This window comes from Lepidochelys olivacea (assembly GCF_965140295.1).
Source record: "Lepidochelys olivacea isolate rLepOli2 genome assembly, chromosome: 18".
Taxonomy (NCBI): domain Eukaryota; kingdom Metazoa; phylum Chordata; order Testudines; family Cheloniidae; genus Lepidochelys; species Lepidochelys olivacea.
This window is the reverse complement of record NC_140428.1, coordinates 22,041,066-22,185,244: the sequence shown is the minus strand read 5'-3', so window position 1 is coordinate 22,185,244 and position 144,179 is coordinate 22,041,066. Positions and strand designations below refer to the sequence as shown.

The window sequence follows — 144,179 nt, the reverse complement described above, 5'->3', positions numbered from 1 at the left end:
TTGAGGTCCCTTCCAGTCCTATGATTCTGCTAAAAATACACCTGAGCTAGTATAACTGATGACTATCCTTAAATTAAGTTTTGTTATTTTTAATAAACGTTAAATTATAGAAGCACCCCTGCATCCAGGAAAGGGATAATTTTCTGGTTGTCAGGCTACAAGAACCAAATAAATACTGCTGTGTAAAAATGTAAAGAATGTAGCTTATGCCTATTCGAGCACGTGAGATCAGAGCTGACAATAACTTAAGGTTTTAGTTTTCATTTTTAGCATTTTATGATAGGAAGTATCTAACGTTTAAGGATATGATTCTGTCATTGAGGTCATGGATTCCATGGCTTTCTGGGACCTCCGGGACTTCTTCTGGGACAGAGCCAGAGCAGCGGCCGCTGGAAGAGCTAGCCGGTGGTCAGCGCTGGGGCTACCAGAGCAGTGGCTGCCCAGTCAACCCCAGGGCCACTGAAACAGCTGACCAGCCCCTGCAACAGTTGGCCGGTGGTCAGCCCTGGGGCTGCCAAACAACTGACCAGAGGTCAGCACTGGGCCCTCCGGAGCAGCAGCCGGGGTTGGGTCAGCCCCCTGGGGGCTGGAGCAGCAGTGGTCAGCCCCTGCCATGGGAGCAGTGGGAGGGCTGGAGCAGCTGCAAAGGCCGGCAGCACTCTGTTTGCCTCCCCTCTTGTCCCCTCCCCCCCCGGGTATTTTTAGGAAAAGTCAGGGACTGGTCACAGGCTTCCATGAATTTTTGCTTATTGCCTGCGACCTGTCCCTGACTTTTCCTAAAAATACCTGTGACAGAATCTTAACCTTACTACTGTTTAATTGTAATATCTGTGTTTTCAAAATAAAGGATGTTGGCACTTACGGTATAAATACTTTTAGTCTGGGCTCCAGTTTGTGAGTCCTTTTTTTTTTTTTAAACCGAAAGTGAAAGCCCTGCCAAATGTAGTACTCACCAGAGAACTGTTTTCTTAATTTGCTTGTAATTTGTTTCATTATGCATTATATTCTGAATAAGCTATCTCCTCCTGTTATAATGTCATTCTAAAGTTAACAGTATTACATTTCTGATTGCATAGGGCAGTGTTTCCCAAACTTGGGACACCACTCGTTCGGGGAAAGCCCCTGGTGGGCCGGGCCGGTTTGTGTTACCTGCCGTGTCCGCAGGTTCGGCCGATCGTGGCTCCCAGTGGCCAAGGTTCGCTGCTCCAGGCCAATGGGGGCTGCAGGAAGCGGCAGCCGGTACTGCACTGGCCTGCAGCGGCGAACCATGGCCAGTGGGAGCTGCGATTTGGCCGAACCTGCGGACGCAGCAGGTTAAACAAACCGGCCCGGCCCGCCAGGGACTTTCCCTGAGCAAGCGGTGTCCCAAGTTTGGGAACCACTGGCATAGGGGATGCAGTAACTTTTCCCTCTAGTTAAAGTGCTGGCCATGGTGTTAGTAATAAGCCCATTAGTATTTGATAGCTAAAGGCCCATGTAAAATTAATTACATGGTCTTGATTTATTTTCTTGTGGATGGATGTCCGCGGCACAAACTACCATCAAAGTCAGTGCCCTATTTGGCTGTCTTGCACTTTGATTATCATGGAGAATGAACTACTAGAAGCTGTCTTTGCACAAGGTACCTAAACACTTGCAGCAAAGCTTAAGAACTTTCATATGTTTCACCTGATTTATTAATAACAAATTTGAGTTTCTAATTCTGTCTGACTCCTTTCATGAGCGTTATTTTTCATTTAAACAAAATATATGATGTTACCAGCATCGCTTCACTGAATGTCCTATGCCTAATCCGATCAAGTATTCTTAATATATATACAAGTTTCCACTCTTCTGCATTTATTTGCTAATAGATATTTCTATGAGCAAATATTGGTTCAAATAAAATATAAAAGATGCCTTTATAGTTTGAGAGGGAGAAAGATCAATTCACTGGAAAGATTCAAAGGCATTTTTATCCAATGTCCTATTTCTGCTGGAACAGCTGCAGGGGAGATGTTCTAGTTCAGTACAATCGTTAGCAGCTGTGAACAAGTAGCTGTCCATAAATGTAATTGTCTCATTGTTGATTAGTACTCTAATATATTTCCATCCCTGAAATACAAGAGGTGTGTGGAGCCTATACCATAAACTTGTGTCCAACAAGAATAAGTACCAGTCATTCTGAAAGCATCTAGTTACTGATGTTTTCTTGTGCGGAAGATATTACATTTTTCTTTCCTGAAAGATAAATATATTTAGATGACAGGAAAATACTTATTTAAATAGTTTTCTCCTCTCTCTTCGATATTTAACTTTAGTATACTAATGAAGCAGGTATTGACAGACATTTGTGTGTAGAGTCCAAAATGATGAAAAATTGATCAGCATCTGGCTATAACAGCTGAGGACATTTTCTCAATGGAAGTCATATATAATCAAAGAGGCAATATTTACCTTTTTGAGGAGCATGAGGTATAGAAGATAAGACAAATTCTGTCTCTGAGAGTTGGATGTATTAATGAAACTCAAAAAATATTAAAGCTATACACACCGTCAACAAAAGCTTTTTAAAGATATGGAATTGATTGCAGTGTTGAACTGCCTTGAAAAGTATCAAGAGTAGTGTTGTCTCCCTGTGCCTGTTTATAGCAGCTGAAAATGTGGCCTAAAGTGCTTGTGTCCCTTGTATGTAGCTCTATAAGTACTCCATGTGATGAATATATTTTTGAGTCAAGTGTTTAAAAATGAGAAACGGGTCTACTACCACCAGAAAATTCTAGTCAACATGCTTCCTTAAAGGCCACAAGGAATCTGGATTTGATTTTGGTAATGATCTGGGCAATAGACCAAACAATTTTTTTTTATGTTATGACATTTTTGGATCTTGTTTGTCAATTGCTCTGTGAGTTACGAGCAAAGGTTTTAAAACTTTTTGTTTACTATAAAAACATGGAAAACATAGGCTATTTTAAACTGGAATATTTTCCACAAGGTAGGTCATTTTGAAATGTTCACCCTTGTCTTGTGATTAAAACCAGTGTAATCTATATTATTGCATTTTCTTACTAGAGGGGAATTTTGTCACTCAGACATGACCACTGGATGCATTTCATCTATAGTATTAGTGTACTTTATTTTGTTTTTTCACCGGTACGATTGAATTTCTAGACTCTTGTCACAGTAAGAGGACATTAAACTAAATCCTATGGAGTCTTATTAAAAGGTTTTATACTTGAAACAAAGCTGCATCTACATACTCAAAGTAGAATTATTCTTAGCATTTATATAACCATTTTACATTTTGATAATCCCAAACAAAGATTAATATTCAGAACACCCTTATGAGGGTAGGTAAGTGTGATCTCTATTTACAAATGTGTAAATTGGGGAGGGAAAGGAATTGAGTGTCTTGCCCAAAGCTGTACAAGAAATAAGTGGCAGAGGCAATATTATCATTCAGGATTTGTTGGCACCTGTTTCTATGCTCTAATCTCTAGACAAGCTGTCTCCTTAAGTAATCTCAGAAGAATGTTGATAATTGAGGTTTTGATTAAAACTAGCGATTGAGGTTTCAAATATGCTGTTGAATAATATACCTTGTTTTCACAAGTGGTTTAGGGACCTATTTGTGAATTACAAATTTGTTTCCATCCTGCCCTAAAGATGTCCAATTTTATAATCTCCAAATCTGAATCTTTTCCAGTCCTTTCAGATGCACTTTTTCTTCTGAAGTATCTCCCTTCAATAGCCCATTGTGTAGTTTGAGGTGACCCAAAGATCTCCCTTCCAAATGCAGTGCATTCAGTATGCTCTTTATAACATAGGAGCAAGATATGTGTGATTATCATTCCCGAGGTTCATTAATTCTCTATTATAAATGTCTCATTTTGGAGAACCATTTTGTTCATGGGGGATATATACACTTTGTCTCCAAATACTGTAATCTGCATCAGTAATAGCAAATCTAATCAAGAGCTCAATCTTTTCCTGGAGTCTTCAATTATCAGTGTCAGATAGTGCCAAGTACATAATGAACTTGAACTGACTGCTTCTCATTTGGCAGTGGTGTCACTTTATTCATGTGTGTAAATTTAAATTTGAACTAATGGAATTGGTGAGGTTGTTGAATTGACGCCACTAGCCATCACCTTCAGCCCCCAACTAAAACCTCTCCAATGCATCATCAAGGATCTACAACCTGTCCTGAAGGATGACCCATCACTCTCACAGATCTTGGGAGACAGGCCAGTCCTTGCTTACAGAAAGCCCCCCAACCTGAAGCAAATACTCACCAGCAACCACACACCACACAACAGAACCACTAACCCAGGAACCTATCCTTGCAACAAAGCCCGTTGCCAACTGTGTCCACATATCTATTCAGGGAACACCATCATAGGGCCTAATCACATCAGCCCACAATATCAGAGGCTCGTTCACCTGCACATCTACCAATGTGATATATGCCATCATGTGCCAGCAATGCCCCTCTGCCATGTACGTTGGTCAAACTGGACAGTCTCTTCATAAAAGAATAAATGGACACAAATCAGACGTCAAGAATTAGAACATTCAAAAACCAGTTGGAGAGCACTTCAATCTCTCTGGTCACTCGATTACAGACCTAAAAGTTGCAATACTTCAACAAAAAAACTTCAAAAGCAGACTCCAACGAGAGACTGGTGAATTGGAATTAATTTGCAAACTGGATACAATTAACTTAGGCTTGAATAGAGACTGGGAGTGAATGGGTCATTACACAAAGTAAAACTATTTCCCCATGTTTATCACCCCCCTGCTCCCCCCCCCAATCCCCACAGTTCCTCAGACGTTCTTGTCAACTGCTGGAAATGACCCACCTTGATTATCACTACAAAAGGTTCCCCCCGCCCCACTCTCCTGCTGGTAATAACTCACCTTAAGTGATCACTCTGGTTACAGTGTGTATGGTAACACCCATTGTTTCATGTTCTCTGTGTATATAAATCTCCCCACTGTATTTTCCACTGAATGCATCCGATGAAGTGAGCTGTAGCTCACGAAAGCTTATGCTCAAATAAATTTGTTAGTCTCTAAGGTGCCACAAGTACTCCTTTTTTTTTTCACTGGAGACTTGACATTCTTTGATGTCCAAGGTACGAGGTATCATGCAGTGTAGTCTTTTCTCCATTTGCTCTGCTTGTGTGCTTAAATTATCCCTGGCTGGAGGGACCTCTTCTAGGAGGAAGAGAGAAGCGTGATCTCCATAGCCCATTCAAGTCCTCAGTCTCTAGGCTTGAAAGAGCTGTGAAGGGGGCTAATTATAGTAGTGGTCACGGTGAGGGGTGGACCCTTTTCCAGCCAAGACCACCAAACCTATTGGTCCAATTTTTGGAGTTAGGGACAAGAAGTATGTCTGACTAGTTTATCTGTTGGTTTTAACAGAAAGACTTACGAAAGTTAAGATTTAAGGATGTTTTCTCTTAATACAGAAGTCAAATTTGTCTAACATGGTCTATGTGGGTTCCTTTACCTTTTTTTTTTTTTTTTTTTTATATAATTGGTCAACGTTGCATTACCGTGACTCTCAGTAGTTTGGTAATATCATAAATTATTTTAAAATTCACCCACAGGATCCTTTTTATGCCACAGCACTTCAATAACTACTTTCGGTTTATTAAATGATACTGAAGGCTCATCTGGAGCTCTCAGCCTGCAGTCCCCCATTTCTAACTTTTTCTTCTTATTAAACTTCAATCAGGAGGTCTTTCATGTTTCCTCTGAAATACTTTCCCTGCAGGTAAGTAAGGTTTGAAAGTTTTTTTGTTTTTTGTTCCATAGTATTTCAGAGGAAAATGGGTCTGGCTACCACACACTTTATTGCTTGTATCAGAGTAACAGCCGTGTTAGTCTGTATTCGCAAAAAGAAAAGGAGGACTTGTGGCACCTTAGAGACTAACCAATTTATTAGAGCATGAGCTTTCGTGAGCTACAGCTTGTAGTGTGTTTCGATAACATGGTGATAACACAGCAAGTGTTTGAACAGCACAGTCAGATCAAGGAGTTGAGGTTACGTTTTTGGTTAGCTAAACTTTATTAGGACTGGGAGAAGGGGATTGACTTCCATTGGGGTCTTTTTGGGCCTGGCTGGAAAAAGTGGGGAAGAGAAGACACATATATGTAACAATAGTTTGAAAAACTACATTCTGCTTTATATGGAGATAGTTTCAAAATAATCTAATTTTAAATTATTGCAGCCAGAAATCCTGACTAGCTAAACTTCTGTTTGAATTCAGTAATGTTGCATCTTAACTTGCAAACTTTATTAAGACTTCAGGTCTCTGTTCTGGGGAGAATAACTATGGCATTAACTTTCTGAAGAGCTGTTACTCTGTATCCTGATACCAATCCTTTTGCAGTTCAGTGCTGCAGCCAGAGGAGTCGGTTTTTGTTGTGGGCAGGTTTATCAGTGATGGTGCCAGGCAGTAACTGTTCGTATTACAATCCCATTGATTTTTAGATCATGGGTGTGGAATAGTCTCTGCATAGCACTGTTTGGAACAGACTGATAAGGCTCCTTGTTTCCTAGCAACCACACAGTCTGCCATAACCAGAAACCTGCCCCTCTGCAGCTGAAGTGAAAATTCTGAGTGTCTCAAATTTGTACCTTTAAACAAGGTAAGTCTTTCTCCTGTGAGATGCTGAATGTAAAAGCCTTTGTGTTCAGTTAAAATTAACATTTCAGCAGAAGTTTGTTTTGGATGCAGACAGAGAGAGAGAGAGAGATTCTACCTTCTTTGTCCTTAATATAGTGTTCCATTCTCTCTCTTTTTATTTAGACATTTCTCATTCCTGGGCATGGCAATGTCATATGTCCTTCTCCTAACTAGACTCATAGCTGAAGTTACAAGCAAATCCACTGAAAGTTTGGTATGTATTATATGTCATAGCTCTGCATGAAGTTTCATTCTGCTATGAATGAAATGGAGTTAAAATTGCCTGTTTATATGCTAAATTCTCTTAGGAAGGAAGTGGGGGTTTTCCCCCTTAAAATGCTGTTTATAGAAGATTTTCTGATCACAGGAAAAGCAGCACACCCAGAACTTGCCTGTAAACACTAATATCAGCTTTTCCTTTCTCCAAGCAGCGTTTGCTGCCAATGATCAATGTGATAGGTAGACGGAGCAAATCATTCCCAACAGGAATGAAGATCTAGCGCTCAGTATTGCAGTATTGATTGGATACTCTGTCTAGACAATTTGGCAACTAGTGAGGGGAACTTGCTCTGAAGACTGCCTGTCAAAGCTTTGCCCCCCCCACCCTGACACAAACCCACTGGCTAGAAGACATGCAGCTGATCACACTCTGAAAAACATAGATAATCATGATTTGAAAAGCTTTTAATCTTTCTAGCTGCTTGGCACTACAAAAGTAGCCCAAAATATGGAAACCTAAAATCAGCTTTAAAAAGCTGCCCGAGCTTACAGGAAACTGCTGCTGCCTATTGCACAGTGAATCAGCAGAAATTTATAACCTGTCTCCAGGACAGTTTGACCTACAAGCCTTTGTATGTACCAAGCTGCCTATTTTCTCATTGACTGTGAGCCTTTCTGGTTCTTTCCTGTTCCCTGACTTCCCCTCCCACACTCCACTAACTTGAAGTCTGCCGCAGTCATTACAAGTGTGATTATCTCAACCAGGTCAGGGATGAATCATACACTCTTCCTGATATCCTTGAACCTCATCACTTGCTTGATTAATTGATGACTACATGTAATAACAAATACTATGCTGGGTTGGCTTAGACTGACTTTGACCCTTTAGTCATATGCTTGGATACTAGCCTGATCTTGTGCTACTTTTCACCAAGCTCAGTGCATCTGAGAGTTTTGAGACTTGAACAGCTTGGTATTTTTGAGAAAAAAATCAGATTTAATACAGCTGCAAAGTTCCTGGCTCCCAGCTCTGTGCTCAGTCCACTAGCCCATATTGTTTCAGAACATTTTTTTTTAGCCCTATGAGGAAGAAATTGTGTAGCTTAAATGACACTCTCCTGCATTGCAACATGAATATCCAGAGAAAGAATGGCTTTTCTATAAGGGAGGAGTTATGATACTACTATCTGTCTTGCAAAACCACACATTTTTATTTTTAAAATTTGGCATCTGGTATTTGGCTTGTTTACATGAATATGAAGTGCGCTAAGGAGTGCTTTCACTTTATAGTACTGACATCCTAACATTGAGAGAGTTTATTTTTTTATAACGGAGTTCTCCTGTCACTGCATATAAACATCAAAAAGAGAGCAGTTTTAGTCAGTGCGCTGTTTCACATGAGATTAGCTTTTACCATGATTCTGACATGCATTATGTTTTTCACCTACAATATTAACGCAAAGCTCCCTTTTCTAAAGGTGCTCTATGAAATTAGAAAACTCCAATGCAAATGTGAAGTTTAATAAAAAATCAGCCTTATCCTCACTTTGGAGTATGGGGGAGGAATGAGGACCCTCCGATCTGTGCACAGAGGAGACCTAGCTTAGCTGCCTCTGCAGCAGTCCCCCTAGATCCCACAGAGTGCTCTCTCTGCTAGTCTAAGATCTGTACAAGCGAAAGCAATGAGGACTAAGTGAGATAAGGTAGACATGCATCGTCCCGCACATTTACTATGGAGCCCCCTTTCTGGTGAGGATTCTCTTTCGCAGAGGGTTTCTGGGACAGCTGTGTCCCAGGGGAGTCCCTGGGGCCACCAGGAGTCAGAGCTGCTCTGAAGCACAGACCCTCACCATGGATGATCCTGGCCTCCTGCCCCCCTGGAATCTGCAGCTTTTTGAGTGGTCCTATGGCCTGTTCTGTAAGGGGCAAAGACAATGATTAGGGAAAATCTGTTACGGCAACCACGCTGAAATTGCCTTCTCCAGGGTTTTACCTCAGGAGAGTGAGATTCAGTCCAAGGAGATGAACTGTACATTGTTCTAGAAAAGTTGGCAAGTGCTTTTACAAAGTGGTTCTATGAGGTCCCATCCAAAATCAACACGGACATGTACCTTCTTTTACATTTGTTCGCAAAGCCCTAATTTGGGCAGTTGCTGACTGGTCAAAATGATCTCATTGATGTAATCCAACCTGTTCTGTATCCTCTACTGCTGATTATTAAAAATTGACAATGAAGTGTTCATTGATACTGTAATTTGTTCCTTTTTCATTAGTATGTATTGGGTAAGATTGAGCTGTGTTTTTAATAAAGCCAAGAGCTGTGGGAAATGTGCTGTAATGTTTTCTTTTTAGGTTTCACAGCCAGAATGCTGTATGGATGTATTGGATGCTAACAGCACCTGTCCAGTCACTAACCAGTGCAGTCCAGGTAGTGTCTTTGTCCAAGAGAAATTTCCCAGAGCATTTTTTGGTAGCCAGTGGCAAATCACAGAAGCTAATTAATTAGGGACGGAAAGAAAACTTACTGTACACATGCATCTTGAGGAATGTTCTCTGTATGAACACGTGTAACTCTCATGGAAACTGTATGCTCACATGGGGAGGATAGTAGCCTGGCATTGCTGAACTTGTTTTTCAGTTTTCACATAGCATAAAGTGGTATGATGCTAGGTGTACTATAAATTAATATTTACAAACACATGTGATGCAAAAATACAGTAATATACAGCTAAGGGGGAAGGAAGAAAGACTTAAGCCTTGGCTAATATGATGCAAATGTACTATCTCTTATTGCCAGGAAATGATGTGGGTTCCCTTTTGTGCCACTTAAAGCAGACTTTCAGAGAAATATTAGTTGATTTCCTACCTCCTTTTATCATTCTCCAACAATGCCAGGAGAAAAGATGATCTAACGTTTGTAAAAACCCACCTTTGTTTAAGGTGAAGTGGAAAGCTTTAAAAAAATAACCAAACTCTTCTAGATTCAAGATCAGTAAGAGAACATATAGGCTTCAATATTACTGATTCTCTGAAGAACTAAAGAATTGAAAATCACATTTTTTCTTTCTTATGACTAAAACCGTGGGTTCTGTCTTTTCTTCACATTAGATATTAAAAGGTATCTTAAGGTTCGTTATTTTTCTAAGCTAAATGTTTTGCTGCTCAGTTACTTAAACATTACATGATTATTACATTCATTTCTGTTCTTAAATGATCTGAGATGTGGCACAAACTGTTGTCCATAAGTCTTATAGATTCATATCTTTTTGCATCATGCTATAAAATGTTAAACTATCTGAATATTTGGTGTCAGATAAAGTACTTCGTTGCTTTCTTCTTCTTTACTATAGAAATGCTTTGCCCTTACAGTGGGTATGTTTTGTGTTTAAAATAACTGTCAGGTGTAATTTATTACTAAGGGCATCAAATGTGCAGCTTCCCTCGGAGGAAAACCTACCAGCAGAGCTGTTTTCCAATCAGTGCTCTACTAATAGTGTGCTTTATGGAATAATTGATCCCAGTTTGGCCAAAGGCTGTGGAGGACTGGATTTTAGCCTACATAGTGAGTTTTCGCTTTAGTATCTAGACTGTAGCATGATCTAGCAGGAATATCCTTCTAATAATCAGGCTCCTAAGTCATAAGACACACAGAATGAAGCCACTACTGCTTTATTCTATTAAATAAAATTGGTGTTGAAGACGTGCCTTAACTTTTTTTCCTATCTTATCAAAGATAGAAACTTGTGCATTTAAACATAAAATGAGAGACAGAAGACATCAGTCAAGACACAAGTTTTAATCAGTTTTCAACCCTGTGGTAGGATGGCTGATATAAAAGACCCCACTTACCTGTCATGGAATAGTTTAAACAGAATTGAGTCCTTCTAAATTGATGCAAACTGTACAATACCAAAGAAGTTTGGGCAATAGAAAAATACTGTATTATGGGCCACCTTCATATTGTTCGTTACTAGCCATCAAGTGACTGACTGGGTTGAGTCCAATATATCCTGATTCAGGAGCTCCTTTACTGGTTCTTAGCATCTTTATGCCTCTCTCTCTACCTTAACTTGTGATATCATACACAGACATAGTCTTAAATCTTACTTTAGCAGCATGGGGACCCGGAGGGTGCAGGAAAAATATAAGCAGGGAGGTTCCTTCTTTTCTGGTAGTTTTTAAGGGATGGCATGGGGGGATTGGTACAATTTTCCTATTTTTCATAATTTAAAAAACTAAATGGTGAATGGAGCTACATGAAAATAACCTCCTAGCATGTGCTTGCTTATAACTGATTTCTCCTTAATGTCCTTTATATGTGGGATAACACCTTGTTTCCTTGTTGCAGCAGGCACATTAGAAATTAAAGCTCTTTTTTTTTTGGTGTAGTATGATAGTAAGCAAGAGACATTCCATGCAGGAAGCCTGTGTTCTCAGATGCTTGATTCTGGAGACTAGAAGGATGTTCCTGACATTTCTCATGCCATTTCAAGCTCAGTGTACATTTTGTTCTTGTGCAGGTTGTTACAGAGAGTGGAATGAGGATGGGAGTAGCAGTTGCATTAAATGCAAGAATGAAACCACTCCTGTTGTGTCAACTTACAATCTGACCGATTGTAGAAATAGTAAGTCATCTGCCATCCTCTGGTCCTGAATTTTTTATTTATTTATTTATTTTATTTTTGTACACATTCAGCTCAACCAAGACTGTCCCGTAAGAGATTCTGATGATTTCCATTCCTAATTTTTCTTCTCTGAAATCTCCATCATTCTCAGAGGCCCTGCTGTACCTGAATAGCTTTGGGTGACAAACCCTTCGAAACCCATCAGAACTTTCCTGAAATCAACCAGCAAAGACTGCTGTAGAGCAGTGTGAGGCACAGCATCCCGTAATCTTTAATCTTTTGTCTCCTAAATCTCCTTTAGACACTGTTTGTTTACACAGTAGAATATCTGATCTTTACAACCAAATGCAATGTCCAAACTATATCTTTCTGTGGCTTTTAAGAACTCTCAGTATCTGTAACATGCACAATTTAAACAAATACCAAAATATTTAAAAAAAACAAAAACAAATTTGCATTAGACAAATAATTAACATTGAATTTCTTGAATGATTTATTCACTATTTTCAGAAACAGGCATTTGCCGTAGGCACATACTGAGGACTCCTTCAGACCTCAAATAGCCCTTTTATTCAGGAAGCTGGACTGCACTATCCCATATGTAAGAGGCCCCATTTCTCATTTTTGTTCTCCATGAGCAGTCCATTCCATTTAATTAATAAATTGTTTAGCAAAATTAGCAGAAGAGCTTGAGATGCTTCCTGTAAGGGCAATGCAGTAATAAACACTTTTGCCAGAAGAGGGTGATCACACTCCTCTTCTTTATCTCTCCTGGGAAGTGGTAGAGGGGCTGTTATCGCATGAGAGAAACCAGGCATCAAATATGATATGATGGCTTATGTCACTCAAAACCTTTACTAAATCTGCTCTGAATTTAACGCTTCATAAAAATGCATTTTTCCCCATGTAGCTGGTACCAGAGGAATGAATTTGCAAATGAATATAAGTACCGTAACCCCCTTTCTACAGAATATAGGTAAGTAAATGGAATTGTCTTGTATTGGGGGGTAGCCACTCTAAAGCTTTTCCTGTTGTCACCTGTACCTGCTTGACAGCATAGCGTTGGATACAATCTCAGTAAGATGTTTTCTCCCATATTTTTAAGCATAGTAGCCATTTTAGAGTGTTTAATTATTCCAGACTGTAGGAGGTTTTATTCTTTTTTTTTTAAAAAGCCAGATTTTGAGATAACCACTTCTTTTGCAGGATGGTGTTTGGTCATGAAGCAGTTTGCTCAGAGAGAAACAGTTATGCCAGTTACTTGCCAGCTGATTTTTAAACCTGATGCTGCAACAAGTGTTGTGGGATCTTTTTGGTATGCCAGTTGTCAATTCTAATTAGATCTGATACCTGATGAGTTTGACTGGCTCTTCTAGGGCTTGAAACTTTTTGTTTCTGGAGCTGGTTGTAAACTGCACCAGTCACTTCAACTTGACTCCTTACATGTATTGTTTCACTTGTACTGCAAGCAAATATGAATTGAAAATAATTAGATTGCTGAAGTATGGACCACTACTGGAGGTAGGATCCCAGACAAGGTGACTCGGTGAACAGTATCTAGTATAACTACTTAATGTGAAAAGAACAGGAGTACTTGTGGCACCTTAGAGACTAACAAATTTATTTGAGCATAAGCTTTCATGGGCTACAGCCCACTTCATCAGATGCATAGAATGGAACATCTAGTAAGAAGATGTATATATCCATACATACACACAGATACAGAGAACATGAAAAGGTGGCGTAAGAAGCTAATTAATTAAGATGAGCTATTATCAGCAGGGGAAAAAAACTTTCGTAGTGATAATCAAGATGGCCCATTTAGACAGTTGACAAGAAGGTGTGAGGATACTTAACATGGGGAAATAGATTCAATATGTGTAATGACCCAGCCAGTCCCAGTCTTTATTCAAACCCAAGTTAATGGCATCTAGTTTGCATATTAATTCAAGCTCAGCAGTTTCTCGTTGGAGTCTGTTTCTGAAGCTTTTCTGTTGCAAAATTGCCACCTTTAAGTCTGTTACTGAGTGGCCAGAGAAGTTGAAGTGTTCTCCTACCAGTTTTTGAATGTTATGATTCCTGATGTCTGATTTGTGTCCATTTATTCTTTTGCGTAGAGACTGTCCAGTTTGGCCAATGTACATGGCAGAGGGGCATTGCTGGCACATGATGGCATATAATGTGAATGCTCTTGAAGTGAGAGGGTAAATAGTATAGTCATAAACAAGATTCATGTACAGTTGGACGCTATAAAAGCGCCTCTGAGACAGCTCTGCCAGTGCACGTAAATCTTGACCTGCAGCACCACTTGCTATTGTATCCCTGTACTTCTCTGGCAGAACCCTCCAGAGAGGCCCAGTTGTGTTATCTTATGACCTGCACAGAAGGGGAGTGGGGGCTCTTGGATGTGAGTAAGCTGAAACAGGTATTGATAGGAGCCTCATGATTCCTGGTTTCTCAATCAAGTTCTAGTTTATGATGAGTATAAAACAAATGCTGCTTATTTCCTTTTGTACTACATGTGATGTAACAGAGGTAAATCGCCTTTGCAACCGGCCCCGTGAAACTTGTACCCACATGGTAAAGAAGAGGAGCTATTCTGCCCAGGGAAACTGAGGACTAATATATAGCTTTAAAAAAAAAAAAAGGAATTGCAAGATCTAGGGAATAGCTTTGGGAACTTAAGACAACCTATGTAGTGTTATACTAAAAATTTCACTATGCCAAGTGTTCAAAATCTCATTAAACATCTTTTGTCCCTGATCCTGAATGAAGCAAATTAAAAACAGAATGAAGCCAGAATTTAAACTGAGGTAAAGTCTTTGTATTCCATTTACTGTAAATACCAGAGATGTGGTGTATCTGCTCGTTCTCTGTCCTGAACAGAAGAATTTCAGCATTCCTTTGCTTCATAAAATAAATCTAGGCCACCTCATGTGATCATGACCTTAAACAAAATATGTTAAGCAAATTGAGCAAATATTTTGGAGAAATTTTTTTGCTAGTGTCTAACTTCCCTTTGAGGCATTACAAATAGGCCATTTTGAAGGCAGAATACCGGATTTAATGACCAATGGCCTGACTCCATCCTGTATTGGGCAATTTAACTTTACTTTAAGCGTTCTTATTATTTTGGTTACTAATCCACTTTTGTTCAATGCCTGGCAACACCAAGTTTGAAAAGGATAAAGAAGGAAACACTTGGCACAAAAATCTGTGGCTATCTTGAGGAAAACATAGAATTAAAATAGTGTAGGTAGAGACTAAAACACAGCAAAATTAGTGTTGGAGGATTTTTCCTGACAATTTTGATGAGGTTTTCTGTCTGATATTTTGATACACAAAAGGAATGTTCTTCTCTCATCTAAATGTAAGGAAGTTTATTCTGTATTCTCTATAGCACTGATGGGAGAATAAATCCCTTTGCCCCTTGTATCATAAGGGTTTCTAGTAAATAATAGGCTATTTCTTCTGGTTTCACAGGGGGCCCAGAAGTGGCCGCCTCTCTCATTTTAGGGACATTCTTCATCAGTTTATTCCTGATACTGTCTGTGGCTTCATTCTTCTACCTCAAACGTGCCAATAAACTTCCAAATATGTTCTACAGAAGAAACAAAGGTAAAGTGTTTCTTAGTCATTCTCTGTTTCATCATTTATTTACAGTTTAGCTGGAAATTTGAGAGAAGGCCAAAACCTTTTCCATATGTTTTAGAGTTCCATGTTCCACATTATTTTTAATATACATATTGTAATCTGTTCTATGCACTTCTGTATTGGGACCAGTGCAGTCCTACATATGTGTAAATGAACTGGAAAAAGCGGTAAACAGTGAAGTGGGAACATTTGCAGATGATACAAAATTACTCAAGATAGTTAAGTCCAAAGCAGATTGCGAACAGTTACAAAGGGATCTCACAAAACTGGGTGACTGGGCTACAAAAATGGCAGATGAAATTCAATGATGGTAAATGCAAAGTAATGCACATTGGAAAACCTAATCCCAACTATACATACAAAATAATGGGGTCTAAATTAGCTCTTAAGAAAGAGAGCTTGGAGTCGTGGTTAGTTCTCTGGAAACATCCGCTCAATGTGCAGTGGCCATCAAAAAAGCTAACAATGATAGGAACCGTTAGGAAAGGGATAGATAAGACCATAAATATCATAATATCACTCTATAAATCCATGTTATGCCCATACACTGAACACTGCATGCAGTTCTGGTTGACCCTTCTCAAAAAAGATCTATTAGAAATGGAAGAAGTACAGAGAAGGGCAACAAAAATGATGAAGGGTATGGGTTCTAGATAGATTTATGTGTAGTGCGGGGGAGGAGCCGGTGGTCATGGTACATGTAGGTACCAATGACATAGGGAAGGATAGCAGAGAGGTCCTGGAGGCCAAATTTTGGCTGCTAGGTAAGAGATTGAAGTCCAGGACCTCTATTGTAGCACTCTCTGAAATGCTTCCAGTCCCACTTGCAGGGCGAGTTAGACAGGCAGAACTGAAGGATCTCAATGCGTGGATGAGACAATGGTGTAGGAAGGAGGGGGTTAAGATTTATTAGGAACTGGGGAAACTTTTGGGAAAGTGGGAGCCTGTACAGGAAGGATGGGCTCCACATAAACCAGAATGGAACCAGATTGCTGGCACTTAAAATTAAAAAGACCATAGAGCAGTTTTAAAAGTATTAAATATTAATACATACTCTGATTTAATTAATAAGTAAAAAGTGATTTTATTAAATACAGAAAGTAGGATTTAAGTGGCTCCAAGTAGTAACAGACAGAACAAGGTGAATTACCAAGCAAAATAAAATAAAACACGCAAGTCTACATCTAGTACAGTAATAAAAACTGAATACAGATAAAATCTCACCATTAGAGATGTTTCAATAAATTTCTTTCACAGACTGCAAAAAGAAAAGGAGTACTTGTGGCACCTTAGAGACTAACCAATAAATTTGTTAGTCTCTAAGGTGCCACAAGTACTCCTTTTCTTTTTGCAGATACAGACTAACACGGCTGCTACTCTGAAACCTCTCACAGACTGGACACCTTCCTAGTCTGGGCACAATCCTTTCCCCTGGTACAGCCCTTGTTCCAGCTCAGGTGGTAGCTAGGGGATTCCTCATGATGGCCGTCTCCTTTGTTATATGGCTTTGGTACAAGGCAGGAATCCTTTGTCTCTCTGGGTGCCCCCCGCCCCACCCTCTAAATGGAAAAGCACCAGAATTAAGATGGATTTCAGTACCAGGTGATATGGTCACATTTCCTGTGAGACCCCAGGCCTTCATTGCTCCCAGCCTGACTCACAGGAAGGCCTGCCTGCGAACAGAGCAGTCAATTGTTCTGGTTGATGGGAGCCATCAAGATTCCAAACCACCATTAATGGCCCACACTTTGCATAACTACAATAGGCCCTCAAAGTTATTTTTCATATTTCTAGTTTCAGATACAAGAGTGATGCATTTATACAAACAGGATGACCACACTCAGTAGATTATAAGCTTTGTCATGATACCTTAAAAGAGACCTTTTGCATGAAGCATATTTTAGTTACATTATATTCACACTCATCAGCGTACTTTTATAAAATCATACAGAGTGCATCACACCCAGTATGGTCATTCTTATGTTCATATGCCCTGAGTAAACACTTCCTCTGCATACTCTGTATGGTTTTTGTGGCAATACAGAATTTATCTATTTTCAGTTTCGTTTTTGCATGAATGCTTCTTGTGCAGCGTCAGTGACTAACACCAGTTAAATTATTTTGTGGTGTCAAAGGGTCCAGCAATCCAGCCCTTCACACTAGATGGTACTAAATGGTCTATATCTGGGGTACAAACTCATGATCTATATCTGGGGTACACACTCATGCTATGTGGACAGGAAGCATTTTTGTAGCATTTGACAATAATATTTTTCATCCAAGGCGCTCCAAACACTTTGGAAAGTTTTATTAAGCCCCACAACACTGTTGTCCTATATGAGTTTTACAGATAGGGAAACTGATCCACAGAAGGACAAGGGATTTACCCAAGAAGAGGTGGCAACAGCAGAATTAGGAAGAGAACTAAAGATTCCTGAAAAAGAACAAGGAGGACTTGTGGCACCTTAGAAACTAACAAATGTATTTGAGCATAAGCTTTCGTGAGCTACAGCTCACTTCATCAGATGCATTCATTCCCCACCCCCCGCCCGCCCCGCTCTCCTGCTGGTAATAGCTCACCTTACCTTATCACTCTGGTTGCAGTGTGTATAGTAACACCCATTGTTTCATGTTCTCTGTGTATATAAATCTCTCCTCTGTATTGTCCACTGAATGCATCCGATGAAGTGAGCTGTAGCTCATGAAAGCTTATGCTCAAATAAATTGGTTAGTCTCTAAGGTGCCACAAGTACTCCTTTTCTTTTTGCAAATACAGACTAACACGGCTGCTGCTCTGAAACCTGTCAAAAGATTCCTGGTTATTCCTCTGCTCTAACCACTACACTTGCTTCTGTGTTTCACATGGGGTTATTTGGGATCTCCAGAAACAGAGGAATGACCTGTTTTATGACCAGAATTCTTTCATCGTATTGTGAACTCTCCCCCACCCACCTTAGTTTCTGCTTTTGTAGAACGATATTGGAAAGAAATGTAAATCTGAAATGCAGCTGTGTAACTATAATCTAATGAGTTGAATTCATCCCTGTGGTAACTCATGAAAGCCAGTAGAATTATACCAGGTATAAATTTTGTCCAATATGTAATTTTTATGGAGTCAGCTAGATTTTTCACACTCTCTCTTCAGTTGCAGAATCTTTGTAAAACAATTCTGCGTACATTATTGCACCCTAACCTTTCCTGGTCAGAGAGCAAGTGTGTAAATATGGTGTATCTGACTTCTGCACAGTAAATTTTGAAATAATATAGAAATGTATCTATATTTCTCTACTTGTCCCGACCCCTTCTCTGCCAACCCCACATGTAATAGCTGCCATTTAAGAGATTCTACCAGATTAACAATGAGCTACTCTTAGTCAGATCCATCCACTGATCAGCTGGATACCCCCTCACCTCCATTTAGCTTCTAACAGAGCCAATTCAAAACAAGACAGTCTCAACACAAATCAGTAAATAAGAGCAATACACAAGCAAGGAGGAACATGAGATCAAAGTGACACACGTAAACTTAATTGCATAGCACAGTTCCATTGAATTTGGTGCCAATAATAGACACCTAGACGCTAAGCTATTTTGTGCTAAAGAAACTGTTAGTATCATGAAAACTGACGAATTGAAACCTGTTCTTACAAGTTTCTTTCAATAGGTTTAGGTACCACAGGTCTCCCTTTGGGTGTTTATAAGTGGGTCAAGAGCTATCATACTGTGACATCTAATCTGGCAGGTCACCAAACTTGTGCTGTTTAACAACATTTAGACTAGAATTTCCACTTTTTGTGCTACTAGTTCTCTTTTGTCCTAACATGTCACAATGTTGAAACTGAGGTTTTTATCTGAGGGAGAAGAGTTAAGAGCCCACTGGAGGGAATCTCTTAGGACTTCTGCCAGGCTGAATTTCATTTTGGCTGGCTATTTGCTTTGTTGTCAGTAAAGGTTAGTATCTCCCAGTTTCTTCTGCTGCTTCTGACTCCTATATCCTTCTCTCTCCACATCATTTGCTGCCTTCACACACTGACAGCTAGCTTCTACTGCTTTCCTTCCATGGCAGCTCCTTCAAGGCAAAGTGATGCTCCGGTGGCCTCCTCAGGGAGCAAAATAAGAACTGATTTAACCCTGTAGAAGTAACTGTTTCCTGGAGAGCTTGAGAATCCTATGTCCTTAATGCACAAAAGCATCTTCTGGGCAACGTGCTCTGATTTCAAAATACTCTTGTACTGATGTCTCCTTCGAAGCAATGGAGGGAGAATTCTCCCTCGAGTGTTGGTTGGGATATTGGGCCTATCAGATTGTTCATTGTGAAGAATTTCTTCTATACATAAGCAATTGAAGCAAACAGTTCCAACCTTCTAGAACAATAACGGCCTCTCTCCTTCCCCCTTAGCATCAGTTCTGCAGCCCAGTGAAACAGTAAGTAAAATCATTCCTTCTAAGGGATATAAACAAATAGTGTTAATTATTTATAGGGATACTGTCCGGTCAAATTTTTGGCCCAAATCTACCATTTTGTAGAAATGAAACTGTTACAAAACCTAAACTAAAAAGAACTGTCCCTGAAGTACTTTTAAAATTTCAATCAGAACCATTTAAAACCAGATATTCCCCTGCAGTTTCTATCGCCCAAACTTTGCAGCATTGTACTGGTATATGAGAAATTGGAAGCAGAATTAACTAATAAAATAAAGCGAGTCTCACAAGTTTGTTGTCCTGAGAAAAATGCAAAAGTAAACACAGCCTTAATAATGAGAAAATATATTTTTTACATTTTATTCTTTTAGCACAAGTGCGGACATTTTGCTTATTAAAAATAATTGTAACCTTAGTGTCCACTTCTAATTTCTGTAATATTAGAAAATGCAAAGATCTTTTATATTTTACTTGGCCCTTATTCTGTTCTGCAGGCATCAATGATACCTCCACCTACTTCTTCAGGTAAGGATCTGTTCCATGTTTGAGGGATCTTTAAACTTTATTGTGAATATTTTCACCTCCAACAACTTGCTCTGGTAGCTTTTTTTTTTTTTCTTTCCCCTTGTTAGCTTGTAGTTAAGAAATACAAAACTACCTAGGAATATCCCCAAAAATCTGAATCTCATTGTGGAAATGCCAGGAATACCCAGTAAGTAGACATATATAAACTCCAGAATTCAAACCACAAAGTCTGTTTTGGGGACAGAAGTATGACAGTGTCTGTAATATTAACTTTTTTGTTAATCTAGTGTCATTTGAGTAATTAACATGGACAACTTCATTATCTAGTAGAAGTGCTGCTTCCTTAATGGTATCTCTGGCAGCTAGGAGATAGACAGCTTAGAAATAGATGGATGAGGGTTCAGGTTTTCAGAGGTGTTCAAAAACTGAATTATTCAGGATGGGACATGTTTTCAGGGCTGGAACATCTTGAGGATTCCTGGGTGGCTCATTTTCAGGCTCACTGGATTGAAGCATGTCACACCTCTTCTAACAAATTACACTTACATGGTGTTTGGAACATGCAAATTGGTGGGGGCAGGGTTTGGAAAGGCTGTATTAAGCATGAAAAATTCAGGCAGTAACCCGTTCTCTGGATTGGTGCTCATCTAACCAGTCCTCTTTCGTTCGTTCTTTTTAAACGCACATTCTTTCAAGCAGTGCTGAGTGTATGATTAAATAATCCATTCTAGGGATGTCTTTATTTATTCTTAACAAACCTCTACTGAGAATTGCAGGAAAAAAGCAGACTCAGAGGCCACCAAAAAAAGCAGCAATACACTAACAAATATTATTCTCAAAGCTGTAGCTATCTGTGATGCTGATGTGCAAACAAGAAAGCTTAATGAAACAAACAGAACAGCCCTTGTCTGAAACAGAATATTGGCTACTTCTCCATTCAAAACATGGGAGAAGGTGAAATCAATCACTCTTTGTCAAATAAAAAAGTAAGCACTCTTTCAAGTTTCAAGTATTTCTGAAAACAATGCAAAGTCAAAAACGAATTCAGTGATACGTAACATTACAAATACTACAAAACTGTATTTGCTTATTTCACATGTAGGTATCAAAGAAACTTGTACTGCCTAATAGGGTAAATCTAATTATTTAATCAGGACACTACTGAAAACTAGTGTACACTGTACAGTAGAACCTCAGAGTTACGAACACCTCAGGAATGGAGGTTGTTCGTAACTCTGAACAAAACGTTATGGTGGTTCTTTCAAAAGTTTACAACTGAACGTTGACTTAATACAGCTTCGAAACTTTACTATGCAGAAAAAAAATGCTGCTTTTAACCATCTTCATTTAAATGAAACAAGCACAGAAACAGTTTCCTTAAAGGGAAGTTTAAAAAAAAAATTGACGTTATATTTTTTAGTAATTTAACAGTACTGTACTGTATTTGCTCTTGTTTGTTTGTTTTGTTTGTTTGTTTCTTTTTTCTCTGCTGCTGCCTAATTGTGCACTTCTGGTTCCAAATGAGGTGTGTGGTTGACCGGTCTGTTTGGAACTCTGCAATTCTACTCTATATGTCTGATCTGTGTACTCTGAAGATAATGGTGAAACTCATATCGACTTTAAAGGAAGACCAATCAAGCCTTCCAGGAACTGGATAAAATGTTGTTGGGGGAGGGGGATTTTAAACAAGCCAAACTGTTTACTTTCATTGTGTGGGTGTATGTGGATTATTTTAAAATCTAAGCTGCAAGAATTAAGATTTAAATCTTGGTTACCACAATCTTAATTTTAGGCCTTCCTGCAGGCAGCATGCTGACTCTAAGGCTATGGCTACACTACGAGGCTTTTAGCAACACGGCTGTGCCACTACAACCATGCCACTAAAAGGCATGCAGTGTAGCTGCTGCCGACAAAAAACTCTCCAGCTCTCTCCTGCCGACAAAAAACTTCCACCCCTCACGAGCGGCAGCAGCGTTGTTGGCAGGAGAGCGTTCCTGCCGACAAAGCACTGTTCACACTGACGCTTTTCGTCAGTAAAACTTTTGTCGTTTGGGGGTGTACGTGTGCTTTTTAACACCCCTGAACAATAAAAGTTTTGCTGACGAAGTGCCAGTGTAGACAAAGCCCTTGTCTGAATTTGTTCTGGGCTTCAGGGAGATATAATCTAATAGAACCAGGAACTCCTGAATTCTAATCTTGGCTCTGATCCTGAGAGCCTGAGTGGGTGCAAGTGTCTTAGCCTCTCTGCCTTGGTTCCTATAGCCATAAAACATGAATAATATGTGGCTTATCTTTGTAAGGCTGAAGATAGAAATAATAATGGAAACACTGGTATCCAATGAGCACCCAGTTCAATAAGTAACTTAAGTGCTTTCTTCAGAAGAGGTGTATTAGTGGGCTTTCTTAATCTTTAGTCATCGGTCGAATTTTCTTCTCTATATTCCAGAATAACAATAGCTACTTTTGGATCATTGGCTGATGTGTTTAGGTATGAATTAATTATGAAGACATGACTAGATAGCAGTTGCTAACTGTGTGTCTGTGCCCACCCTTTCAGTTCGAAAGCCACGCTATGTCAGACGAGAGCGGTCGTTAGTGATGTCTGCATCCACTGCTATGATCCCTTCTGCAGAAACCAGGGTCAGCAATGTTTAGCCTTCAAAACTTTCCTGAGGACTTAATAAATATGCACAGTGTTGGAGAAACTTTCCGTAGCCACTGGAATGCCAGGAAAATGTCAGGAGCAGCTGACCTAAAAGCAAACCGAGCCACTGTGTCAAATGGGTTTGTGCCAAACGTGGACAGAGGAATTGAACTAATGCAAACGTGATGACTATAGGAAATATCCAGTTCTGTGAACTGCTTTGATGGGCTTGAAAAGCACTTTTCTAGCTCTGTGGCTTCATTTGTCTCCTAACAGAAGCTATGTTAAAATCTGCAAAGAGTCTGCCTTTTTTGGAACACTTTCAGCTTTGGCAAGATCCATTTTCCTGCATTGTGATCAGCTGTCTGGTTGTAGAGCAGAAGCCCTCAGTGCAGCAGGCCAACACAGAGTTTTGGAGGTGGGCTTGTTTAAAGGACACGTTTGTAAATGTTAACTCTAAGTGCCATGGCTTTAATGCTGCAGGAAAATACAAATGTATTTTACATGAAGTATCTCAATGCAAAAATTGATGCCTTCAGAAGCATCTTCTTCAGCTTCTCAGTCATAGAGGACCATGGTTTATAACTGTAAGTTTAGACCCACCTGTATCCAGATATTGTCATCCTAAGTGCTGCTGAAGACTGTGGTCAGTATGGGTCTGAACCAAAGCCCATGAAGTTGATGGGAGTTTCTCCAGTGAATTTCATGGGCTTTTAGATCAGGCCCTACATGAGGATCCATTTGCTGTGGCTTTGTAGTTGATAAGCTGCTATTTCTGCCCCACTGAGACACCCAGCCTTCCCTCATTCCAGCATTTCCTGAGGGTGGCTGTTGCAGTGTAAAGGAAGGCACACTCTGTAAGCTAGGTTGAGCCACCCTGAGCACTTACACACACTGATTTCAACTGGAGTTGTCATGGGAATTCTCAAGTAAGGGTTTCCCTAACACAACACAAGTCAGGGTTTCCCCAATCTAATCCTCCATTTGTGTGCATGAGGCCTACAGATCAGCACCTTAGCTTTTGACTTCCCCCACACATCACCTGCCTTTGTTTAAACCTCACTACCACAATGGGTTCTTTAGAGGAAATGACTCATGGTGGATTTTTGTCACTAGCCAATGGTAGCCATCATGATTTCAAGAACACAACAATTGATCCTTATCTCTAAAAATGCTAAAGTAGCTGTCTCAGGCCAATGTGACACCAATGTGGAGAGTGTAAACCTCATGATTCAGATACCCACTCTGCCTATGGCCAGAGGCTTGTTCAAAGCTTATAGAGTTACGGTTTGGGGTGGGGGCAGGGAGGAGCTAATAGTCTTTTTTTATTGGATATCTATTTTATGCACATTTTAATGTAGTGTAAACTGTTTGAATTTCTTACCTGAGAATGGAACCTCTCATTTTGCAGCTTTCCTCTAGTGAGGTCAAAGGCAGTGGGGCTAAAGAGGAAACTGAAGGAGCGGGGCCTGCTAACCATACACATTGAACTACTATATGTAAAACTTTGACTCCCCTGCTATGGTTAAATCCAACCTAGTTTTAATTGCTATTTTTTCTGTCTGCTAAAACTTAACAGCCGCAGTCAGTCAGGCCGTTTGAGAGGGGAAGCTTCTGTATGTAAGTACTGTATGTGTATAGTTTGTCTATCCGCAAACCAGGAGGTGGGTGTTTTGTCAGAGTTACTGTTTATGTCTGTTCTCTACATGTCAATAGGATTTACCTCTGATACAAATGACATTTTGAGGTGGTAGGAAGGCATAGGGGCTATGAACTGATGAAGTGTCAGAAACAACCTTATAGGAAAAAGAAGTAACTATGCAATGATACAATGCAAAGATATTACATCTTTAATGGGAGGAAGTTTCTGCTTATGAATCTGCCGATGAAACTGCATCCTTGCATGGCATAGTTGCTCATCAATTCTTTCCATACATAAATCATTGATGAGTCATTCTCTCCATTGCTCTGAGGGGACTGTCACTGGCCCATGTCACTGCTACATGTATGTATCTGTCTGATGAACCCTGTCTGAGCCTCAAGTGCATCACTGTAACAGTTTAGTGCCAAGTATTAGATGCTTTGTCCTTCTCCCCTCACGCCCAAGACAGAGTTCAGGTTTCGCAGAGCTAACGTAACTTTCTGTCAAACTTTTCGAACACAGCAAATGTTATTCCCATGGGCTTTGTAGTTTGCTCAGATCACTTTAATGTTGTCTGACCCAACTGGATCCCTGGACAGAACCTCATTAGTTTTTGTTGTTGTTGTTGTTTTGCACTGTCATGTTAAATGCATAGTGTGGAGTTGTTGTTTTCTCCCCCATACAGTTGGCTTTATTGAACACTTGATGACTGAGTCTTGAGCTGTAAATGGTTAATTCAAGGACAAAGGACTGATATTTAATGTACTGGGGTATTTTTAAATTGTGCCAAAATAAACACCTTTCAGCTTTTTTAACTATTGTTGAGGTCATGCATGTATTTCCTTTCTAAGCACAGGAAGGGGCAAACTTAGCACAAGAAGCAAATCTCTGACCCTTCTCACTTGGCGTGTTGCCTCTTCCATAGCTCACCTTTCAGGAGAAAGTAAAAATGTCCATAATTCTCCTGTCCAATTATGCAATATGATAGCAGGGCAATAAGAGGGGAGGGGAGCAGAATTCCTTGAGAATCTGTTTGCCTCCAGAAGCACTGAAACTTGTCCCCTTTAACTTGTTTACCATTATAAATGCTCATTTACAAGGATCTAAAGCAGGGGTAGGCAACCTATGGCACGCGGGTCAAAGGCGGCACGCGAGCTGATTTTCAGTGGCACTCACGCTGCCCGGGTCCTGGCCACCGGTCCAGGGGGCTCTTCATTTTAATTTAATTTTAAATGAAACTTCTTAAACATTTTAAAAAACTTAATTACTTTGCATACAACAATAGTTTAGTTATATATTATAGACTTATAGAAAGAGACCTTCTAAAAACGTTAAAATGTATTACTGGCACGCGAAACCTTAAATTAGAGTGAATAAATGAAGACTCGGCACGCCACTTCTGAAAGGTTGCCGACCCCTGATTTAAAGCAAGAAATAAATCACCCTTTATGCCTGAATTCAGAGGTGATGGGCCAAATTTTCTACTGACAATAACTCCACTGAAGTTAGTGTAGTTATGATAGCTGAGAATTTGGTCTGAAGTAAATGGTTGTTTAAATTTCACGTCACTGAATTGACATAAGGTTGTGTGGATCTTGTACTAAAGAGACAGATGAGGGTAGCAAGAAAAAAATCTAACACAATGAGGCTGTAAGGTAAAGTAGACCCTTCCATACATGAAAGCGATGTAGTGTAACACTTGTAAATCTGAACAATAAGTTCTCTTTAGCTACAATCAAATTCTTACAGACCTCTAATCCCTTCATAGTAAAGCGTTTCTTTCTGAAAGGAGTTTGATGGGACGTTCTTTACTGTAAACAGGAGGGTGTGTTTTGTTTTCCTCAAATTTACTTTGCAAATATTCAGAGTAACAGTGAGAGATGAGCCAATGGAAAGTATTGTGCACAGTCAGACAGCCGAACTACAGATGGTTAAATAAATACAAAGGTAAGAGTTGAGCAGCGATCCTATACATGGGAAACATGCTATTTTCAGCAGTAGGCACAGGGACAAGCCAAAAAAGCTTTTGTACCTACTATGTAGGCACTGGGAAAATTCCAAAAAAGTGTTGTCAAAGCAAGGATGAGAATGCAATGTATGAAAAGATTCAGGCAATGAAAATGATCCCCTGGGAGCCGAAACTCGAAAGATGTTTTGTCAGTTAATTGGACTCTGAGCCAAAGCACATGCCAAAACAGAACAACCTTCTTGAAGATGAAGTGGTCAGTGCCTGAGCTGTTAGCCACTTGATTGAATTCATTAGATGGAACAGGAAGTGAACTGCGGAGAGTAGGCGCTAAGTAAGCATATAACAGCAGAGAACAGACTGAGGCAGCGTATAGGGCATACCTGAGAGGGGCTGTCTCTTTTCTAAGATATTCATGCCACCAGCTGAAGGTGAGTGTGCACTGTATTGAGGAGAGTATGATGGACAATCACTTTTTGGACAGTAAGTGTAAAATCTGATACCCAATTATGTACTCTTTCCAAAATGCTGGTGCTGGCATCCTGCTGCTTTGGACTGAGTAACTGATGCAGAAATGACATTCCCCTCAGCTAGACAAGTATAGCAGCAATTCTTCACTGTATGGCTAGTGTCTGTAAATTTGTATGGGCAGCTAACTATGGTTGGGACTCCTCCCCTTCTTGGCCCTGCCATAAATGACTTGGATTAGAGCCCAAAGTGAGCCTGGACCTAGATTTCTGGAATCTACCTGTCCTGAGATTGCCTCTTGAGCCTTTCTTGCACTCATTCCTCCCAGGGAAAGTTTCCCCAGGGAGTATCTCTGGGAAATGTATACAGCGTCTTAAGGGAATTCTACAACTTCCTTATAATAAACGCAGGGACAGGAGGAAGTCATCCTGAAAAAGAAATCAATAGAGTGTGAGCGAGGTGGTGTGGGTGTGTGGAGGGGAAAAAAAGACAGTGTTTCTTTGTAGGCAAATGGCTTAGCTAAGGTTTATCACTCGCACATTCATTCTTCTACGCAGCTAGAGGGAATGGGATAGGGAAGACACCAAGCCAATGCAAAATGGCCCAAACCCCTCCATCCCATTTAAGCCCCATGTAAGGCTGTGTAGGGAGTTTTAAGCAGCTGAGTGACCAGGTGAGAGTGCCATCTAATGCAAACCCCCAGATAGGTACACCATTTGTGCTTCAACAAAACAGTCTCCACAATGATACAATGTCCATTGGCTTCAGTAGGAGTCGTACCTGCTCAGACCAGAGGATGATTTCGTCCTGTGTTAGCACTGCCATGGGTAGAAGTGTGTTTTAAGGAACATGCCTAGAGGCTCCATTTTGTGTTGAATTTTGCTTGCATTCCTCTTGCCACAGGACACTGTGAGGTCTATTAGCATGTATAAAAGCTACTTTGCATCTTTGTCATTTATTTTTAATGCTCTCTGGGAAAGAAGAAATGAAATGGTGTAAACTTGATCATTTTACAATCCGTGCCTTGCCATGTTTTTTATTGTTAACTGATTGGATGCAACAGCATTCAGATGAATCCCAGTCTCTGAAAAAAACTGAATTACAGAAATGCAATTATGTATCTTTACCCAAAGCATGTAGAGAAAACTGTTTTTAAACAATAGTTTTCAATATGATATAATGCAACTCTGTAAACTATTTGCTACAAAGGATTAGGATTTCACCATCATCCTGGCTTTATTTTTTGGTAATAGAACCAATGTAGGAGGGATTAGGCTGTAGACCTGTCAGTTTCATTGTATAATGAGCAATGTTTATAAATAGATCATTGGCTTTGTTGCAACCTCTCTTCCCTATACCATCATACTCATCAAATTAAAATGTTCCCCTCTGTTTCACAACCTTAGTCCGTGTAAAACTGTAATCCTTTGGATTTACTTCCTAAAGGGCTATAGCCGATCCAGAACACTGCACTACAATCTGCCAGCTCTTCAAATTCCTGTGACCTCATAGCTCACGATCCTGGTGACATCAGTGTCTATAAAGTTTTCATTTCAATCACTTCCCCTTCTTCCCTTCTAAAATATACCACTACTTCACTGTCCTTTCATGGCCATGGCTCTGTTTCTAACATTAATGCTACTCTGCACCAGAACCAATCACACCCCTGGCCACCACGTACATTGTGTTTCTTGGGCATCAGAGCACTACATACCTCAGAAATAGACTGGAGAGGACAGGAGGTGAAATCTTTATTTGTATGTGCTCCACACTAACAGGCATTCCCAGCCTTATGATGTGAAATACTAACCTTCTACTGGGGGGAACTGTTGATTCCAGCCAGTTATATTTTCCTAAGCACTTTGTGACCCATTTAAATGATACACTCAAACTATTTTAGTCAGTGCCTTAAAGTGATGCAAAAATGTGTCTAATAGTAGACATACCAACACCACCAAAGTTTGCGGATAAGTGTACAAAGAAAGGAATTCTTGTTCGATGGGTGTTTTACGTGTTATATAATGAGCTACCAACATGTAAAGTATTAGGAAATGAGCTGTAATTAGTAAAGCCCAGGTCACTAGTTGACTGAAGGCAGCTAATGAGAAACAGAGCCTTGCTTAGCATCGGCGGCTGATTCAAATCCAGCGCAAATCATTAATGACCACAAATTGTTGCCGTGCAATGACTTTGGCCTGTGTGTCAGTTCCCTAATGAGTAAGTGTCCATGTCACAAACCACTATCAGAACCGGTACTAACTGGCCAGGTTGGCAGTCTTGACAGAGGCCCAAGAATGAATGAGCACCCAGAGAGAACTTTCCTCCAATCACTAAAGGTCAGAGTTGAGAAACTGGCCGAGCAACTTCTGTTCTGCCTGATACTGAGTAGGTCAATTCAGGGACTGACTTTCTTCTCTCATGCTGGTGTAAATCAGGAACAACAGGATGGAAACCAGAGAAGCTACGCCAGTGTAATAATGGGAGAGGAGGTTCTGGCCCACAAGCTCCAGAGCTGTCATGCAGCCCCTTCCATAACCACTAAAGTTGCAAGGACTTTAGATTTGTACATTTTGCAGGGCAGGAGGTCTATTTGTTCAGCACTTTTTTATGCCTTGTAAAACTGCAATGCTTTATAAATAAAGTGCCCCAAACCAGTATAGCAACTCTGTGTGTGTGTGTGTGTGTGTGTGTGTGTGGGGTTTTGTTTTGTTTTAAAGTAAGCCAGGATCCATTTGCAGCGAGAGCAGACTGAAACCTGAAACATAACTCTTAGTCAGGTGACCAGCACGGCACAAGAAGGCACGGATGTGGATTGCCAATTGCATCGCTGGCTGATGAGATAATGCATCTAAACACGTAGTAGCCTAAGTACTGTGTGTATTCATCAGAAGCTAATTGCAATCCAAAGACTTTACATACTAGTTTTAACCAATTATTTTTGCATCTGTGCTCTGACCTGAGAGCTGATGTAATATTAAAAATGCTATACCAGATGAGAATTATACAAGGGCAACATGATTTAATGACTCAGCACCATAAAAGATACGGTTTGGTTATTTATCATCTCTTGGAATCCCCATGCTGAAAATGATAAAGAGGGACGGGGAAGGGCGAATAGAAAGTAATACAGGTTCTGAAGTTTTTAGAAAACATTGGTAAAATCAACCCTAGAGTTTTAAATAATGAGTTCTCGCTAGCCAGATGGTCTTCTGGCACACAGGCAAATCCAAAATGAAACTCAAGCTGACCTGTACAATGGAGTTTACTTGAGGTGTGTCCATTGGCCAAAAACAAATAAAAGAAAAAAATCTCGAGGAAAAGTACTCAATGGCATTCAGTTACAACATCCCAGTTAGATCTATTCTACCCTCTAGTCGGGCTGGTGTCCAGGTATTGTACCCATTCTGAGCAGCAATTAGGCTCAGTATAAAGACAGGTTTCAGAGTAACAGCCATGTTAGTCTGTATTCGCAAAAAGAAAAGGAGTACTTGTGGCACCTTAGAGACTAACCAATTTATTTGAGCATAAGCTTTCGTGAGCTACAGACTAACACTTTGATGAAGTGAGCTGTAGCTCACGAAAGCTTATGCTCAAATAAATTGGTTAGTCTCTAAGGTGCCACAAGTACTCCTGCTCAGTATAAAGTATCTTGTATGTTTTCTGTAGTTCCATTCCCAATATTTGGGGGAAAGAGGGAGACAGTGTTGTGGAGGAAGGGAAGAGGAGGTACTGAGAGGGAGAAGAGAAAAGGACAAAAGAGATAGGGATGCTAAAGGACAAAGAGAAAAGAGATGATTTCTTCTACTTTTTTCCCCTCTTCTCTCTTTCCGTCTTTTTATTTTCATGGCCAAAAGAAGAAAAAAGCCCGCACACTCTTCCTCCCTCCCTGTCCATTTTGATGCGAGACATGTTGGCGAGCACATGGTTACTAATAAATAATTGATGGCACTGTAGGATGAATTTTATGTTACTCCAAGGGGTCAAGGAGGGACTCAATGGCAGATCGTTTGTAAAAAGGCTGATGGAGCGCGTTCCTCACCTAGAGGGGGGTAGGTAGAACGGCTGCATGTGAAAGAACTGAAACGCTGGAAGAGAGGCAGGAAGCAAACAATCTGAGCCAACTATACCGGAGGTTTAAGCTAGGGCCCGGTCCTCCACACAGCTGAAATTCCATCTTTGTGTCCTTTATTTACTCGAACTCTGTCCAGCACACAGACAACTAGTGGCTGAATAATATACTGCAGGTAAGCCACTAATGCATCTCTTGCTACTAAACGCTACCCCAGCCTAAATCCTCCCAGTTCTTCCTTGTTGAACTCTTGTCCAGGAAAGTTTCCTGGTTGTGATACTTCCAGCAAGAACAAGGCTAGCCCATAAAGGACTCTAAGCATCCAAGAAGGTTGCCCCATTCATTTTATTGCCCCGTTATTCTACTATCTGTAATATTTAGTATCAGTTGCTTCCTCCTGCCTGTCTTGAAGGAAGGTCACGTGCTTGGCAGTAGTGTTTATTTCTTGGGAGCCGGTAAGAGCTTGTTTTGACACACTCCACTATCTCCTTTCCCCTTCCTTTTCTGATACACCATGTAGTTTCCGTAATTGTCTTATCTGGCTGAACAGTCATAATAAAGCGTTATGTGAAGCCAAGTTCAAAGTGTCTACTATATCATCCTGTATACTATTCTATTGTAAGGATACCAGTAAAGAGCCGATTGATGTCAGAAATGCCAATAAACTTCGCTTTCCCTGTATGGATTTCTTCCTTGTAACTGGTTTATAAGCGGGAGCAAACTGTTTTTATTATGTAAACAGACATCACCAGCACCCCTCCTCCCCACTTTACAGACCTGAAATGTGAGGTTACTTTATAACAAACACCAGAGAAGAAACACTAGCTGATATACACCAGGCACGTGTGTACGAGAGCACAGGTGGAAGGGCTGTTTTAGTGTTTACGGTGAGCTATTGTAAGCAATATTTATGCTATACAGTCCTGATGACTTGAAAATAAGCTGCATTTGGCTCTTCTGCATAAGGATGAACTGGCTGTATTTACATTTGATTTTGGTCTGGACACAAATCCACGTCCAGGAACGCACTTAAACGCTCTCCTGATTTGGGGCCTATAATGCTTTGGGCCAGATCCTCAGCCTAGCTCCACTGTCTTCACAGAGAATTCTCTGTGATTCTACACGTTTACAGAGCCATCCATCCTGCTCTCAAGATCTCTTATGTGGCAGGCATCTCAGTGGAGCAAATTCCTCCTCTTTCTCCTCAGGCAGAAGCACACCACAGCTGCTGCTTTCAGAGCTATGGCAGGATTTGCCTTTATCTCTGTGATGGAGATAAGAGTGTACAATTGTTTGTGAAAGCAATCCCCAAAGAGACTGAATTACTACTGTGGCTGTCTGACAAGTTCACTTTGAAGTGTGGTTACAGCTGTGATGCAGTTCTCTATTTATTCTCTCCCTGTGACTTCAGTTCAAATTAACCTAGTTTACAAGTCAGAAGATGAGATTTCAGCTTATTACCCCATACCCTGGCTCGGTCAGGCCACCCAACTATGGCTGAGGGCACCTGGGTAACGAAGACTCTGCAATTGCCTTTTAGCTGACAATTTGAACGCAGCAGCCCAGAATCACTGTCCCACCATGATACTGGCTCTGCTGAGCCTACAGAGCAGATAACAGCTTGGTTTTGTCAGCCAAATGAAATGACACAAATGCCCTGGGGCAGATTTGTTGAGCAAGAAGCTGTTATTTATCTCTAGCTGCCCGTGGATGATGTTTGGTGGCTTTTTTTATTTTATTTTGTAAAGCTCTTTGTTAACCAGTCATGGAATGACTGAAGTTCAAGATGGGAGACATTTGGGGAACTGAAATCCCCTGTCCCCATACGACACTGTTCCCGACACAAAGGTGCTTTAGCCAGAATTACAAAGACACAGCTTCCATTTGAAAGCAGACCACTCCTGTTTTACTGTATCATCCGTTGACCCAAAGGAGCTCAGTGCCCAGTGGCAGCATTGCTGAACCAGCGTACCCAAGCGCAAGTGAGCTGCATTCTCATCTGGCTGGCAGGTTGAGCCTGTGGTATCCGCATTCAGTTAGTTCTAATCAACCAAACCCCTCATTGCCAGCAATGGAGAGAAGTTTTCATGCGGGTAGGAAGCAGAAGGTAGCATGATTCAGGGAGAACGGGTACACCCTGCAATTGTGGCAGTGAGAATGGCTGACAAAATTGCAAGAAAGTTAAATATTACTGAACCTCATGCACATCAGATGATACTGCTTATTGCCTACGCCTTATCTAAAGAACCAGCCAGAGCAGGAGAGCTACGGGATTCTATCACAGCTATCTAGCACGACTGTTATTGCTCGCACCAAAAAGGCAAACAACTTCCTTGATATAAGGGTGGGACACACTGGATAGTTGGTAAGAGATTAATCTTTATATCCTGTCCCCAGTCATATAACCCCTGTCACATGGCAGTGGTCATTGTCCATTGGCCAATGTCATCCAGTATTTTGTTTTCTTGCTCATACTGCTCAATACATTTTGGGACATCATCCACATTCAGATGCCTTTTCAGCTTGGTATGAGTTGTAGTTGAAGCTTCTGAGGTTTTTGTTGTCATGGGTCTGTCTTTCCCCTCCAGATCAGTGCTTTGGAAAAACCAGGAATGCAGCTATATTTTATACCGAGCTTGTGCGTGCTTAGCTAGGACTTGAAGAGTTTACTGTGGCTACCCGGGTTGTGTAGAGATGATCACACAGGCTCTGGTTATTCACTCTAAGGCTGGGATTGTCAAAAGAGCCTAAAGGAATTAGGAACCCAAGTTATTTGATTTATGGAGCTTCCAGCACCTTGGCAGATAGAAGGGCTTCGGGCTTCACCCACAGCTTAGTTCTCAAGGTTTGATAGGCTCCTCCTAGTCAGAGCTGGGCTCCGCTTCCCAGAACCACAACTCTTAGTGAGTGGATGGGGGGATGATTGACAGCTCAGTTCAGGAGAGGTCCAGGACTGGACAAGCAAGGCTGAGGAAGATGTAGTGGCAACTCTGCGAATAGAAAATGTACAAAGCACTAATTTAGGTCTCACACAAATGGTTGCTAGGCCATTATCTCACGCGGACATGGGCTCCGCCAACCAGGAAGAATCTCACACGGGGCCAGTGTTGCAAAAGCACAGAAAGAACAGTGGAAACATTTGTTGGCCAAAACCAGGGGACAGAAGAATTTCAACAGATAGAGAAATAAGGTTTAGAATGACTTTTCCTTAGTTCTCTATGCTAATCCTTAGCTCTTCTACAGCACTTTTCACCTTTAGATCTCCAAGTGCTTTATGAAGAACGTTACGACCCCTGAGTGACAGTCAGTATCGTTACCACGTCTGTGCACAATCAATCTGAAATGTATTCACGCAGTGGCCGGTCTACCACCACATACCCACAGTATCTCCTGCAGCACCCAGACGATAAGATGCCTAATGCCAAACCCTGTAGGCTAGAGTCAGGCAAAGCACCCCATGAGCCACACCTGCAGCCTCAACTCAGTCTCGTCACTATCGCAGCAGGTGAGCCTGTCCATGCGCAGACAGCTAGCGACGGGTGTGCTAAGACGACATGATGCAGAAACCCAGTGTGCTGAATATGGCATAGACTTGCCTAAACCCATGAAGTCGCAGTACTCTATACCTCCGTCAGTCTGTAGCCTGCCACATAGCCAATCCCACATTGTGGGGCTCTGGTCAGTGCTTCTGAAAACAAACAGCATGCTGTTGTGACCTGGATACCTACACCCATGGGCGTGCTGGCTAAGGTTCCTCCCCGCCCCATATCTACACCCCATTTTAAGAAGGGGCATTCAAATAAAGGGTCTGGCTCTAGTATGAGTCCATGTGACCCCCCATGCGGATAGAAAATATTTGGTATAACCTGTGCAGCCAAAGAGCCTGATCCAAAGCCCATCGAAGTCAATGGAGCATCAACTTCTGATTGGGTTTTTGGATCAGCCCCTAAGAGACATGACATTTGCTCAATATCCCTATAAGTGGCCCTGAGATCCTGAAGGCTTCTTGGTGGCCTGGCCTCCTTCTCATGGAACATTAACCGGTAGTATTTTTGCTTTTTTATTTCAATGAGTCACGTTTCTTTTCTCCTAGTTGTTTTTCTCTTGTAATAAGATGGGGGGGGGGAACTTGTCCGTATTGTCTGTATCTGTGTCCCGCTGCCCTCTGCTGCATGGAACTGGAACTGTTCAGCTGCGTGTCATAGGCCATGTTCTGCAGGACAGCATCTCCAGTGGTTTGAGCTTTTGGAACAGAAGGCCAATCATACAGTATCATGTAGCCACAGTGTGCAGTGCAGGGAAAAGGGTAAAGCGCTAGGTGGCAGACTGTGGTTTTGTTGCACTATCTGTGCGGTGCTCTGGTGTCTAGATGTGTTTTTAACCACCTCATCTAAAGCCCGTTGACATCAAGGGACACACTTCCATTGTCTTCAGAGGACTGTGGATCCAACCCTAAGCTTATCCGTGTAGGCACTTATATTGAATGTGCAAATTGATGTCCCATTGGTAGCAAAGCACTTGCTGAAAAAAGAAAGGGGGTGGGGAGTAAATAAAAGGATATCCCCTGAGGGTTTGAAACACAGTTTATTGCAAATGCGCTTGCAGCCTGTGGTGCATGCAGGTGGGGTTGCAAATGTCAGACTGCTCTGAGGTAGTGTTGGGGACAGTCTCACGACACGATCATGCATCCTCCAGATAATGCAGCTCATCTCCCTAGTAGGGCATTTTGGCTGAATTAGTTCTTGGCTTTAAAGCTGTTGCCAATTGCCATTATAGGTGAGAGCCTGGAGTCAAGTGTGATTTGCACAAAGGCTCCAGGCTCATTTCTAATCCCAGGCAGGCACATGCTGCTGTTTTGAAAACCCATCCAAACCCTGTTTACCTAGAATAACTACATTGACGGGCACCACCAACACAGCCACATCCAGCATCTGATGAAGTGGGTTCCAGCCCACGAAAGCTTATGCCCAAACAAATTTGTTAGTCTCTAAGGTGCCACAAGGACTCTTCGTTGTTTTCACATTGACTCTGGAAGGGTTTCCAGGCTGTCTCCACCGTTCCTCTATTGCCTTAAAGATGTAGGTTTGGGAAGATGGTCTCATTCTAGTGAAAACTTTGGATCCAGGTCTAGTGTCTGGATTTCCACTTTGGGGCTCATCTCCTTAAGAAAACTGTGGGCTATAGCTAATAATGATTTTACGGCTGGTGTGAGTGTAGGTTTGACCCATTAAAACTGACAACAAACCTCTGTGCTTAGATGACTATATTCAGCGGCGGAGATGACAGGACTGGAGCATGGACAAAGGAATTGAGAGGGAAGTACTTTCCCTTGCAAAATATACAACTGTATAGTTTAGATAAGCCATTTTCCTCCACGCTGCATTGAAATGGGGGTGGGCAGAGAAGGAATATACCTCATTCTAGCCAGGTAGGAGCCTGTCTAATTAAGCACCTCACTTTCATCTAAGGGACTGACTGATGGCAGCGGTGAGGCTAGGATATTAAAGACAAAGATAAAAGCGCTCCGTAATTAAAAAGCCCTTGGCTGCCTTGTGTGGGCGTCCTGGATTTGGCCGCTAGCCAATTTCGATGCAGGTGGCAGGCTCTGGGTTACTCTGGTGTTCCTCCAACAGGCCCGGGATCTACGTCATGGCCTCCTGCACCTGGAGAATTCAGGTGCAGCGCTGCACTGGGGGTTCTGCCGGTCTTGGAACTAGGCCTTTATGCACTAGCGAAAGCTACAGCCTGCATCTACCCACTGTTGCGACTCGAGGGCTGGGAATGGTGTCTTTTAGCTCTAGGTCACCAGTTCAAATCTGACCTAGACAGCACTGCTCATGCTGTCTCTATGCTGTAGCTAGTGAGACTGTAAGTCTCCATGGCCTGCCAATCATTCCGGCACCGTTCAGCAATGCTAACTGAACAGCCGTAGTTAATTATTATTCATCAATTTCCGAGGCGAACAGCACGCATCGTAACTAAGTGATTGTGTGACAGATTAAGGCAAGCGCTGAACTGTTTTCAGTATTTGACAACCTCCTACAGCAGTGGAAAATTAGCCTTTTGTTTCCTCCTCCTTTTTTATTACACAGCATCAAACAAGGAAATTAAATACCTCACCACCACTGTTGGAATAGTATTTGCAACTACAAGCCAGGGAAATCAAAGTCCGGGTTGATGCTCCAGTCTTACAAATGCACTGTTGGGGCTTTAAGGCAAGAGAGAGATTGCAAAGGGGTTTTTTCCTTTGATATTACCTGGAAGATGAGCGAAAACTCTGTTGTCATTATAACCTTCCTGGATCATTTATTAATCAGCATTGGTGGAGGCAGGGGCAAGCTCGGGGGAAGGGGGCAATGTTCCCTCTAATTTTTGGCAGGCCCGGTGTACAAAAAATTTCTTCTGTGCAAATTTTTGACAGGCTGTGTGCGCAAAAACTTTCTTCCGTGAACATTGTTGTCCTTCTGTGTAAATTTTTGAGGGCACGGTGTTTCGCCATGTGTGCGGGGTTTCAGATCTGTTGGTGCACACGCAGAGCTTAGTGGGACCAGTGGCTGGGGCAACAGTTATGAGGAAATGTCAAGAAAAAATTACACTTGGTTTCTGAGTAGCAGCCGGGTTAGTCTGTATCTGCAAAAAGAACAGGAGGACTTGTGGCACCTTAGAGACTAACACATTTATTTGAGCATGAGCTTTTGTGAGCTAAAATCCACTTCATTGGATGCATTTATTCTTATTGGAAAACAATGGCTGAGTGATGTTACCCTCCGAGCCTTGTATGCGACTGAGGGGCCTGATAGATACTGAATTGTATCTTGATATGAATGTATCACTGAGGCCTAGTTGGTGCCATACCCCCATCCCAGGGCTGCGTCTAAGTGCACTTCGCCCCCCCCCCCCCCACTCCGGGAGAAAGCAAGTGCATGGCCTTCAGTCCTGTGTGCATAGACCAGCAGTCCCCAAACTTTTGACGGTCGACCCCCCCCGCCCCCGCATCTGCAGGCTCCATTGTGGGGGAGGGGGAGGAAATGCTGGATGGGGTAAGGAGGCTGTGGCTGGGGCTGCAGCTGTGAGTGGGTCTGGGTCTGGGAGCAGGGTTGTGGCCTGGGGCTAGGTATACCAACTTTCTAATTGCAGAAAACTGAAGGCTCTTGCCCCACCCCCCTCATGCCATGTCGCTCCCCCACGCATGCACTCACTCATTTTCACTGGGCTGGGGCAGGGAGTTGAGGGGGGGTGAAGGCTCCAGTTGGGGGTGTGGGCTATGAGATGAGGGGCTTGGGTGGGCAGGAGGGGGATCCAAGCTCGGGGGGGGGGCAGGCGGGTTTGGAGTGTGGGAGGGAGCTCCGGGGAGGGGTTGCGGAGGGGGAACAGGCTCTGGGGTGGAGCCAGAACTGTGGGGTTCAGGCTGTGGGAGGGGGCTCTGGGCTGGGGCAGGGGTGCAGGAGGAGGTGCAGGGTGTGGGTTCTGGGCAGCATTGACCTCAGGTGGCCCCGGCATTTCCTGAAATGGAGGAGGCAGCAGCATGTCTCTGCAGCTCCTAGGTGGAGGGGCAGCCAGGGGGCTCCTCATGCTGCCCCCCGCCAGCAGGCATTGCCCCTGCATCTCCCATTGGCCATGGTTCCCGGCCAATGGGCACTGCGGAGCTGGAGGGACATGCCAGTCATGTCCCAGGAGCTGGGCATGCTGCAGCGAACTGGACTTTAGCAGCCCGGTCAGCTGTGTTGACCGGAGCCTCAAGGGTCCCTTTTTGACAGGGCATTCTGGTTGAAGACCAGATGCCTGGCATCCTTCTCTGGGGCCACAGCTGGGAGTGGGACTGGAGCAGAGATGGGAGGGGGTGGGTGGCTGGCCCTGGCCCCACTCTGCCTCCCCGGACAGTCCTCCACACCCCTCGCAGTGGGAGGGTCCCCACACTTTGGGGACCGCTGGCGTAGCCCTAAGGTGCAGTAGAAGGATAGTTTAGTGGTTAGGGTGCAAACGTGGGCTGCTCAGCCACAGGCTTTTGCCGGGACCTTGGGTAACCAATTTAACCTCCTTGAGCCTCTGTCCCTACAATGGGGTTCATAGCACTGCCCCGGCGCACAGGGGTGGTGTGAGGAGGAATACATTCAAAATTGCGAGGTACTCAGATATTATGGCCTCTACCAGTAGGAGCCAATGCCCAGCCTCTGCATCTCCTCCGGGGTGGACATCCTGCCGCCCCGCCCTGCCTACTGGGGCAGGCCCCAGGCTCGCAGCTGTCCCTGGTCACGGTAGCGTGTGCAAGTGGCTCACCTGCTTCCGGACAGGAGCCGCACATCACTGGGTGAAAGTTTCCATGCCCATAATGCTGCTATTTAAATGCAAATCACAAGATGAGCCATAAAGTACAAGCTGGTTCCCTATGGCGCTGCAGTGTATCGAACGCCTCAAAGCACCATGCTCTATTGTTGGTTCTTTACCCCTTTTCGATGTTTCTGCTGTTTAATTAATAACGATACCATCCACTTCAGTCTAGCAGCAAAGCCCAGACATGTCTCCCTTCAATTACACGCCACAGAAACACTGATTAGTTTACAATTTACTAAGGTCAGCCGGCAGGCCTGTGGGCAGACCCAGAAATACAAGCCAGGTCGTCTGAGGCCCCGTCCAGTGCTCTAGACGCCGCCTCCGCAACCATGTTGTCAGAGTTTTGGAAAGCACTAAATCCGCCTGCTTCGGGCTATATGCCGAATGTAATGACCTGTGTTATACAAGCAGTCAGACTAGATGAGCTAATGGTCCCTCTGGCCTTAAAAAAAAACCCTATGAAACTAATGGGGATTAGGCGGACCCATTTTCTCCGAGTGCAGGTTAACCCATAATCCACTGCAGCTTTTCTTGCACCTACCCTGAAGCAGCTGCTACCCGCCGTTGTTGGCCACAGGCTAATGAGACAGCTGGCCCTCAGGGCTGATCTAGCCTGGCAGTTCCTGCATTCCAAACAGAAGAGTCTCCATTTTGTCTTTTGTTAGACCTTACCCCTGAACTTTGTCTGTGCTGTGCTTGGCCCATGCCCACGTACAGGCGGGGGGAAGAGGGGTGGCGGGAAGTCACACGCAGCTATGTCAGGGGTTGTGGTCTATTTTTTTTCCTAGTGGGACTAGCATCTTAGCAGGCCAAGGACACCTCCCCTGCCCTCCCAGTCACTACGCGCAGACCCCCGCTCCTGGGTGTATCAACGGCCTTCTGCCAAACGCAGCCATTGCTCACTAGGCACGTAACCCAGCCAGCTTTAATGCCAGCACAGCGGTTCAACAGGTGCCTTCGCCTTTCTACGGCGAGTGCGGCTCCAGATTTGTATTTAGAGCTGACCCTCGGCCACGAGCTAGCTGGAGCTAGACCAGGCCTGAATGTACTTAGCCACGGTGGTATGAGCGGTATTTTTATCTCTGATGGCAGGTGCGCTGGGTTTCCCTGAGATAGGCGATGCGCTGGTGCACAGTAACTGTGCGGGTGATTTGCTGCTTGAGGAGAGTTATTGTGAGGAACCAGTGATAAAGGGGCCCAGTGCTTGGGTAAATATTGCCTTATGCTGATGTAGATAAAGACCAGGACTCAGTTTAGCACCACAGGGGCAGGATTTTCTGAGCTGAGTATTTATGTCAGCGGTGGCTCGTCTCTCACTGTGCACAGGGCCAAAGGTTCTGTGCTAATCCCTCGGATTCCTGCACAGTGAAAGCTCAAGGCACTACCCCCATGGCCCTTATTGAGGGGGGGGTGCAATAGGTGAGAGTCAAGACAAACATTCAACAACTTCAGTGCTTCCAAAATGCCAGCCGGGGTCAGTTTATGGGCCAGCGAATCGCCCCCAAATTCAGCCACATGCCAGGGCCAAAAGAGAGGATAAAGCTGGTTACTGAATGGGTTTTAAGGAGGATGTTTAGAAAAGGCATCTTAGCTGTTGCTTGGGGCTTTCTCTGAACGGCAAAGGATGGCTAAAGCACCTTTTAATCCAGCTGTGCCCTGGAGCTAACCCTCTCATTTGAAAGCCCAGGGCCGAGTGACAGAATCTTGCTTGCTCCCAGTCCAGCTGCAGTCCAGGAGTTCTGCACACTCCATCCATACACGCAGGTGGGGGAAGAAACACAGAATGGTGGCTTCATGCTCCTGCAGAACCGCTAGTCGTACCCTAACAGTGCCTCGGACTGCAGCGCTTTTGGGTTGGCTCTCTGGACACCCCCATCCCCTCACCAGCCCCCGTGCAGCAGTACACCACCACTGCCAGCTGCAACTCCCATGCCCGCTGGCTTCTACAATCTGCCCCTTAGTAGTGCCCTAGCCAGGGATTACAGAGTCTCCATTGTCTGTTTTTTCCCTACATGAGCATTTGCTGTCTAGAACAAGTGGCTTATTGCTTCCGCACGAGGTGAACTTTCCCATATGACTAATCAGGGCCCACAAAGGCTGAGGCTTATGTTGGTTTGAGGGTTTTCCACTGTCTACGGGCATGGCTTGCTGGCTTTGACATGGAATGTGAGACGCGTCACTCGTACGTGCTTGTGTGATGCAGTTCCCCCCCGCATCGTTCAGGCCTGTGTGATTATTCTGGTGTTTACCAAAATCCCAGTAAAGACTGTTGGAGGAGAAGGTATACCCTGATGCACCATGTGCTGCATGCCCTGCAGCGAGCCAAGCCATTGATTTATGGTTCTGTGACCCAAAGTGCAGGAAGCTGGCCTTCAGGTAGCACCCACTCTCCCCGTAGGAATTTCACCAGTAAATCACTGACCTTTCTGTCAATAATTCCTGCATTTTTAATAAGTCAAAGAGTGGCACCCAGTTCTTGCTGCTTCACGCACTGTCCAGCAGTGGCATGAGGGGAGGAGGGGGAGAAGGAGGTATGGGGCTCTGGGGCTGGCTGTTACTATTACCTCTAAAATGTCTAATAATACCCAGCTCTTAGCAGTAGATCTGAAAGTACTTTACCAAGGTGATCAGTAACATTGTCCCCATTTTACAGGTGGGGAAACAGAGACACAGGGCAGTGAAGTGACTTGCCTAAGGTCACGCAGCAGGCCAGTGGCAGAGTTGTAAATAAAATCTAGGGCTCCTGAGTCTCATGCCATTGCTCTACCTCTTAGGCCGCATTGCTTTTTATAGGACAGCCTTAAAGAACGAAATAGTGGAATCCTGCTTTGAGGCTACTTAAAGGGGCCTGATTTTCACACCATCCTAAGCACCTGCCCTCTGAAAAGGGGACTCATTTTAAAACATTTCAAGTCTGGCTAATTTAAAAAACTCTTAGAGCAGGCATAAAATGGACCCTGCCGTCAACTCTCACAACACATTAAGTGTTATTTAAAGCCCCGGTTCCTCAAGATAAGTAATTACACGAGCATCTCGGCCTCAGTTTTGGAAAAGGGTAGGTTTCTCGCCCTTGCAGATGCAGATAAAAGGTTGGAAATGTGAACCAAGTGGCACCATAATAGCTCTGAAACCAGGAGGTAAAGGAAGAGAATGCCAAATTCATCATCAGCTTGCGATTTTTAAATTACAGGTTTCAGAGTAACAGCCGTGTTAGTCTGTATTCGCAAAAAGAAAAGGAGGACTAGTGGCACTTTAGAGACTAACCAATTTATTTGAGCATGAGCTTTCGTGAGCTACAGCTCACTTCATCAGATGCATTCAGTGGAAAATACAGTGGGGAGATTTATATACACAGAGAACATGAAACAATGGGTGTTACCATACACACTGTAAAGAGAGTGATCACTTAAGGTGAGCTATTACCAGCAGGAGAGCGGGGGGGGGGGGTAGAGGGTGTGGGGGGGAGACACCTTTTGTAGTGATAATCAAGGTGGGCCATTTCCAGCAGTTGACAAGAACATCTGAAAAAACAGTGGGGAATAAACATGGGGAAATAGTTTTACTTTGTGTAAAAAGAAAAGGAGGACTTGTGGCACCTTAAAGGCTAACAAATTTATTTGAGCATAAGCTTTCGTGAGCTACAGCATGATTTTTGAACGTTTGGAACTGGTTATACCAAACTCCACGGACGTCTTAGCTTGGAGATTAATGACACCTAAACTCTAACCTGCCCATTATGGCTAATCGTTCTATCAGCAAGATAAGCAAATTTTGAATCTAACCCTACAAAATACTGAGTGCCGTCCACTCCCATTCATGGTCCCAGGAATGAAGTGGGAGGGGAAGTCTGCACCCTCTCGAGGCACTTACCAGCCTGCTCGAGTAAACGCCATTTGACTTACCTTGAGAGTCAAGTTTCGGAGTAGCAGCCGTGTTAGTCTGTATCCACAAAAAGAAAAGGAGGACGTGTGACAATTTGTTAGTCTCTAAGGTGCCACAAGTACTCCTTTTCTTCTTGAAAGTCAAGTAACAGTGCTCTGAATTCCCAAGTGCCTAATCACTTGGCGCTCAGAGCAGAGGGCCACGAGCCTCAAAGCAGCTGTCACTTATGCTCCACTTAAAGAAAAGTGATCAGATTTGAGGATCTAAATCAGTTTGCAAACAAGTTTACAGTGAACACCCAGGAATGAGCCTGTCAGAGATACCCAGCGCTGGTTACATTTTAAACTGCACCAGTTCCCAAGTCAATTTGCTTCAACAGCGAAGGTTCGAACTGATAAGAGTGTTCTTTACAACCCTTGAGTTATACAGGTAAACACAAAGCCAGCCACTTCCAGCACAGAAACAAGAAAATCTGCCACACTACAGCCAAATCCTGTTCTAGCTAGAACTGTGATTCTCCATCTATGAGGGCAACATACCTGGAAGGTAGGAAAGAGTGTGCACGTGTATAGGTGCAAATCAGATCAAGGGGAGGGGGTAGCATGGAGGTCAGATCTTCCATCTGCTCAGCTGCCCTATGCCACTAACAACTGGCATATAAGAATATAATTATTACTAGTAGGACACGGACATTTGAAACGATGTCATTCTCACGCTAAATCGTTAGTTATTGGGCTTGATTTAAAAATGAGGTGTTGCCAGGCTCTCAGAAACCATACCAAGGGAAAGGCATTGGACACGGCCTGAGGCGGTCCATATCCCAGCATCTCCGTGACTGTAGCTCAATGAAGTAGCGTTTCGTCACATGTGCGATTGTCCCCTGTCAGTACTATCCCCTATTGCTTGCATACCCCCGCCGCCAGCAGCTGGAGGGTTGCAGCGAAAGGGAATTGGTTAAAGGGAGAATAAAAACTAAACCCTGTTTCAGAGCTGCAGAATCCAGACTGGCCTCTCAGCAGCAGGGCAGGAACCAGCTTAGCTCTCCTGGCAACTTGTGCCTTGCTATCCTTTACAGGTATTTAGGGTGGAGTGCAAGCAATACATAGGGGTACCAGATAGCAACTGTGAAAAAACAGGACAGGCTGTTATATAAGAAAAAAAACTCAAAAAACTGGACTGTCCCTTTAAAAATGGGACATCTGGTCACCCTAGCAATACAGTGGATCACTCCCCACTTGAGCAGCTAGCAAGCAGGGCAGGGCAAGCACATGGTTGGGTGTTTTCATTTTGTTAAAGACCTCGCTCTCAGTGAGGTTTCACTCCTTTTCTGTAGAGGGGTGAGGGAGAGGGGGTGTCAATCTCTTCCAGGCTCTCCTGGTTAAAAATCCATCTTCAGACAAAGCCCTGTAGGTTGAGAGCAGGGGGAGTTTCCCCCCAGGGAATTCTACTTTGTGCAGTTATGTTTCTGTGTTACCCATTGCCACCCCAGCTGGAGCAATATGGCAGATGGATGAAAACTGCTTTTTTCTCACAAGATCTCTACTGTAGCTGCACAGACTTTAAAGGTGCATCTGCACTAGGAAAAAAGCGGCATTATTCACCTGTGTGTGCAAACACATGGAAACAAACATGGGGGCAGAACATACCTTACCTAGTGAAGACAATGAGGGTCTTGAGAGCTGAGCCAAGGTCTAAAACTTTAACTGCCTAGCAGTAGCGAGCCTCGGGAGCCCAACAGTGTCCTTGTAAGCGAAGGCCTCTTGTAATGGGTGTATTGGGTGTATTTTTAAATGCAAAAGGCAGCGGAAGCACCATATTCTGTAATATGGAAGGATGTGAGTGTGTGTCTTTAAAGAATGCAAAGGATGCTATGGGTTTTTTTTAAAGCTTCTGACAATACTGTTGGCATTGGAATATATGTTACACCCAAAACACCACATTAAAAGAATGTTATTGAGGTTGCAAAGTTAAGCACTCAAACATTAGGCAACGCCAGAGTTAAGGTTGCTTGTGCAACCTTAATTCAGCCCTCTTGTCCGTACGCATTATGGCGCAGTCTTTAGTTACGTGATCACATACTGTTATTTCTATCCACTGGCCTTTCCAGGGTTTTATAATAGAAAGTTTAGGGCAACCTTCGTTATAGCCAGTGCTGCCTCTAATCTATATTATAATTAGAACTCAGGGTTACTCAGTGGAATGTAGCTGGCAGGGCAGGTGGAAGGTGAAGGATTTAGGACTTTGTATGGCACCTTTCACCTTAGGATCTCAAAGCTTCCAAAGCTGGGTCATTATCCCCATTTGACAGAGAGGGAGACTTCACAGAGATGAAGGGACTTGTGCAGATGGGAATAGAGCCCAGCCCTTCTGACTGCCTGGTCCCAGTTCAGCAATGCACTCGGGCCCAGGCTGAAGTGCTTCGCGGAGCAGGCACACCTCCGGGTTCAATTCTGCAAAGCTCCAAGCACTTCTGGGAGGTGCTGAGTGCTCCCAATGCCTATGGGCTTCAGACCGAAGTGAGAGTGCTTAACTCCTCCCTAGAGTTAATGCCACTGGAGTCTCCAGAGAAAAGATGGGGAGCGGTGCTTTATTCCACATGCAGAGAAGGGCTGCCCAACCCTCCCGCTCTTCTAGTGTCTAACAAGGCTGCTTTTCTAGTTCTGCAACTGGTGTCCACCCTGTGTCTGTGTTGGAGGCCTGCTGCAGTATTTACATGCAGGAAGAAAAGAGCCTGTTCAGTGGGACAAAGCATGCATTGTGGCGGCTGCACAAAGAGGCTTCTCAATGGCTCAAGGAACGTTGAATGCCCCAGAGCAGTTCCTCATGGCACTTCCATGGAAACCAGAGGCGCCAGGCCTAATGGGTGCCACTTACCCAACAATCCTGTGTTGCAGACAAAAACCTCCTTGGAATGTAAGGTTCTAATACCAGGATAACACCCCACCTTTGTATCGAATCCTTCTAACCACTGCCTTCAGGGAGTTCCGTAACACAAAGGGAGTCGAGTGAGATGTGCTTTCCCAGTCCTGCATCAGCGCTGCATTGAGTCCAAAATGGAACTCTTCATCTGAAACACCCCTCCTCTCCCACCTTTCGGGGGTTCAGATGAAATGGGTAGGGCTCTCGAGAGCCACTGGTAGAAATTCAGCCAGTTGATGTCATTTCCCGTATCCACAGAGAGCACCCCCACTCCCTGGCTATGGCTCAAAATGTTTTGCCAGGGATACCCTGTGGGATCATATAACATCTGCAAGCTCTTATTTTTCCCATTTGGGATGGCGTTTTCCCAGGGAAGGATACACCGTCCTCTGAGTCCACTGGCCAGGTTGTCACCCATCTATCGCCACACATTGTACACTCCCGACATACTCCAGTAGCATGGTCAAGAGGCACAAAATACAGACTTTCCTAGTAAAAGGCATTTAACAGGAGTTTGCTGCACAGTGTCACCTCCCTTCACATTTATTAATATTTGCATTACAGCAGTGGCTAGGGGCGACAAGAAGATACACATTTTTGGTTGAAATTACACACACACACACACACACACACACACAAAATTTCTTGCAAATTCCAAATTTGCTGTCAAAGTTTCATGGTAATTTTTACCCAATTTTGGATGAAATTTAGTTTTGGACTAAACACTCCTGTTGTGTTGAAGCAATGTGACTGACTTCAATGGAGCTGCAGGTGTGTTTCAAGAGCATTTGGCCAGTTTGCATGGCAGGCTGCTCCTTACATAAGCAATTGTAACTGGAGCTACATGGAGCATCACCAAAAATCCTTACTCCTCCTGGCACCACATTCCATTTCCCAAGCTCAGACTGCGACCACATGGGTCAGGGGCGTGAGTAACACTGAAGGAAGCTGGTCTCCCAAAGAACAGCCACGAGGGCAATTGAAAATAGCACTGTGGTAATTAATTGGTATTGTTCTAAGTCTTGCTTTCATTGTCAGCACCACACCTTGCCCTATTATTCCTGCTGTTAACCTCTGCTCATGAAAGGGATTATGACTGTAGCTGCTGCAGGGTTTATTCTATTGCTGTCACTAATGACAGCCGTCTTGCTTGTTCATGACTGAGAACATTCTGATCATTCCTTGGTAATTATTTTGGTTCCCATGTGCCGAACAGGTGTTATGTCCCATGTTCAGTTGGAATCACTTATGAACGGTAAATCACAACTAAAGTAACACCAACCAAAGCAGAAGTTAGTCTCTTTGCGCTTTGTAATCGCTAGTGCCCCAGTCCAGCTCTTCGTTTGGAGCTGGATCAGGCCCAGGATGTCTCCAGCATCGGCAGAAGCTTCGTTCTTAGCTCTTGGCACGGTTTGTTTCACAGTCTGGGACTGGCCCCTTGAGAAGGCTCTGTCTCCTGAATAGACGAGGAGAAAGAACCATTGTGCCAGAGGAGCAGAGCTGTTGACCACAGTACTCATCCTGGAGCTTTAGGTGATCTTTCAGATAGCCTGAGTGTCTTGAAGAAAAAGACCACGATCTTGAACTTGACTTGATATTCTATGGGAAGCCAGTTTAGAGAGCAAACGACAGGGCTGATGTGCTCTGTTGATCCTGGGGGCTGAGCCTTAGGGCCTTTGTGAACATCTAAAAGCTAAGCAATGTACCTAGTACTACTAGCAGGAACAATTTCAGGTTTGCCTGTATCAAAGGTGTTGGTGCAAGTGCCCAGAATCGGTGTTCTTCATGGCAGACATTCCAGCAAACTGCGCACCCATCTTTCCGGGATCTTGGTGGCATTGCTGAACTTTAGTAATACCTGATCATGAAGGCTCCTTCTTACCTTAAAGTCTATAAGTCCATAAAGCCAAGCAGTGTCAGCAACTGAACAATATAAAGGTGGACTGAAGAAGTCCAAAGCAGTGGAAATGTGGCTTGAAGCCATTTTAAGGACTGAAATCTACCAGGTTTCAGAGTAGCAGCTGTGTTAGTCTGTATCCGCAAAAAGAAAAGGAGGACTTGTGGCACCTTAGAGACTAACCAATTTATTTGAGCATAAGCTTTCGTGAGCTACAGCTCACTTCATCGGATGCATGCAGTGGAAAATACAGTGGGGAGATTAAAGTGAGCTGTAGCCCACGAAAGCTTATGCTCAAATAAATTGGTTAGTCTCTAAGGTGCCACAAGAGGACTTTTTATTTTTGCGAAATCTACCAGTACATCAAGGGCCTAAATGTTCACCATAGCTGGAAGAGGCTTGCAAGAATGACAGAAGCTCTAGGACATTGCCTCCTGACCAGTAATTGGCTGGGAAAAAGGCTTGACATTAACTCCAGGAGAATGGTTGCTATTCCTACTATTTGTGAATGACACCATGACCGGCTGATGAGTCATGTAGCCATTGAACTGTAGCAGAGTAATAATCACATGGGTATGATGCCGGATCCTCACCTCCTAGCACTTCATCATTGTTATATAATCGCCGGCCTTCCCCATTTCCTGTAGTGAGGCGTAATAGTGCAGAGTAGGCACAATAGCTAGGTGCACTGTTTGATTGTGCTAAACGCCGTAGCTGGGGGGTTCCACAGCTTTGATTTGGCCTGCAATAACTCAGAGGAATTCTGAGCCGGAGTGTCAAGGGGTGGCACATTGGGTCTAGATCCAGCACTGTAAAGAGTAAAAGGTTCTCTAATTTCTGTCAAACTACACTACTGGGCATGTTAGTTCTTTGGGATACCCCTTAAAATACTGTACTGGCCTGGGCCCCGGCCCTTAGCACAGTAGAGTAGCCTTCACTTTACAAAGTATTGGTTCAAAACGCCTAAACTATGGAAAAGAATAACAGCTGATTGAATCACCTCCTTGTCTTTGCCTTGTTTATTGCTGCCTTTTACCCCCATTCTTCTCCCCTTTTCCCTGTGGCTTTTTTTTTTTCTTGTTCTCTTTCCCTCCACCTTTGTCCTCCCATTGCTCGGCTGACCATGCCATCACTGGGAAAAGCCTATAGGTATGTCCTATCCCTGTACAGGTGATATTCACGAGAGCAATCCTCCGCGAGGCTGCCTAAGCTTTCTGCACTCCATGAAGTCTCCCCATCTGTAAAATGGGCTAACAACATCCCTGCTAAACAGGGCAGTTGGGAAATTTCATTCATTGCTGCTGGCAAAGCGTTTGGAGATCATTCGACGGAAAGAGCTAGAAACGGACAAAGTGAGGTTATTCTAGAGAGGACCCCCATGAGTTCCTATCCAGTTTATCTGATGACTCATGGAACCTCTCTTTCCTGGCTGTAGATTAGATCTGAACATTTAAATTCCTTAGCAGACCTTGTCCTGGGTGCAAACTGCTGCAGTGATTATAAATCTTTAAACTGAGCACATGGCTGAGGCCAGGCTACATGAGTTAACACAGGAAAAACAATCCTGAGAACACCTGTTGTGTAAACAGGATCTTTAAATCGCAGACAGCATAAGGCCTCGACGCTACAAAACGCAGCCCAGCATCAAAGAGTGACTTTAGCCTAGGGCCAAAGGAGGAGGATTTTTTGCCACAGAAACCCACTCTAGACTGTACCTCAGTCCAGGGAAGCCTAATTAACAGATGAGAGAGAGGCACAGAGAACTGGGCTGCTGACATGAGGTCTGTGCCAAAGCTCATTGAAGCCAGTGGTAGTATTTCCACTAACTTTGAATGGGCTCTGGGTCAGGAACTTGAACACCAGTGGAAAAATTATAATCTAGGCAATCTCTCTCCACTGCATGCAATTAACGCCCTTTGGACTTTCCGTTCTATTTTGAGCATGGGGGCAGCTTTGGCCGGGCTTGTTAAAAATCGGTTCAGCTGGCCGCAGCACTGAACGGATTATTCTTGGGCATGAAACAAGATGCCACATTAGGAAGCCAGCAAAGAGGTTTGTAGTGGGCAGGGATAACATCTGAATGGCATGGGGGGTTGCCCTTGGGGTGGGGGAAGTGTCTTGGCTGAAGCAGTTGGGGTTAATGCTATCGAAATTCAAAGCATCTCCTACCTGCGGATCTCAGAGCACTTTGCAAGCATTAATGCAGGTGGGAAAGCGTTCTAAAGACAGCCCAGCTTTGGTGTGACTCAGGACCGCTAGTTTTTCCATCACTTTGGGCTGCAACCCAACAAGCCATAGCCAAAAAAGATCCCCAAAACATAACCAAGAGAGAGGCGACCCTGTCGTGCAAACTAGCGCATGCTCCCCAGAAACCTGCTAGCATGGATGCAGGAGAGATCAAAATAAGCCCTTTGACCTGCTGCTTTATGTATTTATTTCCCATGCCACATTTTATTTCTTTGGCCTCCTCAGTTCAATTTGTGCATAATGATGGGAAAAGTGAAAGAAGCAGTTTGCTGGCCCAGCCCTGGAAAGCAGTATGTTACGGCAGTCGATCAACAGTTCTTTCAGTTTTATTATTATTTACTTTATTTTAGAGCAAAGGACGTTGGCCGGTTTCACGTTAAGTCACTTTTCACGCTTCCCCAGGCAGTGTTTGCTGGGGAACGAGGCTGCCTGGCAGCTGTTAAGAATAATTTCTGCAGCTTCTGTCATCATTGGTTTTTCAGAGCTGTGGAGCCAGCGGTCACCTAAGAAGTTAGCACTTTCCCCACAGTGCTATCGGAGAGACCGCAGATAATTGAATAGGGAAAGGCCCATCGTGATGCTGGGCATTCCAGAGTAACTGGAAGAGCAAGGCCCCAAGGGGCTCGGCCCTTCACAAAACACACAGTAATAGGCAATCTCTGCCCCATGTGTCTTGTAAATAGATGAGATGGACAAAGCATAAGGAAGAAGGAAGGATAGTTCTCTCCCTCCCCCGTTTTTTAAACATATTGGGAATTGAGGCCCAGAAGATTAAGGGATTTGTCCAAGGTCACAAAGGGATCCTGTGTGGCAAAGTCAGGGATTGTTCCCAGATCTCCTGAGTGCCAGTCCAGTGTTGGAAGCACATGACCACACTTCCTCAACTGCATGGCAAAAGTAATCGGACAGCAAAGAGATCTCGCTGGGTGTGTGCGTGCACACAGTGATTTCCCCTAAAAACTTGTTCATTGCTTTAGACCAGCGGTTCCCAGACTCGTTCCACCGCTTGTGCAGGGAAAGCCCCTGGTGGGCCAGGCCGGTTTGTTTACCTGCCGCGTCCGCAGGTTTGGCTGATTGTGACTCCCGGTGGCTGCAGTTCGCTGCTCCAGGCCAATGGGAGCTGCTGGAAGTGGCGGCCAGCACGTTCCTCGGCCTGCGCTGCTTCCAGCAGCTCCCTTTGGCCTGGAGCAGCGAACTGGGGCCACCGGGAGCCGCGATCGGCCGAACCTGCGGACGCGGCAGGTAAACAAACCGGCCCGGCCCACCAGGGGCTTTCCCTGCACAAGCGGCGGAACAAGTTTGGGAACCGCTGCTTTCGACAGCTAAAGTATTTGTAGTTGTCTATTCTGTACCTGAAGAACAAGGGAATAACACAACTGTCTGTATTTAATTTAGATACAGCTGGCCAAGTTCTAAGGCACATCATAAAATACATCCTACTGTAGCAGGTTTATAAAGATCTTCTGGGCTTTAAGCAGACAGCACCTGATCATGACGTTCTCATTGTATTTCCCCAGAGACAAAAATAACAGACAGACAACCTCCCGCTCACCTTTGGAAGCTGAAGTCCTGATGTCAAATGCCAGAACGGTGATCAGTCTGGGCACATTCAGTGTATTGAGGATCTAGCGTGCCCTCGCTGGGGAGGTGTGCGTGGGCATGTGTGAGTCAAACACAATCCCCCCAGGCAATCAGCCACTGGAGATGAGTCAATCTGTTCCACACGTGTCAGTCACCCTGGGGCTGGTGGGGAAACCAAGGTAAACAAAGCAATGCTTGAAAAAGCCAGCTGTGTACAACGGTTGGCAATGGCTGGGTTGGGTTAAAATCTTCCTGGCTTGTTTTCCTCTCAAAAGTCTTCATCAGATAAAGGCTTAGAATATTTGAAGGTTTACTTTCCTTCAAAGATGGCAAAAGAGCCAGAGCCTCACCTGGTGTAAGCTGATGTTGCTCTATTGTCTTCAGTAAAGAGATACCAATTTACACCTGCCAATGATCTGGCCCTGAGCTAAGCAGCATCTGTTGCTTGGGTATTTCAGGGGATGCATCGTGGTGGGCACCGGCACTAAGTTATTCATTTTGTTCCCACTTCAGCAAAGCTCTTATACACGGGCTTAAGCCATTCGGAGTTTTTTAAATTGACTAAAAATTACAATCCGACCTAAATACCTTTAATAAGCATCTCTGCTTTGTCTAAGATACACACTGGCTGCTCCCCGACATGGCTGATGTCTGAAAAGTACTATGGACACAAACATTATACACAAATCTCTGGCTGCTATTGTTCATGGCTCCTACTGCATAGTTCGGATGCCCCAAGGCAGGAGAGGAGTTGTATATCTGTTGAGTGGCTTATCTGTTCAGTTCTCCTTCCTCCATGTCAGGTCTCCTGCTTTTAGTGTCATCTGTACATTCGACATCAGCAAAATCTCAAGTTAAACCTTAAAAAAAAAAAAAATTCTCGCAGGTTGACTTTAGGAGCTGTATATTAGGCCAGATAAAAAGCACCTACGAAAGAATGAGGTAACTCCAGGTTTAACCCAAAAAACAATTAAACCCCACATTTCTTATTCCTAAAATCCACCCTTCTGGCCTTAGAGACATATAGAATTTAACAAGGATGAGGGAAGGGGTTGATTTTCAAAGGCACAAATTGAGTTAGGTGCCCAATTCCTACTGAAAGTCACTGGGCTTTAGCCAGCTCATGTGCCCCCAAACTGAGAAGACACTATAGCACTTCACAGCAGTTCGTGCAAAACCCTATAATGCTTGATGGAGAATGAGATTCTTTCGAAAGGATTATTTTGAGCTATCCTATAGAATTATCTAGCAAGCATATGCATTTTATAGGACAGTTCAGTGAACCTACGGAGAGCTTATCATGCTCCGTTAACTTCTAGCAGGGCACGTCCATTAAAACAAAACCACTTTTTCAGCCAGGATCAAGGCGGGTGAATCCCATCTCTCACTGGAAGTCTGGGGACAGCCCCTTTCTTTCTACAGATCCAACATGATTTCAAGTAATTTGTCCTGAATGAAGAATCAGGAGAAAAATAATTCCCCTTCCTAAAATTGCTGGACTTGCTAACACAGAGAATATTTGTTTCATAAAGTCTATTATCCTCTGTGGTGGAATTGTAAGCCAAGACGTATTTAACATGAACTACTTAAAACTAGACTAGACCAGACTCGACAAAGCACTGGACAAACATACTAGAGAGGGGACAGGCTTGCACAGACACAGTGGAGAAGATAAGCAAATCGGTGTTTCCCATAATCTGATTCTATAAACAGCAAACTACTACATACAGTAAATGAGCAGGTATTGCTGTAACCCTATTTCTCACCAATGACCTTCCAACCTGCTTTGTCTGTCAAAAGAGAAACCGCCCCCTAGTGGAAATGTACTTGCAGTCAATGGAATGATTCACTTATAATTGGGAAAGCCAGGTGATACAGGTAAGTCACCTCCAGACAGGAAGGTATAAAAGACACCTGAATAACAGAGGCAGGACACTCACACATAACACTGGGAGCAGCTGGAGATCATTCACCCTACCAGATCAACCTCACCTGGAAGCTTATCCACAAACTAGCAGGAGACTTGGATATCAGAAGACAAGCAGAGACGACTTATGAATAAAAAGAGCTGAGACTAAACATATCCTCTGAGGAGGACAGACATCAGGGATAGAAATCAAGAGACATAACATGCTTTTCACCTGCTAAACTGCACTCCGTACAGGTAATTATAGACTTTAATCTCAGTTATATAGTTCTTAACTCTGCATTCGGTTGCTTGGAGCTGGGGAATTGGATTACACAGCATTAGTGGCCACTGTGTTTTCTTTGTCTTAGTTTTATGGGCAAGAAGGAAATTTAAGAGCTTTGCTTGGAAGTAAAACTACTTAATGCTTTGTGCAACAGCCTGAAATAGGTGAGTGATTTTGAATTTGATGAGTTACTGTGTCTTTTTTCATGGTTCACTTATTTACTGAAGTGGAAAAGGCTTGTGGAAAACTTTGAATGACATTCTGGGGCAAATCGGCATTGCTTTGTTAAAGCATGTGGGGTGATGCCAGTTTAATTAACTACCAGGAGTGTCCAGGTTTTTACTGATTCTGCAATGATTTAAGAGCACTAGTAAAAATTCTTTACCAAACTTTTTAGGCTTCAGGCCATATTAAGTCATGCAGAACTCAGCGATTTCATCGCTGAGGCTGGTGCAAACATCCTTCTTCATCGTCTGTCCATGTGGGTTCTCAATCCTTGTGCCCCAAATGCTGAAAGTTAAACTCAGGTGAAATGGCCGTGTTTTACTGGATGGAGTTTTGAGAAACCGCAAAGTGCGTGTGATTTTGATTAAAAGCTAGGAAATCTGCCTCAAGTTCTCTCCAAACTGGGCCCGGGTTTGTGAACGGTTTGAAAAGGGTTGTGATGGAACTAGAAACCAGGCCAGCTTCAAGTTCCGTTGCCCCCCCGCAAAAAAAAAAATTAAAATGATGCTAGGATTTGCTGAAGAGCCTTGGCAGATGTTAACAAGGGCCACCAGGTGACCTGTCGAATCAAGGATTTACTAGGTAACCCTACAATTAAAAAGTGGTGGTGCACACAGGTGGGGGTGGGGGTGGGAGAGCGAAAGGGTGCTGCCACTGATGAGCTAAATTATCCTCATTAAATGACCAGGTTGTGTCTCCTAGATGTATAATCTGGATACCTAAAATTAAGTCTCGCAAGACTAGCTGTAATAGAGCAGTACTTTATTTCCGGCATGATGGGGAGAGGGAAACATGCACATGCTTACTTATGTACATGGAGGAACAAGGCAGGATTTTAATACCTTAAAGTTAGCTCCTGAGTCACTCTTGGGGTAATTCACCAGCCTCGGGCAAGGATCTCCTCATCTTAAGCAATGCAAGAGGCTATCAGGGTTGTGCTATGAACACCCCTGGCATGTCATCCATATGCCACCTGGTTTTCAAAGCCAAGCAAACAGGCTCGCCCAGTTCAGCGCATAGTCAGAAATGAATGCTCCCCCGGCATTCATGCGGGAATCCTCCAATTAAATGTCTACGCTCCAGGACAAACTTTTAAATGCCCCATAAGACAGGATAGCTAGCTGCCATGTTGTCATGGAGAAAATAGCCTCCAACAGGGAGGCCAGGTTTACGCACACAAACTGGAGTGACTCCGTCGGAGGTGGGGAATTAACTCGCTGCCAGGGTGGCAACATTAGCCCTCTCTACCAGAACTCCCACTTGCTCTCAGATGTCCTTGGGGCCAGAAAGCACTGTGCACCACGTAGCTACAGGCAGGCTGGTACTTTCAGTCAGAGTGGATGAGAACACAGAAGCAGCTTCCTTATGAGGTAGCAATAGGACAACAAGGAAATAGCTCAGGGGGAAATTCTCCCCACACGGGATCCTGAGGGAATTTCCTTAGGCAACTTTTTTGCCATGTCACGGTTACAAGGCAGGTAAGATTTCCCGCCCCCCGTTGGGGTCGAGAGAGCAGAGGACAGACCTGATCTTGCAAAGTGCCTGGGTGCCCTCAACTCCCATGAGGGCATGCTGGAGAGGACACTCAGGCAAGCATGAAGGCACCCGGTTGGTGGTGCTGACCGTCAGCTGGAGGGGGATGTTTTATTAGCCCATGGGGGCACTGTATCAATGAATACAATTTATCTATTTATCTTAGGCTTTTGCACGGGTGCCTGCCACCGTAATACCTGAGCGCCTCCCAGGCTAATAGATTGGCATAGCAAAGTCCCTAGTTGACTTCATGGAGTCTTCTGCTCTTCTCCTCCCTTCTCAGATTATGGGAAGCGGCACTTGGGGTATGTGTTTTGGTTTCTGTTGGCAATGGGAGGTTTGTGGGGGAAGACAGCAGTCGTAAACTCTCTCCCCGTGGCTGTGGTGAAAAAGTTTTGGCCTGATGCTGGCTTAGCCTGTTGTCTGCTGGTGGCTTGTCTCTGTTCCAACACACACTTTTTCTGGATGAGGATTGCAGGCTTGGGGGAAGAGGTGTCTTATTTTCATATTTATCAACTGCAATTTCAGCTCTGTTAGAATTGCAGCTCTCAAGGGAGCCATGCCCACGCTTACACAGGACTAGTCTCTCTAAGGTCTTGGGGAAATGTAACAAAAATTAAAGTGTTCCACCCCCTTTATCTAGCTTCTGACACTACTTTGTCTGTCTCCTCAGGGTCGGTCATGTCGTGCTTCCCCCAAATGCGGCGCACCGAGACACCAGATTCCCCCACCAGCCCCGTTCCTGCCGCTCTGGATGAAATCCCCATTCCTATTAGCCCCATCATAGTCACCTCGCCCACCGACAGCAGAAAGCTCAGCTCCCCGACGTCCAGCCTTGCCTCCCCCAAACCGACCTCCCCCATCGAGTGCTCCATCTGCTTCAACACCTACGACAACAGCTTCAAGACACCCAAGCTGCTCCAGTGCTCGCATGTCTTCTGTCTGGAGTGCGTGGCCCGCTTGACCTCGGCCCTGCCCCAGCCCCGTGTCGAGGACCAGCTGCCGTGCCCCCTCTGCAGGCAGCTCACGGAGATTCCCCTTGAGGGCCCTCCGGCTCTCCAGACCAGCCAGGAGCTCCTGTCCACCCTGCCCCCCGAGTACCAACGGGAGAAAGTGGTGTGGATGGAAGGCAGCAAGCTGTGCTGCAGGCAGTCATCCCAGGACCCAGAAGATCCCGACGCATGCATCTGCCTTGACGTGGCCATGAGCAAGCCCAATCCCCCCATGACGCCGACAGAGGGCATGGCTGGGAGGCTGTCCCGCTGTGCCATGTGCGACGACTGGAAACGCATCGTCCTCCTCTCGGCCCTGGTCATCATTTTGCTGTGCATCATTCTGTGGCCGGTGCAGTGTGCCCTGAAAACTGGGAACCTCCGCTGCTTCCCAAGGACGGTTACTTTCAGCAGGCCAAACCCTGTTTCGTTTACAACCCCGCCAGTGCCTGGGACCAGCCCGCCCTCTCGCTAGCGCCTCACCCCACTGAGCTAGGTCAAGCTGCTGCCTACTGGATTTCACCAACATACCTCACTGCCAAGCTGTAGCAGCCCCTGTTCCCGGCCTACACACGGCTCCACCTCTGCACTGGGAATGTCACCTGAACCTACACGGTTAATCCAGCCCCTCGCTTTCACACAGCTCTGCCATGCAAAGGCGGGGGGTGGGTGGGAGAGAGAGAAGAGATTCGTGCATAGCCGTATATTGATCCACTGCTTCACCTAAATCTCTAGCCCTCCAAAACGCTGCACAGATAACGGAGCCTTGAAGACTTGCACAAGGGCACGTTTCTACAACTGCTGCTTCCTGGGAAAGGTGCACATGCCTCAAACTGCGGGGCTGTTGCCGTCAGGATACAGCTGTAAATGGGCTCGGCCCTTTCAACTCACTGATGGAAAGGAAGGGCTAATGGAAGGGTTGTTTTCTTGGAAACCGACAACGCTGAAAACGGGTCTGGATGGGATTATTTCTCAGGGAGAGAAATCCATCTGCCCTTGGAAAGAAGCATGCTAAAGCTGTCTGTATCTATAAAATGACAATATTTAATTTTATACAATGTGCTTTATTAAACATTTCAATTGTATATTGGTTAGTGTTAAACCTATTGCTGGGAGGTGTTATTTACCTGCCTCTGCTTGATATTTGGGTTAGTACTAGCTTTTTACTCTGCTCAGCAAAACAAGACTCAGCTCTGAGAAGACCCTGCTCTCCTGACCAGGCACTTGGGCTTTAAAGTTCTTAGTAATTTTTTTTGTGGAATTGCCCACAAATGAGGTTCTTAGAAAAATAGAAATTTCTGCATATTTTTGTTGCAAAGCCATCTCTGCTTAATATTCAGCTGGACCACTTTTTTTTAATTCAAAACCAAACAGGGGATGGGAGGGAGTAGTTTATTTCGCTAACATGCAAAAACCCTAGCCCTCTCAGGGGTTACCATTTCAGAGAGAATTTTGCACAGCTCAATTTAAAATGTAGTAGCCGACGTACAAGAGAAAAACTAGATCATTCTCCCAGACATCGCAAAAATGTCAGTCTAGCTCTGTAACTTTAATACCGTCACCTTTTAAAACCACTAGGGTACGATACAGGGCAGTTGCTCCAACTAGGTGTTTAATGGGATGACTTCTGCGTTGCTCAGACGTGAGGGGCTCAGTGAGCAATAAGCCATTGTTAGAGTAAAGGGACCTGATAATGCAGTTTAAGAGAATAATTTAACATAGCCAGCATTAGATGCAAGTGCTGTAATGGCATTTAGATGCTTTGTACATTTTACAGAGGTGTCACTGGCTGCAGAAGTTAACCCCATGACTTTGCTCCTTCTTCTAGGTGCTCTTTAGGGGTGTTAAGCTTAAAATCCAGATCAGATGCTAATTGCATTTCCACAAATTCTGCAACAATCCAGTACTCAGTGCCCGGCTGAATACAATAAGCCAAGATAGAGGCTCAGAAGTGCTCTAAAGTAATAAATGTTTACACTGATCATCAACTTGCAACTACACTCCCCCACCCTCAGTGGCCCTGCTGCAGTCTCTCTCTGGTCATATTATTGCAGCCATCTGAATGGAGGGAGAATGTTCATTTTGTGGGCTGGCCATCCTTTCCCTCTCTCCAGATGGAAAAACCAAAGCCAGATCCCCTGCTCATCTCTCCTCTGCCATCAAAGCTGTAAAGCGGGATTGGAATAGGATACCATGCTGCAGCCAGGGGTGGCACGGGAGCTTTCCCAGGCAGGATTTCAGCAGGGTCCTGGCTGCTGCAACAGATTCAATATGTTGACAATTTATAGCAAGCTTTAAAAGGCAGGTATTGTCCAGCCCAGTTCCCTTGCCACTGGACCCAGGGCTTTTAACGCAGTGTCAGTCAGAACCATTGGGGTTGCCAGGGACTCTTGGGTGATCTTGTCCATCCCCCCAGACTACCACTGAAGTCTCAGCAGTAGAGGCCAGATGACAAATGCCTGCATAGCATCAGAGGAGAAGGAATGTGACGGGGGCCAGCCGTCCTTCGTCACTGTACAAACATCTGACTGCCATATGCTCCCCATACTTCCCTCTCCAAACAATGGCCCAGGTGGAGCCTGTCAACCTGCCACAATCACATCCATTCCCACTGATTTACCTCATCGACTACAGTGTCCACACATGTCCATCCCACGTGCAGCCCTTTAATACCCCTCACTTCCCCGCTTGCTGCCACATTTTACGCTGGAGGGTCGGGACAGCTTTGGGAGAACTGGTAATGGGCTACAGAGGCTCACGCTGAAGCTGCTGGTTCAGAGCTAGCCCAAAATTGTTTGGGCCACTTGAGAGGGACTCTGATCGGGGTCTAAGAGGAGCAGTTTTTTTGGGTAAGAGGCCTGGCACCCACTGGCATCATACCCCCCTTCAAATGCCCATCGGTCACTTTCACAAGCATTTCGAACTTAAATAGAAAAAAAAACCTTTAGAATAGTCAACATTTATTAAAAGTGCAATAAAAATAAACTGTTTTCTTGTCCCTGTGACAAACGACTGAAGACGCCGGCCGGTAAATACAGCCCCGTTCCATCGGTGTTCTCTTTGTTCAACCCCTGCAGTGCTGGGAGAGCAGCTACTCCAGCACTGCAAGCTAAAGCCACTGCCCAGCACATCCCTTAACCCACACAGCCAAGGAAGAACGTTTCTTTTTTCCATTATCAGCTGCCCAAGACAGGCTCTCCTGGTTTCGGCCCTGACATTCAGACCCTGGGCAATGTCACGTAGCAAGGAGTCCAGCAGAAAAGGAGGTTCTTTGGCAGAGCGGTTTGCAGGCCCAGGGCTGCAAGAGCAGGAAGTGCTGTCAGTGAAAATTGAGGTGCGCGAACAGAGCCGGAATATTAACATTCCAAAGCATGCTCTCTCTTTTCTTCTTCGCGGTGCTGTACAAATATTAATCATTGCCCACAGCTCCCCTATTTCGTATGCATAGCATTAGGCTCAGCAGACAAACATGGGGAAACTAACACAGGGCATCCAGCAAGACAGCAATAGAGTCAGGAAGAGAACTCAGCAGAACTCTAAGCCCTAATGTGCTGATGGTACATGGGATGTTGCCCTCTGGTTGCCGAGTGCACAGATAAGTTACCTCCCTACTGCTTTTACCACCAGCTACAGATCTCTTTTAGCTCCCGCGGCAGAGGCCTGTGTTGGTAGAGATGAGGGTTCTCACGCTGGCTCCTCACTCATGTGCGTGTCAGAAACTGTGCAGCATGGGGATTTTGCTACCAGACAGACAAGTCCATTGCTCCACACTGCTTCTCTGCATGCTGCAATAGCAAGGGTTGCTCCAGGGCCAGGAGCTAGGCGCTTTGGCAGATTGCATAAGTGCCCAAGCCTAGCACAGCAGAAAGGAGGTGCATTTTCTAAAGGAATGAGGGCATTTACACAGCGGCTATTTGCACTATACCTAGGTCCAGTCCACATGCCCAGTCCATCTCTTCCATGGCAGTGGAGTTAACCCAAGACTCAGTTTAAACACCTCTAGCTGAGACACGACCGACCTCATGAAGCCGTGAAGTGCAGCAACACCCCGGTGATTGTCCTGAGCAGACAAAGCTCCTAAACACATTGTCATTTTAACTTTTTACAAAACCAATTTCTTTAAAAATTAAATTAATTTCTTTTAAACAAAAAAAAAAAAAATTAAAACTGAGCTTTTACGCCCTACAAACATCCAGAGGCACTTGCGCATAAATATCGGCCTACGTGAAAAAGGGACCGGGAAAGGTCGCTCCTGTGAATAAGTTAGATTGAGGCGTGTTCCCGAGGCGAGGACTCTGCCCTACTCAGATGCTTTCGGCATTTTGGTTCCTCGCTGGATCCAAGGTGCTTGAAGGGGTGCGGAGGCGCAAGGGTCGAGGGAGGCAGTGATGACAGAACTTGGCAAGTGTGGACGTAAACACTGTAAATCCTAAGATCCAAAACGAGAGGAGAGAGGTGGTGTCAGCTATTATGTATAACGGAGTGGGACACACACAGGAGAAAGACGATGCTCCCAGTACCCATGTGTATGTCTCTCTCACTGCGGGATGCAATCAGAGGGGTGACTGCAGCTCAAGCAGACATACCTGCATTAGCCGGACTAAAACCAGCAATATAGATGTGGTGGCATGGCTTTCAGCAACACAAGTAGGTACCCAGGGTTCTAGATGCCTGCGCTGAAGTCCATGTCTACTCACGCTGCAATCCCACCAGACTGCAGTGTAGACAAACCGTTAGAGTCTACACTAGGGAAACAACCTCAGCTCGCGTTGTGGGTCTCAGTGTAAGGCAGTTTTCAAAAAATATATATTTTTTTAAGTCTTGCCCCATTTCTCCCCAGCCCATCACCAGCTGGGCACTGCCCAGGAGCTGCACAAACATTTTTAAGGTCTGTTAAACTGACTCAGAACATAGCTGGTTTTCCCTGGGTAGATGGGGCCATGCACTTCATGTCGTCGAACAGGGACTAGAGCCAACAGAACCCCGGTGGGGTTTAGTGCCAACCTCAGAGAATGAACGTACCTGTGCAGCCTCCATCCAGCTCCCCTTCCGGCCCATTTATCTCCCTGCATTATTCAACCCTGAAACCTTTGAGCTTTTGACGTTCAGGTTCTCGTAGACTGTGGCTGAGTCATCATCGTCGACCCTGGAAAGATACGCAAAGCCTTGCCATGAGTAACCTTCTTACTCTTCATTCCTTCCTCAGAGCAGGTTGCCTGGAGGTGCTTGAACAGAATTCAAAGCCTTCCCCCCCACAGCCTGGTAGACGGCAAGACCGGGAATTACCCCAATGCCCGTTTACACCCACACACTTCATGCCTGCCGTCCCTCAGACATTTAATGTACACACAAACTGGGCCCTGAACATTCATCCAAGATGCAAGCCTTTATATATGCATCCAACACTGGGATGCGATCGGAGTGAGAATATCACCCATACCTCCTATAGGTCTAAAGACAGGGCTGAGTGAAAACGATGGACTTTCTGGAGGGGGGAGGTGGATAGGAACCTGGATCCAGATCTATTTTTGCAAACCAACCTTTTTGTTCAGAATGGGTCCAACCAAAATCCCAGATCCAAGTAACCCCGAACTTCACTTGAAATCCAGCCCAGACTTTGTGAAACAATACGCGATACGCAACATTCAGGAAGGAGGGAATAGTTTTCTTTGGCTTTGTCCCACCTGTGATCCCTCCCTACCTTCACCTTGAGATTCATTTAGAGTTTCAGATTCAAACGCAGCCAAGAGCTCCAAGTGAAACTGCCAAGATTTTGAATATTTAGACAGGTGTCATCGGCCCAGCAGGGTCCATCTTGGATGAGTGAGTGGAGATACTCAAACCCTGCCCCTCCCATTCAGAAATTCCAAGGCCAGAAGGAACCACCGTGACCCTCTCGTCTGACCTTCTGCATAGCACAGGTCAGAGAACTGCCCCAAAGTCATTCCTTTTAAACTAGAAAATCTCTTTAAAAATGGTGGTTTTCAACCTGCAGTCCATGGACCCCTGGGAGTCCACAGACTATGTCTAAGATTTCCAAAGGGGTCGGCACCTGTGTTTGGAATTTTTTTTAGGAGTCCGCAAATGAAAAAAAAAAGATCGAAAAACCACAGCTTTAAAACAAAAAAAAGTTACCAGTGGTGGGAAATCCATTGCTTATATGGGACACTCTCCCTGCTCATCACTCTCTTATCTAAAAGAAGAGAGATCAGTGTAGAACTTCTACTGTCCACAAAGGGCCTCAGCAGCACTGGATGAAGTGTATCCACCTAATGCTTTTTCACATGAAAAATGCAGACTCGGCAACCGGGAAACATTTGGCAAATTCCCATTGGTTTTGCCAAATTGCTTCGGTGGAAAAAGACTAAATAAATAAATGAAAATTGAAATGTTTCATTTGGACATTTTCCAAACAAATGGCCTTGGGTTTTTCAATTGGAACACCTGAGATTTTGTTTTTAAAATTCAACGTTAAAAAAATGCTTGAAATCCAGTGTTTTGGGTGCCCCCAAATTAATTTTTATTTTATTGTTCAGAGTTCCCAGTGAACTGAAAAGTGCATTATTCGCTCAGCCCTCTGCTTCTCCGGGCTCGGGCTCACCTCTCCCTGCAACTCATCCTGCCTACACGCCCGCTCTCTCTTTCTTGTGCTCTGTGCTATATTATTGCTACACTTCTCCCCTCCTTCCTCTCTCCCGCGGCTCATGGGACATTTCCAAGAAAAAGGGGTTTAAGTAATTGCCGACTGAACATCCCTATGGTAGCTGCAAAAATGGGATAGACCAGCAGGCCAGGGCCTTGCTATGTTTGATACATATTTACATGGCCAGTCATAGCCACTCTCTTCCCGCTAGTGTGCTTAAAAGCGGTCCCAGGTGGAAGGAAGCAGCTGCGTGAAAGATGGCGGCCACTGGGGGCTATGGTCATTCAGACCCATCTGCTCCCCGTCCAGTCAGTAATCTCCCTCCCTCCAAGCAAACTTACACAGAGACACGTGGTGGGGGCGGCTGCCCTTTGGCTCTGGCTTTATCCATAGGAGGGTGCCGGATATTCAGGTAGTCTCGCTCTTTCCTCTTATTCCTCTGAAAGAGAGAAAGCAAGGAGATGAAACTTCCACCAGAGGCAAGAATGGAGGCACTGTCTGCAGAGCAGATCTTCTGCCCTACAGGCAGGTAGCAAGAGGGGTGAGTTAGAGGTATGGAAGAGGTTTTCCCACAGAGACATTTCCACAGCACTGGGGAAGAGCCCAGCTTCCCAAGTCTGAGATGCTGAAGAGAAGAGCGGAGGTGAACACAGCTGGAAGGAGACATGATCCTGAGCCCCAGTCCCCTAGCCTCTCTTCGTAAGAGCATCACCTGGCATTTCCTCTTGCTACAGAGGAAGATGTGTTTGGAAACTACAGGGGCTACTCCAGGTGCACAGCAGACCCCAGACCTAACAGGGAGGGCTCGTGGTTCCATGGATGAGAGAACACTTGAGGCTCACGAAATCACTGTGTCTTTATAATAAGATTTCTCCCAATTTCACTATTAACCAGAGCTGGGCCCAAACCCATCCTCCCTGGGTTCACACCTGGGAGCTGGATTTGGATCCAAGTTCATTGCTGGGAACTGTGTCAATCCACACACAAGTTCAGCAGCTTGGAGAAGGCTGGGCTCTGACCTGGATTTCTAGCGCTTGCGTTCAGCGTGTCCAGGTCCAGGATTTGGAGTCATCCCATGACAGAGAGAAGCAGCTCCATTCAGATCTGCTGTTCTGACCGGGGAGGGTTGGTTCAGACCATATTCTGCCATTGAGCCAATTCCCACCGATAGGCCCAACATCACTGGGCATTCCAGCCATGCATCTTGGGCAGGAACGGGACCCACCTGCTCTTCTTCTAGTCTCTTCTGCTCGGTCTCAATGTACTGCTGAACAGCCATGTAAACGAACTTGTACTGTGCCTCTGTCTGCACCATGCCAGATCGCTGCCTGCGCACCATCTGGATGGTTTTGGGGATGTCGATGTCACAGTCCAAACCTGCTCCAGGGGGAGAAGCAAAGAATCAGGAATTGAGTGAGATTTCAGGGAGGTGGGGGGAGACAGTCCCTCCCTCTGCCCCGGATCACCAAACACAGACCCACCTCCTTGGAGCGGCTTGGATGCCATGAAATTAACCCTTCTGCAAGAGTCCGGTAGGGTTTAACAGGGAAGGACGACCTATCTGCAGGTGTCTGGAACTCTCCTGTAGAGCACGATGGAGAAGTCTATCCTTGCTATATTGCTCTGGAGGATGACTCGCAGAGCTTCTGGAAAGGAGATCCTTCTCCATTACCTCCTAGAGGCTGGTGGAATGATTTCTGGTGAGGCTGGTGGGCGTGAGCCACACCTTTCCATAAGGAAAGAGGGCTTTAAGAAGGCACTCTGGGCGAACTGGCCCCTCTGAAGCCAATGGCAGAACTCCCAGTGAGGCCAGGAGCTCACCCTCCATTTCAACCAGAGCTTGCTGGGGCCGTTTGGGCCAACTTGCCTGTTTCGGGAGGCAGTGGATTTCTTCCCCATGAGGCAGAGCGCTATTCCCCCTTTGCCTGCCAGCCCAGAAGTGGAAACTTTACATTCCAGTGGGGTAAGAGGCCTTTCCCCAGCCCTTTAGATATTTTCAGATCAAAGCCCATACCAAGAGACATACAGCCGAGCTGAGCCCATTGGCCAGAGATCTTCAAACTCATCGCACTTGTAGGGGGATTAGGTTAGACTATACTGCCATTCTGCAACCAAAGGGAACACCCTGGGGACAAGGGGGAAGCTAATCCCATGGGACAGATCAGTTGCCATACCTTGCCTGTGAATAGTATCAACCAGGATATCAATCACTATGATCGTGCCTGTGCGTCCTATTCCAGCGCTGGGGAGAGAAGACAAGGAGGGATCAGTGTGGGAAAAGCCAAAATGCCTCCCCAGACCCTACATAACTAGCCAGTTCAGTGCGCGCCCTTCATCGGCACATCAAGCCCATCGAAGCCGGTGTCTGGAATATTTGCTATAAAGACGTGCCAAAGCAGAGTCCTCAGAGAAGCATAGTCCAGTGGTCTGGGCAGAGACCTGGGAACTCAAACCTCCCCAGTTCTAATCCTGGCTCTGCCACAGACTGCCTCCATTTCTCCATCTGTAACAGCCCTAGAGAAGTGTTGGCAGTACACTAGGGGACGAGGGAGCCTCATTTCAAGGCCTCAACGCAACAGATTTCACCTCTGGTCATTCCTGGCTCACATGAGCAACAGCCCCCTCCATCCACACAGGGACATTTTCACCGGTGGCCACCGAGACAACCCCACCGGGTGCATACCTGCAGTGCACAACAATCGGCCCGGAGTCCGGAATGCTTCGTTGTGCTCGGTTGACTTGGTCCAGAAAGCTGAGAACCCCTCCTGGCTCGTTGGGGACCCCGTGGTCTGGCCAGCTGAAATACTGATAGTGCTTTACCTGTCTGGGGTGCTCCTCCTGCAGGACAGATAGCCCGGTCGCTTGGTTAGAACACCCCACATGCCACAGACAGTACGGTGCACGCACACACGCCCCCCCGGAAGAAGATGGTCCCTGCCCCACGGCGCTTACAATCCAAGTGTAAAATGAGAGAAAACTGATCGGTACAACCTAGAGATGGGGCAGAGAGACTATTCGGCTAGGATAGAGCCCATCTGCGTAGCCACCCAAGCGAATAGGAGGGTGCTCACAAATGCAAGGGATGGATGCTTTTCCTGGGGAGGTCAGGGAAGTTCTGCCCCCATGCCGATTGCACCAATCCTGGTTTGGGAAACTCTCTCGCGAAGCCAGCAGAACGCCAGTGCAAAGGCCTGGTAGGACAAGCAGCATTCCTGGCAATGCGTAGCTCCAAAAGCATGCACGCAATCAGAACCCGACGGGTCTAAAGGGTAAACAAATGCAAGAGTTGCGACCACCGGGGCGATACCAGGAGGAACCACATCGATAAGATAAATATTTCTACAACGGTGCAAAGCTACGGGCTGGCTGCCTCTCCCCCCGCCATGGCTCTCTGTGAGAGAGTCCTGCCCCAGCAAAAGGAGCGGGAGAAATGAGAGGCCTCTCACCCGATCTGTCCGCGTGATCTCCAGCTCCCGGAGGTAGTAGCCCTGCGCCTCGCGCTCGCTCACGATCCGCACGCAGATGTGGCCGTACTCCTTGGTGCAGTTCTTATCAGGCCAGTAGCGGAAACATTTATTCTGAAGGGACAGGGGAAAATGCCATTAAGGGGCTCTGCTCATCATTCAGGACCGGGGAGCTGGACGGGAATCCCCTTAGAGCTCAGCAAACTGAGCCTGCTGTACCGGGACCGCGAGAGCTTGTTGAACTCCATGCCGGTGGCTGGGTCAGCAGCAGCAGCAGGGACATCTGGCTCTAAAAGCGTGAGCTGCTGCTGCTTGAACTCGAGGATCAAGTTCTCTGAGCCAAGGCTGCAGAATATTCCTCAACCTGGGCGTGTGACCCAGCCTCCGCTAGCAGGGGACAAAGCGCCACCCTGAGCAGGTGTGGGTTACACCGGCACTTCCATCGTACACAACTAACATTAAGGGGAACCCTCACCACAGATGAATAGCGCCTTCCCCACCCAGAAATCCCACTGACTGCAATGGGGTTCCTCGTGCAGTCAAACACGGAGCAGGGCCAAGTACTATCCCCACTTTACAAACGTGAAGGCAGGGAGATTCACGGCACCGATGGGATAAGTGACTTGCCCAAGGTCACACCATGAGGCAGTGGCTGAGCCAGGAAGAGACCCCCAGAAGCACTGACCCCCACTCCACAACCCCTCCTGCAAGAAATCGACTGATGGTTCCTGCAAGGAGGCAGCGGCTTGCAGGAGGTTAAACAATCCAGAGTTTGATTGGGGTGGAGATCCCCACCCCCTAGCCACATTGCCCCCAGGGACCCTCCAGGGGAAGGTTTCTTTGGCCCGCAGGACAAATTCCTAAAGAAGGCTAATCTTACAGAAGGTCCCTTTCCCCCTAGAGATCACACCTATTCTACCCCTGGCCACTCGCAGTCCTGTGTGCGCACAGCTCTGCCAATCCATTTCAGTCCTGACCTGCAGCACCCCCTGCTGTCCCATGTGCAGTTACATGGGTCACTCCATCACTCCGGAGCCATCCCAATGCACTATGCTGCTTGCCAACATCCCATTCTCTTCCATTAAAAACCCCTCCAATCCCCTATTTTTGTACTGTATTAAGGCCTTGCCTATACTAGAAAGGGTTTGCTGGTATAACTGTTGACTAATATATGGTGGGCTAGCATACATCAGTCACAGTACCAATCTGTATTATCCGCACTGTACATAGAACACCACACATTAAGCACATAGTAGTTATATAGCCTGAACTGACCTATGCTGCTTATACAACTCTGCTCACTTATGCTAAATATCCCATAACACCTTGCATTTGCTGAAGCAAGCATTTGGCATAAGCAGATAGGAAACTTGTCAAAAATCAAGACACATTCGTTCTAGGTGTTGGTACAAGCTAGGGAAGTGCTTCCATGGACCAGTTTCTGAAATGCCAGGATCCAAAACAAAGGAAGGAAGGAAGGAAGGAACAGAACAACATAGGGAAGTGGGACAAATTTAGGGGTTGGAGTTTAGTGACGGTAAACCTGTGACTTGTAAAATCATCATATAAATAATACCAGCTGAAATGTGTAACTTTGGGATCACTCCTGCGTAAGGTGAATGGAACAACGCTGCACGAGGCAGCTTCCCGGAGACCGGCCCCGTACAGAACCTTTTCCTGTGCTAGATTATTATTGGCTTGTAGCAACAAACACGCTTGGTCTCTTGAATATATTTCATAAAACACACCAACGTGCAGTCAAGCAATTGACTAAACAATTTATCAACCAGCTATACTGGGAAAGTCTTCTAGTTCAGACACAGCTGATAGCAGCACAAGAGTGCTTTCGTTGTTATAGTTTCTACCACTTTCCTTAATAAAATAAGCTATTTTGGGAAAAGCACGTTGCCAATATGACTGGATCGGCACTAGAGCTTTTACTGTATACATTTTAAAACAAAATAAGACACAAAACAAGACAAAAAACCCACCGCCCTAAGTGGCATTGATATACCAGCAAAAGTTTCTAGTGTAGACACAGCCTTGGTAACCCCTCCTTAGCAGCGGAGCCAGTTCTGGTTAGCGGCCTTAGAGTCACGTTCTTCCCACAGCTCCCATTGGCTGGGAACAGAGGACCGCGGCCATTGGGCACTGGGGGGGGGGTGGTGCCTGCTGACGGTCAACGCCAGCAAAATGTCTCGCAGCCCACAATCAGATTACCCTGATCTGGTAATGGGCCGCAGGTTGCCCACCACTGCCGTAGCTGCACTAGACCTGCTTTTGACTATTGCCATTAGTTGGTCATCCTGAAGGCACCAGGTTGAGGCTCCACAAGTCAGAAGTTTTCCCCACCCAAAATTGTCTGGCCAACAGGAGGGATGAAATGCACCTGGCGGGCAAGAGGTTCCACAGACAATGACTGCCAACAACCTGCAAACCAAGTACCCACCCTGCCCCTCTCCACTTCCTTGGTCGTCATGACTATGACATGGGTATTTTCTTGGTACACCATGGCCCAGAAGTCGTTCACTGTCGTCTGCAGGCAGCCTTGGGTGGCAATGTAGACTTTGCAATGCTCCGAGCTTCTTCCATCTTCGGGTATGCTCTGGGTGTGGCAAGGAAATAGGAGTAAGGGACCAAGGACTGCCCCAGTGCAGCCCTGAGCTGCGAAGACAGGGGGAGTCCTACAGGACATGGCTGCCTGGCACTGCATGAGCTCTCCAGTCGAACATCTGCCACCTGATGCTAACAGGCTTTCCTCTAGGGATCAAGCTACAGCAGACCCCCAGACACAGAAATTGTTCTGCTTGCAGTTTCTAGATACCCCCTCAACAGTGTTAATGAGGCACCCTCTGCCGGCTGTGACCTCTGTAGGGCCTTATTATCATTTGCTCAGTGCTAGATGCAGGTCACAAGACAGCTGCAGAAGTTCTGGTTGTATCAGACAGGAAAATAAGTGACCCCATCGTGTGGCGAAGGCTAGGGGCTTAAACACCTGAGCTGTTCCTGGCTGGAAATCTCACTCCAAATTGGTTTCAGCTCCCAGGTGAAAATGAGTTTGACCCAGCAGACAACCTTGCGCAACACAGCCATGTTGGCAGCCCCCGCTCAGGGAAAGCCGGGGTTGGGCATTGAGACTGGAGTCACTGTGCAGGGGCGGCCAGGACATGGCACCCACCAGCAATAAGGTCTGGAAGCACACACGCACTTCACAATAAAGCCAAGCTACCCTCCTTCCCGCCCCCCGGATGCATTGGAGCACTCCTGCTCTCTGCACCAAAGCCCGGCTGCTATTTCTGGCCACCCAGAACGACAGCGGGCCTGGGCGCTAATTATGTGGCTCTTGGACCTCCCTTGAGGCAACCTGACAAAGAGACAGTTCCATAGCTCCAGAGAGGAGCACAGGGCATTAGGCTTCTGAAGAAAGGGCTACTAAAAGCAGCAGTTCCTCTTGCCAGATACAGACTGGAAGAGTCTCTCTGGCTGCCGGGAGCAGCCCATAGGCACCTCTTACCCTGCCAAAGAGGCAGCTGGCTAAAGAACTGGTGGGGGAGTATCAGGAAACTGCTTAGGGTGCAGGAGGATTCTCAGCAGAGATGGCATCTGGCCTGTGATCAGCGAAATACAGGGGTTCGCGCCGGGCTTGCCCTTGTGGCGGTATCATTCTTGGCACCGCTGCACCCGCTCACGGGCAGCGAGAGGCAGCCTTGGGAAGCCCCACCGTCAAGAACCACCTTTCCCTCCTGACGTACCTTGATGTAGTTGGCGTTGATGTAGTCTGAGCCTGGCAAGCTCTCGTCGACATCTCGGAGGGCAACCCGCGTGGTATCGACTGGTGGGAAGAGAAGCCACATTCGAGCCACGCGCAGAAGCATCACTGCGGGGCACGCCGGGCCCCAACCGTTTACCCGCAGCAGCTCCCAGCAATCCATTAGATCATTCACACGTGACCAGCTGGTTATTTCAGGGCTGGGGCTAATTGGGTCCCACTCCAAAGTGGAGAGAGAAGCCCATTCTGCCTGGGGTACGCCACAAACCCATAACTAAGGCCAGACGCCGGGGAGGTGCTCCGATGCTACCTGATGGACACAATGGTACAACCCTCGAGCGGGTCCGATTTTCCCGGGGCTTAGCTCTGGCTTCATGCGATTTTTGGCCAACGCCAGCGAAGCTCAACTGAGCTCTGGGCTCATTTGATCTCTGGGTACAAAGTAACAAAGGTGAAGGAGGAAAAACCATTTGCCACAGTCCCTGGGATGCGGAAGTGCGGAGTTCAGGAAAGTGAGAGAAAGGGCGCTGAACTAACCAGACCCCAGCTTGGATTCGACAGGCAAAGCCCACGTTCCTTAGCCAACGGGCAACGATTCACTGGTATGTGACTATTAGGCCAGGACCTCTAAATGCCATGCAATCCCAGCCCTTAACAACACAGGTCAACTGTCCCCAGAGAAACTCGGCAGCTAGAAGACATGACAGCCAGCGTCTCCTTACAGGGGAGGATGTTCTTGTAGCGATTCTTCGCTTTATTCTCCACTCGCTGCCCTTCCTTCCTGGGGTAGAGGAGCTTACACTCCTGCTGCTGCAGCATCTGAGGAGAAGGGGACACGTGAGTGAACAGGGACACAGGAACAAGGGGCTCTCAGATACCAGAGAGGGACTGTGGGGTGGGGGGGGGTGGGGTTCCTCCAACATGGTATTGAAGAGACAGGGAGCCAGGAGGGGGCTCCTCAAGAAACAAGGAATGGAGAAGAGGAGGGTAGGACAAGGAGAGGGATCCCACAAACACGGCATAGGTGGGAGGAGGTGCGAGGAACTCCCTCAGATAGGGCAGGGCAGCCAGTTGGCGGGGGGGGGGGGAGTGGCACCTCCCTTCATGCTCACACACTGGGCAAGCCTGATATTTCAATGCTGAATTCACATCCTCTGCGGGGAAGGGGAAGGGGAAGGGTAACAGCCGGACTCCTGTACCTCGAACTCTTCCCAGAACCCTTGCTTGGCCTTCTCGCTGTGATCTGCCATTTTGTTCAGCTCCTTCACTCGGTTTTCGATGTTGGCGGCGTTGATGCGCGTGGCGTTAAAGGGCTGAAAGGCAGGGCAGGGTCAGAACAGAGAGACGCCCCGAGACACTGGGACTCCGCTCTTACAGGCGGCCCCTGCTCTCTCTGCCCCTCAACTCGCTAGAGGATGTGCTTCCAAGCCAGCGCCCACCCCCCCCCCACACACACACACTCCTGCCTCTTCTGCTTGATCCTGCAGTTGTAATGCTGGGCTAATGGCAGAGTCACACGATGTGCTCGAATAGGGCAGTGGCGGCTGGGGTGGAACCCGCTATATACTACCCCAGGCAGAAAACCAGGTGCTGCAGTTCAAAGACTGTAGCAGACAAAACTCCGCTTGTGGACTAGCCACGAGATGGTGACAAAAGCATGGTGTCGCCAAGGGTCACTAATACAGCAAGGCTCAGGCCAGAGGCGTGTCATGGCATAACGTAAGAGGTTCCAGGCTCAAACCCCCGAACTCTTGCACTTCCTAAAGCCTTTGCACTGTTTGAGTGGGAGAAGCCAGGCTGGGAGGCAGAGACGTCTTATGGGAAGCAGCTACATGGACACCAGAGGGAATGCAAACAACGATCTAGTGGTAAAAACAGGGGATTGGACGGAGCACCCCGTGACGTGTTCTTGGGAGGGTTAGTTCATGTGTACCAAGTCCATGCTTATTATTAGTCACCTGTTTCAGATGAACCACAGCTCCAGATTTCTCCACCATGGGGTTTTTCTTGTAGTGCTCCACCAGGTCCGTGAGAGTGTCGAACCTCTCGCCTCCCCCAACATCATACTTCCCATCTGGCTGCGGGAGGAAGTGGCGAGTTATTAGTGTGATCAGAGCATGCGCCGTGTGCCTGATCCAACGCTCACTGGTGTCAGTGGGACTTTTCCAACTGGACTCCAGGGGGAGCGGGACGGGGCCCGAGGAGAGCAAAGATAACCAATTCCCCATCCTAACAGCCAGTTCAAGGTTTCCTACCTGGTAACGGATCATCACATGAGTCACCCGTGGCTTCCGGTCTCCAGTCTCCATCTTGTCTTCATTCGTCAGCACTGATAAGACAAAGTCCCCTGGTTTGCTTTGGCTCTCCCGCACCAGAAAGCTCCCTGGCTTGCCTTTCTCCGTCAAGAGCTTCTCTGCCTCTTTGCCAGTCAGGTGCCCATGGTACCACCTGGGAGAATGGAGAAGGCAATCAAGGTGGAGGCGAGACACACAGATATAGCAGCACTCAAAGAGAAAAGATTTGCCTCCCTAGAGATAGGTGGTGGTTCAGATGCCACGAAGACTGGGCCAAAAACTTTTATAATGCTACCTAGCTTCAGCTTTTAGTGCAAACCCCAGGCTCGAACCAGAGAAGACAGAGCAAAGAGTTGGGAACCTCTTTAGCTAAACCCAGAAAGAGTGCTCCCATGAGCTCCTGCAAAGCGGGCATGCTAAGTTTATAGAGCTATCCTTGCCACTCACGAGACACTGCTTTTACAGCTCTCATCCCCGCTGCCTGCCGAACTGGGGAAAGTCTCCAGCTTGGAATAGTTTAGGAGTAAAACCCCAGGGACATTGCTGCTATATGGTGCAATGGCATGTCAATGCTTCACCCGGCTGAGAGGATGCAAACATCAGGACTTTTATTTGCCCCACAGGAAAAATACAAAAAACAGCAGTAGCTTAAGATAACACATTGGCTTAATATACTAATTTATCCCTCTGGGATCAGCTCCTCATTACCTTACAAGTGAAATCAGTCTAGCAGATCTCATTAGGGAACATCTATATTTAAAGAGACACACAGCAGGACACTCATAACTAGCCGTCTTTGGTCAGCAAAAGACCCACAAGTGGAATAGCAGAGGTTGCTGCAGCTCAGGAGTGAGATGCGTTGGTAGCATGCACCCTGTGGGTCTGGGCATGATTTGCACAATAAGCCCACTAGCTCCAGTTAGCACCATTCAGCCACTCACTTCCCTGAGCACCAAATTCACCTGGAGATTTAAGAAAATTGGAGACAAATCACTGATGAGCCTTCTGCTTTCTGCTGCGCTGAGAGTTTGGGAAAACAGCAGGATTCAATCCGCTCCAGGAAACAAACCCCTCTCTCGCCTTGCACAGAATTACCTTCCTCCGTGTCGCCCTGCTTTTAAAATGCAAGCCCCTGATTGCTCCACACCTTCTCCACTAGATGGCAGCTCTAACATGCTCCGGGCAGAGGGACACAAGCGCTAGCTAAGTAAGAGCGCCTGCTGAAATCGCACTTTGCATCGGAGAGCCCAGCACTTCACAGAAGTGGCCATTTCCCACACAGTGGTTACGTCACTGCCACCTCGTGAGTCCGGCCGAGCACAGAACACCATTCCTCCCAGCCCTACGCCTCGACTGGAACATGCTGCTTTCATTCCTGGACTCATTTGTTCACTTAGGTCCAGCAGCCTTGTTAGTTTAGCCTTGATCATGGCAGGATGGTCCAGTGGTTAGAGCACTAGCCTAGCACTTGGAGACCCACGGTGTGTTTCCTGATCTACCACACACTTCCAGCGTGACTTCGGGCAAGTGTCCGTGCTCCCACCGTAACCCTCTTCCTTTTCTCCCAGTCTGTCTCATCTGCTTATATTTACTCTCTTCAGTGCGGATGCTGTCTTACTGCGTGCATACAAAGCCCAGCACAATCCGGCCTCTCATCACTTCTCTGCCTCGGGGCATCTGGTGCCCAAGCTCAAAACAACAACTGGACAGTGTCTCCGGGCAGATGCCACTTGGTTCCCAGTTTGATGAGGTTGGCTCCTGGCCTGCAAGCCAGGCTGCCAGGAATTCAAAGTGGCTCAAAATATCTTCCAGGGACGATGCAACAGCATCACGTCATGTCTCGGCAACTTTGTCCCAGAGGACAACGTTTATGGAGTGGGAGCTAGCGAGGCCGATCCTTCGGAGCAGGCTGTGATGACAGCTTTTTCAGCCACGGGCTGTGGGGCACCTGGAGAGCAAATCACTTCACACCGATTTGAGACCGTATTAGGATTACACATATGGGTGAATTTTATTGCTGCTGAAAGTGATAGAATGACAGGACTTTGCTAGAGCCAGCCAGGCACTGCACACGCTTCCCACACGCTGCTCTGCAAATGTGCCTCAATCCCCGTTCCCAGCACCCTCTGCTATTCCAGAACCAGATCCCCATCCACATCTGCAGCCCCCGCCCCCCCCTTGTATTGCTGGACCTAGGACCCATTTTCCTTAACGCCGGAGACGCATAGTGCTGGCGAGGAGCAGACACCCTTTAAAAAAAAAACACTTTCACCATGCCAGAGTTTCTTTGGAGGGAATCAATACGAGGGAGGTTTCCACTTCTCCAGGGCTTCTGCTAGCGTTAGCTGCTTCTCATGCTGCAGGATGGAATGAGCAACTAACCCGTCTTAGCAACCAGGCAGCACAGGAGCCGGAGGGACTTCCCAGCCCCTCAGCCGGGGCAGCTCACATGATAGTGCACGGGGAGTGGAGCTGCCATTTCAGGAAGTGAGACTGTCCCGCCGCCTGACTGGGGCTGCTAAAGTTAGAGTAATTAGTGGCCATAAGTGGCATCTCCACCTGCCTGCCCATGCATTTCCCTTTCTGGTCCAGGCAGGCCCGCTCTTTGGGGGCATGTGACACTGGGGGAAACTCAGGAGCGGAAATCAGAGCGTGATGGTCATGGGGGCGGGGGCACTAATCTGGGACTCATGGGAAAGTCTGAGGTTACTGGAGACAAGTTTGCAATTCAACAGAAGTCAAAGGGATTCCCAGTGTTACAGGCTCTCGGTCTGGTTCTAGCAACTGTCACAAGGGGCGGCAGGGGGGGAGGGGGAGCCAACACCATCCTGCCCTTGCCGCACTGCTAAACAGGAGGGGGAAGGGATCACGAGGGTCTATGCGGGCAGCTTTCGGGCTATGAAACCCAAATGCACCCAGTTTGGGGCTCCATTCCAAATCCAGCCTGGGTGCATGGTTAGCCTCAGAGCAAACCTCCCCTGAGTACCACAGTGAGTGATGCTTGGGGATTTGCCCCGCACGTTCACTGAGAGGTGCCCCGGCCGGGTGGCAGGCAGAGAGCAGCAGCTCACCTCTCGGAGGTGGGGTCCTGGCAGTTCAGAGGGTATTTCAGCTCAATGACGTTGCTGTTTTTCTCCCGCAGCAGCCCCTGCTGCTCAGTATAGTACTGCACCAGCTCGGCCAGGGTGGCAAACTTCTCCCCTCCATAGAGGTCGTAGTAGTCTCCGGTGTTCTGGATCTTAATGTGGGTCACCTCGTCGTTTCTCCTGGTGGGGGAGAAGACAGGACATTGTATCAGTGCAAGAGGGACCACAGCACACACGGGCAATGAGCTTCGGAGTCCAGGGGCCCCGGTAGAATTCAAACCTGAGGTAATGTAACAAACCGCTCTCATCTAGTGCTCTTCATCAACGGATCTCAAGGGGCTTTACAAAGGAGGCTGGTACCCCCATTATGCCCATTTTACAGACAGGCAAGCAACTCCCTCCCCATGCCTCAGTTTCCCAAGTCAGTCAGCAGGCCAGTGACAGAGCTGGAAACGGAACCCGGGTCTCCCAAGTCCCAGGCCAGAGTTCTGCCCACTAAGCAACACTACCTCTGCTGATATACCCACATTAATAGGCATCCACATCAACTGGAGTCAAATCGCACAAACCTCACATCAGATAATCAGTATTTTTTTCCCCAGCAATGCTCCCATTTAAAAGCACCTCGGGGCCTGATTTTCAGAGGAGCTGGGCATTTGCTTCTCCCATCAACTTGGGCCCTACAGATGCTGAAGAGCCCCAGAGGTTTCTGTACTTGGTTCAGATTAGGTTTTCTCCTGTCTAACTCCAGTTCCAAGATCTACTGCTCCCTCCCCCAGTTAGTGCATCTTGGAGATCGCTGCTAAGAGACACTGCTGCACGTGTGTGACCTACCAACCCCAGGTTCAGAACCTGGCACCTCGGGACAGAGTGAGGAGGATTGCTTCCTAGCACCTGAAGGACATTTATTCAGGACACAAGACACAACTTGTGCATAAATTCTGCATGCTTGCTCCAGGACTGAATGAGCAGGGTGTTACTAGATGCAAGTGCAACCCACACACCTCCCGGGTGTGGTGTTCTGTCCCATCTAGTGGCACTGAGACCATTTAGAGTTAAACGAGTCTGCTCTACAGCCTTAGCTTTTAGCTCATGCAGTGGAGGCTCACACACTGAGCTCCCGGAGGTCCCAGGTTCGATCCTGCCTGCTGACGACCGGGGTCTGTCAACGTTACACAAGCAGGACCGAAATGCAACAGCATTGTTGCACAGGACCCAGGACTAGATGCAGGCCAGGATTCAGGTCTCCACTGGCAGAGCTGCACAGGCTCCATCTACACAGCCCACGGCGGCAAGCAGGCTCCGAGCCCAGATGGACAGGCTCGTGCACCAATGCTAAAAATAGCCCTCCCCTCTGCCCAGGCTTCAGAGAGCAAGTTACAGCTCCAAAGCACTGTTGACACAGCTGTTCCCAGGGTGGTAGCACAACCGGAGTCGGTCGACCCAAGCTGGGAGGCTCGCCTCCATGGGCTGTGCCAGAGGCCCTCTCGCCCAGGGCAGGAGGAGAAGGAAGCGGATGCTGCAGAGCGTGGCTGGTGCCCATTGCTGGACGTGGGAGGGGAGCCTACGACAGGAAGAGCAGGATTCAGATCCCACGCGCTGGCTGTGATTTGGGGAGAAAGCTTCCAGCCCATGTGTGACCTGTCTTGGAAAGGAAAGTGACGACCCGGCCTTGACTGGAGTCCAGGTCCTCCCCACCCCTCAGCATTAAGTCTAATACAGGAGCTCCTCATTTAACGTTGTAGTTATGTTCCTGAAAAATGCAACTTTAAGCGAAATGATGTTAAGTGAATCCAATTTCCCCATAAGACTTCTGGTACACAGTGATGATGATTCTGAAGCTTGGTTGAGGTGGAGGAGTCGGAGGGTGGGATATTTCCCAGGGAATGCCTTACTGCTGAATGATGAACTAGCAATTGGCTGAGCCCTCAAGGGTTAACTCTCCCACTCTACAAGGCAGCTGGAAAGGAGGGAGGGCAGACAGAGAGACACACACACCCTATGTGTGTTTGAGAGATAGAGATGCTCATTTCCCCTTTTAAGTATGAAGAGTGGGGTCAGAAGTACGCTGCCTTGTTAATTAGATCAGCAAGCTGAGACCAGACGCTGCTCCCTCAGTCCGTGTGTCCCCCCTGCTCTATGGAAGATGGGGTAAGCGGGGTGCAGGAGCAGGGGGTAGGAGGACACCCTGACATTAGCCCCCCTCTTCTTCCCCTCGCCCCCCCCCGCCAGAGGCTTGGGGAGCAGCTCCAAGGCAAAGGGCAGGAGCAGCACATGGCAGTGAGGGGAGGGACAGCTGAACTGCCAGCAATTGATAGCCTGACCAGCTCCACTGGGATGCTCTTCCTGCAAGCCGTGGACAAACGACATTAGAAGGGAGCACTGCACAACTTTAAACAAGCATGTTCCCTAATTGATCAGCAACGTAACAACGTTAACGGGACGACTTTAAGCAACGAGTTCCTGTAGATAAAAGCAAATAAGCAGCAGAACATGGACAGAGCTAGATTTCATTCTCTCCCTCCCCGCCTCCCCCATCCCAACCTCTAAAGCCATCAAACCAGTTGGCCACTCCCGACTTTGCCACTTGCTATGCCCTGGTGTCTGAGCCCCAAGTGCAAGTGTTTACTGGCTTCTTCCAAGGGCCCCCTCAGCCCTTGTAAAACCCAGCCAGCTCCTGCCACAGCTCTTGCTACCCTTTCCGAGAGGCAGGCTAATTGCATTTTAAATACACTTAGTGGCAGCCCTGCTGAGCTCATCCCTGGTGGCTGGAAGCCTGTCGCTGAGAGAGAGAGGACAAGGCTCCTGGCCTCTATTTGTTGCCAAAGCAACTGCTCCAGCAAGAGGGAGGAGACCTGGGAGGTGCACGGGGTGGGCTACGTCATGCAGAAGAGAATCACCGGCTTCAGAGAACACAGAATAACAAGGGCACGAAGTATTCGTATTCTGCGCGGGGTCAAACGGAACGAGGAGCCAGATCCAAAGCCCACGGACCAAACGCGAGTCCTTCCCTTGGTGTTGAACAGTCCCTGGGCAAGACTGCTTTCAACAGGTCACCCCGGAAGGAGGCTGCGTGTCTAGGAGCGAAGTTGCAAGAGGAGTGGCTGCGGGTTGTGCACTGGAATAGCTATATAAACGCTGATACTACACCAGGGCAAACTCCCGGTCTAGAGTCACCGCACTTCTGCGAGATGGGGCTGGTACCAGTGCGGCTTAGCCACGTAACTCGCTCAGACAGCTGCAGTAGTATAGGCCCAATTCTGCACCAGGCCTGCAACAAGACTTTGCAGCAGTGTCTTCCATCAGTGTAGCTGCTTCCGTGCAAATTCCTCTAATCTAGAAAAGCCCTTGCAGGCCAAGTTTTCCTCGAGGGGCTACTTCCAGTTCTTCTGAATGAGGAAGAAAGCATCCATCACGGCGTAGATGGGCTGCGGGGGAGTCAGAGGATGCAGGGTACGGACAGGTTGATCTACACTACTGTGAACCTGTGCAAGCGTGCACGCGATGGCCTGCAGTGTCTCCAGCCAGCAATGAAATGGAATGAGCGCCAATGGACTGAAGCCAGTTTGCATCACTGGATGATCTAGCCCCGTTTTGCTGGCCGTTTTTTGGCCTAGATTTGGTCCTCGGATGGGCTTCCAGCCTAGAGTCACTCCATCCATGGACAGCACAATCATGTCTGCATCTAGGGACTGTGACATCAAAAGGGAGGCTTGGGACATCGCTGCGGCTGGAATCAGAGGCGGAAAGGAGGGCGAACTCGTTACACCAAATACATGTCATTTAATCATCAGCAGCAGCAACAGAGGAATGACGTGACTGTCAAAGCCAATGGATTTTGTGAAAGAGCATCTCTTATTCAGGTCCCACTCAGCGGGCAAGTCCCTTTTGAATGCACATAGCTGCGTTCTTTTAGATCAATAAAGCTATTCAAGAAGTGCAGATGACTTAAGTGCCATCACTATTGCTGAACCCTCGGTGACCGACTTCCAGAAACGCAGCAGTAGCCACATGTTCTCTAGCCGCTCCGCTTCCTCAAAGATTCGTCAGCTGCCCACACGAGGCCAGATCCTCCACTGGCATAAACCAGCGTAAGCTCCACCGGCAAATTTCACATTCATTGTGGAGCTGAGCCCATGAGCGGGGGAGCTCGGGCAGTTTACCTTCGATTCTGCCACAGGAGGAGACGTTTCTTAAGCTAGGAAGAATGCTGCCGTGAGCGGACCAGTTGAAAAATCCACCCTACGTGCCTGTAGAATTTTTGGCCCAACAATACATAAAACCCACCTCTGGAGAGGCCGGCACTGGATGCCTACTCCCGATACATCACACACAGTGAACAGAGGCTCACAATGGCGAGTGGTGAATTTTAGTCTGACCTCCTCTCTATCATCTTTCACCTAGAAACCCCATATACCAAGCACAATAGCTCCAGTTAGACCACAGCATTTCAGTCCTCAAGAAACTAAACAGCCGGGTGCCAAAGGCAGAGCAGGACAGACAGTTTTCAAAGGTCTGGTGTGTTGATGGAGTTACTAGGACATGCTTAACACCGGTCTGTAACTATGGCTTGAATCGGACCTGTTCGGAGTCTGTTCTAGTTGTGGTACAGACAGAGCCTTAAAAGTTTGGGAGCATTTGGATCTAGAGTTTAAGTTCAGCCCATTATAAGAAAAGAGAAGCCAGCTGTGAAACTCCGCTCCAGAGCTTGGTGCAGGTGACGAACCCCCCTCTCAGAAGAGCCGGGCTGTTCCGACGCTCAGGTAGATTGCTGCTGTGGACATGCTCGGGAAGGGTTTCCAAGGTGATTCAGGGCCAGCTTTTCAAGAGAGATGGAAAGTCTTTTCAAAGTCTGTCTCCAATTGTGGTTACTCAGCCCTTCAAAAACACCCTGACCATAATCAGAGATGGTAATCGTCACCACACGCGCTGGAAACATCTTTAGTGAGAGAGGCAGAGAGAGCGAGCGTGGGTTAAAATCAGACCTTATCAACCCTTATGCAAAGCGAGTTTGTGCGTATAAAGGCATAAAGAGGGGGGAGATCTCTAGGCTACGCTTCCCAATGTGACAGCATGGCCAGGCAAAAGTTTTGTTCTAAATTGGGCAGCATCATTACTGATCCAATCACAGCTGGCAGATGAAGCTCGCCAGCAGTTTCATGCCTGAGGCTGGACGTGAAGAGCCTTTGCTCAGCACAGAACACACCGGATGGAAGCCACATCTTCGCCATTTGGCCAGACGCTCTGAAGTTTCCTTCATTCCACTGCTCCCTCCCCACAACCCAAGCCCACTAAAAACCTACAAAGCCCCAGTTCACTGAAATCCTCCCCCCACCCCGGTCAAAAGGCTGCTAGCACTGCATGGATGCAAAGGGAAAATGGACAATTGGGGCTCTTTATCCAGGCAGCCCTCAAGGTCATGCTTAGCACAAAGGGCATTGAGGGATTTCATCCCCCTGCCCCTCCTTTTGCAACTTTAAAAGTCTCACTGAGCAGCTTCAAACTGGGCCACAGACCCCCAATCCCAGAACAACATCCTCACCAATGCAGAGACCTGGCCTGATGAGAGAGAGAGAGAGAGAGAGAGCGCAACGCCGAGATACGCGACTCACCCAGTGGCACAGCTAGTGCTGGACAAAGTGGACATTGTTCTAGCACTCGGACGCAGCACTGTTTGCTAGCAGAATCCAACTTCTCTGGAGATTTAAGAGTCAGCAAGTTCAAAACTCTGAGCCAAATGGTGCGTCCACGCCAAACTTCTCTCATGAGAAACCCTGATAATCTGTATTACAATGGCATATCTAGAGACCCCGTTAGAGATCAGGGCACCACCATGCTAGGCATCGCATAAACACAGAGACTCTCAGTCCCTGCTCTGAAGGCTTTGCAATCTACTTAGACATAAAAGGAGAGAGATATTTTGCATTTTTACTTCTATTCTACAGGTGAAGAACTGCAGCACAAGGAGATAAGGGGACTTGTGTAAGGTCACAAGAAATGGGTGACCGAGCCAGGATTCAAAACAAGATCTCCTGAATCTGGCCACCCTTCCTTGCATAACCTTCACATCAGCAGCAGCTTCTCACATGTAGGACGAGCAGCAATGCCTGGAAGAGCCCTACCAGGGAAAATAATTCTGTCCTACGTGTTCTGCTAATGAAGTGGGGATGCAGCCACCCACCAATACTCAGAACAACTGGGTGAAACTCACTATGGGTGGTCAAAATGTTTTACATGAGCTAAGAGCTCACCCAAACCCTCCCCACGGTCCCAGAGTGACCCACAACCCCTTTTTTAAATGGCTGAAAATATTTGGGATTTTCTTTATAAATTAGATTCCTTCCTTGGGAGAAGTCGCTCTCCGTGCAGTTTCTTAATTGGGCCAACTGAGAACAGCCTCAAGGCTTCCAGAACAGCCTCATTAGGTTTCCAGGCAGATTTCTAGACCAAAGACGCTCAGATTGGCGGACTCCTGAATCGGATAATTTTTGGCACCAAAGGCAGAAGAACTGGTCTACGAGTCAAAACATGAGCCACACTTGGCTGCTGTCCCCCCAAAGTATTTTTGGTCATGTGTTTCATCGGGCAGAGCCACAAAGGCAGCCTAAAGCTTATCAGGCAACGTGTGACCCCACTTGCAAAAACACCAAAATGTTGCCTATGCAAAACAGGAAGAGCCTCCCACGTATTTTAGAAACTTGGTTGAAAACTTGACCCTGCTCAGAAGTAGTCTGGGTTCTCAGCAAAATGCTCAGTTCTCTACCATTGCATCATGCCGAAGAGAGCCAAATGTTATTCTCTTGCCTTTTGGGAGGCACGTCCAACTGGAGAGACAGAAGTCAGAGAATTAAATGGCTCTGGAATGGTCTTGAGCGTCGTCATCCAGGCAGTTAATGGTTCCAATCTAGTTCGGGTGCGTGAAGGCTAGAACTCACCACCCCCCGATGTCCCAGGGGCCGATGTGAAAATCGATTGACGTTCTCAGCCCTCCTTCCCCACTGGATAGGTGTCCGCAGTACAGCAATTTAGCAGAGAGGCCAAGGATCAAAAGGGCGTGGAGAGTGGAGGAGTCTCTCCCCCGAGAAGACTCTCAGCCTCATCTGTCTCTCAGTTCACCAGGCCCCAAACCAATATCCACAGTCACGTGGACCTGATGCCATCTCCTCCTTCCCACCAGCTAGCATGAGGCAAGGTGGGATGGCTTCACGCAGTAGCCTAACGTGGATGGGCACTTCTCCTGCAATCACCACATGGGGTAATTATGGAATGGGTGCAGATGGTTCAATCAATGCAGGCTTCAATGGGGACAGCAGGAGGGTAGCGGAGAGTTCTCCCATCCCGCTACCCGCCATTCCCAAGATTTCTCTGCAATGGAGAGAAGAGAGTATCCCAGGAAGAACAAACGTAAGGCAATTAGTGAGCTCATAAGTGGACAGTGGTTTCTCCATGGGGTTTGTGCTGCATAGATTCTAGGCTTTTGTTTTCTGCTCCCATCCAAGCTTTCCATACAGAACAAGCTCCCTGCCCCCAAAGTAACACTTCCCCCACTTTGCTGGTCAAGCCAGATTTGGGAAAACAAAATTCATGATTCAGAGAAGGCATTTCCAGGATGTACCAAGGTATCAGGCAAACCACAGCCCCAAGTCAAACTTGTAAAGCAAGAAATAGTAGCAAAAAAGCATTTAGGCCAAACTCTCTGCTGGTGACACTCCACTGAGTTCCTTGCAGTTACATCCACAGAGAGTTTGGCCCTTTATAAGACAAAACAGGATTTTTATCTACTTTTCGTCAGGTGAGAAACCCAGCCCTCGAAAAAGATAGTCTTGCAATTAAGGCACTTGACTGAGACTCGGAACAGTTGGTTTCTAATCCCAGCTCTGACACAGACCTCGTTTGTGACCTTGGGCGAGTCTCTCAGTTCCCTATCTGTAAAATGAAAACAACACTCTCTTTGTCTGGCCTATTCAGACTGTAAACTCTCTGAAGCTGGGACTGGGTCTTACCAAGCATACGTATATTTTGTTCTCGGATGGGACCTTTAGGTGCTAACATACTAAGCTGCCATGACAATTGCTTTTTTAGATGTTTTCTCAAGATTTCTTGAATTCCTCTTTCAGCCCCTTCTTTCCTCCTCATTCTATCTATACTCTTGCAAAGAAACAGTATCTCCTCCGTAACAGAGCTTGATTTGAACCCTGCAGTGTGTATATGTAATTCATATGACAGAATCCTAAATTCTGTCTCTTTGGTGATAGATTTAATCAGTCAAATACCAGGTGGAGAGGACTTTTACAGCTTTTTGCAGGGAGGAAGGGGGAACAACCTATAAAATCCAGTGTCTAGCTAACAATAACAGTGTCCTACAGAAGTGTTAATAGGGACATCACTATGGGAGAGAGATGCACTCTAGCAAGATTTTATTACCCAGAAGCATTTTCTATTGCATGCAGCAAACCTAGATAAGATCTGTTCCCATAAAATGTGACCTATTTACCAAGTTAATAGGGTCTCTATTAGGTGCTTTTAACAGATGTGTGTTACCGCTGTGGCCCAAGGCCAGCTGCATCTCAGGAAACTTTCAAAATACTGTTTCCCCTTGTTTAAAGTTATTTACAGAGAGCTGACTGATTCTGTAAATGGATCCTTGCTTTTCTCAGAAGTGATTCTAAATATTTGGATGCTTCAAAAGGCCAGAGACACGGCTCTAAGCACGCACCACAGTTCCCACATGAGAACAGAGGAGGCCTAGCACAGCCCAGGGTCTCTCCGACTTGCCAAGTAGCTTCCATCACATCATGCCTGATATAAGAGGCTAGTTCTGTTAAGAGCCAGTATTGAGCTTTAGAAGATTGGGTATCAAAACCCTAATTAGCATCCAGTCCTTCCTTTGAACAAATAAGACAGAGTTGTGATTAAGTGAAAGGTGAAGGTAGAGGTGAAAACAGGGCTAGCTTTTACGGTATTTTTAGAACATCTTTTAATCGGGACTGCAATATGCAAATATCCTCTATGGAAATCAACACTAAGATGACTGGCTGAGCAACCTCTGATGTCACCATTCCACACCTCCCACCCTAACATTTTCTATAGCTGTCCTTCAACCCAAATTAAGTTTTACAAACCTGTGAAAGTTTAATAAACAAAATCTTTCCCAAAGTGCCCCATTGTTCCCCAAGACCCTGGTCTCTACTGGCTTTCTGTGCAAATGTCATAAAATAGGAATGCTTGGCTTGTTGCCAGGTCCCTGTGAAAAGGCTCCACTTCTCATAACCCACATGAGCCAGTCCCTGAAAGGGTAATTCAGCACTAAGTAACCCATGGATGTGTGCACAGTCACCTTGTCATCTGTATTCCCCTAGCACCTAGATACCCTAACAGAGATCAGGATCACATTGGGCAAAACACCATACAGACCCAGAATAAGATAACTCATGAGAAACTTGTATCTTATCTCCTCCTTAATCCGAGTATGAGGGTCACTGCTGCATTTCTTCAGCTAAAGTTGCAAGACCCTTTCCGTTCTATGCTGAATCAAATATTTATGTATAGCTATTATTAAATGTATTTTGTTAGCACTGCTAAAGTACACAGAGCTTGAGACAGCCTCAGTTAATAAAAGGTTCAGTACTCACAGATCCATGTCAAAAATAAAGACTGCTCAAGAAAACAAGCTTCTCCTGATACTGGAAGAAGAGGGGCTTGCAATATCCAAGTGTGGCAACATGTTATACTGACTAGCTGAAAACGATCTGAAGAGAGGGGAGGAAGGAAAAGAACAGAGATGGGGCCATGGAAGATTCTTTTTGTATTTGTCTCCATTCAGATTTTTCACTGATTTGGAAAGAACTAACCTGACTCACTCAGAAGTTACCGGATTTCCCAAATAAGTACAAAGAAGATAAAGAGGGTATCACTCCATTTCCAACCCGACACAGAGCAATTGCTGCAGGGACAGAAGCAAATAATCCAGGCTGCATAGAGTGAGAGGAAGACGTGGGAAGAGACATTCAAGGGATGGGGACAGAGGCTGCTGCATCTTTTGTGGGAGGGCTTCTGAGGAAGAGACTTACCTGGAGATCCATGAACATGTGGATCACTCAGTTTGGGGGCTGGTCAGCCAGAGCTACAGCTAACCTCTCTCCTCGGCCCACGTCCCCTCTCTCACGAAGGGAGCTGCCTTTTCCCATATTCTTGGAGAACCTGAAGGTGGAAGGCTAGCTCGCTGTCTGAAGAGGTACTTTCTGCTCCTGACCTTCAGACACGTTTGGTTCTTTGAAGAACAAGGTGGGCAACATGATTGGTTGGAATTCAGATAACCTAATGCCACTCATTCTGTCCACTGATCTATGCTTTATAGTTCCAATTCCGGAAAACAAACTTGCATGGCGTCAGTTTCAATGGGACACAAGCATGCCCAGAACTGCTTTCCTGACTCATGAAATGTGTGCAAGAGATGATACCATACATCGTGCACATGACCCCATGTGTGTGACAAAGGCAGCATTTGAAGGCAGTCACTAGAAATGAGAAGGGGGCTCAGGCGGGAAGATTTTAGATGATAGTACATTGTCAAAGGTAAGATAATCAGGGAGAAAGATTTTTTTTCCATCGCTTAAGCATCTGAAGCTTCATATATGACACCTGGCTTGCAAAAATCAAATGCACAAACTTAGAGGCACTTTCTTGGAAACATTGAAGCGTCACAGGCTTTGCTGATTGCATACTTTGTGTGCGAGGTTGGTTCAGAATTTCCACTGAATCAAAATGTGTCAGTGGGTTGTGGCCACACAATTGATAAATATTAAGACTTCAAGGCAAACTTCATGTTCTGTGCTTGACACACATCTCGCCAGCTGTGGGCGAGGGACATTGGACTTGGATTGAGCTACCCACAATTTGTTTTTTTAATTCAATATTTATCTTGTGGTCACACCTACCGACCACCCAGCTCAAGACTCCATTGGGCTACAAATAGTAACCAACCATCCCAGTTCCCAAAAAGTAGTGGGAAAGCACCTGTACCCTTAGCACATACAGTAACTGCCCCCCCAGTGTCAAGTCATCATGGATCAGGCTAAATGGCAACACAAGGGTCTTCTTCCTCTAGAAAAATGTTCCAGGTACTCCCCTGAAATCCCAAATCACCCCTCCCCTGAAATCCCAGATCACCTCCCTTTGCTGCCCCCCTCCCCACACACCTGCAAGAACAAGGGACATATAGACTTCCTTATACAGGAGATCTGGGAAGCTTTGGCTAGCAGTGGCTATTTTGGAGGAGGTCACTGGCGTTTTAACCATTCCATCATAGCATGTGCCAGGAGCAGAACAGAAGGGGTTGCAGATTTAAGGGCAGTTTGCATCATCATCAGTGGTCGTGTTGCTCAGGATAGCGCCGAATGGAGCCCCGGCAAGGCACTGGAATGGCAGACGTGTGTGGGCAGAGTGCTGGAAAGGAAAGCTTGTGCAGGCAGATGCTGCTTCTCACACACTATACCTGACTCTACCGAGATGCCGTCAGTGGCTCACTTTGAAAACGGACAAAAACATTGACTCAAAAAAATAAATTAAAAGAAAAAAGGCATTAACACCACACAGACAACCCAGTCTTATGCTTCTTCTCTCCCAGCGATCAGCTTGTTCAAGGCAGCTCTGTGTGACTAACTCTATTTTCCATTCTAATTAGAAAGACTTCCTGTCTCTTATTAACTCAACAGCTTCTGATTGCAAAGATTACCTGCAGCATAAGCAATTAAAGTCTGATGCTGAAACTGTCTACCCTGCTGAAAAGTTAACCACGTTCCTTCCCATGGCCCCCCACATTACTGCCCAGCTTGTTGTAGATCAGCATGAATGGGGATATTTTGGGTTCCAGCATCAGAGAGAGGAATCGGGGGGGGGGGGGGGAGGGCGGGACGGAGGAAGGGTGCTGGAGCGAGATTATACTTTTGGGAAACAACAAGTGTGAAAACTCACTTGAAATATTCAAAACACTATTAAAACCTGCAAGTGGCTACCAAGAGTCAGGGCATTGGGGAAGGGGATACAGTACCTCCAACAAACAAGTTACGCTCACATCCTGTAACACAGCAATACCTTGCCAGATGGGGAAAAAATATCTAACCAATATATTGCAGCATAGGGTTACTTTAAACCAAGTATATGGTAATGACTTGTAAACCTAAATTAACAGCCACTGAAAAAACTACAAACGACTAAAATAACGTCAGAGAAGATGCCTGCATGGGGGCAGGGACACCGTTTCATTCTCGTTAAGGTTCCAGGTAGGTATGGCCCAGGAGGGGTTAAAGCTACCCCTGGAACACACAAACTGCTCCTTTTAACCTCATGGCCTCGGGGGTCAGCTCTATTCTTTGCATTATCGGATAGCTAATAAGACAGAAAATATCACAATGCCACTATGTAAATCCATAGTACGGTCACACCTTGAATACTGCATGCAGTTCTGGTCACCTCGCAGAGAAGGGCAACAAAAATTATTAAGGGTATGGAACAGCTTCCATGTGAGCAGAGATTAAAAACCAGAGACTATTCAGCTTGGAAAAGAGAGGACTAAGGGGGGGAATATTATAGAAGTCTATAAAATCATGCATGGTGTGGAGAAAGTGAAGAAGAAGAAGTGTTATTTACCTCTTCACATAACACAAGAAACAGGGGCTCACCGAATGATTATTAATAGGCAGCAGGTTTAAAACAAAAAGGAAGTACTTCACAGAATGCAGACAACCTGTGGAATGTCCTGAAGGTCAAAACTATAACTGGATTAAAAAAAGAATTCGATAAATTCATGCAGAACTGGTCCACCGATGGCTATTAGCTAAGATGGTAAGAGACGGAATCCTGTGCTCTCAGTGTCTCTAGGCCTCTGACTGCCAGATGCTGGGACTGGATCACTTGATGATTGCCCTCTTCTGGTCATTCCCTTTGAAGCATTTGGCACTGGCCACTGTCAGAAGACATGAGACTGGGCTAGATGGACCTCTGGTGTGACCCAGTAGGGCCGTTCTTATGTTTATCTTCATTGCAACTTTTACATCAGTGGAGTCCCACCAGGCACAAATGGAACGTGATCCACTGTTTCCTGGAAGGCCACATTCCAAAGCCAAATCACCATACTCATATGCTTCGTTTCTGTAATGGCTTTGGGCCCAAAGGTCCCCAAAGGACTTAAGGTTATGTACACATGATTGTGCAGAAACGCAGCCAACACTAGGGTTGAGGGGGTCTGCACGTCAATGAGAGACGCTGACCCAGTTTTCAAGGGCAAAGCCCTATTTTTAATGGAAGTTGCCTTGGGATCTTGTCCATGCAGAGCAGACAGCACCTGGGCTTTCGCAGGTCTCATTCAAAAGGCCTACACAACATGAATGTTACTCAAGTTTATCCTGGAACAATGAAGGGATCAATCAGTCCTGCCAGGATTGAATGCTGTGCTGCTCGAGTGCTGAGGGATTCAAAGCGGACACTCAGAGGACTAGCTTGTCTCTTGCACTTCAAGCCCTCAGTGATCAGCATTTGCACCTGAACACAGAACCCTGCCGGTGCTCTATTATGTACGCTCAACAGGGATCAACAAGTTGGGGGTTGTTCGCACACAGGGCCTATGATCCAAAGCTTGTGGAAGTCGGTGGAAAGACTCCCATTGGCTTGAACAAGATTGGGATCAGGCCCACGTACAGATACCTGTATGCAGCAGGCAGATGCCCCTCCCCCTCGCCCATTTGCATAAGCATTCATCAGGGATTTGCCCACTTAATCAAGTGTCTGCAAGAGTGCATGTCTCAAAATTAGGCCAGTGCCTATAGTTGCCCCGGTGCAACCATCCCCTGCCCCCATTTTCATACCTGACGGAGAGAGTGAAGTCTCCTGGATTGCTTTTACTAGGCCGGGCCAGAAAACTCCCATGGACACCTCTTGTCAGGAGCAACTTCTCTGCTTCTATTCCATTGATGTTGGGGTGAAACCACCTACAACAAAAATGTGGGGTGTGAAAACAAATATACATTAGGTACCATCCAGTCATCAACATCTCCTCCACTGGGGTGTTCATATTGGCTTCTGTTCACTGACCCGGCCAGGTGGGAGAACTTGGGACCCACTTGAAAGCAGTGGGTCTTTCCATCCCACTCGGTTACAATTCTCACATATACAAGCTTCCCTGCCACCGTCCTAGGGCCCAAGAACAGTCCTTTGCAGACATTTGCATTTCAACAGCTCTGCCCGAACTCTTCTCCCCTCAATTAGTTTGGGTGGGATCTCAGCACGGCAGTTCCCATCCCTCTCCTCTCCCTATGGGCGCAGACACAGAAGACTGGAAATATATGGGTTAGTGGGGGGGACGGACGGTGTTATTTGGAAGTTAGAAAGACCTAAAAAAGCATCTCTACCGTCAATAACCAGCAGGAAGCTGAAGGAAATGAACCCAAGTGCTTAGAAGAAGGTAGTAGGGTTCTGAAGATTGGGTATGTGTGTGTGTGTGGGGGGCAATCACACACACACACGCTCTGCCCCAGGGGTGGCCAACCTGTGGCTCCAGAGCCAATGTGGCTCTTCAGAGGTGAATCTGCGGCTCCTTGTCCAGGCACCGACTCCGGGGCTGGAGCTACAGGCTCCAACTTCCCAGTGTGCCAAGGGGGTGCGCACGGCTCCACCCCCGGCTCTGCCCCCACTCCACCCCCGCCCCTGAGCCTGCCGTGCCCTCGCTCCTCCCCCCCAGAGCCTCCTGCACGCCATGAAACAGCTAATCGGGAGGGAGGGAGGGGGAAGGCGCTGAATGGCAGGGCTGCCAGTGGACGGGAGGCTGCTGCCATATTCCTGTGGCTCTTTGGCTCCTTCTCAAGGGCAGGTGGGCCACCCCTTCTCTATACACTTACACCAATAGCAAATGAAAAATTAAACCACACTCCTATGCCACTCCCCCAGCAACAAGAGGGATTTTTCTCTTTTCCATCAGCACAAGCTGCTGTAAACGGTTCTAGGTTTAGTCCTAACTCATGGGGGCCCTATGAAAGCAATTAACAAGCAGGCCAAAAAGACTACTGCCTTCAGTCAGTTTGGCCCAACATATGACACAGGCCCGTTTGTGGTATTTATTTAAGGGTTTGTGTGGGTGTCTTTTAAGGCAAAAAAAGGCAAAAAACCCCCAAACCAAAATAGCACAAAGAGACCAAAAGCTCTAATGCTACCTCATAGCCATGGGTCTTAAGTCTGAAGCCCAGGATCGCACCTTCAGAGTTTTCTACTCTGATTCTGCTGCCGAAGTGGTAGCGGTTTGAGAGAGGGTAGGACCCTCCCCATCTGGGTCTGCTGCCTGATCAGGGCAGGAGGAGAGGGGGACTCTCCTGTGATTTACTAAGGCTGCACAGAGCCCTCATAAAAGGAGGGGATTTTTAAAGGAAAAAAGGCTAGCGCTAACTAGGCCAACGAGTAGAGTTGCCCCCACTGATCCCTGTTTTGAGAGAGCTGTCCCAGATGAAATGGCTCGGAGGTCCCAGTTGTTTGCACCCCAGATTCAGCAACCCTACCTGTGAGCCTAGTCTAGGCCCTGTGTTTATTAACAGCATTAACCACGTGGTGGGTGGACACAAGTCACATTTAGGCCTGGGCTGGCCACAAGTTTTGTCAGAGCTGCAGCGGGGACAGTGAACCCAATTTTCCAGGCCACAATAACAGTCTGATACTCTCTAGGTACAGGTGTAACTCAAGAGGCACAATTCGCGTTACAGCTGCTGTCAGGGACTGAACAGGCCAAGGAGACAGAGCTACTGTTACACCACGAGGTGGTTCCTCCAGGCCAGGGTTGAGACACATTGGCAGGACATTATGGGTGAAGCTTGTCCTGCCATCGCCTGTGCTAGGGAGCCACCGAGGGCCTAATTTTAAACACCTCTTTTAAAAAGTGTGAGTGTAACCCATTGGCAAGTGTGTCCCCCGCGAGGCACAACCCCCAGAGGATACCGGTTTGTTAAAGCAGCCACTTGGGAGTCTTGATTTTTAGCTCAAGCTATAGCGACTCATAATTTCAGCTCTGGAGTTCCCTGGTTCAACCCCGGGAGTGTTGGCCAAGATGACAGCCATCCCACGAGCATTGCTTTAAAAAAAACAAAAACAAAACAAAAAAAACTTTAAAAGCACGGAGAAACTAGCCGAATCCTCAGCATCATATTATAAAGAAAGCCGAGAACACAGCAAGATCAGGGAAGCTGCTTTGAGTGCTATTCTGTAGTACCATGGCTGTTAGTGTATATAGATCGTAGGGAGTACCAGTAAAGAAGGGTTGGTAAAAAGGAGACTACTTATGCATAGGTGACAACGTTTTGTCATCATTTAGATTAATTTTAATTTCATCTCAGGATCAGAGTGTCAAGTCATCTACTGACCTCAATTCATGGTCTCAGTCAGTACCAAAATCCCTTGATGGAGCTACAAGACACTGGTGCTTCCCCCAGCCCAGCACAAGTTAAAGCCTTGTCTACGCTAGGGCAAAGATTTTTCCGGAAGTGACCGTTTTTGGGTGCTCGGTTTGACACTCCTTAAGTGGGGCTTGATTTTCTGAACGCACTGAACCTGCTTTTTGAAAAATGAGGCCCCTTTAAAAGCATCTCAAGTTGCACATCTAAAAACTGAAGCACCAAAATCATTAGTCGCTTTTTAATATCTTGACCTAGAGTATTAGTACGTTAGTTAAAAGGTCTTCGTTAGCAAGCGCTAATACACCTTTAAGCAGGTGATCTGCTGTAGTATTCCTTGCATTCATCTTAATTAACAGCTAACTGCATAGTAATGTGAAGTGGCATTCTTTAAGGGGTTGCTGTCGCAATAGACAACAAGAGCAAATACAGAGTTAGGAACTGAGCAGTCAATCAATCACACACCTCATTTGGAGCCAGAAGTACACAATCAGGCAGCAGAGACAAAAAAGCAACTACTATACACAGCACAGTACTGTGTTAAACGTAAACTAGCAAAAAAAATAAAGGAAAAGTTAAAAAAAAAAGATTTGACAAGTTAAGGAAATGGTTTCTGTGCTTGTTTTGTTTAAATTAAGCTAGTTAAAAGCAGCATTTTTCTTCTGCATAGTAACGTTTCACAGCTGTATTAAGTCAATGTTCAGTCGTAAACTTTTCAGAGAACCAGAAGGGTTTGTTCAGAGTTAAAAACGTTCCAGAGTTACAAACAATCTCCGTTCCCAAGGTGTTTATAACTCTAAAATTCTCCTGCATGGCGCTCAGACTCCCCTTCCAAGGGCCACGGACAATCTTGGAAGAGACCTCACTTGGGCAGAGAGATTTGCATTACTACTCTAAAGAGAGTGACTCTAAAACGCAAGACCCTCATTCTCAAATCAACCATTTAAAGTGAAACTGGGGCCTTCACAAGAGGAGCAAACCTGGGCACATTTAATCAGTTAGCGCCCTACATATAAATGAAGCCAGATAAACCTCACAAACCTCCTGTCTGGCAAGAAATCATCATCATCATCATCTCCACTTCACAGATGGGAAAAGTGAAGGACAGAGAAATGTCTTGCCCCGTGTTTGTGTGCAAGAGACTCTCATACACAAACAAGAGAAAATTAAAATAAATGTAGCATTTGCTCTACACTTAGGGCTATTTCCCCCCCACCCCCCACCCCGGACTGAAAGGCTCTTTTGGAAAGGGGCGGGGGGAAGAGTTATATCGTAACTGGTCCAAAAACGCAATTTGAAAACAGGACGTGGAGGGCAGAATCTGAACAGTTTTAGAACCTCATACTTCTGAGACCGCAAGCAGCGACTCCCCTTGTGCAGAAGCCAAATACTTAGTATTCTATAAAGCTGCTACAGCCGGAACAACAAATGGCTCTAATGGAGTTTAATGGAGCTCGGGGACCAGGCAAAGTTGCGAAATGTCATGGATAATGTTTTAGCTGAGTGCTTAATGACAAAGACGGGCTGTGAGGGTTGGGCATGATTTTTCTTCTGTCTCGCTAAATGCATCACAGGAAACTCTGGGCTACATGTCTTTATATGCATTAAACAATCCTTACCAGGGCAGACACCCAGGTACCTCAATGTGTTCTGAGACCATCCTGGTATCCAGGAGATCAGAACTTCACATGCGTATCCCAATGCTGACCTCCGCATTCTCTGATGTGTGGTCACACTGCCAGCTTCTCATGTTTCATGACCACACACATGCCTACAAAGGTTTCCATCCCACGATTAATATTGAAATGCTAGCAGTCTCTTGGCTACAGCCATATTTTTGATGTCACAAACCAGGGCAGCTGCATTAAGGTGGCCACTAATGGCAGGAGGAACAGAGGTGCTGCACTTGGGAATGTTCAGGTGCTGGGAGTGGAGGGGGAGCTGGGAAGGGGTCTCATTGTCATGGGGGAATGACAGGATGGTGGCTCAGGGGCAGAGAGATGCCCAGTCTCCTCTAGTTTTCCAGTCTCTTCCTCCACCCTGTATCTCCTTAGCTTCCCTGGGCCCAATGCAATGCTCATTAGCATCTGTTTCTTTGACTACTGATTCTCAGTGCACTATGGCAAAGAAATGTGGGCCTTCCCATGCAGCACCCTGACCCTTGCTCACCCAAAATTTGAACAAGGCAGTCAGGAACAGGGGACGAGGCAGCACCTCAGGGGGTCAGGTTTTGGGCTTGTCAACTTGGGTGACGTCTCTCAAAAGTTAAGCAGAGCCTAAAAGCCAAGATGCTTCCCTAGTCACTCCTACTGCTTGGAAAGAAGTCAATACAAACATCCATGCACACACCCCGCCGTGTTTAGTGAGCACGAAGCATGAAAACCTAGGTGGTCCTCATAAACAGATGCAGGAAAGGCCAACTTCCGAGTTCAGTAGTGGAAGAATCTCTTCCAAACATTACTAGGTTTACAGACCCTCACTGGGTGCTAAGATAAAAAACAAAGCCTCCCCCGCACGTCTCTCCTTCTGAAGGCTATATGCAGAAGGGAACGACTTGCCGAGAACTGCCTTGGGATAGGTCTCTGGCCCAGAAACGCGGCAACTGGAGACTCACAGCACGAAAGCGACTGTTTCAAGTACAGATGGTTACTACAAGGGTATCCCCACTCCGTAGTTCCCTTTCCTGAATGCAAAATCTTTGTGAAGGACTCTCTGAGCATGTATGAATAGCTGTGCAAAAACTGAGGGCTCAGTTCAAATACACATTCCAAACCAAACCTTTGACAGGGCTGAAACAAATGCAGGTGACTTAATTCCCAGCTATCCACTTTTTTTTTGGGGGGGGGGGTGCTTGTTTTTAATTTTCAGGTTCAAGGTTGGCCCAAGAAGAATTTGAAAGAAGTATTGAAAGAAAGATGCTTCTAGGGAGATCCCCAGCTTAATCTGACAACACGAGAAGTTATTTTTGGGAAAAGAAACACACGCACTCACACAGATTTGCGATCCTTTGGGAAGGAATGCACAAGATAGAAGTATGACTAGCATAACATTCTCAAAGTAGGTCCATTTCTTTAATGGACATGAATTGCATAAGTGTCCCACTGTAAAATAAAACATGTGATGTAATAAATTGTTTTCACTCTTCTGGAACTGGGTCAGCCTTAAGAGAGACTTACTTTAAATGAAGACAGAGATCTAACTATCATCGTTTTTGTATTTGGAGCTGAAATCTACTCCAGGCAAGCCTGCTTTTCTACAAAGAAATGGAAGATTTCCTCCATGGTTCACTCAAACCAAAAATATAAATTAAAATAAAAATAAAAATTAAGAAAAAAACCCCAAGCACTTTTCAGGAATCCAAAGATCAACAATAGAAACTGCCCCAGGAAATTTGTAAAACAAGACAGGAAATGAGACAAGTTAAACACAGCACAAGAGCCAGACTCACAGAAGGAAGTTACTCAGGCCCCTCTGGAGGGAAGAGGGCTATGAAAGCCTGATTCAGTTTGGACAGGAATTGACAGCAAGGCAGAGCTAATGCAGCGAAAGATGCTCTCTGTTTAAATGTAAAGCCAGGCTGACTAATGCTCCAGCCCTCAGTCAAAAGGAGAAAGAGGTTTGACAACCACAAAAATGCCAGAAAGCCCTCTGTGAAAACCTGGAATGACTAACCACCTGGTGAACATGAGACAACCCAGACAACCCACATGACATATGCAACACTTTCCCTTGAGGCAACACAGCTGAGTCTCAACTGCTCTTGTGATGTCAGGATCTTACTAGCTCTTCCTCCTCCCTCGGCTGCGTCTACACTAGCCTTTTTCCTGAGGCCTTCTTCGCACTTGGGACTAGCCCCAATTCAGCTAGCTGTGGACGGCAACCTATGTAGCTGCACACGGTCTGACCCTGAGTCTAGACAAGGGCAAACTGGAGCTTGCAAAACTGAACTAGTTGGGGCTCACCCCAGTTACAGGTAGGAGCAAGCCTTAAATTGGTACAAACCTCAAGATTTACCCTCCTCATAAATGAGGATAAACCCCAGTTAGTTCTATTGCTTCAAACCGGGGCTTAGCCTCATCTACACTAGAAATGCTACAGTGGCACCAATTGAAGACCCTGAGGCCAGGTCTATACTACAAAGTTAGATTGACATAAGCCGCCTTGTGTTCATCTAGTTGGTGCACGTGTTTACACTTAAAATGCGACTCCCACTGACACAAGTTCTCCATTATGCCAACATAGTAAGCCCACCTGCCTGAGCGGCGTCCAGCCTGGTCAATGCACTGGGGTTGACCCGGCATAAATGCAGATACTGCGTTCTCCCTCTCGACCCTATCAGTCCTCCAGCAGCTGCCCCATAATGCCCAACGCTGACTGCTACGGTCACAATTGTGAACTCCACTGCTCCGCGGTCACAGAAACCCCCAGGTGTTGCAAAGAATAGTTTTCCCCCTTTCCAAGACACCTAGTGCAGAACATTTCTTGCAGCCCTAGTGATGGAAAGCAGAAGTGCTAAGACCAAGGCTGCCAGGAAAAAAAAACAAAACAAAACCAAAACAACAACAAAAATGAAATTTACGTCTTGCTCAGAAGGGAAATCTGCCAGCTACATATGCTGGTTCAGCCATGCATGCACATAGCCCTCCCTTGCACACACAATCCTCCCTCAATGCACCAATCATAACATCTACCCCCATGACAGCTAGGATCACAAGCAGAAAGCTGGTAGTCATTGATAAGGGGTTGAGGAAAAAGCATCATGTTTTTTACTTCATGCTCATGAGATTCACCACAATGCATAGGAACCGGCACACAGTTTGTGCCCCACTTAAGCCCCCAGGGTTAAAGCCTATAGATAGGCTGCTGCTTGGCTGAATTCGAATTACACAGTTTCAGGAAGTTATGGAGGGGCCAGACAAAAAGGGGGGAGGAGGGGGAGAAGAGGTCAGAAATCAGACCGTTAATTCCTAACGGCAGATGTTGAAATTTGAGACATCAATGCTCTATAACCGTTAAAACACAAAGTTGTCTATTTTGACACGTGATGTTGACAAAATGAATATCCTTATATCAAACTAAGTTCTCAAACAGCATTTTTATATTTTATTTTTTACTTCGCCTAACTGTCAATTTCAATTATAGATGGAAATATTTTGTCAGCTTGTGTGTGGTGAAATCCATGTTTACTGACATTTACCAGTAAAAATCTACTCCTTCCAAGCCTACCTACAGGGAAATTTGGGGTTGAACGTAAGCTGCTAACAAGTTAAAAGCAGAGTTGCCATGTTTTCACAGGTTAGCTGACTCAAGTTAAAATAACTAAGTTAAAAATATACATTATGTCTTTGCTGAAAAAAATACGAATTCTGGCGCTAACAAAAGACCGAAAAACTTACTTTTATTGAGCTGTGATGTGGCAATAATATATGTTTTAAGTCAGCAAGCGCTCATCTGGAGGGAGGAGAAAAAAACCGGTCAACCCTTGTTTCAAAAAGTTTAAAAGATTACACCGGCCATAAAAACACCTCCCAGACCATTTTCAAATTTCCTGAAACTAAATCATCAAAAACCACATCATCCACAAACAGACTGAGGCTCAAGAATTAGTTTTCATCTCTATATTATTATAAACTGAGTGAATCTGGATATTGGACCTGGAACTTTGTGGGATGAGCCAAAGACAAACTTCACCCGAAAATAATTGAGGGGTGGGTGTTTGGATTGGACCCTGCTTTAAAAGCAAAAAAACAAAAACTGACAAAGCTTTTTATTTATTTATTTATTTATTTAAAATAGCCCTGTTAATGTCTGGAGACCATGCCGGAATAGCTGGATACTCTAAACGGTTTCCAAGAACCAATGTTATTTAAAAATCTATTTTGCAAAGAAAATGAACTTGGAAAACAGTATGTATCCAGGTTGAAGTCTTCAAAGCTGCTCAAGGGTGTTTAGATGCCCATTTCCCATTAAAACGGGATTTAAAATCCCACTCTTCTATTTGAACTTGCCTACAAATGGTGGTGTTTGCAGTTTTGTTGCAGCTGTTTGGGTCCCAGGCCATGAGAGAAACAAGGTGAGTGATGGAACATTTTATTGGATCAACTTATTATGGTGCAAGCAACAAGCTTTCGAGCTTCAAAGAGCAGTTCCTCAGGTCCAGAGAAGGTCACCAAAGTGTCCAAGCTAAACACAAGGTGGGACAGATTATTAAGCATAAGGGATTCACACGTGCTGTAGGAGACCATTTAAAATGAAGTGTGAAATTAAGGGTTAGCAGGTAGGAGAGTGTGTTACAAATTGTAATGAGCCATAAAAACAGCATCTGCCCACTTCATTTCACATGGTTTTACCTCACACGGCCTTGTCTCTCACACAAGGCCTACACATGGCTTACACTCAGAACAGAGTTTAAGAGGGACAAACTTTGTGTGCACCCTTCCAGACGTGATTTGCACTAAGATGATAAGTCCCTCTGGGTCTCCCTGTGTAAGTGCTGTCTTGTCGGGCCTGCTCCTTTGAAGAACTAAGCGCATCCTGTAAAGGGCTGAGCACTCTCAGTTCCTGTTGACCTCAACTGGGCAATGAAGGCACTCTTTTGCAGGGCTTTTCTACATCTGAAAGTGAATGTGGATTACGGTAGAGTGTGAATTTAAAGCTCGACAGCTGTTCCTAATAACTCCACATGTGGACACTTATTCCAGAACAAAAATGCCTTGGCCCCACTGGGTTAAGCTCACTGGGAACAAAGCACTCGTTAGGCAATTCTACATATAGAAAAGCCTTTAGGCCTTGTCTAGGCAGAGAAGTTGCACCACTAGAGTCTCGTTTACACGCAAGTTAGGTCAACAGAGCTATGTTAAAAAACAAAAACAACAAAAAAACCCCACACCCCAACCAAGGTAGCTATGCTGACCTAACCCACAGTACAGATGCAGCTATATTGACAGAAGAATGCTTCTGTCAACCTACCTACCATTGCTCAGGGAGGTGAAGTTCCCACACCAACAGAAAAACCCCTTCCCGCGGCGGAGGCTGCATCTACATTTCAGGGTTATGCCAGCATAGCTAGACAACACTGCTAAGATGGCAGAGTCTCTGGAGCGCACACATATTCTACAACCTTCCTTAAGTCAGTGGGAATTCTATTATGCCCACATATGTCCACACACACGTCTTTCCCATCAAATTTCCCCCAGGTCAGTATAGTGCCCAAAATCGCTGGTACTTTCCAAATGAGAAAATAAAATTAATACCCTGCAGACCCCAAGTTACCAGCAACTGCCCATCTCCGAAAAGCCACCAAGTTGGAAAGGGAAGAGCAGAGTGTCAAGAAATTATTCAGGAACCAGCTAAAAGCCAAAGGCAGGAGTGGAAGCATTGAGAACTCCAGTATTGTCAGCCCCAAGCATTCAAAGATTTGTGAGTTGGGCCCCAATAAATAATCATGAGGGTTTTTAAACAATAAATGCTGGGTTCTTTTTATTTCCTCCCTGTGTTTTGAGTCTTTATGTCACATTTTCTATCTTTCTTCCCACAACCACAAGGGCTTGAAACTTCCCCCCCTCCACACACACAATGAAAGCAGAGATTCTCAAGTAATCGACTCCAGCAGCTGGGGCTTTAATATCAAATATTGCAAGACAAGAGATTAAAAAAAATCCCCATCACGTCAGGTGGCAACACTAATCAGTGTGGGAGAGCAAATAAGCAAGATGTTCGGGAAACAGAAGTCATCGTGAGTCCACAACGCAGAGCCGCATGGAGGTCGTGTGTCATAGTTTGGTGTTTAAGACCTCTTGCAAAAAGATTTGTTGATACGGAGATGGAAATAAGCAAACAGTTTAATTCAGTATCATTTAGGGAGGCGTGTGATGTGTGGGTGTCACATTGTTTTAGTATATTAAAGCTTAGTGTTTTAACAAAGCTGGGGATTGACTGTACAGTAAATGCTGTGTTTGCTTTGAGATGTTTCCGTATACATAGATTAGTTGTTTCTCTTAATAGTACGGTAATAGCGGTTCTACATAAAAGCATGCATGAATATAAAACATTTCCTAAACCGGATAAGACAAGTCTGCCTCCTTTGCTCTTTCTAGTCTGGTTCAATTCAAATCCCTGTCAGGAGAATAATTATACCAACCCTAGCCTAAAGGGAGTGTGTGAAATAAACACATCCAGCAAATAGAGTCAGTTTTACATACAGGTAAATATTTTCATTTTCCCAAAGCCATCAGCATCCAGACAGCTAACCACTCCACTGCACATCACTTAAAGCATCCTTTAGGGAACAAGTCTTACAGAACTTAAGGGAAACTTAGAACATTTGGATTGAATTTTTAAACCGGCATCTACAGTTCTATAGCAGGGATAATGCTGCTTTATATTCCACAGGATTTGAAAGTCATTTCTAGAGAACCCTGTTTCTTCTAGACTTATCAATTCTATGGGGCTTTTCCATAAGGGATACCATATACATGTATGCAGAATAATGTATTAGTTTAGGCTGGCAAGTTAGGTACTCATTTAATTTCAACGAAGTCATAGGTATGCTTGGAAGGATTCGAGTTTTATTGATAAACGTTGGTAAACATTGATTTCACCCCACACACACAAACCAAGGTTCCATCGATACTCTGCCTATCTGTAAATTTTGAGTAAGCAAAATGTTGTTTGAGAACTTCTTAGAATATAATTTAAGGCTATTTACTTTGTACATTTAGACACATGATGCTGCTGCTGTGTTTTAATGGTTATAAACCGTTAACTGTTAGAATCTCAACTTCTGTCATTAAGCCATTATGGTCTGACCCCCACCTCTCCACAGTCTGAAACGTGCGCACACACACGCTTCCTGCAACTGTGGAAGTTTAAAATAGTGAAAAGTCAGAAAAAAATGCTTAAAAACATCAATATTTTCCGAAGTTATTTAAAAAGATTGAATTCTGCCAACCCTAGTCCTAGACATCAAGATGCAGAGGGCCCACCAGAGCAGCCCGTCCAACCTTCTGCATATCACAGGCCACCGACACCCCCTCAGCACCCACACACTCAATCCAAAAACCAGAATATCACAGCCCCCGGGAGACTAGACTATTATGTGCCACAGGCAGAGAATAAGCAGGAGTGAGGTGCACCAAGGCTCGAGGACCCCAGAAGCAGCTGACTATTGTTGACAAAACCGTGGACTGTAGACATGGCCTTAGTCAACCCACAAGAAAAAAATTTTACAAGATGATTTTGAAAGAGCAAGGTGTGGCTTGCAGCCTCCCCATAATCCCCCTGCCCTCTAGTTACTAGTATAGAGGGGGCACTCGAGTTTTTAAACTGTCTCACCTTTCTACCTTTGGCTCAGAGCTGGTCTTGATGACAAACAAGGAAGAACTCCAGTCGTAAGTCCATGCTAGTGCTCCCATTGGTACTAGATCAACGGTGGGAGGAGAATTCGCAGCACTGATTATAGTTCTGTGCGACACCACTACCAAGGTCCTCTGAATCTTGCTCCAGCAGACAGCAGCGAGGGGCTGATAAATGCAGAGTTAAATATGCGCACACCACAACCACCACCACAACCCATGGTCAATTGTTTTAGACATCTTTGGGACAGTCACTAACTCCCAAGAAAGCAGGAAAGGGCAAAAACTATTTTTTTTTAAGTTTTTTACAATTCACAGTCTCAACCCAACCTTAACACTTTGTTGTTCTACAGATCTTCCGTCCCAGATGTCAAAGCGCTCTACAATCTAATCAATTTCATCTCGCAGCCCACCTGAGAGGCAGGAAAGCATTATTCCTCCCCTACCCACCAATTTTGAAGATAGATGGGCAGAGGCACAGAAAAGCAAAGTGACTTGCTGAAGATCAAACAACAAGCCTGTGGCAAAGCCAGGGACAGAACCCAGATCTCCTCATGCTGTGGTTTTACCCCAAGACCATCTTTAAGTCAATTTCCCTTTCCAGCCTACTTTGTTAACAGGATTGAAGGCGCATATGCCATAGCAGGACATTTCCTAGAGGCGAAGACTCTTATAAGGATTAGCACCCTGCACTGGGCCTTTTATTTATACACAGCTAAACCTCTATAACTGCACTCATGCTAATAATCCACCAAAATCTTTCAGACAACACACAGTCACCCTGTGGAACTCATTGCCACAAGAGGTAACTGAGGCCAAGAGCTTAGCAGGATGCAAAAAAAGGGTTGGATTAAAAAAAGGAGTATTTAAAAACACATCAGTAAGAATAAAAAAGAAAAAGCAAAAAGGGAATTTTAGAAGGGATATAAACGCTCATGCTTCAGGGCAGAAGTCACTCTTTCAGGAACTGGGTCAGGATGGAAATTTCCCTGGGGACAAGTTATCCTAAAACTGCTTACTACAGGGTTCCTTCCACCTTCCTCTGATGCTGAAAGGACTAGCCATGGCTGGAGATGGGATACTGGTCTAACCTGGACCACAACTCTAATCAGATATCTGTAGAAGCCAGTCTGTGGTGGTGCATTAGGGGGCTGCTTCAGATGCCCGGGTGTGCACATATTTCCAACTGCTAGCTGCACCCCGTAACCAGCGGCAGACTTTCCATCAGCCCGGTGACAAGAACTGTACAGATATTTTCCATGTAGTTTTGAAGTAGCTGGTTAGAGTGTACACTCAAAGGGACTTCCCCAGAGAAACACTGCTCAGTTACATGATGAGTCACTCCCGGGCAAAATGCTTCACACTGAACCTTCTCCTCCCTCCCCATCTATATATGGTCAAGAAAAGGGCTGCGTTAAACCCTTCCCCGCTGCCAGTCCACAATGCGTGGCTTAGCAAGGGTGGCGTCCAACAGAATGGGATAAAGGAGGTTAAAACATGAGTAACGTGATTTAGTCATAATGAGCATCAAATAGCCTTGAAAAAGCAGGAGTCCTATTTGCCTTTTGGTCCTTTAACAGCAGCGATTGCGTTCACGCCAACACTAGACATTTAAATAAATAAATACCTGGCTTTTCTATAGCGCTTTTCATCAGCACATCTCAACATGCCTCTCAAAAGGTGGTCAGTATCTTGATCCTCATTAGAGCCCTGCAAACCAACCTCAACTCGACTCCAAGTGTCGCGTCCAGGCTGGGCTGGCTTTCCTCCTCAGGCCAGCGGGCATGGCTACGTGTCCCACTCCTGTGAGCTGCCACCATCTTGCTGCGCGTGGTCCTGAATGAACATATCTGCCGAGGGATGGCAGCCTCTCTCACCCCGCAGAACACTGCATGGGGCGGGGATGCAGGAGCGGAGCATGCAGCCACGCCAACCCTGGGTGGGTAGAGAGACGACAGTGACTCAGGGTCAGCAGGGAGGGGTCAGGCTCAAAAAACGATATAACCGTCTCAGGCTTGGGTCCGGGTCAGGGCTTTCAAAAAAATAAAAATAAAAAAAAAAAATCAAGCCTGAGCAGACCACTTGTAAAATGAGGCACAGAGGGGTGAAACTGATGGGGAAACTGAGGCACAGAGGGGTGAAGCAACTTGCCCAAGGTCACCCAACAGGCCAGTGGCAGAGCTGGGAATAGTACCCAAGTCTCTTAAGACCCAGTAGTCCCGTGCCTCTATCCATCAGGCCATACTCCCTCCCCCTTTTTTCTAGAAGTGAATTGCATCCTTCTCTTAGTGAAAAGATGAGCTCACCCATCAATTGGTTCTCTGCTTCTAATGCACTCGTCGCCCTGATAGCTCAGTATCATGTTTCACAAACCTAGCTGCCAGTCTTAGATTAGTCCCTTGGTGGGTTCTTCCCTCTTTTTTTTTTTTTTTTTTTTTTAAAAAGTCAGATGCTCTAATGTTTCCTATTGATCATTTCATGTATTTTACATGTGCCTGATCAAAGTCTAGTAGGGTGCCTAACTCCCTTAGGCCCCTTATTTTTGAAGGGGTGAACCGGGGAGCGGAGAAGCGTAGGGCGTGCTCCTCAAACCTCTAGTTTGGCTTAGCGTGGGGTGGGAAGCGGGAGGGTTTGGCTGTGAAAACTGCCAGAGCCTTTCAAAAAGGCTCTCAAAACAAGCTGCACATCAGCTGAAAATAAATAAATAAATAAAATAAACCACCACCCTCCTCCTTCCCAGAGATACAGCCAAAAGTACATGAAACAGGGAAAACTGAAGTGAGGGCAACTTGCTGTATAAAGAGCCCAACCCACTCATTTAGGGAAGCCGAGACGAGACAGCAAACAACTGAAAGGGGAGGTTGATCCCCAAGCCAGTGGAGTTCCTCTGGACTGACCAACCACAACTGGAGCCTTGTCTGTTTGGTGGGGAGGTTTTTCCACCATGGAGCTGCACTGCTGCAGCTTATCCCAGTTTGAATCCAGGATAAGCCACTCCAGGTGCCCCCTTTTAAAAAAAAACAAAACCCCAAACCCCACAGTAGTGCAACACATCTACACTAGGGCTTTGCACGGGTGCAGTTATACTAGTGCAAACATCACCAGGGTGGAGAAGTCTTGAGAATCAAATTTGGTTCATAGTAAACAGCTTGCATAGATTTGGGCAGATTTTTCACACACCTCCTACTTAATTGGAGCACAGAAGTGTTATGGAAAGCTAATACAACTTGCTCTCTTAAGTCACTTGGGCACGTTTGAAAAACACCGCCCTTTGCATTACATGGCAGTTACGGAACTCAGCTCCCTACTCTAGGGATACTTCTCATTTCTCTAGCCCCTTCCACAGAGGGCCTCAAAGCGCTTTACAAACCATAGCAGAGTCAAGCTCACCACTTCACTTTACAGTGGGGAAACTGAGGCACGGGTGGTTAAAGGGTTGCTTTTCAGAGGTTCTGAACTCTCACAGCCTATTGGCTTCAAAATTAAGTTGTACGTGCCCAGCACTTCTGAAAATAATCAAGTGCTTAGGTCTTATCTAAACAGAAAACTTGCACCGAGTTCAATTAAAATTGATTATGTTGCTTTAGTTACATCAGGGCAAACCTCTGCATGGACACTGAAATCAGTTTACCCCACACCAACTTTAGTGACAAAGTAAGTAAGAGGCTTACTCAGTCACACAGCAAGTCGGGGGAGAGCTAGAAAAGCAGAACCCAGGAGTCCTGGCTCCTAATCTCATGTTATCCACTATATAATCATTCTTGGCTTTCTGATTCTCTTGGAAGGTCACCACCGGTTTTTACAAGAAACATTCACATGCCGCCATCGTGGCTTGACACAGTAATGGAGAGCAAGTTTATTTCACTATCAGTCGGGCTTCAGGGGGAAGCAGGCAGTAGGGGAGACCCAGCAGTTCCGTTCTGAGCAACTGCTAACATTGGAGTGGGTGAAGTCACGCGGTTATTGTTCTCTGGCCTTGTAACACCCTCAGGGTTGCGATACAGAAATCAATCACCTTTTGCAGTCCCTGGGTTACTTAAGCCGCAAGCCATTAGTAGGTGTACACAGGGCATCCCAAACGCAAAGGAATCCAGGAGCTTCTGCTTTCTTGAGCCAGATAATGCTAGACCATCTTTACCTATGTGGTTCCGGCTAGACACATGGCAGCAACAATCAGTAGCATCCTACAGCCTCTCTTCTTCTGTATGTACGAACGTGCACGTCCACTGCCCTTAAAGGGAGGCTACAAAAATGTCCAAGTCTGAATGGTCTTAAAAGCAAGAATTTTCCACCCACCAATGTGCTTTGCTGAATTCAGTCTTGGAAACTTGCCTACTGAACTCAACCCTTCTACTCTTCTAGCTCCAGCCTCTGGCCGAGCCTCCTACTGCTGGAGCCTTCTCCACTCTAGACCTTGCCATCTGAAACTGGCTCCACTGAGCTCTGGATCAAGCCCTTAGGGCAAAGCCCAGTGAAGGTCTTGCCACCGTCCTCCAATGGGCTTTAGATTAGGCCACAGCTCTCCAGGTCATCTGATATGACCGTGGGTCCCATTCTGCTTCACCCTGCGTCTTGCCCAGCGTGGGTGTGAAATGCTACCTTCTATACCCTCTTTGCAGCGATCCACATGACCACACAAGGTGCGGGACAATGAGAGTCAGAGGGACCTGATTCCTTACTATCCATCTCTGCTTATTATGTAATTCTGCAAATTGCTAGGGATCTAGCTTGAATGGAAAAGACAGTATGGAAGACAAAATAAAAGCTGCATTGCACTGCATAGTGGTGGACAGGGTACGATACAGTTAACACAACAGAGAGGCTGTTTCTCCGTAGGTATGTTCATAAAGGACCTGTTTCAAAAGCCATTGTTCATCACCCACATGTTCCTGGCTGGTGAAGCCAGAATACTGTGGCAGGCAATGGTTTCAGAGACAGATTTTCAGAAACCGACGTGTCCATAAATGTCACTTGTAAGATACGACATAAGGCGGAGTGGTTTCATTTGACATCTGCTTTTCCCTTGAGATTAAGGAGGACTAATAGCTTAAGTCTTAGGTCTTCATGGGCTCCTACCACTAAATCCCAAACTTCAGTCCTCTCCCTAAATCATTTGCTCAGTAGAGCCAAGCCGTCTGGACCCCAGCTAAACGCCACATGCATAAAGCGAATGCCCTAAAAGTTAAAAAGGGAATGGGATGCATCGGCCCTTCTGGAGGGCTGCATTTCTCAATTAGGTGAAGCAGGAATAGAAAGGTATTTATACAAAAAGAGCTAAAGAGCACTTCTTCACAGACCCTGTACAAGAACAAGTACGGTCATTCCTCTTAGGCAGTGGGCATAAATATGTAGCTTACGCTAACTGGGCCAGATGCACAGCTGGTGTAAATTGCCGATTTACAATAGCTCAAGATCTGGCCCAGTGTTATGTCTGCTGAGATTCCCACTCACACCTTCAAGGTTCTGCACCTCTTCCCTCCTGCTCTCCTCCTCATTCCCTTTGCTTTGATCACATCTGTCCTTTGTCCCTTTCCCCTCCCACCTGCATGCCTTCTTCCATGTTGCTTCTTCCACATGGAACAGCATCCCTCTGGTTATGCACCAAACCTTTTCCTTCAAATCTCTCCCCTGAAAAGCACGCTTCTGCATTTTCCGTGCAATGCCCACCTTCTTTCAAGTTCAACTGGAGTCTCATGCATTATTTGCGTCTGCTCTACGTCGTGTCTGAATGAGATGAGAGAAGCACATCAGGACAGGACCACGTCACCACAGGGCTGTACGACACCAAATGCATCGATGGGACCCATAATTAGCAACTTATTAGGGTTTCATATTAGTACATGGGTTGTGCATACACACATGCAAAATTTCAGTGTGTCATTCTGGGCCCCAGAATTTCCTCACCAAATAACGCAATCTTTTGCGTGAAAACTGATCTTCGTCAGAACTGAATTCTGAGAGCCCGAATCTCTGCTTCTAAAAGAGGACCTTTCCTGTACTGAAGTGGAACCTATTTAAACACCAAAAAGGTTCCTATTTGAAAGTGGCAAAAAGCAGCAGAATTTCAGAGTTATTTTACCTGGAAATTGGAGCAATACAGCTGATCTGAACCAAAATACTTTTTTGTTGTTGTTTTTAAATTAAGTTGTGAATATTTCACTCAGCCCTGCAGTGGAAATAGGAAATTATACTGGAACTAAAGCTACTGAGATGTAACGACAACCTATACACACAGCATTACACAAATATTATCTCACAATTGTATCAATAATGCTCCCTTTTAGGAAAAAAAAGTAACACTAATACATAATTACTGCTGTATCCCACCCAAATTAAACCCGTATTTGACAGTGTCCTGTAATGACATCTGTGTTTGCAAACCCACAGCTTCAATAAAGTCCATCCGTGGAGATGTCATTGCAAAAGTAGGCCTAGGTGTATTGCAGTAATTCCCAGAAGCTCCAGCAGAGAGCAGGGCCCCACTCTGCGAGGCACTGTGGAGACACAGCTCAAGAGCCCCTGTTGCAAAGAATTTACCCTTTAAGTAGACAGAGAGAGGCAAAAAGTGGTGAAGTGACATGTTCAAGGAGACGCAGTACAGCCAGGATTAGAACATCTCCCGACTCCCAGTTCAGCATCGTATCCAGCAGGTCACACTGCCTCTCTAAATCAGGCCTGGGCTCTGCTAAAAACCTGCCTCCAGATGGTCCAGGCTGAACGGAAGAGCACGTAGGTTTAAGTGTAGGGTCCCGACTGAGTCTTGGAGGCCCAGCATGCTTGTGGAAAGGAGTCCTACTGACCACCCTCAGCCAACTTTGGGTCCACACACACCCATGCTCAGTAGGAAAGCCACTCTGCAGGAGACAGCTGTGTGCAGAGTTCACTTCTTTAAAGAAGGCTCTGATCTAAGAAGTGAAGAGTCAGAATCCCATCACTGGCCACCCCTTACCTCCCTGGGGAAACTTGAGATTAAGCAACCAGGTCATCAGCTCAAAACTAGCAAATGGCAGAGAATAAGCTAAGGAGTGGGGAGAACCCGCAAGAACAGGCTTTCCCTTTTCAGAGAGTATTTGGACTTAAAGTTTACTAATCAGAATGGCTGCCATTCACACTCTTGGCAAGTCTGGACGGAATTGTCAAACAAACGAAGGCCACATGCTTATGCTTTCTAAGAGGATTGCTAGTTGTACACATGGTTGTGTGACACAGGCAAATAGGAACGGGGATGAGAGTGAGCTCTCTCATTTGTGACCTGAGCAAGGACTTATTTCAACTCACATCAAGAGATGGAAAGCGAGTGGACTGAACCACCTGGAGCATCTTTGCACTGACCAGACAGCCACACACTAGAGGGGTGGAAAGAGAAAAAAAGGGGGGTGGGGTGGAGGAGATGATAATCTCAAGGTTAAGGCACCGGAATGGGATACGGGGAATGAACTCTCATTCCCAGGTCTGCCAGACTCCTTTGGCCTGGTGACGATCCAGCACAAGGAGGCCCTGATGCTTGCAGACACTAGCAGCTACTCTAAGAAATGTGTCACCACCACTTGTAAATTCTCATTCACACTGAACAGCTGGGTGCTGCTGAGTGCTCGGCCCTTTAAAAAAACAAACAGGTCACTTATTTAGGAGCCTAAACATAGGCACCTGCTTTGGGAAACCCTGGCTCTACCCACACCCCTCCCCCTCGCTCCACTTTATTAATCCTTGCTATTGTAACTCTGGAGCCAGCCATTCAAAATACATAAGGCAGCATCCCATAGTTGAGGCGAACCAGCACTAAAAGCAGCAGTCTTTAAATATCACACATCTACAAGCATTGTAACACAGCTGGCCTGAGCAGGGCTAGGCGCAGACACCTGCAATCTAAAAGTCGTCACATTGCTAGAAATGCAGCAATTTACATGTTTTCCCCTCCCCTCCCATGTTTAATTCCTGCAGCTGGTGGGAAAGCAAAGGAAGCTTTGCCCAGCCCCTCCTAGGCCCCAGTTCAGCAAAGTACTTCAGAATGCCTGTAGTCCCACTGGCGATATTAAAGTTGGGCATGAACTTAAATACTTTCCTGAATCGGAGCTCTTTTCACAGGTGCCGAGAGCCTACCGCTCCCATTTACTTCCACTGGAACAGGCGAGGCTGAGCCCCCCTGGAAAAAAGAAATCAGACCCAAGTTCTTTTCTACCCCAAGTGTTAAGAGTCCTCGTGGCTACACTGATTTCCCGAGTTCCCATAATGGGAATGGTTTCAAAAAGTAGAGATTAGACTAGGTCCTAGGCAAAGCGAAGCCCAAAGCTCTAGCAGGAAAGCAAATTCCACCTGCTTTCCAGAGACTCTGCCCTGCGCTCATATGCTGCACGCTCTGGTTCAGGGTATCACAGACACTTCCTCCCAGCCCATCACATGCCAAGCCACAGCGCTGATGTGGACAGCCTCTTTCCAACAGTTTTCTTCCCTCCCCCAGATAAAAGCCATGAAGTGACAAGGAAGGGAAGCAGCTAAAAAAAGATGTCCTCTGCGGAGGAGGAGAAGGAGGACGACTGGCTCCGGGAATGCCGCGAACTGCATGGCACGGAGAGATATGCTGACGCACTGGGGCTTGCAAGAGCTGTTTTGCCTCCACATGCACAAAACAACCACCACCGAGAGGATGTGCACACAAACAGGTGCACGGAGGATGTGAAAATAATGAGATTTCCCATGCTTGGGAATCAGCACAGACCTGCCCATCGCTCTCTCCCTGCCATGGGCCAGGAAGTAGCTGTGATGCACCCCGTGACCACTGCTACAGTGCCCCCTAGCTGTACGGCCTCACAGGTGTACACACGGCTGGACTCAACATGCCCCTCCCAAATGACTGGCGCCAATGTATAAGGCTTCCTGCAATGTGATGGAAGGGTGTCCATCACCCTAGTATCAAGGCAGTGTTCATAGAGAGTTTTAGCTCAAGGAATGACCAGTCCCCATCCGGTTTTAAACCCGAATGTCTAGCAGGCGCCCATGCTCTGAGCAGTAGCTCCCAGGGTAAGATTCTAATGGAGCATTACACGCAAGCGTTTGCACATGGGCATCTCAGACAGGCAGCCCAATGTCTGGCTAGTTGTGCCTGCAACACCAAGCTGGAAGCCTTCCAAGCAGCGGCCACGGCTTCCAGCAATGTAGCGAGAACAGCCTGTCCAACAGGACAGCAGAGGCCCCCACGAAAGCTGGAAACGGAAAGGCTGCCCCAAAAACGGCAGCTGACGTGGCAGGGGAGGGGCAGTGAAAACCTTCCCTTGAGAGCCATTCTAGAAATGAGCAGAGGTTTAGTGGCACAGGCGTGAAACGGTGCACGTGTGCCTGTGGTTACGTGTACATACGCACATGCCTGCTCAACTGTCACGTTAAACTGAGCCACGATGGCCAACACAACAAGATTCGGGACTGCGCTGCTCACCATCACGGCGACCACCTGCAAGAGGTGATTCAGGGAGGGCGCTAAGCTGCGGCGTAAGGGGTCCCAGCTGGTCTCTGGCCAGAAAGGGAGGATGGCTAAAGATGGGGCAGGAGGAGGAGGAGGAGAAGAGTGGTCAGATTCCCAGTATCCCACAAGAGAAGCTTTCCCCTACCGCATGCAGAACACACAGAGAAATAAAATGTTATGGCCACTCCTGCATTCAGATATGCAAAAGGCCCCACACACTAGTGCCTAGAGAAATATAGCAAAGCCCATTCCATTCCCCCGCCTCCTTCACATTCGCTTGCATTTCCAACAGTCACTGCTTCCCCAGATGTTGATTATGTCAGGGTAAACATGCTAGAAGTCTGGTTACTACTAACTCGCGATGCGGAGAAGGAAACTATCCACACAGTGCTGTCAAAAGCACACAGCAAACAGCCTTCTTGCTAACTTCTCCTGGTTCCAATGATCTCCGGTGTTATCTGTAACAAGGGGAGGTGCAGCTTCTCTTCAAGCTGTCTCTTTAATTTCCTGGGGATACGGTGAAGTGTCCTCGGGGTGGGCTTTGACGGCACGGCTTTGAGTCACATAACGCACATTATCAGTTAACAGGAAACTGGCTCTGAACATACTGTGACGTGTTCAATTTGCCCACTCCCTTTCAGGTGTCACCTACTTCCACGAGGGATGTTTTGGGGATTGAGGCTGGGGTATAGGATCTGGCAGCGACTGGCAAGGACTTTTGCTCTGCATTTGATGAACACAATCTCTCCAATGGTACCTGCTGTTACTGATCAGATCACACCATGACAAGTCTCACTTGGGAGTTCGGCTTACACATCGGCTGCCGGCTTGCAGCGTCAAGTGGGGAAGAAATTGTAAATGGTTTCCCATGCCCCTGGACTCAAATGGGGAGAGAGGAAAAGCTCTGCAATGGCAGGTCTCATTCTCCCCCTTCCAAGTCACTCAAGCAGTGCCTCAGGGCATTCAGCTGCAACAAGGCGCGATAGCACTGGGGTTCGTGGTGGTGTTCTCCCCGGTGCATCTCACAGACCAGTGCACTTATTTGTGACATCTGCCTGGAGGAAGAAGTTTCAGTGTCCTGGGCCACACAAGACCTGGTTGTTAACAGCCACAGCATGTAAATCCATCAGCGACATTTCCCATCTCAAGCTCTAAAATTAGAATCTGTGTTTCCACCCATTCACCACATTTGATTAACCCGAAACCCAGGTCAGCCACTTAGCGAGTCACTTGTGTGAACATCACAGCATCTCCTTCACATCACAGGCTTGCACTCAGACTTGAGCTTTCATTTGGCGCCTTGCTAGATCATAGCAGCTGGATGTTTGCACTCAGCAGTGGTGTAAAGACATGGATACGTCCACCTCAAATTCGGTGGAGTCTTAGGACTCTGACATTAGAGGGATTAAAGGTCAGGGAGTGCCGCTCAGCCAGATGGGCTGTTTGGCTGAGGGGTCCCATCTCTGCCTTCACCTACAGTGCAAACTCCTAACTCATTAGATGAAATCTTGCAGTCTGGTTCTTAGCTGGTGCTAGTCAGCATCACTCCACTGGAGTCCTCTACACCAGCCAACAACCTAGCCTGCAGCAGATACGTCTAGTAAGTGCAGTCATGCTATGAAAGGTTTGAGAAAGGTCTAGAGGGGGAAGTGGGGAGGCACACCAAGCATTCACACTGAGCAAACAGTTTATTGGGGGGCGGGGAGAGGAGGGAAGGAGAGAGAAAGAACAGCTCCCTATGGGAAAGCATCCACATTGTTGAAACCACTAAAGGCACTAATGGACAACCCTATTGTCAGTCTCTGCAGAGAAGACCCAATGGGCCGTGGAGACAGAGCTCATTCTTGTCCCCTAGAGGTGGCCCGTCTAGGTCAGGGTTGAGATGCATCAATGGGGCAGCCTATGCTGTCCCTGTGCTCAAGGTGAGAGGAGGACTTTAGTCCCTATGACCATCCAGCTGGTACTTTTCACATCAGGAACTCACACAGAACAGGCCACAGGTGGGACAACAGCACGGAGTAAGCAATGAGCACAACTGGACCTTTCATTGGTACTGGAGCAAGTTTTCTCCGTTTCTGGCGAGAGGCTATTCGGACCCCCAGTCTGCATGTACATAAAGCAACGTCCGTGCGCGCAAGCCATCAGGTAGCCAGGGCAGGGTTTTCAGGAGAAGGACCAGCTTCCATCTCAGACAGCCAACTGTCACTGCAACTCTTCCCATGGGATTAGGGCAGAATGCTCCAGAAACGTGGGTGAGGATTATACTGCTGCAGAAGCAGCTCTCCCTCTCTCTAAAAGACATTGCTTTAAGAACATGCATCTTATTACTCCCCCGCCAGACACAACATAGCCCACTCCCTCCATTTAGCTGATTAGCATACAAAGCAGATCTTCTTAGCGCAAACCCAGGTTCTTATCCATGCTCGTGTTCCCAAGCACTGTAGGGCTACATGCAAAGTTTGGATGGAAAGTGACCTAGGAGAAGGATGGGTCCCATTGGTATGGTGATAGCTTGGAGGCATGGTAGACCTGGCTTTGTTTCCCTGCTCTGACAAGCTCCTTGCTGTGACTTCAGACAGACTATAAGTGATTTGCCCCAGTTAATAACAGCAATTCCCTACCTCAGAGGGCTGAGAGAAAAACAATGGTTGTGAGGTGCTCAGTTCAAGTGTAGTGTGAATACCCAAGATAAATAGATCGAGAGGCATATAAGTGGATGGTGAGCCAGGGGTCTATTTGTAGACCACTTTTGCAAGTGGAAAAAGGTGTCAAAGATTCATACTGGGATTTTGATACCCTGCTTCTTTCCTCTCCTCACCAAACACACAGAAAGCCTGGACCTGTATAGGCAATATGTAAACTATGGGGACTACAGGCTTCCTGCAGCCCTATAGGAAATCACATTAAATGTGTTTTAAGGATGGATTTCAGAGCCGAGATGCTAATACGACTGGCACGCTGCATACCACCAAGAGAGACACTGCTTGCTAGACTCCAGTACAGACTTTGTATGTCGTCTGTACAATGGATAGACCGTGACCAACAGGAGCAAAAAAATAAAAAAGAAAGAGCTCAACCCAAGGGAGTTTTGGAGATCTCACAGGAAAAGGCCATGGCTTTGCTTGACTCTAGATTGGCTCCCTGATGAAGGGGAGAAACTGGTCTAATGTAGCCCAGCCCGAACGTATAAAACACGGTATGTCAGTAGAACAGCGTATCATCATCCGCCACCTGTATTAGCAGGAAAAGAATTACAGCTGAGATTTTCAAAGCAGCCTAGAGGATTTAGACCCATCATACTTTAAAATTAATGGAGGGGCAACTAAATCCTCTAAGCCACTTTAAACATATCAACTACCCACAAAAAAGCTGAAGGAATAATTTAGCTGATAAATGTTTACCTCTTCCCGTTAGCAAATTGTCCACAAGTATTTTGTAATTTAAAATTTGATATTCAGAATTACTGACCAAATAAAACCGGTCAACTCTCCAATCTGCAAGTTTCTGTGTTATATTATACACCAAGTAAACTTCATATCCCCAATAGGACTGCATTTTAACCTCAAGCTAAGGTGGAACTACACAGCTAAGAGACTAAAACAAGCATCTCAATTATTGGGAGATTTACCAGCCTGTATGTTACAGATGCTCTTGTTCCCATGGAAATGAAGTTGTGTACACACCTGGCAGAAAGTTGGGGCATTAAAAACCTATAAAACGGCTTGGTTGCCACTTGAGTGACACGTCCCATTGTGGAACAGAAAGTTATTTGTTTAGCTGCTTTGCCATGACCCGATGAAGCAGAATGCAGCAAGGTAGGAGCTGAGACTCCGGGAGGCAGGTGACGAGAGGGAACGAAGTGGCTTTTGCAAGGCACTAAATAGATTTTAGGATGAGCTAATGAGAGCTAAGCTGGTGAGAGCCCTGGGTTGCTCTTATGGCGAAATGGACAGCATGTTAACTTACTGAAAAGTAACCACAGTCCAGACCTCTAAAGAGGGTTACAATCCATCCACACCCAGATCAAACCACTAATTTTGGAGTAAAATCTAAGCATGCTCAGTGTCATGTTCTGAGGTGAGGGTCTATGCCTGCAGAGCCCAATTTCACAACGATCTGGCTGCATTTAGCCGATTCAAAATTTCTTATTCCAGCCCACCTCCCCCCCAAGTGAATTTAGTATATGACTTGATACACACACTTACTTCATCCACCTGCTCCGATGGAGAGAGAGAGAGAGAGTTTCCCCCCTTTCCGGTCGATTTCGCTCACATGCAGCTGCTTTCACAGTTTAAGTTGCTTTGGGTCTAGACTGCTTTTCTAAACTGCATTTGCAAGGACTCTTGGAGTTTCTTCTGATGCATTTTATGAGTATTTGAAAAGTTCAGCCCTACACATTCAGCCCTCTGAAGCGGCAAAGCCCATATGCAGGCACTGTGGCTGATCATTAAGGAAAATGAAACTTGACTACAGTGCATGGCTAAGCGTTCTAAACAAAGTAACAATGAATGCAATATTGCTACACAGTAATAATACATGCCATTATATGTATGTTAGATCACACACACAGTAAGCGCCTCAGGGCAGGGACCACCTCTCCCATGTGGTGTACACCAGTGGATCTCAACCAGGAGATCATGTACCGGTGGGGCTACACAGAGGGCTTCTGGCGGAGGACACCATCCACTCATACCTAGATATTTGCCTAGTTTTACAACAGGCTACATAAAAAGCACCAGGGAAGTCAGTACGAACTAAAATTTCATACAGACAATGACTTGTTTATCCGGCTCCATCTACCTTACACTGAAGTGTAAGTACAATATTAATAGCCCAATTGATTCATTTTATAACTATATCGTAAAAATGAGAAAGGGGGCAATTTTGCAGTACTAGTGCGGCTGGGACACTTTTGTATTTTTAGGTCTGATTTTGTAAGTAGGTCGTTTTTAAGCGAGGTGAAACTTGGGGGTACACAAGACGGATCAGGCTGCTGAAAAGGGTACAGTTATCTGGAAAGATTGAGAGCCCGTGGCGTACAGCACCACGCACCCAGTCTGTGCTAATCGTACAAATAAAGTTGCTCACACACTTTCCTAACACTAGTGAAAAAACCCACAAGGAAAGCCAAGCATCTGACACCCCATTTCCACTGTAGAAATCTTATACCTCCAAGGAAACTAGAACCTACTCATGGACAACATTAATTATTCTCATTGCAATAGTGCATACACAGTGCTAAGCGCTGGTCCATTTGCACAAGTGGAAGAGGTTATAGGACCTGAACTACATATAAGTTATACAATCTTCTCCCTTTTGCTTTGCTCTGACTCAAGAGCATCTTCTTTGTTGAAACACAGAAGCTACAGACATGTAGAGCCATTCTCCTACCTCACCATAGCGGTCAAAGCTCGCCAGCCCCAGGAGCATACAGAGAGTCCTTAGTCCACAAACCACAGAAGCTCAGAAAGGAGGCCGGGTTGTAAGGCACAAGAGGTGGGACTGTTCAATAGAGTTTGCTGTTCAACAGAGCTCCAGCCTCAGAGGTTTGGCCAAGGTGACGGAACTGGAGAAGTTTCGAATGAAGAGGTGACAGCTGAAGTTATTTACTAAAAACCAACCACCACCCAGCTTATTCTGGACAGGAGAGGGGGTGGAGAGAAGAAAAGGAAGTCATCTCATTCTTTTATCAGTGCAGAGCTGGCAGCTGTGAACGTAATGTTTAGAAGGGGCGGGAGGGTGTGAACACCATAAACAACACTTATCTGTCTAGTTCAAGGGCAATTGATGAGCGGCCTCCCGGCCAAATGTGGAGTGTGGCACTCCTGCATCAGGATGGACTTTCCTAGCGCACCCTCCTCACCTCTTCTTTAGCGAGCCAGGGCTACAGAATTCAACAGTGATTCCGCTCCTGCTAGGGGATCCCACAGGGTGGTTCCAAAAGAACCAGCAAAACCCATACAGGACAGGCAATGGAGAGGAAAGATGGGCTTGCGGTTCAAGCACTTGTGCCAGGACTTAGGAAACCTGGATTTACTTCCTGCCTGTGCCAGAAACTCCCTGCAGGAGATCAGGACAGTCTCTCCCACTGCCACCCCATTCCCCCCTCTGTAAAACAAAGATAATTGTTCCTTTGTCTGCCTTGTCCTCTTACACTGCAGCTGTTTGGAGCAGGGAGTGTCTCGTACTGCGTGTTTAGACACAAAAGGGGGCTTCACTGGGCTCCTAAAATCCAGAGCCATTTCTACACAACCCCGCTTTGTCCGTCTCTCCTGACCTATATAGGACTTTTGCTAATGGGTTGACACCACAAAGCTCCCTTCTTAAGGGCTACAACCACCACTAGGGCAGGTGGAGAGCTGGTGCAAAAAGAGGCTGGATGCTGAGAGATTAGCCAAGCAAGAATTTTGGTCCCTTTAAAATTCTTGCAGCAGGACTGAACTGCAGTCAAGACAGGCATGACAACTCTGGCTGGCTCCAACCGGGCCTGGGCATCGGCTTCTAATCAGAGTAACTGATGAGCTGTGTAGGCCCCAGGGTAATTCCCATTTTGATCAAGTAGCAAGCAGGGCACGATCCTGCCAAAGAAGCGAAAAACCCAGACCTACCCACGCAGGGCACCTGGCCACCGGCTGCCAGTCCCAGCAACGCATCAATGGATTCAGAGCCATGGAGAGTGACGTGATGGGAGAACTAAATCACCTACGAGCGAGACAGCTGGCAAAGGCCAAAACCCTGCCCATTGTTCATCTCCTTCACCCCAAGGGTTCGCACAGTGAAGGAAAACAAGCCTCCCCGGAACCCGCAGGGCTGGAGGACGGCTAAATATACATCAATCAGGGGATTAAATATCGAGGCATGCGGCAGCCTCTGCATGTGCGAGCGTTTAGTCCATTACCCGACAGGCACTTAGCGCAATTATGGTCGCTCTGTGGCAAGCCTTTAACGTGCCAACAGAGCAGTTGAGGCATAGAAGGGATTAGAGGGCAGCAAAACCTAACCACAGAACAGCTCTCAGGCATGGAGCGAGGGCTTTCAAGAAGAAGGGTGTGGGTGAGCTGGGAAACACTCTGGAGCACGGGGCGGAGGTGGGGTTACATGCGATCAGCTCAGACGGGGAGTAATCCAAAGTGGATTCGAGTCAGGTTCCTGCACGGTGGGTCTGGCCAACAGCGCTTGGCATGGAAACTTCCCCTTGCAGCCTGAGGAGCAACCTTAATTCAAACAGCCTGTGTCATCAGAAAGGAGGGGAAAAGTGATGGACAGAATCAAACTTTGCCCGCATGTGGCGTTAGACTCGGGGATGACTTTTGGGCGGGATGACTGGAATGAGACCCCAAGCCCCACAGACTTAAGCCCAGGCCCCACTTCTGTCCACACACATCTGTTGGTGGGGGTGGGTCCCACTGGGACTTGGGTCCAAGCCATGTCATTTTGTGGTGTGGACACAGCTTGTGCCGCAGATCTGCGTCAGAAAGTCTGAGCAGCGCGGTATGGATGTGAGAGACGCAGGGCCAGCCATTGTAAACCCAGTTTTTACAATGCAGTGCGGACGCTAAAGTGTGGGCTTGGAATGCCAAGTCCATAAACCCAGGTCCTATAGGTCTGGGCTTAGTATGCCATGCAGACATGACATACCCTACCCTTCGAGGCCATTTTCATCAGAGGATCTCAAAGCACTTCACAAAAGAAGGTTGCTTTCTCATTTTACATTTTGGGAAACTGAGGCACAAAAGAGGGGACGTGCCTCCCAGGGAGTCAGTGTGACAGGGCTGGGAATAGGTTCCAGGACTCCCTACCCTCATCACTACTGCTGGTCAGACATGTTGAGAAAAGTGGTGGTGGTGGTGGGGGGTCCCATGTGAGAAAGAAACGCCGATTCGCTGAAACTGGGACTTACAGTGAAAACGTAACATTATTGCTAAAGCTTTGATTGGGAACTTCTCAGGTCCAGGATGGAACTTCAGATCAAAATGAGAGAGCGGGAGACCCACCCTTGAATAGCCAATGGTTAGACCACTCAACCAGGATGTGGGAAATCCAGGTTTAAGTACCTGGTCTGACCTGGGTAGAGCAGGGACTTGGAGCGGTCTCCAATATCCCAGATGAACGGTTTAAGAGCTGGGCTGTTGGCTACTGCGGCGTGGGTGAGCATCTGTCTCAAGCTTTCACAACCCCCCCCCCCGCCCCACAGAAAAGTTTTGGTTTCATTCTGCACTGGAATGGAAACGTGTCGAAACCTCAGAACTCTTCGTGAAATGGAATTCTGGTCTGCCACCAGCCAGGCTAGTCACACTGTTGGCTCATTTCATCTCCCCCCTCAGTCTCTCAGCTGGAATCAAAGCAGAGGAGCCAGCACCCAGGGATTTGCCAGAGACCACCATCCCCCAGTTTGGGAACTCTACTACAGCTGATTGCATGGGCTACTCCTGACAGCAGATCAGCCTTCACGTTTCCTCCCTCACCTGTGCCCCAAACACTGTAACCCCTGCCTTCCCTACACGCCAGAAAGTGTGGATGTGCCAAACGCCTAACCATGCTATCCAGCAGCCACCCACCTGTACCACGCCTGGGCCAGAAAAAACGGCAGGTTTGTGCCATCATCAGACCTGGCAGGGACTTTTGCTGAGGTTTCGTCATTCAGAAACAAGGAGCATTTACATAACTTTTTTTTTCCCCCTCCTGTCAGAGAATCTTCCAAATGGACTGAGCGCATTCAGCATCTGATTCAGGCAAGATATTCAGAGTCTACAAAGCGTCCAAACCTGGTAAATTCAGGGTTACCCCTGAATGGCCAGCAATTACACAAATAACTGCTCATTACACCGCAAAAGGCCAGACAGTTATTTTTCAGCAAAGGGAATTTGTGCTGCCAGACGCATAGAAAGAACGGCAGAAACATGAGCTAACCCCACTGGAGCAGGTAAGGCTAACCGGTAGCGGAGCATTAACTGCACCCTGTAGGTCTCTGCCCATGCTTCGGCTGGTTGAGCTATCCCTTCATGAACAAGGGGCCGAGTCCACCCCTGACTTACGCTGGTACAAACTAGCGCATCTTTAGTAGCGTCCAAGGCTTTACCCCTGATTCACACCCGCGTAAGGGAGACCAGAACGAGGCCCAATATTCATTATGATTTTAGCCCTTTTTCCTGGTCACAAGCTGTCTGTGCATCTAGCCCGATTTTCGTTCCACGTCTTTGTTCCTTTTGCCAAGGAGCATCTTTAGGGCAAAACACCCCTCTGCAGACAGCCTGCACAATGTCTGTGCACCACTTAGGTCTCCTAATCCCCACTATGCCATTTAATGCCCAGTGGCTTTATACACTTTGGATGGGACCTCTACACCGGGGTGAATTTCACCCCAACTGCTGGCATCAACTAGTCATTGTTTGCATCCACGTGACTGGTCACCTCTGCCACATAAAATGGGTTTTGCTCCCTGCCTGGATGACTGACATATTTCAAAATGACAAACCTTTCTGTGTCTCACGACGGACTCTGGAGGAGCCATCAGGGTTCACGGGCCTTTCCACAAGTACCTTTGCAGAAGGCCCAGGAGCAGCACTGCTAAGCCCAAGCATTGAAAAAAGAAAAAAAAAAAGTCAAGAGTAAGGTCCCCTAAATGAAATCACGATTAAAACTGGAGGAGTTTTTTGTTTGCCTCTGTTTGAGCCTGGGTGCGCATGCACATCACATTTTCCAGATTTTCTCCACAACCATAAAGGCTAGAACTGTTAATATTCTCACATAATGTCAGGATTCTAGGAGTTGTTTGGGGTTTATCTTAAATCCCCAAACATTGTGGAACTCAACAAACCCCCCGAGAGTTGGCAACGCTGCGACAGAAACATAGGATCCACCCTATGGGATCAGACCCATGGTCCTTCTTGACCAGCTCACCTGACGGACCGTGGCCAGCACCTCATGCTTCATAGGCCAGGGCTTTGCTCACAAATAGAGGAGAATAGGACTACACAAACACCTGCATGTTACTTAAGGATCCATGAGATTTCAATCCTGTTCTTTCCCAGGCATTTGTGTCCCCCCCCACGCAGTTTATTATACAGTCAGTGCCACATGGGGAGAGGGGGAGCTCTCCCTAGAAAAGGGGTCCAGCTCCAGAGACCTAGCTTCTCCCTCACTGCAGGATGGTGCTTGAGGCTGGCATGTTGTCTTCTCCTATACCTTAAGGTTCACATACAAGACGGAGGTATTCCACTGAGATCAGCCCGGCCGCCTGCAACCCAACAGCACACAAGTCATTAAATACAGGTTATGGGGGGGGGAGCCACCCTCCCTCCCCACAATCATTCCAAGACTGAATACAGCAACCAAACGAGCTCTGCTGTGCCAAGGGAGACTCTGAACCCTGCCTCTCCAGCAATTAACTGCATCAGCAACTTTACAGCCAGAACATGACTTTCCTTTGTTTACTACCAACGCTTCCGTGCAAACCTGTGCTTTAAAATAGAGACCGATTTCCTATTTGACACTCAAGCACTTTTCCTCTCGGCTCAATGCCGTGTATGGGCAGATAGCGCTGCCAGTTAATGGCCAGAGGTAGTAGCTGTGAGAGATAGTAGCTGTGATGACACTGGAAAGGAAAAAGCAGGTTACATCCTGGACTGAAATAGGACTCCACTGGACCTGTATTTTCCTTCTTGCTATGACTGAGACACGCTAATAGGTGTTTACACACACACACACACACACTTGGGGTATAGGTTTTAATACACCCACAAGGTGTATCACAGGGAAAACACCACCACTGTAAAGCCATGAAGTTCAGAGTTAGAGGTAAACTTACAAGGAACCTAAACATTTTAAATTCTGAAACTCAGTCAAGGAACCCCAAAGCACCTTAACTCTGCCCCTTTTGTCGGAGATCTAACCCTATCTGTTTTTAGGCAGAAATCCTTTGTTTGTGGATTTTAAGAGGGTGGATCAAGAATGGTTTAAAAAAAAAAAAAGTCCTACAATAGAAACCTGCTTCCAAACGTAGCTATAGAGTGGTTACCAGTATTCTATTAGAGAGCTAGCTAGCTCGCTCTCTCTCACTCACTCAGAGTTAGCTGCCCAAATCCCATTGAAAGCCAAGGAGAGTTGGATGCTTAACTCCCTTACATTATACTTCAAAAATCCCAGTCTGTATTTTATGGAAAAGAAATGACAGCCAAAAAAACCAAACAAAAAAAATACCACCAGGGTTGGGGGGGACGGGGGAGGAAGAGCTTAAGGATAAATTATGTTCGGATTGGTATAGAAAATGTTTTTCCTTAGGCACTTGCCAGAAATCTTCCCAGATGAGCCTCAGAACTTTGCAACAACTGCAGCGAGAACTTTCTCCTGTAGTAAATATTTGTTTAAGCTCAACAGGAGGTGGAGGAAAGGAAATTGCTATGTGCTTCCATGCTAGATAAGCGCACTACCCAAACCAAACTTCAATGCTAGTAGCCCGAATGACAAAGAGAAAGGACGGCATGGCTGATCCCGCAAAGACAGATGCATAAACTTAATGTTGATAGGACTGCTCACTTGTATAACACGAAGCGTGTGTGTAAGGGCTTCTCCGCATGCAAACTTGCTTCGAAATAACTAAATCAGTTTTGATTCACTCCTTTTATTTCAGTGCAAATGTCCACAATCAGATCTGCAACAAAGCAACCAAAGTGACTCATCTGATTTAGCTATTTTGGTGCACGTTTGCGTGTAGACCAGTTGGAACTCTTTGCAGGACTGGGGACTGAGTGATCACAAGGAACAGGCAGCAACAGGATTAGGAAATTTCCTGTTCTTTTCCCAGATACCCTCCCTTTTCGTACCAGAGCTTATGCAACCACTGCTGCCCAGCATTATTAAGTAGCACAAGTCCCTGCTCTTTTAGAAGACCAATAAAACCACCACAAAGTGCCAGCAATTGCCCTACCCAGCCACATTCCCTACTCCCAAATTATGAGTTCTGTGAGCATCTCCTGGTCTATTTCACACTAGGGTGAGGCCGGACAGATAAAGAAGGCGCCGACAGCTGCTGGTCTGCACATTGCATGCAGCGCACACAAGGGAAAAAAACGCACCATGTTTGCCCCCACTTTGCCCTTTCCCCTCTCAAAATGAGATCCTGCCAAAAGTCTGGACGCTGGAATTATAACACACACAAAGCAGAGATTGCAGCCAAGAGAGAGAGCTTCATTCTCAAGGATTAATCTTTGTGGAGAGGGGAGGAGTTAACTTTATGCAGATGCAAGAACCAGTCCTTTTGATTAAGTTAAAATAACTGGAGAGGCCTAGACCAGTACACGGCCCTCGTATCCTCCCCACTCGGAGGCGTTTTGAGTCCAGATCCAGATGTTGCAAACGACTCCAACGGGCAAAACCAAAAAGCCAGCTCTACACAGCAGTACTTGTGGGGAAAGAACAAAATCCAGCTCCTCATTATGTGTCTGGAGTCCAAGCCTCTCAAGCGCCAACCTGAAACTTCAAAGTTTGAAAAAATTCATTTAACTCCTGCTTTCGTTATTTTAGTCTCTGCACTTCCTGGCTCTGGACAGAACCACAAGTACTAGAAGACCAGGAGAAAGGGCCCTATTCTTGCCAGATTTCCAGCCGAGTTCTGCCGACGCAAGAGATTAAGAGACACACATGAATGGGGAACATTTTGAAGTTCTCGTAGGTTGTGTTTCCACTTCCCAAAACTGAACAGTTACTGAATTCAGCATGTCAGGGCTAGGAGCGATGCTGCTTTTAGCTGTAGTAGCAACAAGCACGACCCTTTGGGTTAGTGAGAGCCTGGCTTAGGGGCAGACATGAAATTAGCTTTGTTGGCTCAGCTTAGGTAACAAGTGGCTCTCTCTAAGCACTGCAAGATTACCCCACACCATTCAGAACAAATGGCGAGAGAGATTCCACGAGGCTGGGGCTGGAACAGCGAATGTCCTATTGAAGGCTGGGATTTGAGGGATGCTCCCAAAGCACATACCGACAGCTCACCAAACTGCAGCAGGTCTTCAGCTCCCACAGGACTCTCTCTCTGAGCAAACAGTTCAGACAGACAGGACAATTTAAGAGCACTGGATCGCAGGGAATGAGGAACAGGGAAAAAGTCTTGCAGGAACACTGGGTTAGCTGCCTGGCTAAAACACCTACTCCATGGCTTAGAGTTGGCATCCTTTGGAGGTCCTTAGCCACGCTGCCGGTGAGGGGTTGTGTGGTTTTTTGTTTTTTTCTTCTTTTTTTTTAAGTTCCTTTGCTCCATCTGGTGGTTAGAAAGTTTTAAACTTTGCTGAACGGCTCACAAGCAGCTTCTTCCTAGGAGTGAAACGTTAACTAATCAGCTTTAAAACCACCAACATTCTGACCAGTCACATGCTAGAAAAACTACAGAGAGGCTATTTGAATAGCTCACCCTGAAGACTCACCTGGGTCCACGACTCCTGCGAGGTAGACAGGAGAGGTGAACGCACACTTTGAAAGGTGAGAATACGAGGGGGGAGCAAAGGATGTCAGGACACCATTGAGCATCCTTATTAAGTGTGGGACAAGGGAGTGACAAAGGCCTAGAAGGCCACAAGATGGAATTTCTATTCATGTGTTTGCCCAGCCCCTAGCACAGCAGGGTCCGTGACAGGTTTAGGCGTTCGTGCAATATTAGGACAATAGAATCCCATGTGAAAGAGCCATGGGCTGCTCTGAGCAGGTTGGTGAGACAAGGCGGCTCTGTAAGAAGAGACAGCGGCTGCAAAACAAATCGGTCACGGAGTCACGAATCCAGCAGTTCCCACCACTCAGTTAGTCCTTCTGTCTTCCCCACTGTGCCTCTCAATGCACCCCAACCAACCCTTCGGCTTCCTCTGGGCTTCCTGCCCACTCATGCATGGCTGAGCAGGGGTGGCCAGCAAACATGGCTGTCTGAACGGCAGCTGACAAACCTTTAAGAGATACGGACACCTGCCCAAAGGGGCGTCGGACACCTCAGAGGATCCCACAGTCCTCTGTGTGCTGCTCCAGCGGCACAGAGCATCACTAAATGGGCAACGGAGGCTTCCACCTTAGCAGAGAGGCCAAGGGCTGGATGGACCCTGGAGGCCAACGTACCTTCTCACTCCACAACGGCAGCCCCCTCAGGCCAGGCACCAAGCAGGTTGGTGGGTCAGTGACACGGTCCGTGCTTTGCCAGTTCAGTGGTGTAGACAGAAGCTCTCTCTTCAGGGCTATCAATCCAGCACCTTTCCCTCAGTAACAAATTCACACAAACCAGCTTGAGCAAGAACAGCTATTGCTATCAGCAAGAGAGGAGCCCAAACCTTTGCTAGGCCTTTACCCAAAAAGAGACACTTCTTTATCAAAACACACAGCACTGCCTGGACACAGCCCACAGATCACATTGCTTTAGACAGAGCAGGGACAGGGAGCCGTCAGCATAGTTACTGTGCTAAAGGACACCTCCTGCTTCAGAGGAGTTTTCTAGTTGCAAATGCCGCACTCTGAGGGGAGACAGCGGTACATCCACATGGAAGCAACACAAACACCCGCCCTTAAAGGACAGGGAACCGCTGGCATTTAGGAGACAATTTAAGCCCGAGAGAGCAGCGTCTGTAGGATCAGTGTGACTATAAAGAACAAACCGCTACAGCTTGACGCAGAAGGGCTGAATGATCTGGTCTGCTCCTTGCTCAGTTTGGGGAGCAAGAGTCGATTTCTGCAACACCAGCACCGTAAACTCACCTGGCCTACACTATGCAGGCAGCTTACACCAAGCTAATTATGTCAGTGTACACGCTACAGCCTTGTCCCGCCAATGTAAGTGCCCTAACTCCACCTCCATGAGCAGTGTAGGGCTTATGTCAGTGTAGCTAAGGAGACGCAGGGTCTGTGTAGACACTGCATTAATGACATGGATAGTCTTGTCAATTTCAGGCTCCGGTGACTCCCCGCACTGCCCCCTTCAGACGGAGAAGGAGGAGGAGGAAGACGCACCCCACCGACAGGAGGAAGGTAGCCAGGACATGCACCACTGCAGTAATTAACACAGGTCGACTTACGACTGTAGCGTGGTCATGTCTCTCAGCCTGTACTCGGACCCAAAAAAATGAAGCCGCACTGTGTTCTGACTCATAACTCCCTCTCCCCCACCCACGGAGTAACGGGAAATCTCATGGCCAGGAGTTAACCATCTGTTTGGCAACAGAAAAAGGAATTCAACCCACTCCCCTGTAGCACTCCCCAGCTAGATGGGGTTACCCCAAGGGGCAGACCTATCTGCAAGGAGGTGCCGTTCTGAAAGAGGCCCTTCTCTCGGTTAAAGCCACACATCTGAAGCCCAGCTAACAAGGTTTAAAAAAACCGGGCGGGAACAGAGACTGGAAGTTGAAGGCAGCCTGACACAGCCCCTACCTTCACCCAGGGACCAGGCAAGGCAGTACTAAGCAATGGCACATTAGCCTCAGCCCAAGCTCCCTCCACCTCGGCACTAGAGTGCACAGCAGGAGAGGGGATTCCTGCCACATCCCGCCCCCGGGACACCTTCCCCTGTCGCTGTTTGCCAGAGACCACGCAATCACGTGTCTTTCTGCCAGGCCCAAGCTCGCCTTTCAGGATTATACAACACGACGAGCTAATTATGATGGGTTTATTTTGGACCTGGGCAGGGTGACAAGGCAAAATATAGCCCATAACAGGCCTGTGTCGCCTTTGAAGAGCTGCCAGGGTTATTTTTTACCTAGATGCATCATGAAGAATCAGAGATGATAAAAATAAACATGGCTATATTTACAATTTAATCAGTGGCAGGGCTGGTTACACTTTAGGGAGGAGACTAATATTTAGGGAAGGGGGCAAGGAGAACAGCAGATCTGGCAACTGCCATACATGGAATGGACACTGCTTGGATCGGTTGGGAGTCTCATTATTACTCCCTCCCCTTCCCCCCCCCCCCGGTCTTTTTCACACCCTCTGACACCATAACAGCCTGTTGTCACTCCCCCGCCTTTTCTTTGCTTGGGTCCTCTCCCCCCTGCTCCATTGACTCTTCCCAGTAGGGGGCGCTGCACTGATTTTGCACAGCCACATATGCCAATCACAGAGCATTCTGGTAATCAAGACAACGACTGCTGCAGGAGGGGATACGTCCTCCTTTATAGTTCCCTCAAGGATATGCAACACACAGGCTCCCCATCAGAACTACCTTGAAACTCGAGAGCTTTCAGTTTATTAAAGACCCACCCGTGGTTAGCCCAGCTCAAAAAGGTATCGACAACTCCATACCTGATCCATCGTTCCACATCCTCCCACCTGCCCAATCCACAGAGGGTAGGCAGACGTTCCAGCCCAAGCTAGGCAGATCTGGCTCTTGAGCCCAAGCTGAAGCAGCTCGTTCCTTTTCTCCAGTGGCCCCCAGTGTGATTCCCCCCTCATATGGGTGGCCAGCTCACATGTACTCAGCAATCATGAAACAGGCCCCCGCCAGAATCATGAATGAATTCGTTCAGGGGTTGTTTGTTTTTTGTCCGTCTCCTGGTTTCTGAGCCCCCATATCACAGAGTTTCTACTAGACTTCGTTCACTGGATCCAAGTGCCTCGGGGGGGCGGGGGGGAAGAGGAGAGAGAGAGAGAGAGGAGAGACGTAGCAGCACCGGGTGTGACACAGGAAACAAAACACAAGCCAACAGTCAGACTGCGCTCCTGTAGTAACTCGGAAGTCTGACCATCGATTGCAATGGGAGAAGGCCCAGGGCCATGAATTTGGAACTGGTATCCAGGCTGCAGCTCCTACCCCTGAGGAGGGAGGTTGACTACCTCCCAAATCAGGGAATACACAGAATTCTACTGGAATAGGCACTTCCTGGGAAATGTTTAGTGTGAAGGTTTTTTTGGGGGGGGATTCCCCCTTATCTGAACCCCTCATTGCTCAGTTTCCAGCCACCTCTCACCACCCCCTTGCCTCTGGCTTCTAAGCAGCCAGGCTCCATCCTCACTCTCCCCCCCCCCCCCCTTTCACTCTAGCAGGAGGCAGATTTCTTGTTTAGCATCTGTTTGTCAAGGCTGCTAGGAGGGAGGGGGACACCTTTTTAGATCTAGCTGCTCTGGTGCTGGCTATAGCCAGCCTGAATTTATTTAAGCACAGACTCTTATGTAAAGCAGAGGAGATTAGTATGCAGCTAGTTACAGAGCGACACAATCCCCATTTAATAGCCAGAGAATTTCGACAGGTCGGAGATGGGGATGATTTCCATACCTTGTTATTATCATGCAGCCGTAGCCGGCTCCGATTCAGCTGAGGGAAGGAAGAGGATGGATTTAAGAGGGACTTCATGCAATTGCTATAATGGAACTCCCCCGTCTCCTCCCCCAGCTCTTGTAAAGCCACAAAAAGGGAGGGGGATCATGCTGCTCTGGGCCCGTCTGGGCTGTTCTTTGCTAGAAGATGGAGAGAATGCCTTCTGTCCTGATACCGAGACATCAGAGCCAAAACTCTCTGCTGCTCACAGCAAGGATCCTGGAGCAGACTAGCCCACAATGTTGAAAGGGTTTAAGGCCCACCACAAGGGGGTGTGCAACAATCCCAAAGCGTAGCCCTTAGCACAGTGGGGTCCTGGTCTCTGACTAGGACTCCACGGTGCTACGGTAACACAAATTATAGCAGCCAACATGGCAGCTCCACTTCAATTGGCCTGGCATAAGGTTCTACGTGCCGTACGGCCACATCCCTAGAAGGGTGGTCGGAACTGGGGATTGAACCCAGGGCTTTGGGATTTAAAAGCATGATCCTGTAAGCCAGCCATTGGAGGGGAACAGAGCTACATTGTGGTTACAGACAGAAAGCTGAGGCCATTTCCCCCCCCTCCCTTTTCCTGAGAAGGGAAACATCACCGACATACTGCCCCCTCCGTGCCCAGGCTGGCAAGTTTTCCCCATGGCCTTTTGGGGAAGCTGGTCTCAACCACCAGCAACTGCATGTAAAGAGAGGGCTATGGGGTGGCACTGCCCTCCACGGGGGGGAGAACCAGAACTGCAAGGTGCATGAGAGCGAGACACCCGGTACTTCTGGAGCAAGAGGAAGAGAATTCCACGGGAAGTTCCGACTGGGCGGGGGGATGCAGGGAAGCGCTAGGTAGCTACAGGCTTGCTGCAATTAAAGGGCTATGCTGCCATTCCCAAAGGGGCTCTGCACCGACAGCCACCCCCTCCCAGCCACCCAGGGTGCCGGCTGAGGATTACACTCACATCCTTCCCTAAAAGCCGTGAGCAGATGTGCCCACCCTTCCTCCCAAAGTCAGCAGGCAGTCACGGGTGCACACATTCGTTTTTCCCCCGGGGGGGGGGGGGGAGAGGGGGCCGGTGGCACACACGAAGTGCAGGCTGGGAACCGCACCCTGACCATCTCTTCCTGCACAGGAAGCTTCGGAGCAGATGCTTGCTAAGAGATGGGCCCTTACCTGATGTGTCAGGTCAGTTACTGCCACCAGCAGCTGGTCTAGAGAACTCTGCTGGTGTTTCCCACCCCTACGGCTGCTTTCAACCCGAAAAAGCTGCAACAAGACAGATTAAGTTCATCGCTCCTGGCTGCGGCGAGCTCGCCAGCACCAGCCACCCCGCGGGGGCTGCCTCAGGGAGCGCTGCCGTGATTCACCCGGGCGCACACGTCTGGCAGGAGTTACAAACTAGCATCTCAGCCAAGGCCAGGAACGGCAGCCGCACCAGGTGACCTCGCAATCCATTTTCCAGGGTGTCTGCTGTTCCCAGCATGAAGCTGTAACTGAGACGGGGGCCAGGGAAGTTAATCTGTATCCCAAGCACGCAGGCAAATGAATACAAAACATCTCAAAAGAAATGGAGACGGTTCTGCTGACCTTTGCTTTGCATTACACACCTGGGGCCAAATGGTGGAGGGCCGCATGGAACAGATGGACTTGAGTTTAGATCCTCACCTCTAAAGGGATCAGCGCTCCAATCGCAGAATAACCGTCTGTTAAAGGAAATCCAGATTCCTGACTCCCCCTCCCCCAACGATTTCAATGTTTAAGAGACCAGACAGCAAACAAATGGAAAACATTTGGAAATCGTTTTAATGCTGCATGTCAAGAATCAGGAGAGCAAAAAGAAGGTGGAGGGGGAGAGGGAGCTGCATATTTCATCAGTCCACACATTTACGGACAGTAATTGAAGTACCCGTCCCAGCAATCAGCAGAGCAAAACTCCAGAATCCAGCTGTTCTTGGTCATCCCCTAAATTCTGAAAGGGAAGTTTGGATTAGCCATAGACGAAACCATTGGAGGGGCTGGGGGGGCATCCCACTGCTAGACAGCATAGGATTAGTGCATCATCATTCTTACTGACCCCCCCTTTTTAAATGGGATCACACCTTTTCGTTGCCCTGGATAGGAAAGAAGAGACCAGCTCCTGCAGAGGAGGGGGAGTGAAAGGGGTACAAACTTTGGGAGATTTTCACCCCAGAATATCTAGGGCAAGGCTGGAATTGACGAGACTTGTGCACAATTTCCAGCGTACTTCTGGATTTTTAAACGGCAGAAGAAACGGACAATTTTCTGCCACTCCCGCCCCCAAACAAGAAGGGAATTTTCATAGCACAGCCAAGAAGTGAGCAGCAGCCACTAGCGAGGGTTCTCCTACGCAACGGGCCCAATCCTTGCTTCCAGCAAAGCCAGTGAGAGTTTTGCCAGCAATTTTAATAGAAGCAGGATTATAGCCACAGCCTTCCCCCAAAGCCCTCTTCATTTTAACATCAGCCTTGCTGAAGCTTTCTGTGGTTTCCCCCTTCCACTGCAGGGGTCCTTGGATGGAGCAGGGACTAAGCTAGTTTACAGCAAGCTCCCAAGAGCCAGCAGCACTCCGACATAGCTTTGCTATTCCAGCAGATTTCTCGGCTTTTCCACCCCATGGGAAGTGGGGCGACGGAAAGCAGGAGGAGACATTAAATCTCTCTTTTCCAAACATGTCCCCCAGTCACTGTGGTCAGACAAAGCGCAGGTCTTTGGAGAGCACCGTAGATAGCAGCAGCAGTTTGAGCTGTTTGCAAAAAAAAACAAAAACGCATCTATACAGGAAGAGCCCAGTTCCTGATTTCCAGTTTGGTTTAATAAGAAGAATTTCCTTCTTCCCTTCAGACTCATGCAGGAAACCTGCAAACAGACCAGCTCCATAATCTGATTAGCTTCCATCCCACGCACGTTTCCTGAAACAAACGATTTGCGGGAGTTACTTTCCATTCCGACCCCTGCCCACAAAAGGTAGGGAGTGCAATTCCAGCCAGGGGATCCGTCTTGGGTTCAAGAGAGCAACAAGCAACTGAAAGGAGGATGCAGTTGTCCGATTCATGCCTAGGAAGATTGCACCCTACCGGCACTTCCCCCTCACACTCCCGGTAGGACAGGGACTGATTTTTGGACAGTAAGTACCGACGCAGACTGCCAGCCCCTCAAGGCAGGGATGGCGTCTGAGAAGGACCAAGCGCAGTGCTTAATGATGTGCAGTGATCCATTTAGAGAGGCTAAGACAAGCAAAGGCAGGGCATGTGCTTAGACACAAGCTGCATTTCCAGGGTAGCGGTGCAGCCTGGGTGGTAAGGTAAGAAAAGAAGAGCCACAGAGAATTTTTCAGGTAGTTCTAGGACGTTCATCACTCCAGCACCCACATGACTCACAACGCCCACGTGAGGCGGGGAAGTGCTATCTCCATCTTGCAGATGAAGTGATTGAGACACAGAGAGGGGAAGGGACTTGCCCAGGTCACACAGTGAGTCAGCAGCAGAGCTGAAACCAGGTCTCCCAGCTCTCAGGCCGTGCCCTCCTTACCAGGCCGCCCTGAACCAAAAGAAAGGAAGTTCCTGGTTCACAAAGGAGCTGGCTGGCACTGGCCAGGCCATGGCTCAGCGGGTGGAAAGAAGAGAGCTTGAGAGGTCAGTGAGAGTCGAGGCCTTCATCGGGGATGGAAGAGCACCAGACGGGTACAGAAAGCCAGCAGGATCCAGGCTCACCGCTTGCAGTGCATTAGAGGCCTCAAGCTGAGGCCAAATACACAGCAGTCACCACTGAAGACACCGCTGCTTAAAACGAGGGGAGAGCTCAGTCCCCCCCCCCTCCCCCTGCTCGGGAGAGGAATCAACTGGGGAGATACCCAGTGGGTGGGAACAGATGCTAGACGCCAGCTTTTTAATAGTGATCACTGTGCAGGAGAGGGCTTATCTCTGTCCGTTCTCCCCCCCCCACCCCCCCCCCACCCCCCGCCCCACACACACACACACACCCCTGTAATCAACCCCGACTGGGAGGGCAGCTGCTCAGCCTTTGCCCAGCAAGCCCCCTCCCCACCTGGGTCTAGCTGCTGCCATATTCTGTGTTTGCGGCGGGGGGGAGATTGAAAGCTTCTGTCCTCTGTTCACTCCTTCGTCGCTTTATTAGAACACGAAGGGACAAGCTGGTCGGTTTTGCTAGGTTAGAATAATCGTACTGGAAGGTGGTGGTTCAATTACGCACGGACTGCCCAAAACCCTGGCGGGGGAGAGCAAGCGAGGGGGGCTAAGCTCTTCCAGCTAAACCGCTGCTGCAGGTGGTGAGGAATTCTCGCTGGCAACTTGCAGGACAGGTACAGCTGCATGGGGGGGAAAACCACGGTCTGGGCTGAGCACATGGCTTCTCTTGCTCTCGGCCTGTGGCTGAAAATGCCCTCATTGAGGCACACGCTGGGCTGGGAACCAGCTGTAGAGAAGACGCCGGGTCAGCAGCCAAGAAGAGAGGCAATGCGGCTGCTTCGCTCTGATGTTCTCTAGCTGCTACAATACCAGAGACCAGACAAGCCAGGGGCATCAGGGTGATACAGTGACCCCAACCATAGCAAGAGACTCCTTGGTATTGGGACTGACCCCAGATCTAGACCTAGGTAAGCACTGGTCAGGGAAACGCCCGTGTGCGGAAAACCAGGAAAAGAAGGGTTATTCGGAAGACATCCTAATCAGGCTCTTTCCCCATTGCACCAAACTAAAGCTCTGGTCCTTGACTAGGAGCCTAGAGACACTGCTGCCCCGGGACACACACAGCTGCCAAGCAAAAGGGATACACCATGACATTTTGATTTCTTCCCGAGTTCTGTCTGAAATATTGTTAATGAGTCTCTGAGGAGGCAAACACATTACAGGTTTTAAACGTCCCTTTCAGCCAGCCCAGAAGTCCCGTCCCCCGCTCCTGCCAAAGCAAGCAGCTACTGCAAATACTTATGGCTAATATTTACATTCAGATTCAGTTCAGGAAATACGTGTATTCCCTTTGGTGAAGGAGGGGGGCAGGAGGGCAGGTTTTTAGCATTATGTTTCCTATTGCAACACAGGTCAGGGTTAAAAACCAAACAGGGAGATTGGCAATTCAAGGCATTTGCAGAGCCATTTTATGGCTACAACAGCTCAGGTCCCTGGTAACGCCAGATCTTCGGCACATTGTGTCGCACATATCAGCGCGGAAAAAACACTCAGAAATGGGTCCAATGCTGATTTCTTGGCTGAACGACAGACAATAGCTCCTGCTTCACACTAGAGCACTTGAAGCACTGATGACTTACCCACCAGTTACAGGTGAGCAGGGCCCTTAAAACAGACCCTCAGTTGCAGGCTGCAAAATGAAAATGGACAAAGCTTTGGATAAACAAGGAAGCAGCCCTGACTTTCACCCACAGCTCAAACTGAACCTTTTGGCTAAACAGAGGCACAAGTTGGAGAGTCCAGGACAGATTTGGATTCTGAACCCCCCAAGCTCAGGATTGTTTGGATTTAGGGTTTTGGGTTCAGCCCATTATCAAATTGGAAGCATTCCACGAACTTCAGATCCATATTTTGAACTTTGTTCAAACTCCTGCCTTTTATTGGAGTCCCTCCTCCCGCCTCGCCAAGTTCTGATAATTTTCTCCCTTCATATTTCATTGTTGGATGTGCCACGTTGGAAGATTTTCTGCCAAGATTTCCAGTACGTTTCTTTTTAAGTCCAAGAGATGTGACAAAGCTTAAAGTATTACAAACATTGAAACTTTGCCTTTGGCCCTTCGCTAGTTGGAAGCATGAAGCAAGGCCGCCTGGAGAGTGGGGCCATCCAGTCTCACACGGTTAACGTGGGGTACCTATATGCGTATTCCAGGGTTAAGCCTTCTACACAGCACAAGACCTGTTCTCAACACGCTTTGCAGCAAATCAACCACAGCGGGTTGTTTGGAAGACTACAGATTTTATATTACAGCAAAAATATATTTGCTGGAACGCTGGATGTCAACAACGTGTAAGGAGAGAGGAACTGGGGGAGAGATTTTTCCAGAGACCTTCGGGGACTTAACGTATGCTCCCAATTCCCACAGTCTTTGAAAATCCCAGCACAAGTCGTCTTATTTAAAATACCCACCCACCTTGAAGGTCCCTGTAACGGTTCAGACTACAGAGGTGCACTGCATACGAGCACTGATTTCTTCCAGGAGAAGGTGGGTCATTAATTCCCTAACTGCTGGCAGTTCTGCAGATACAACGGCCATTAAGAGACTCCACAGCTTAATGTTTATTCTACATTTTCATGTACTAAGGCCAGTTTCGGGGTCAAACCCTGGCCCTACTGAAGCAAATGGCAAAGTTCCCATTGACTTCAATAGGGCCAGAATTTCAGCCTTAAATTCGCTGTAAACTCACTTCTAGATGCTTGCCAAGCTGCAAATTTAACTCACTCACTCCTTGGAATAAAATGACTACAAACCCGGCTTTCTGGCATTGGGGCCTGCCTGGCAGAAGGGAGCCCAAAACCTAAAAGCCAAAAGTGAAGTAGCATCTGTACAGGCTGCTTCAGCAGGGTTTCTCAAATGCGGCCACTCTGGTCGCACGCAGCCGCCAGGGGCTTTGCTTGTGGCCATAGCATCCTGGGCTGTGATAGGTGAGAGGGGGAAGCAGTGGTCCCTCCCTGTTGCTCCTGGATGCACCACCTCGCGGTTGGTTGCTGGAGCTGCCAGCAGGGGCTGGATCCTGCCCACCTGGGGCACAACGCTGGAGGAGCAGCCAGATAGTGAGTTCCCCACCTTCCCAGGGGCAGTGGGGCTCAGGCTTCGGGCTTCAGCCCTGGGGTGGCGGGGCAGCAGGCTCTGGGTGGGCCAGAGCTCAAGTCCCGCTGTGACTTGGGTTCACGCCCTGTCATTCTGGAAGCAGCTCAAGGCACAGACTTGAGTCAGAAGGTCTGTGTAGGGCACGACAGACATGCTAACACAGCAGAGAGACCCAGGCCCAGCAACTGTAAACCCAGGTGTCCAAGGCCAAATGCACACTCCGGTGCAGGTGTGCAAACACCAAGTCTACAAGCCCGGATCTCACAGACGCAAGTTTACAATGCACTACAGACTTACCCTTAGAGCAGTGGTTCTAAGCCTGGAGTGACCATGGAGGAGCGGTCCATCAGCAGCTATTAGCCAAGATGGCCAGAGACGCAACTTCATGCTCTAGGTGCCCTGAACCTCTGACTGCCAGAGGCTGGGACCGTATAATGGGAGGGACCATCAAAATTGCCCAGTTCTGTTCATTCCCGACAAAGGATCTGGTACGGACCACTGTTAGAAGACAGGGTACTAGGCTAGATGGACCATTGGTCTGACTCAGTAAGGCCATTCTTATGTTCTCTTTCCACACTATTCATGAGACCCTTCATTTTCGGTTTAAACTGATTTTTACCGAAAAATTCTCAGGTTTTACAAAAAGTATTCCTCAGTATTTTCTGATTTTCACCCTACTTTTGTATCAGATATAAAGAAAACCTTGTTTTATTAGGAAAATACAAAACATTGCGTGAGATATACGTACTATGATAATACATTAGTCTGTGTGTATATGCAAAGCTGCCTGTTGAAGTAAGGCTCTGTATTAGTCTAGAAGATCCACACAACAAATGGGCACACATGCAAGCTCTGAAGTGCGTGCGCATCTGAACATACTGATGAATCTCACACCCACCATGTACACATTTCAAGCTGTAGCAGAGAACAATTTAAAGATTTGAAACACTGAAATGCGAAGAAAATGAAAATCTGTATCAGAACACGTTTCAGAACACAAGGAAGTATTCACAAGTTTACAAAAAAACAAAAACAGGAGAAAAGGACAAAGTTGAGTCTATGCGCTGTAAATATTTACAGGCTAATAGTTCTAAGTCTACAACAGTAAACTGTTTATTCAAATCAAAAGTTTTATTTGGGGATTAGAGATGTATTCTTTTCTTAAACTCAGAGGTGGTATTGTGTTTTGAGTTCTGTTTTAGTTCTACAGCAAGCCAAACTGATGAACAGAATTCAAAGCATTAATCTATTGAATACACCCCCCCCATCTTTCCGTCCACCAAAATAAACCCTGATATTTACCCAGAAAAATGACTAGTTTTTTTGCACTGATTTTCACCTGTTTTTGTTGTGGTGGTAACACACACGGATAAATTCCCAGGAAAAATTAAATAAAAACAGAAAAACAAAGGGCCTTAACTATTCATGAGATGTCATGATGGTGAAAAGGTACTACTTGGTTCAAAACAGAACGAGTTAAGTTCATGGAGAACAGATCAATCAACCGCTATTAGCCAAGATGGTCAGGTATGCAACCACATGTTCAGGGTGACCCTAAGCCTGATTGCCAGAAGTCAGGAAAGGAAGACGGGGGTGGATCACAAAAAAAGGGCAAAATTGAAATGAAATATTTTGTTTGACACAAACTGGAAAAAGACACCTTTCTTGTTCTGGAAAATGTTTGAGATTGACTTTGTCCAGATTTGGTACAAAACATTTGTTTGTTCATGCAAAAAGTCTCGGGGGGGGGAGGGGGAGAAGAGGGAGAGAGACCATTTCCCACCCAGCTCTGCTTGTTTCCTCCACCCCTTCTTTCTTCCTAAACCCAAGTCCCTAAGTCCCAGGGAACTGATGGAAGTTAAAACCTTGCCCTGCACAGATCTGGGTCCTGCAGGAGCAACAGTACGTGTGCTGTGCGTCTCGTTTCTAGGAACAGGATGCAGGGCACATAGGAGCTTGTAACAGCCGGGCTGGGCTGGGCGGCAAGATTTATCCATTCAGATCTCTACATCCCAGCAAAAAGACCTCTAATCTCACCAGAGTGGACTTAAGCACGAGGCTGGGGGAGCTATTCTTAGACGTCTGACTTCTCAACAAGCCAGCTGGGGTGTTTCAGCAGAACCCTGCTGCTTGCTCTCTCTAACCTTGCAGATTTGGGTGTTTTTCGGACAGTCAAAGCCTTGAGGCCTGAACAGGAGCAGATGCTATTAAAGGGTGAATAAAGGGGTGGAAGGAAGAAGTGACCATTCTTTCATCAGCCTGCCTTTGAGAACCAATACAACAAAGTTTTGGCAGAAGACTAAAGTTAGGAGCCAGGGACAGCTTTGTGTTACAGTTTTAAGACAACAAACCCATTTCCCCTCTAGTGCAGAGCTGTGAACACTTCTGACTTTACACACACACACTCCCTTATACACACTCCCTTCCTTTCTTACTTTGCCCCACTGCTCCTAGTATCTAAGTGCCTTCAAGAAGTGTAATGAGGCAGTGAGATTAGCATCTGTCACCTGCAGTTCGAGGGGGAAGGGTAGGAGGGAAGCAGGAAGGGGAGTATTTAATTTTAATGTGATTTGATTAAATAAGTATATGTGCAATAAGAGAAGGAACTTATTTCCCTACCCCAAAGCTACGCCTTCCTTTAAAGGAAGAGCAGTTTTAGCACATAGCATTATCCTCCCAAAACAGATACACACAAGCAGGTGTGTCAAATGCCAACCACCAGCATGGCTAGTCCCAATGCTGAATTCAGCTCTGCCCCCTCTATGCCATTGCTCCCTCCCCCGCCACACACTTCATGGCAGATCATTTGTTCTGGTTTTGTGTATGGGGGCAGAGAATCGCACAAATAAAGGGCTTAATTGTCCAGCTCACATCATCATCATAGTCCCATTCTGTGCCTAGGGAAAGCAAGATTCAGCCATTAAAAAAAAGTGTCAATTCTTTGTAACAAAGCTGTCCAAAGATGCTTTCCTTTCCCCTCCTTTTTAAAAGTAAATTTGGACAGATAATACCACTGTTCATTTTAAAGCATTCAATCAATTTAATTTTCACACTTGTGCAGAATTCTGGGTTTTAAGGATTTTCTTTTAATTTTCATAAATGTAAATATCCACAGTTGTACAAAATTATGAGGTGGGGAGGCTTGGATCAGACCATTATGTAATACCAGTAGAAGCATCGAGATTCAAGAAAGAATGAAAGTTTTAACCGTTAAACCACAAAATGGCATTGTCACACGTCAAGATACACCACGCAAACATCCTTCCATCAAAACCTCTAATAAGTTCTCAAGCAGCATTTTTCTTACTTTGCCGAGCTGTTAATTTCCAACATTAGTGGAAATATTCTTTCCTCAGTTTGCGAAATCGATGTGACCTGACAAATCTTATCCTTCCAAGCCCAGTTACGTATAGAAAGCTGTAAGCTCATCGGGGCAGAGAACTTGCTCTCTAGTTTGTAGACCAGGTGCCCTTGGATATCCCTGTCTAATGGCCAATCAGATATGATTTCCATCAGCTCATTTGAGGACAGTCCACATGCTGAAGCCCTCTCCTAAGCAGCAGCAGCAATCTGATCTTTGAAGGAAAGGTCCGGGTCAATTCACAGCTTGCACCCTCTTCCCATCACCTGAAACCCCATCCCCCACACACGAGACTACTGACCCAGAGTTTGAAGTGGAAAGGGCCAAAAACAGGCGCCATATTACTGAGCACAGAACCTTCTTATTTCAGCAACACCACAAGCCGCAGGCAACGGAGCCCAACAGCAAATGCATCCGAAGCAGCCTCAGTTCGTGTAAAGGGGTCTCCGCCTCCCAGCTTTCAGCCTAGGGGCAAGGTAACAACGCAGCACGCAACCGGTTCGTGACATCAGGCAGAGCCTACTTTGAAGCATTAAATACGCACACAGTGAAGCAAATATCAGGGGATCTGGTCTTGCCTTCCACTAGGACAGGAGACCACCCCCCGAGGGTTTAAAGCCAAGTCTGTCTCTCACACACACATACCCTGTGCCTGGAGTGATGACCCACACTTACCTCCGGCATTGTAAGCTGGCAAGCACCTCATCGCAATGCAGAGGGTAGATATAGCCAGAGGTGGCACTCGAAGCAGCAGATCAGCACACCTCGGCCTGGGCAGGCACCACTGGAGTATCACTTGGTGGAGGAGAACCCCCCGCCCCTCGCAGTAGCCTCTTACAGTCAGCTAGGAAGACACATCTGAGCCCTGCACTCACTTGCAAGCACTCTGCACTGCCATCTGTTGAGAATGCAGCCAGGAAGCCTATTCATTGCAGAGCACCTCTGAGTGCCACGGGCTGCCATGCAAGTCTAAAATAGGTGCGAACAAGAAAGCAGGTGCACGGTGTGAGAAAACACTTTGCCCAGCTATTGCCCTTTGCCCCTACGCATCTCACTGTGTTTCTGTAGACGTTCACGATACTGCTTGCACTCTTGCTAAGCAAGTGTGACAGCCACCGTCTTGGAAGACACACTGGGGATTGAACTAGGGATGCCCAAAGCTAAACATGCAAGTCTTTACAGCCTGAACCAAAGAGCCAGGCTCTGCAGCTGCGGCCTGAAACAGAACCACATCATCTCTGGATTGGGCACAGAGGAAGATGCAGGAATGGGCATGAATGGTGTCCCTAGCCCCTGTTTGCCAGAAGCTGGGAATAAGCGACAGGGGATGGATCACCTGATGATTCCCTGTTCTGTTCATTCTCTCTGGGGCACCTGACACTGGCCACTGACAGGATCCTGGGCTAGATGGACCCTTGGTCTGACCCAGTCTGGCCGTTCTTAAGTTCACAATACATACCAAGCCGATGGGTTACACTGGCATTAGGACAAATTCTTATCTGGTGTAAACCTTCACAGCTCCATTGACTTCACTGAAGTTCCTCATCTGCTATGAGTCACGTCACTACACTGAAGTCAATAATGCTGGGAGAATTTATACCAGACGAGGATCTGGCCCATTATCTCTATTTTAGAGACAGAGAAGCTGAGGCAGAGAGCGCTTACGGCAACAGGCTCAAGCTCACAGAGTGCTGGGGCCAGAGCTGAAAATAGAACCCAAGCGTCTAGACGCCCACTCCGCTGCTCTAACTCCATTGCCCGTCAGCAGACGTATGCTTCGTAACCGACCAAGCCACCCACCAGTTTAGTGCCGTACCTCTATTTTTTTACTTCCCCCATTATACTTTGGCTCAAACATTCATGTGACTCTCCCTGCAGGAAAGCGTCTAAGGCAAACTTCAAACGTTTTGCTTTAAGAAAAAGAAGTATGAAGATCCCAAATCATGAACAAACACTTACTACCCAGAAATATTTGGAGTGAAGTGAAAACAGATTCCTTCAATTACCACCCAAGTCCAGAGACATTAGTTATATCACTGTAGTGTCTAGGAGCACCATTTACTGACCAGAATTTCATTGTGCCAGGTGCTGTACAAACATAGAACAAAAAGACCATCTCTGTCCTATAGCTAGCCACATCACACAGTTTAAAATGTCAGTCATTTGTGGTGTTGCTTTCCACCGCCATCTCAACCCTCCCAGCAGAAAAACACCCTCCACCCCATTTTTAATATGAACAAAAGCTTTGAAAGTGATTCTTCCTGACAGACTCCACGGGCGAAGCCACTTGGGGGTATATAGGGCTATGCAGGTGTTTTGGTTTCATAGGATCACAAGCCAAAGCAGCTGGCATGCCCAAGAGAAATCCTTTGCAATGGCCATTTGCCCATTTTAGACCCACTGCTCAGGAAGCCAGTTACTAGTAACTTTTAAAGGTAGGTAACATCTTTCACCTCCCCTCCTTAACAAAACCCCTGCATAAATAAAGAGCGAACCAAGGGCTGCTCTAAGTCCCTTATGATGCTGCTGCTATCAGAACCCTGTGCTCATGAAGAGCCCCAGTAAAGGAAATGGGGTTCCTCTACAGAACTACTGCAGGACAGAGGCTTAAGTCAGGAACAATTTTGCAACTGACTGATTATGACAGAGGCAGATTTAGGCCTTGAGTATTTAGGGAAGACATTCAGAGTCAGCCACCATCTCTCTCCCTCCCCTTTCGGGAAAAAGGAAAGCTTTGCAGAGTTTGAGTTAAGACACTTTGTCAAGAAAGCCTGAAGCCAAACGACTCATGTGTTAGAGTGAGCACAGTTAATCCCGCCTTCACTGAAAAGCTCAGTGCAACTTTAACTATGGAGCAGCTATGCACATTAAAAGCATTAATATGAAACAACCTCACACATTATATCTGCAAAGCAGAACTCAGTTTTAACCACATCTGGGTGGTGCCTGTGGTCAGTATAATAGGTTTAAATCAAGCCCGATTGGTAAAGGACAGCAGACTTTGGAGAAAACTCACTTTTTGAATGAAAGAAGGACCAAGGGGCAGGAGGAGTTGAGAGGTATGTGACAGATGGACGATAATGCCCCATTTGTTTTGTTTTCAAAGGCTACCTTTTTAATTGCCTTTACCTTGCCAACTAGCAAAAGAGAGGGATATCTCAGTGGTTTGAGCATTGGCCTGCTAAACCCAGGGTTGTCAGTTCAATCCTTGAGGGGGCCATTTGGGGATTGGTCCTGCTTTGAGCAGGGAGCTGGACTAGATGACCTCCTGAGGTCCCTTCCAATCCTGATATTCTATGAACTGCAGCAGAAATCCGCTACTGAGGTCCTCCTTTTCTCTAGCCAAAACATCATCAACTCCCCCCCCCCCCGCCCTCAAATCCCTGGCTTTAGCAATGCACAGAGGAAAGTACTTTTCTGAGTTCCTTTCTGGGTACAAGCTTTGGCCAATATCAGCTTAAATGCTACTTTGCACCTTCCGCTTCCTTTAACACAATACGGCCCAAGAGGCTGGCTAGATTATTAAACGTCACGACACAATGCAATAGGCACCAGAGTCCGCTCTGAAAACAAAAACACAAAACACACACACAAAATCCCCCCACAAGGCCAAAACTTTCCAAGCCTTCAGGAGCTGCTCTCATGATTTCCTCTAGGTTAACTTATTTGCTGCCTCACTGCGGAAAGGCTCTTTCTACCAACTCAGCAACTTCTTTGGAAAAAAAAAGAGAAAAGAAAAAAAAAAGAAAAAGGAAATCGGGGCCCAGGCGACGGTACAAACAAAACAAAACGCGGGTCCCCACAAGCCAGCCAGCCAGCAGCGCCCTGTCCCCCCCATGTGGCGGACCCAAGCGAACAAAGCACAAGCCCTGCCCTCACGCCCAGGGCTGTCGGCGAGCCCATGCCCCGCCAGGGACTGGGCTCAGTGGGGTGCTTCGCCCAGGGCAGGTTCCAAGCAGCCGTAGCCCGGCCAGGAGGGCGCGCACCCCCCGCCTGGGGACCAGAAAGCCGGGTGCGAAGGGATCGCAGCCCCGGGAGAGCTCCGCGGAGGGAGCCGGGTCCGGGGAAGGGGCGAGGCAGAGCAGCCCGGAGCCGGAGGGAGGGAGGCTAGGGCCCGGCAGGAGGGAGCCGAGGCGGCCGCCCCCCGGGCAGCCCTTACCTGCGGGAAGTCATGGCCGGGAGCGCGGCGATGCACGGGGCTGCGCCGCTCACTGCAGGCTGCCGGCCGGCGAGGCGCAGCTGCCCAGGTCAGAGAAAGGGGCGGGGCTCGGGGTCCCTAGCCACGCCCACTCCCGGGCCACATATGGTCTGGGCACGCCCCCTGCCCGCATCCCCCAGGCCGCCCATTGATCAAGGCGGCCAGGCTAGTCCCGCCTCCTCCAGCTGGAAGGTTAAACCACGTGTCAGCAGGGGGAAAGCCCTCCCTGTGACGAGAGGGAACCCCGCCCTCTGTGCCTCCGCCCCCTCCCTCCCCGCTTGGCAACTGGCACCGCCCATCAACAGAGGCAGGGCGGCCGCTGCGGCTCTTAAAGGGGCAGCGCACTCCCTGGGGAGGGGAAGGCTGAGGCCAGTGGGTTTCAAACCCTTTTTTCTGGGGACCCAGTTGAAGAAAATTGTTGATACCCAAGACCCAACGGAGCTGGGGATGAGGGGTTTGGGGTGTGGGAGGGGCTCAGGGCTGCGGCAGGGGGTTGGGGTGCAGGAGGAGGGTCAGGGCTCTGGGCTGGGGGTGCAGGCTCTGGGGTAGGGCCAGGGAGGAGGGGTTTGAGGTGCAGGAAGGTGTTCTGGGTTTGGGGGAGCTCAGGGCTGGGGCAGGGAATTGGGGGCAGGAGGGGGGCCGGGCTCTGGATGGGGATGAGGGGTTTGGGGTGCGGGAGGGGCTCCAGGTTTGTGGGGGCTCAGGGCTGGGGCAGAGGTGTGGGAGGGGGTCAGGGCTCTGGATGGGGATGAGGGGTTTGGGGTGCAGGAAGGTGTTCTGGGTTTGGGGGAGCTCAGGGCTGGGGCAGGGGATTGGGGGCAGGAGGGGGGCCGGGCTCTGGGCTGTGGATGGGGATGAGGGGTTTGGGGTGCGGGAGGGGCTCCAGGTTTGTGGGGGATCAGGGCTGGGGCAGAAGTGTGGGAGGGGGTCAGGGCTCTGCATGGGGATGAGGGGTTTGGGGTGCAGGAAGGTGTTCTGGGTTTGGGGGAGCTCAGGGCTGGGGCAGGGGATTGGGGGCAGGAGGGGGGCCGGGCTCTGGGCTGTGGATGGGGATGAGGGGTTTGGGGTGCAGGAGGGGCTCCAGGTTTGTGGGGGATCAGGGCTGGGGCAGAAGTGTGGGAGGGGGTCAGGGCTCTGCATGGGGATGAGGGGTTTGGGGTGCAGGAAGGTGTTCTGGGTTTGGGGGAGCTCAGGGCTGGGGCAGGGGATTGGGGGCAGGAGGGGGGCCGGGCTCTGGGCTGTGGATGGGGATGAGGGGTTTGGGGTGCGGGAGGGGCTCCAGGTTTGTGGGGGCTCAGGGCTGGGGCAGAGGTGTGGGAGGGGGTCAGGGCTCTGCATGGGGATG

General features: G+C 46.9%; 2 protein-coding genes across 8 annotated transcripts in view; one reads left to right on the top strand and one right to left on the bottom strand.

The window, feature by feature from the left end:
* Nucleotides 1-57,795, top strand: part of LOC311532879 (uncharacterized protein C1orf159-like) — a 60,315-nt gene extending 2,520 nt beyond the window's left edge. Inside the window, exons 3-10 of one of the 5 annotated variants that reach the window (XM_084651804.1) lie at nt 6,482-6,639; nt 6,801-6,891; nt 11,417-11,521; nt 12,432-12,497; nt 51,705-53,932; nt 54,046-54,124; nt 55,885-56,023; nt 56,392-57,795. In XM_084651804.1, coding sequence (XP_084507930.1) covers nt 55,969-56,023; nt 56,392-57,185 — 849 coding nt within the window. In that variant the 5' untranslated portion in view covers nt 6,482-6,639; nt 6,801-6,891; nt 11,417-11,521; ... (2 more) ...; nt 54,046-54,124; nt 55,885-55,968 and the 3' untranslated portion in view covers nt 57,186-57,795. Of the gene's footprint in view, nt 1-6,481; nt 6,640-6,800; nt 6,892-9,248; nt 9,325-10,315; nt 10,459-11,416; nt 11,522-12,431; nt 12,498-15,004; nt 15,140-19,574; nt 19,601-20,091; nt 20,123-22,679; nt 25,568-51,704; nt 54,125-55,884; nt 56,024-56,391 lie in introns of those variants that run through there. The other 4 variants (XM_084651807.1, XM_084651806.1, XM_084651803.1 and 1 more) reach the window with 4 other exon arrangements.
* A 1,839-nt stretch (nt 57,796-59,634) lies between these two features.
* Nucleotides 59,635-142,878, bottom strand: LOC311532878 (tyrosine-protein phosphatase non-receptor type 11-like). 3 transcript variants are annotated; one of them, XM_084651800.1, is made up of 17 exons: nt 142,796-142,836; nt 103,469-103,681; nt 89,829-89,951; nt 75,952-76,146; nt 72,842-73,034; nt 72,545-72,664; nt 71,786-71,899; nt 71,309-71,405; nt 70,570-70,649; nt 69,267-69,422; nt 66,800-66,931; nt 66,037-66,191; nt 65,528-65,595; nt 64,579-64,730; nt 63,695-63,792; nt 61,733-61,856; nt 59,635-61,139 (listed from the first exon to the last, which is right to left on the bottom strand). In XM_084651800.1, the coding sequence occupies exons 1-16, from the start codon at nt 142,807-142,809 to the stop codon at nt 61,769-61,771; spliced, it is 1,998 nt and encodes a 665-aa protein (XP_084507926.1). In that variant the 5' UTR covers nt 142,810-142,836; the 3' UTR covers nt 59,635-61,139; nt 61,733-61,768. The 3 variants fall into 3 exon arrangements, with proteins under 3 accessions (XP_084507926.1, XP_084507927.1, XP_084507928.1); XM_084651801.1 differs by lacking the exon at nt 103,469-103,681 and having other exon boundaries at nt 59,638-61,139; nt 142,796-142,878; XM_084651802.1 differs by lacking the exons at nt 103,469-103,681; nt 142,796-142,836 and adding an exon at nt 116,595-116,744 and having other exon boundaries at nt 59,639-61,139.
* Nucleotides 142,879-144,179: the final 1,301 nt, after the last annotated feature.

Bases quoted from the DNA above. Each gene is read 5' to 3' on its own strand.
- LOC311532878 (XM_084651800.1), bottom strand. The intron at 69,423-70,569 runs GTACGTCAGGAG...TGCCACACCCAG, and splicing joins TCAACGCCAACTACATCAAG to AGCATACCCGAAGATGGAAG. The intron at 61,857-63,694 runs GTAAGTTTGCTT...GTATCTTTCCAG, and splicing joins CCCCCACCACGTGTCTCTGT to GGTCGACGATGATGACTCAG.